This window comes from Scyliorhinus torazame, chromosome 12 (assembly GCF_047496885.1).
Source record: "Scyliorhinus torazame isolate Kashiwa2021f chromosome 12, sScyTor2.1, whole genome shotgun sequence".
Lineage (NCBI taxonomy): Eukaryota > Metazoa > Chordata > Chondrichthyes > Carcharhiniformes > Scyliorhinidae > Scyliorhinus > Scyliorhinus torazame.
The window spans coordinates 190,597,750-190,741,928 of record NC_092718.1 but is presented as its reverse complement, the minus strand read 5'-3'; positions in this window follow the sequence as shown (position 1 = coordinate 190,741,928).

The following is a 144,179-nucleotide window of genomic DNA, read 5'->3' as shown; positions in this document are numbered from 1 at the left end:
GAACCGCCGGTTGGTTTGGATCTTCAAGCTGGACTACTCAGGCCGGAGTCTCATGCTGTGGGATCTCCTCTAGGAACACGCTTCAATTTGTGTTGAGCTGAGTCTCACCCTCCGACATGCAGTTCAGGTCTGCTTCGTTTCTGACATATGGTCAGCTTCATCGGACTCACCAACAGCTCGTCTCAGTCAAACAGAATATCAGAGCATCAGTTTTAGTGAGGCCTTTGATTGGCACCTTTAATGGGGGAGGAATCTGGAAAGTTCCCCTTCATCAGCTCTATCTTCAGGTTTTGAATGCTGACTAGCTGCTCTGATTACCTGCAGGGAGTTACAGCTCAGATTTGAGAGAGAATTCCGCCCCCACTGGGAGAGAGATTCAGAAGGGTCCTGCTTAGCTCTGCAGCTCCAATCAAAACCCTGACTTGGAGAATCAGTCTCGCAGAGAATGCTGACCAGCTCAGCTGAGGAGAAAACGGAGCTTCCAACTGGGGTTTTCCAGAGAGATCCACCCCCTGCAGGGAGAGTGATCTTAAAGCCTTCTTCAGCTCCATCCCCCCAGAAAACACAACTGAAACCAAACACACGGGGCGGGATTCTCCACTCCCACGCCGAAGTGGCCGCGCCGTCGTGAACGCCGTCGAGGTTCACGATGGCGAGGAACGGCCCCGGTCCCGACCGATTCAGGCCCTGACAATGGGCCAGGATTGGGGCCGCGTCATCTACACGTGCCAGGCTTTGTCGCCCGCGTAAAAGCGGCACCGCATAGATGACACAGCCGGCGCCGCATAACGGACGTCATCCGCGCATGCGTGGTTGCCGTCCTCTCTAAGTCCGCCCCGCAAGAAGATGGGAGACGGATCTTGCGGGGCCGCAGAAGGAAGGAGGTCCCACTTCAGAGAGGACGGCCCGACGATCGGTGGGCACCGATCGCGGGCCACCCCACATTCCAGGTAAAGCCCGGTGCAGGAACCCCCCTCGCCCCCCCACAGGCCGCCCCCCCCCCAGCGTTCACGCACCGCTCACGACGGCAGCGACCAGGCGTGGATGGCACGGGGGGGAACCCGCCGTTTTGGCCTGGCCGCTCGGCCCATCCGGGCCTCAGAATAGCGGGAGTGCCGGAGAATCACCATTTTTGGTGTCTCCCGCGATTCTCCAGCCTGCGGCCCGCGAAACTCGACCGGGCCGTTCCCGCTGCTTGGGAGAATCGCGGGAGGGCTTCGGACCGGCGTCCCTGGAAATTTTGGCGGCCCAGGCGATTCTCCCAACCGCCGTGGGAGTGGAGAATCGCGCCCACAGAGTCACCCAGCAAGGCATTCCAGAATAAAAAGCACCAATCTGCATCGGGGCTCTGCTTAGCCCCAGGATTTCAATGGAGTTGATTGGTTGCTAGCGAAGCCATCAAAATGACATAATGGGCTATGCCACAGAGCATCAAGTGGGAGACCTGGGCCAGTACAATCGACAAGGGATTTTTCAGTTTGACCAAAATCTGCAGTTTAAAACAAAATCTGCAATTTAGCAGGTCAAAAAAAACACAGGACAAACTGGGATTTAACAAATACCTTACATACTGCATGGGCTGTAAAGCACTTTGGAATGTTCCATTAATGTGAGAGTTTCTCTTCCTCAATTGTTTCCCTTGAAGACCGCAAAATCTTAATTCCGCTACGCTCGAAATCAGAAAATCCCTCCATTATCATTTAGTTTCTAATCCAGATTCAAGTGCTGGAGATAACCATTGAATAAACTAACAGCCCGGAAATGAGTCATTCTAAAACCTCAGTGTTATAACCTGCCCGGTTTCAATTGGCTGGGTCAATTGGTTACCCCTTGTTCCTTGAGGAAAATGAGCTCCCCCAATTAGAGGAGGGCGGGGAGGGGAACTGGGCAATCATTATCAGCGTAGCTGTATAAATAGAGTTGACCAGTGTGGTACCAGCTGGAGAGGAAACCAATGGTAAACTATTGCCGAGATGGGCATATTGTTGGAAATAAAGTTACTTTCTGTTTGACTCTGCAAACACATGCTGGACTCTTCGTGGCTCTCACAAAACTCTGTTGCAACATTTGACCCAGCACTGCAAATTCATGTTTCCTTTGGCTTGCTTCCTTCTGTGCATTGAGGGCTACATTTCCCACTGTGTACATGTAGTGCTCTTATTGTTATCATGCTGCAAATCAGGAAGTTCCTCTGCATTATTAATGTTGGCAGAAAAGCAAACAGCCCCTACGTGTTACTTCGGCCTGAGTGGCATTTTCCTGTCTGAAAGAAAATGACCCCATTTGTCAATTGTAGACCTAGCCAGGAGTTTGGTTGTTGATGATCGAGTCTGGAAAGGATCCAGTTCATTATGCTGCACCCTGATCCCTGTACAGTTTAACCTCTGAGAGAGCAGGCAAAAATAACCCTGGAGAGTATATATTGGGTGGGATTTTACACAGCACGGTGGGCAGGAGACGGATGCAGAAGTAAGTCGATTGCTGACTCCAGCCTCCACCTTAGAAAGACGGCACTTGGCACGCGTGGCAGCCGGTTAACGACTGCCCAGTGGGAGATGGCGGGCAGCGTGCCAATCCAGAAACTGAAACCAATTGGAAGGAGGTCACTGTCGTGTTGGGTGTCCTGATACACAAATGAGCCAACACGGCTGTAGATGGTACAACTTGATTTTATTATGTTAACTAACAGATGCAACTAACTATAGACTTGGGTACGTTCGCTGCCAGCTAACCTATGGACCTAGCCCTATCACTAATGTTGGTGAGGCACTCAGCACATGGTCTATGTCTGAGAGTCACGCTGCAAGCTCTGTGTCCCGAGCTGTCTCCTACCAGAATGAGCGGCAACTCTCGTGTTCCCCCTTTTATAGTGCGTGTGCTCTTACTAGTGATTGGCTGCGATGTTGGTGTGTGCTGGTTGGTCCAAATGCCTGTCCATCAGTGTGTGTGTGATTGCACCATGATATGCTGATCTGGATACGATGACATCCCTCCTTTTCACAAGAAATATGTGCCTGCAGGATAATAAATAAGATTATGTACTAGGTGCAACTAAATATGTGTGTGTGAGATTAACTACAAAATGTACAGGAGGCCAACTATATCAATAGGAAGATGTCAGGTGCAACATAAGAACAAAAGTGTACCAAGAGCGGAACAAATGCAAACTCTCGAACACAGAACAATAATAGAAACATGTCAACAGTACTGTAAACCAGTTCAGTCAGTCCAATAGAACAAAAGAAACCAAAACAGGTTCATAAATTCAATCCCTCAGGTGGGCGACGAATTCAGGTTGACTGTCTCAAGGATGGGTCAGGAGCCAGCGGCTGAGGAATGGGCCTATCGACGGGCGAGAGAGGAAAATGCATCGTGGCAGGAAGCTCAACAAAGTCGACACCAGGGGCAACAGGAGGGCATGGCACCGGTGCAGTGTCGTAGTGAGCGTGGAGTCAAATGAAGGGCCTGCCGATTGCGGCGGAGAATAGAGCCATCAGTCATGCGAACAACGAATGATTGGGGAGCCACCTGGCGGAGAACCTCAGCCGTTGCTGACCAGACACCGTCCGGAAGGTGTATGCGAACATTGTCGCCAGGCTCCAGGGCAGGAAGATCAGTCCCCCGAGCATCATGTGCCACCTTCAGCTGATCGTGTGTTGCTGCATCTTTCGCAAGACCAGGGCATGATCGAGGTCAGGAACATGAATGGACGGAACAGTTGTCCTGATGGTGCGACCCATCCACAGCTGAACCGGCGACAGGCCCGTGGACAGTGGGGCTGAGCGATAAGCCAGCAAGGTCCGTTGTCAGACATGACGGTGAGCGGAATGCCATGGCGAGCGAAGGTCTCCTTGCATGCCCGGATGACAGCAGATGATGAAGTGTCATGCAGGCGTATGACCTCCGGGTAACCCGAGAAATAGTCAATGAGGATCACGTAGTCCCTGCCAAGCGCGTAAAAGAGGTCAACACCGACCTTCGACCAGGGGGAAGTGACCAACTCGTGGGGCTGAAGGGTCTCACGGGGTTGCGCCGGCTGAAACCTCTGGCAGGTGGGGCAGTTGAGCACCATGTTGACGATGGCATCGCTGATACCCGGCCACAACACAGCCTCTCGGGCCCTCCGTCTGCACTTCTCGACTCCGAGATGGCCTTCGTGCAGTTGTTCGAGGACAAGCTGGTGCATACTGTGTGGGATCACAATCCGATCCAATTTTAAGAGGATGCCATCAACGACGGCCAGGTCGTCCCGGACATTGTAAAATTGTGGGCACTGCCCCTTTAGCCACCCTTCCGCCATGTGGCGCATCACATGTTGTAGCAGGGGGTCAGCCGCAGCCTCATGTCGAATGTGGGCCAGACGTGCACCAGTGGCCGGCAGATTGGCCGATGTGAAGGCTACCTGTGCCTCGACCTGGCACACGAACCCCTCGGGGTCGGACGGTGTGTTGACCGCCCTGGACAGAGCATCTGCGAAGATAAGCTCCTTCCCCGGGGTGTAGACAAGCTGAAAGTCGTACCTACGGAACTTGAGCAGAATGTGTCGTTTAGATCCTTCTGAATAATGCTGACCAGGGGGCGATGGTCGGTCTCTACAGTGAACTGCGGAAGACCATAGACATAGTCATGAAACTTGTCAATGCCCGTCAACAATCCTAGGCAATCCTTCTCATGGTCCGCGAGGCATAGGCGACCAGAGCCCATGATGAGGTGTCGTCCCGTTGCAGGAGGACCGCACCAATACCCGATTGGCTGGCATCCGTGGAGATCTTTGTCTCCCGTGTGGTGTCGAAAAACGCCAATACCGGGGCGGTGGTGAGCTTGACCTTGAGCTCTTCCCATTCACTCTGGTGTGCAGGCAGCCACTGGAACTCCATGGACTTCTTGACCACGTGGCGAAGAGCAGTCGTGTAGGCAAGGTTGGGAATGAACTTCCCCAGGAAGTTGACCATCCCGAGAAAGCGTAGCACTGCCTTCTTGTCTGATGGCCGCTGCATGGCCGTGATGGCTGCCACCTTGTCGGCATCCGGCCGGACACCCGACCGGGAGATGTGGTCCCCCAAAAACCTCAGTTCAGTCTGGCCAAAAGAGCATTTAGCTCGGTTAAGGCGCAGGCCCTGATCTCGGATACATGCAAAGACACGCTGGAGACGACTGATGTGCTACTGTGGTGTTGTTGACCAGATGATAATATCATCTACGTAGATGCGTACCCCTTCGATGCCCTCCATCATCTGTTCCATGATGCGATGGAACACTTCAGAAGCAGAAATGATGCCGAATGGGATTCTGTTATAGCAGAACCTGCCAAATGGAGTGTTGAAAGTGCAGAGCTTCCGGCTGGACTAATCCAGTTGAATCTGCCAAAAGCCCTTTGAGGCATCAAGCTTGGTAAATATTTTTGCCCGAGCCATTTCGCTCGTGATCTCTTCCCGCTTAGGTATAGGGTAGTGCTCCCTCATGATGTTGGAATTCAAGTATTTCGGGTCAATGCAGATCCGGAGCTCGTCGGATGGCTTCTTCACACACACCATGGAGCTGACCCATGGCGTTGGCTCCGTGACCCGGGAAAGCACTCCTTGGTCTTGCAGGTCCTGCAGCTGCTGCTTGAGGCGGTCCTTGAGGGGTGCTGAGACCCTACGAGGGGCGTGAATGACTGGGGTGGCATCCGGTTTGAGCCGTATTTTGTACGTGTAGGGCAGCGTGCCCATGCCCTCGAAAACCTCCTGGTTGTGCGCAAGGAGTGAGTGGAGCTGCGCCCTATAGTCTACATCTGGAAAGTCAGATGTGCCGTCAGGAGACAAAGTGTGGACTCGCCGAACGAGGTGGAGAATCTTGCACGCCTGTGCGCCTAACAGAGATTCCTTCTAAGGTCCTACGATCTCAAATGACAGCTTGGCCGTGCGCAAGTTGTGGGTTACTTCCAGCTGGCAGGACCCCGTGGCCGGGATGATGTTCCCATTGTAATCCACCAATTGACAGTGGGAAGGTAGAATTGGTGATTTGACCTTTAATGCCTGGAAAGCTGACCATGCGAGCAGATTGGCGGAGGCACCAGTGTCCAGGCGAAATGTGACTTGGGATAGGTTGACCGTCAGGGTGGAACACCACTCTCGTCCGGATCAATGGTGTGGACTGGTTGCTGGTGGTGGTGCCTACTTGGGGACAGTCTGTTCTTATGGATGACTGCAAAGCGGAAGGGTTCGCTGTCGTCGGTGTCGCTGGTCTGCAAGGTGTCTGGAGGTGAGCCAGTGAATGTAGGCTGAATGGCCCGCACTGTCCTGCGAGACTGGCGGAATTGTTGCGAGTTGGCAGGTTGAGATGCTCGACAACAGGCAGCATAGTGGCCCAGCCTGCCACAGCGTAGGCACTGTCGGGTTCTAGCAGGACATTGCTGCTTTAAATGTGCAGATCCACAGTTGCTGCACGTCATGACGTCATTACATTCGTAACGTTCGTTGCGCCACCACGAATGCCCAGTGCGGTCCTGCGTAGCGCATCGCGTTCCTCTGCCTCAGCGTCCCCTCTTTTGGCGCATACAAGCGCGGGAGGCCTTGGAAAGCGCACAAAATGGCCGCCCTCATCCGGGCCGCGGGCCGGAAGGTACTCGATCGACTGGACCCTCTCCGCCTCGGGGGCCCCGTGCCGCGCCGTTTCGGCCGCCTGGATATGGGAGTACCGGCTGGTCGTGTTTTCATGGAGGACACAGGTCTCGATTGTAGTTGCCAGGGTGAGTTGTTTCACTTTAAGGAGCTGCTGGCGTAGGGTGTCAGACACAATCCCAAAAACTATCTGATCCCTTATCATGGAGTCGGAGGTGGCCCCGTAGCCGCAGGATTGCGCAAGGATGCAGAGGTGTGTTAGGTATGATGAAAAAGGTTCGTCCTTACCCTGCAGGCGCTGCTGAAATAGGTACCGTTCGAAGCTCTCATTTACTTCCACGCTGTAACATGATTGAACCTGAGCAGCACGTTTTGTATTTTTTTCTGTCCTCGCCTTCCGCGAATGCCAGGGAGTTAAAGATGTGGATGGCGTGTTGCCCTGCCATGGAGAGGAGAAGGGCTATCTTCCTGGTGTCCGATGCATTCTCCCTGTCTGGCCTCAAGGAATAGCTGGAAACGCTGTTTGAAAAACTTCCAGTTTACACCTAGATTGCCAGCAATTCGGAGCGGTTGCGGCGGGCTGAGGCTTTCCATGGATCAGGATGGCGGATTGCTGAAATGGTGCAGGCAGGTCTCACAGTCGCTGGTCTGCGTCCACTCGTGGTATCATGTCGTGTTGGGTGTCCTGATACACAAATGAGCCAACACGGCTGTAGATGGTACAACTTGATTTTATTATGTTAACTAACAGATGCAACTAACTATAGACTTGGGTACGTTCGCTGCCAGCTAACCTATGGACCTAGCCCGATCACTAATGTTGGTGAGGCACTCAGCACATGGTCTATGTCTGAGTGTCCCGCTGCAAACTCTGTGTCCCGAGCTGTCTCCTACCAGAATGAGCGGGAACTCTCGTGTTCCCCCTTTTATAGTGCGTGTGCTCTTACTAGTGATTGGCTGCGATGTTGTGCGTGTGCTGGTTGGTCCAAATGCCTGTCCATCAGTGTGTGTGTGATTGCACCATGATATGCTGATCTGGATATCATGACAGTTTCGGCCAACCATGCAAAGGGAGCCTTAGCACGGGACCGTAGCAGCTAGGCCAGAAAACAGAGTTTGCCTGGTTGAGGGGGAGGGGGAGGGGGAGGGGGGTGCCCAGACGAAGCTCGGCCCCAAGGTTTGACAATAACTTCCTGTGAACTCCCCTGCACTTTTTAAGAGATAGGCAGGAGGTCTTCATGACAGCTGAAGGAAAGAAGTGACCTCCCAGACAGACAAATGGCCTGGACAGAGGTTGCAGTGGAGTTCAGCAGCCTTAGGGCCACGCAGCAAAGCAGGCTGCAGCTCCGCAAAAGGCTCAGTAATCAACTGAGTTTTGCAAGAGTTGAGTGTCTCACCATTCTGGTGGTGGACAAATGTGGAAGGGTGTGATGAGAGTCGACTATGGGATCTTCTTGAGTGTTGTATGTAAGTGTGTAAGGCAGCATGATGCACACATGTGCACGGAAATCAAGATTAAGGCGAGGGATGGGAACTGCCACATTTGTCAGCTGGCAAGGGCACTGCGAGCACCGGGAAACATGCTCGCTAGCGGACTTTGTTCCCATTTGATTGGATCGTGGACTACGGGCGAGATTTACCAACCAACCCGCTGTGTGTTTTCCGCGGTGAAGGCGGCCCACCAGCGGGATTTTCTTATCCCGCTATTGTCAACGGGAGTTCCCGTTGACTGCACCCCTCGCCGCTAGAAAAAAACCATGCGCCGTCAGTGGGATTGGAATATCCCGCCGGTGTGAACACCCCTTAGAATTCCACCCTCCGAAATGTTTTGGTTGAATCGCGCCCTCCGTCTATCTTTACAAGAAAGAATAATGGCTGAGAAAGGAGCCGGTCTGGAGGTGGTGCCCTCAATGTCACCGCTCTGACAGTCATTGAGGAGGGCCTGGAATTGGCTGCCAGCCAATGAAGATGGGCCATTGGCTGAGGGGAGAGAGGAGGAAGACCCCAGGAGGGTGACAATCCAAGGGCAATTTTTCCATAAATACAGCGAGGACTGCTGAAGGGGCTGAGGGGAGGAGACAGTGCTTGAAGCTGGGGAAGCTGGCAGGGAGTTAGCATTGATCGGTTATAGGCTTACTGACAGCGGTGAGAAAGGTGTGCCTCTGCATTGAATGGTATGAGCTTCTAATACTGGACCACATCTCCTAATGGTTCATGTGTTTGCAATGATGAAGACTGTCTCACCAAACTCACTTGAAAGATCGAAGATGCCCCAACTCTCTTTTTTGTTTGCTACACAGGTGCAACCTTGACAGTTGCTGGCAACAGCCCCAAGGTTGATGTTAATCTCTGAGGGGAAACAGGGTGTTTCAGAGTGTGCAGCCTTGCTCTTCACCGGGTACCAGTGCAGATTGGTGGGTATATGTGACTTGCTATAATGGACAGATGCACTTTTGAGAACACACCGCAGTTGCTGTTGGAGACTGAGTTGGGGCAAACCTCTGGCAGTCAGGGGAATGCTGGGGGAAACTTATTTGTTGAGCCCCAGACTGATGATGAGCCTATGGAGCTTCTGTTAGGCGGCAATTGTTGAATGTTCAATGCAGAGTTGCTTGGAGATGTGGCAGGGATTTCAGAGGGATTACGCATTCTAGCACGGATGTGCAAGCCATGAGTGCTGTGATGACCCACTCAAGAGAGTGCCTGGCTTTTGTTTTGTTACCTGTGTGGGAGGTAACATGTGCTACTCAAACCTTGGTTAGTGATGACGTCTTCTGAATCTCGATGAAGAAGACTCAAACTCATCCAATAGTAGCCAAAGGTTTATTGAGTAATTATAATTGCATGAGTTCTTTACTTTAACTTTGATACTAGTGATAAGGTTAACAAGATCTAACTACGGTAACTATACGTAACTCCACTAGCCATCTGAACTAGTCTGCTATTGCCCTGGTCACAGTGCACCCATGCGAGGGAGAGAGAACCAATGTGGTTGCCTTTTATACCCCTGTTGGTGCGGCTGTCTAGTGATCATGTGGTGCTACTGATTACACATTAACCCCTTGTGTACATGCACATATAGAGATCACTACATCCCCCTTTTTTCATGTTACATATTTTCTGTATGTTGCAAAGTTAATTGAACAAGCATAATGGATGCAGTTTGCAAATGCATTACATAAAATCAATGAGTTAGTCCGTCAAATGTTAATACATTTAGCCTCTTAGGTTTTTTCGCTTGCGTGAAATAGGTAGACAAATGATGTTAAGTACAGGTTGTGATGATCTTGATGATTATACAAAGCCAATTAATATTTATGAGTCCAATCTTAATTTCAAAAAAATTGTGAGTCCATACTTTATGTGTCTGTTCGGTCGAGTTGCTTTCTTCTTCTGTTGTTGAAGTGGTGATGTTGATGTTGTTATTTCTTTGTGAACGTCGTCAGTGTTCTTGTGTTTAAGTAACCATGAAGTCATCAATGAGGTATTTGAATGGTCGAATCACTTTGTTGTCTGATTTATGCTTTTTGTTCTATGCTTGCGGTAGCGATTCTGTATTACACCTTTGTTGTCTGACCTGGACCTTTTCTTGTGTTTGTGGTATTGATTCTGTATGTCATCTTTGTTGTCTGACCTGGACTTTTTCCTGTGCTTGCTGTATTGATCTAGTGTGTCATCTGCCTTGAAAGCTGGCGTGCTTGCTTGTTCTGGAGCAGATGTGAATTTGTGAGATTCTTTGTCATGCCTTGGCCTGTTTGTAGTCTTGTCATTGTTTTGCAGTGTGCTGTGGCATTGTCCTTCATGTGCAGAGTTGTACCGTGTTGTACAGGTCATTGTTTCATTGTTGTTTTTGTGTTTGTTGTTTTTGTTGTCATTCTTGTTGTTGTTGCTCTTGTTGTTGTTTTTGTCATGCTTTTTGTTTCTGTTTTTTGCTGTTTTCGCTGTTGTTCTTGTTGTTTTTCTTGTCATGTTTGTTTCTGTTCTGGTTGTTTTCGTCGCTGTTCTTGTCGTTTTTTCTTGTCGTGCTTGTTGTTTCTGTTATGCTCCTTGGTGTCTTTGTTGTTCTTATTGTGCTGCATGTTGTTTTTGTTGTTGCTGTTGTTGTTCTTGTTTCTGCTGTGTGTCTTGCGGTGTTTGTTGTTCTTGTTGCGCTCAATGAGTGTTCCGTGTGGATGATTTGAGTCATTGTCACAGTTATTGGTGTCAGTGTCTGTTGTGGTATCTGTTACATTGAGAGTTTCTTTTTGAGAATTGTGAGAATGATCTGATGTTGCATTGATGTTGGTGACATCAGTCATGTGTGGTGGATTTGATTCCTCTTCTTTGCTTCCTTGGTACTCCTCTTCTTGAGTCATTTCTGATTCACTTAAATCATCATTGATTTCTTGGTTCTCCTCTTCTGGAGTCATTTCAGGTTCACTTGAATCATCATTGATTTCTTGGTTCTCCTCTTCTGCAGTCAAAATCTGCATGATTTCATTCTTTTGTAGGTCTTGGTGCTCCTCTTCTGGAGTCAAAATCTTCAAGATTTCAATTGACTTGGTCTCTCTGGACTCATGGGTAGCCCTCCTCTGATTGTTGAGTGCTTCTGTGCAGACGAGCTGAGATCTGTAAGTCTCGCTGTGATCCTGTATGGGAATTGTGATTTCTTCGTCATTTGTCTCACATACAGTGGGTAGACATTCAGTGTCTTCTTGTTGGTTAAATGAGCTGGGTAGACTTTCATAGTCTTCTTCTGGTGGCTCAAATAAGCTGGGTAGACTGTCTTCTTGTTGATTAAATGAGCTGGGTTCTGGTGGCAGAAATAAGCTGGGTAGACTGTCATAGTCTTTTTGTTGTTCACGTGAGCTTGGTAGACTTTCATAGTCTTGTTCATGCAGGCATTCACGATGGAGTGTTTGCTTGCTTCCATGTTTCAGTCTGTCACCGAGCAGTCTGTGGAGGCTTTGTCGCTCTCTCTGTGGAGTCTTTCATCACTCTCTATGTGGAGTCTTTCATCGCTCTCTCTGTGGAGTCTTTCATCTCTCTCTCTGTGGAGTCTTTCATCACTCTCTATGTGGAGTCTTTCATCGCTCTCTCTGTGGAGTCTTTCATCTCTCTCTCTGTGGAGTCCTTCATCACTCTCTCTGTGGAGTCTTTTATCGCCCTCTCTGTGGAGTCTGTCATCGCTCTCTCTGCGGAGTCCTTCATCGCTCTCTGTGTGGAGTCTGTCATCGCTCTCTGTGTGGAGTCTTTCATCGCTCTCTCTGTGGAGTCTGTCATCGCTCTCTCTGTGGAGTCGTGCAGTATTCTCGCTGTAGCGTTGATCTGTGATCTCTGTGGGGCGTCGTCTTCTTCTTGGGTATTGCTGCCATCCAATGTATCAACGATCTGCCATGGCATCATGGTATTGGAATCATCTACCATGAGCAGAGTCGTGTTGAGCTTTGCAACCGTGTTGCTGATGCTGTGATGAGCATATCCGAATAACTCAGCCATGTCTGAGTAGTGTTGTGTGTATTGTTCGGTAGACAAATCATCTCTTTTTGTTTCGGAGTTGTTATCGTTCTCTTCATGTTCAATGAACAAATCATCTTCTTGGGTTTCGGGTTTGTCATTGTGCTCTTCAGTTTGGGTGGTGCAGACTGCTTGTTCCAGGGTGTTGTGAAAGTTATTTTCAACTGCTGGTGTAAGTTCAGACATTGTTCGGTATTTTGAGGTAAGAAAATTGGGTTTTGCAGCTTTACATTTCTTATTGTTCATTTCCGTGCATTTCCCTTTTAAGTGGGCGTGGTCCGGGTCCTCTGATGGCATGACGCTCATGACATCATGCGTAGGAATCGATTGGGCATGCGCAATTTGAGTTTCCTTTACTGTGCGCTCTTTTCGCAACTGCGCATGCGCGGCTTCTCGAGTGTATTTTGCCGTTTTCCTTCTTTTTGAGAAGTGCGCATGTGTGTACTGGCCGGAATGCTCTCGCTGAAGATGGCTGCCAATCAAAAAGTGCTGTTGCATCGAGCGAGATCCTGCCTCTGCCTCGTGGTGACTGTTCACGCCATTTTTCCCGATTTTGTTGTCTAGATACTGATTCTGTGTTTGGAAAGACTCACAGTATTGATTTTGTTTTTGTTCATAAGCAAGGCATTTTTGTATAGCAGTTTCTAGAGGTAGATACCTATCTGTGAAAGTTCTTCCTTCAAATTTTTGTCAGATAGTCCATAAATTAATTGACCCATTATCATAATGTCTCTGAAATCAGCATAATCACAGCCTTGAGGTATTAACTGGAGATTTGTAATAAAATCAGTGATGGGCCCTCTGTTTCTCTGGCATTTATGACAAGAGTTAAATCTTTCCAGCACCTCACCAGACTGACTCTTACAGTGTTCATCACATTTTTTGAGTATTACTTCTAATTTGGTGTTGTCTTCACCTTCTAAGTAACTAAAGCAATTATAGATTTCTCCTATTGAGAGTAGTAGTGCTATTTTCGTTGCGTCAGAGACCGCGCTTAAATCATTAGCTGCGATAAATATTTGGAATATCTGTTCAAATCTTTTCCAGTCATAACTTAAATTACCAGTTGTTTCCAGCTGCCCTAGAGGTCCAACGAGTTCCATAGTTAATCGTCGAGGATCCATTTGCTGCAAAGTCTTCCACAGTCGAATATCTGGTCTGAATTTTCTTCTCTTTTTGTCTAACCTAATCTAACTAGTTCTGTTAAAGCCAACACGCCTGGTACCATGTCTTGTTACCTGTGTGGTAGGTACCATGTGCTATTCAAACCTTGGTTAGTGATGAGGTCTTCTGAATCTCGATGAAGAAGACTCGAACTCGTCCAGTAGTAACAAAAGGTTTATTGAGTAACTATACCAATAATTGCATGAGTTCTTTACTTTAACTTTGATACTAGTGATAAGGTTAACAAGATCTAACTACGGTAACTATACGTAACTCCACTAGCCATCTGAACTAGTCTGCTATTGCCCTGGTCACAGTGCATCCAAGAGAGAGAGAGACCCAATGTGGTTGCCTTTTATACCCCTGTTGGTCCGGCAGTCTATTGATCATGTGGTGCTACTGATTACACATTGACCCCTTGTGTACATGCACATAAAGAGATCACGACAGCTTCCTCCCTTGACAGGCGGGTGGCTGTCACTTAGTGGCTTGAACAAGTTGAAATATTGAATCAAGTGATATGGCAGCGATGTGAGGTAACAGCAAAGAGCCAGGCTACAAACAATTTGAACAACTTCTAGGTGGCCAGCAGACCCACTTGGAGAGGACGGATCAAGGAGCCCCCTTTTGCGCTGGAACTATGATTCTGTGATTCTAGGTGGACACTGATGAGGGGGATGGAAAACCTGAGGACCTCAAAAATGCAAGCACTATCAAAAAGCATCAGAGGAATTATTGAAAAAGAAGATACGGAACCATCATAGCCATCAATATAATGGGGGAATCCTACCACAAGAATGCTTGAGTCCAGAGCTATGCTCAGTTCAGTTTTGTGGTTCAATGACACTGGCATGGGGAGCAAGCCTCAATGTCCTACCGACCGCCTGCCATGAGAGTTCCTCTGATGTGCTACTGAGCTTCTGACATAACAAGGACCTCTGCACCTACTGTAAAAGTGCATTGCCACCCAATTAAAGGCTGAGATCACTTTTAAATACTCTGCTAGGCAGCTGGCTACCAAAGGGAACTCTGGAACTGACGCACCACGCACCAATTTTATGTGATCCCTCAGCCTCCAACTCAGGGCTGGGTAGCTTTCACCCATTGAAGCCAGCTACGTAAACCACAGCATCCACCCGTGACAAAGATTAACAGTCTCAGAAAAGCTCAGGGTAGAGGCTGCCACGTTCTTGGTTTGCACAATCATGGAGAACAACGCACAAAATCATTGGAGGGGCTTCATCTTTGAAATTTGATGTGGCCGGATTCTCCGTTCCTGAGACTAAGGTGTTGATGCCAGGGCAGTATTAGTGGACTTCTATGACAGCAAAACTGGTGCCGCACCTGGACCGATTCAGCGACCGTTAAGGGGCTAGAACCGGCGCCATGCGGAACACAATCGATTCCAATGAGAAATGGTGGCGGATTCGCCGGGCCCATGGTTGACACTCAGGAGGAGGCATAGTGCCCTGGCCACCAAAGCCATCAGCTACCCACCTCCTGGGCTGCATGCGACGGACTGTCGAACACTGTGCATTTTCTGTTTCTCCCCTGCCAGGAGAAGACTGCTCATAACCTCCGGGAGTGGGGGAAGACTGGAGGGGGACCTCCAGACCTGCAGCCCCTCACCACAGCAGAGCAGAGGGCGCTAGACGTGGTCGAAAGGCCCAAAGAAAGGGCAGTCGCCGGGTTGGATTTCTGCATTGGGCAAGGAAGAGCCCCCGGTGAGTTGCGGTTCCCCATCGCACGTGTGTCACCTCCACTCCCCACGACCCCAACAATACCCTCACACCACCCTCACACCCACACCACCCTCACCCCCACACCACACTCACACCCACCACCATCACCACACCCACCACCATCCCCACACCCACACCACCCTCACACCCACACCACCCTCACCCCCACACCACACACACACCCACCACCATCACCACACCCACACCACCCTCACACCCACCACCATCCCCACACCCACACCACCCTCACACCCACACCACCCTCACCCCCACACCACACTCACACCCACCACCATCACCACACCCACACCACCCTCACACCCACACCACCCTCACCCCCACACCACACACACACCCACCACCATCCCCACACACACACCACCCTCACACCCACCACCATCCCCACACCCACACCATCCCCACACCCACACCACCCTCACCCCCACACCACACTCACACCCACCACCATCCCCACACCCACACCACCCTCACACCCACACCACCCTCACACCCACCACCATCCCCACACCCACACCACCCTCACACCCACCATCATCCCCACACCGACACCACCCTCCCACCCACCACCATCCCCACACCCACACCACCCTCACACCCACCACCATCCCCACACCCACACCACCCACACACCCACACCACCCACACCACCCTCACACCCACCACCATCCCCACATCCACACCACCCTCACACCCACCACCATCCCCACACCCACACCACCCACACACCCACACCACCCACACACCCACCACCATCCCCACACCCACACCATCCTCACACCCACCACCATCCCCACACCCACACCATCCACACACCCACACCACCCACACACCCACACCACCCTCACACCCACCACCATCCCCACACCCACACCATCCTCACACCCACCACCATCCCCACACCCACACCATCCACACACCCACACCACCCTCACACCCACCACCATCCCCACACCCACACCACCCTCACACCCACCACCATCCCCACACCACCCTCACACCCACCGCCATCCCCACACCCACACCACCCTCACACCCACCACCATCCCCACACGCACACCACCCTCACGCTCACCACCATCCCCACGCCACCCTCACACCCGCCACCATCCCCACACCCACACCACCCTCACCCCCACAACACCCTCACACCCACCACCATCCCCACACCACCCTCACACGCACACCACCCTCACCCCCACAACACCCTCACGCCCACCACCATCCCCACACCACCCTCACACCCAGATGACACCCACATCCCTGTTCCACCACAACTACCACCCCTACACCCCCCCTCCCCCCGAAACACCCCTCCTCCCTCGCAAACACACACCCCCACCCCCATTCCCTCCGGGCCCGCAATGCAATCAAGTCTCTTGTCCTGTGTCTTGCAGGAGCAGGTGATGGGCAGGACCTTCTGGTGTTCCCCCGACCCCCGGCCCCAGCCACAGCCACAGCCAGAACCCCAGGTGCCGACCAACCCATCACCTCGAACTCCCCTCCTTCTGTACCTGGTGCATCGCATGGGCAGCGGGCAAAACAGGGCGGCACCATGCCAGCTGGGAGACCTAAGCAGTAGCCGGGTCCATCCAGGCCAGATCGCCCCAGAAGGTGGCTGCCACAGGGGACCCAGGTCGCAGGGCGGGAATCACAGCAGGCCGCCTCCACTTCTGATCTACTGTCTGGGGATCCACCTAGGCATAGCGTTAGGGCCCATAAGACCAGAAAATGAGACACCAGTTAAGTTGGCACAGGCACAGGGCACAGTTTAGCAATAGGCGCTAGGGCACAAATTTGTATATATGTTTTCATATTAAACACCTGTGCACAATGTTACAACCTACCTCGATGCTCTGTCAGATGGGTGTGAGAGGTGAGCTGGTCTGGGCTGGCCGCAAAGGGGGCATATGTGGAGGGGGATGGGATGGGCAGACATTGGGGGTGGGCTTGGTCAAGGGACCGCAGTTCAGCCAGCGCTCAACTGCCCACACCGCTCCTCCCTCTGTCCCCATCTCTTCCACCCCAGGGATCCGGTGGGACCGTGTGATGGAATGGCCAGCTCGTATGCAGGGATCACCAGGTGAATGGTGGAAAGTGCTACCATGGGAGGGGTCAGACATTGTGAAACAATGCGCAGCACCAGAGCTGAGCGCAGAGCTGTAGTCATCATCCTGCATCCCATGGATCATACTCGCTGTTACTGCAAAACTAGGGCCCGCACACCTTGTTGCGGCAGGTATGGGGTGCGGGATGGAGGGTGGTGGGGTGGAGGGTGGGGGCTGGGGGGTGGTGGGGTCGGGGCACCCATATAGCCGGTGGCTCTCTGCAGGACCAGAGGCCACAGTGGGTGGTCAGTGTGGCGCGCAGCACGATGGCTGCCTTGCAGTCTACAGCAATGATGGTCCGTGCCTTGATACTGCCCCTGTCCAGCCCCTAACCAACCCAGCCCCACAGCCCATCACCCGTCAGACGACGGACAATCACGTCCACTTTATATTTTAGCCTCGTTTACAATAGTTGATAATTAGAAATCACACTTTGAAGAAAATCCTTTCAGTCCTTGGCAGAAAGTAATAAGCCTCAATAAAATGTTCACAGTTCTGTGAGTTAAGCAATTTTTAAAAACTTATTTTAATGATCTAAGCACATTTAAAATTTTTCTTTTGATTGATATTCAATTGGCAGATTCATCTGTCATTACAGGACACACTACAAATATCTCAAAGTTTAAATGAAGCTTATTTCATGAATGCTTCAGTCAGGCTGACTAACATGCATCTAAAATCTTCTTCACTTAGTCTGGACCTTACAAGGCTAGGATGACACTCTAATGAGGGTTATAGAGATTAAAGTTATATCTCCAAACAAGGTATGTAGCTGTCTGTACTGAAACTAGGATTCAGCTTCCATATATTTCAGCCATTATCTGCTCATGTCTGCCACATTCATTTCATATCAATGACATCAAGCAACCAAGCAGCTGGGCAGTCCAATTAAAATCAAAATGTTGATGCTGTTGACAGGCAGAATAAAAATGAGCACATGCATAGGATGGTACTCTAGATATTCCTTGGAGCAGATTTGTGATGGTGCAAAATGGATGACTGTGAGACAGCAGCCTGTTTTACAGCTATGTCCACTTTCATTACGAAGACATCCATAACCATTCAGAGAGGTGCTTCATGGGACATCCAACTGCTAGTCCCCTATTTTATCATCCAAAATCGCTCTCCATCAGTCTTCAGGAATTTATATAAAATTTTACATTCTCTACCTATTCCCTGTGCTCCTAAAATAGGCAGACACATTCTCACCCTATAACTTTTGTGTGGTCTGATGTTTTGACATTTGAGGGACGTCTAAACTGATTAAGGACACTTTGGGCGATGAACTTTATGAGACACCAGCAGGAAGTAGTATTGTGTGACATTCACATAGGAGTGTTATGCCGCAACAATGAGAAATCCACTGGTGACCCTTTCAACTTATTGATTTCCAAACTAACATTTGTGGAAGCTGAAATAGGCCTGTGTTAGGTGATGGAAGTAGTTCAGCTTAGGCTTCTGCTGTTGGAAATGCCTTAGGATTCGAAATAATTCTATAACCTGAGGTACAACCTTTATGACAGAATGGATGAAGGGCAGAAAAATGTGGGAGTAAATGAGGCACAGATAATTTTATGTCCAAAAATGTAATGATTGTGAATAAAATGACTGCTTCGTAGTTTCGCAGGAGGGCTGCATTTTAAAAGCTTTATAAATATAGTTCATATATGTTTGTACATTATAATTATATATTAGTCACCTCTAGCGCATGTTGTGCACATGACCTCACCCAACAAGAAAAAAAGGAATGTGTTAATGACAGCCTTGTGAACTTTTGACAATCCACCTGTCATAGTTGGTTAGATCATATGTTGTGTGAAAGATATAAGGTGCGGGGAAGTAAGAGTAGGAAGTGCAGAATATGTGAGTAGGAGGGAAATATCTAACAGTGCAAAAGTTGTGTACCTAAGCAAACGGAACATCTGAAAGCAGAAGGAATTAGAGGCAAACCTGTGACAATGTTGATAACTGTTTGTGACGGGGGTAGGGTGGAGGTAGCAGATAGGCGACACAGGAAAGACTTCCTGATTGATGTGTAAGGTGATGCTCTCCAGGGTGCTGAATTGTGTCTTCAAATTTTTACCATTAATATTAATGACTTGGCAAAGGAATAGAGAGGTGTACATCCAAGTTGACAGATGACTCTAACGGCGGGATTTTCCAGTCCTGCCGTCTGCTGGGATTGTCCAATCCCAACAAATGGCATTGCATTTTTGGCTGTGCCGTCGAATTCCCCACGATGGGTCCTGGAATAGTGAGGCGAGAAAATACCGGCCTAAGTTAGAGGAGCCATGTACAGACAGAGTGAATGGACAATACTGTCGAAAAAGAAGTTCGATGTGGGGAGATGTGAGGCCATCCACTTAGGATACAAGTAAGAAAAATGTGAGCATTGCCACCAGCGACTACGAGCTGTGGAGCAACTCAGGTTTTTTTTTATTCGTTCATGGGATGTGGGCTTCACTGGCTGGGTCAACATTTGTGGCCCATCCCTGCGAGCATTTTAAGAGTCAACCACATTGCTGTGGGTCTGGAGTCACATGTAGGCCAGACCAGGCCCTTCCCTAAATGGCATTCGTGAACCAGATGGGTTTTTATGACAATAGACAATGGTTTCATCGTCACTTTTTTCTTAGTAAGAAGTCTTACAACACCAGGTTAAAGTCCAACAGGTTTGTTTCGATGTCACTAGCTTTCGGAGCGCTGCTCCTTCCTCAGGTGAATGAAGAGGTATGTTCCAGAAACACATATATAGACAAATTCAAAGATGCCAAACAATGCTTGGAATGCGACCATTAGCAGGTGATTAAATCTTTACAGATCCAGAGATGGGGTAACCCCAGGTTAAAGAGGTGTGAATTGTATCTTAGACTTTTAATTCCAGGTTTTTATTTAATTTTATTGAATTCAAATTCCACCAGTTGCCATGGCGGGATTCGAACCCGGGTCACCAGAGATTACGCTGGGCCTCTGACTTACTAGAACAGTGACAATACCACTATGCCAGTGCATGAGGGATTGATGCTTCACTTGCACAAAGCCTTGGTCAGATCCCGTCTGAAGCACAGCATTGCGTTTTGGGCGCCGGACCTCGAGGTCATAGAATGCCCGCAGCACAGATTCACCAGAACCAAACCAGGTGGGAAAAGGTTACACTATGAGGATTGGTTGTAACCTTGCTTTTTGTCTTTCCTTTTGTTGAGTAGATTGAGGAGTATAAGAATGAAGTTGGTTTAAATGATAATGGTGATTACAATGATAAAGCAGTTTAACAGGGTAGAGCGAGAATGAGGGTTCCTGTGGCAGACGCAGCCAGCGCAAAGGGGCATTATAATCTTACAGCTAGAGCAATGGCTAGACAGGAGTAAAATCAAGAATTACTTTTGCATACAGAGGATGGCATAAAACTGGAACTCTCTTTCCAAAATAACTGGATGCTGGGGCGATTGAAAGTTTTAAGACAGAGATTAGCGTTTTTTGTTAGGTAGGAGTATAACCAGATATGGATCAAAGGCAAGTAAATAGTTTTGAGGTACAGGTCAGCCATAATAATCAGGTCAAGCATTTAATTTACGAGGAATTACTTGGCAATGTTGTGATGGAGGTGATCATGCCAGCAATTAAGGGCCTCTTCACACCCCTGTTAGCATTTTACCAATGACAGACTTAGGGATGGGGTGAGGGAATGCTCTCCGCCATGTGGGGAGACCAGCAGGCTCTGGGAGTGGGGGTGGGGGGGGGGGATCTCCTTTTCAGGCTCTTTGACCCACAGACAAAATCAACAGCAGCTCTAACCAATCCCTGTGGCACCAGCACCGCCTGCCTTCAGCAACCCCACCCCCCCCCCCCCCCCCCCGCAATCTCAATGGGTTTGCCTAACTGGCCCACTTGCCCATGTTTGATGGTATCAGCCATTGATGCATCATTGTTTTCCAGGAGCAGCCATTGCAGTGATCACTGCTGTCGGTGATGTCGCTGAGGCAATACTGCCAGCCCTCTGATTGGCCCAAAGCTCTTAGGGGCAGGCAGCCTTCTTTAAAAGGGACAGCAGTCCTTAAAGCAGCCAATCAACTGGTCAGCAAGCTGCAGCCCCTGGTCCTTTTGACTGTCGAAGACGGTTCACCCTCTGGTGGCAGGATCCCTGCTGCCATCATGAACTACAGATGAGAGTTACAGGATCTTCGTCATCCATGCAAAAAATCAGAATAGATGGCCCTGGCTCAATTATTTCTCTACTACAGCAATATTTCCTCAGCAGCAGTGGGATATCACAATCTGGAGTGAAGCTCAAACTCAAGAGCTGCTGCTTTAAGAAGATGCCACCAAGTTGAAAAGTCTTGGTTTTGCTACCTTTGCAGAGTTTGTAGCTAAGACAAGGGGTGGGATTCTCCATCCCTCTGCACCAGATTTCTGGTGCAGCGCGCCCCCAGGATTCTCCATCTCGCCAGCCAGCCAATGGGATTTCCCACTGTGAGCAACCCCGCGCCTTTGGGAAATCCCCAGGCTGCGGAGAATCCAGCTCAAGTATTCCCTCCCCTGTTTATTCCTTACTTCCAGATGGGAAAGGTCGTGAGGAGTGGAGAGGCCAATGGATTAGTTGTCAACCTGGTCTGTTAAATTAATCAATCAGAACTTCCTTCCATGAGCTCTTGTTATCGTAAGCTGTTCATGAAATTCAATTTTAATTTGCAATGGAGCTGTGAGGTATTTCAGATTCAATAGCCTATTTTTAAAGACTAATTTAGCATAACCAAATTAATTACCAGTTTAGTAAATGAGGCATATTATGGTGATATTAAATGTAAAACATTGATACAACTTGAGCACTTACGCTCCAGCACTACGTCACAGACCCGCGGGTATTTCAGGGTTGCTGATTTATGTGCAAAGGATTCATGCCATTCAATTAGAAAGGTGAGCTGGAATGTTGACACAACCAATTCTACTCATAGGAAAATACAATATCTCCTCCAGCACATGTAATTCCCTTAGTACCACTTGTGAAAGACCCAGGCTGGATAACTGGCCAGACAGGAGGTGAACTTGGCCTCATCTGATTTTATTGTTCAATCTCTTGAATAAAGATGAATAATTTACGAAGGATAATCTCAAAATTTTGATGATCATGTTCCTCTCGTCTACAATGTAATATTGCTGTGTGCGTTGAGTGACGGACAATTCTGAGATATGCTTTCAGGGTCAAGAAAGGTTAAATTGCTTTAGTTCCCCCACAAAACTGTGAGTTTAATATTTCAGGATTTCATGCTAACAGACACTTTAATGCAAAGGTATGGAGGCCTTCACAGCATATTAGAGAGCAATTACCATTATAATGTGTTTTAGCTGCATTTATATTGAGCTAAATTGAGTTCCAGCAGAAAATAATTCCTTTCGTGACTGTAGCATTTGATCTATGGTACTACAATTCTTTATGCTTTTTAAAAAAACTAATGGGAAATGAGAAAAGCATCTGACTGTAACTTAATTGCAGCCAAGGAACAAAATGTTCAAAGCTTAACCATACTTACACTGAGCAAGCATTTAGCTTTACCAGCGAGGTTAGAGGGAGCTGTTCCACCTCTTCTGCAACACAGGTAAGAACAGATAAATATATGCCTTGCTTGCCTAATCTTTGAAGGCATGAGCCTCTGTGTTCACCGGAACCTCAGACTGTAAATTTGCTTTTGAGGTCAGTCAACCTTAAAATCGAGTTTCTTCGGAATCGGGATCGGGTATTGAGATGCTGTGATTCACCGAACAAGTGGCAGCTCGAGGTGGAGCATTTTCACCTCGGCTGATGGTTTGAAATTGCCACCGTTTCTACGGTGACAACGCGTGGGTGCATCATCACCACCACAAAGCTGCCTTCGCACTTTCCCATCAGAATACCAAAAATATGCCAAATACCTAACAAAAGGCAATGCCCCCCTTCTCAATCGTTGGCTACCTTACTGATGGTTCACTGACTAGCAAACCCGTCTGCTCTGCGTATCCACTAGATCACCAGAAATGTAATTAATGTGCAGAGCGGAGGCAGCAGCAGGCGCATGTCGGCAGAGGCCAACGGGGTTTACAGGGTCCAAATGCCCCTATGTGACATGTTAATGGTTAAGATGGTCTCCAATTGTGTGGAGGACCTTAAAAGTGACAATCACCTTGAACTACTTCACCTCCGGCTCATTCAGTGGGATCCCACAGCCTGCAGCACATCATTACATAAAGGATTTCACTGATGCCATTTTTAAGAGTGCACATCAATATATTTTCTTCACAACTGTCAAGTAGAAAGAGGCTTTGCAACCATGGCTGGTTTCCTAATTTCACAAGGGGTCAATAATTGTGCCCATGTAGCCATCAAAGCACCAGTAGGGCAGCCAAAGACTTTCAGCAACCACAAATCACCACACCATAAATGTGTGAGACCACCAATCCCAGGTAGCCAGGAAGCACCTCCAATGCAGATATCCTCAGACACTCCCAAGTGCCAGGGATATTTATGGGCCTGAATCCTTGGATGGATGGTTGTTCAGAGACAAAGGATATCTCCTGAAGAAATGGCTGATGACTCCAGTATGAAGTCCAAGGAAGAAGCTGCTAATTATGACAACAAAAGCCATACAATGACCAGCCTGCACAAGGTGAGATTTCAATGCCTTGTTGCTCGTTTTAGCCTTAGTTTATTTGCTCTAATTCTGTCACCTTTGCTCTTGAGTCGCCAGGTATCTTTCTGATACCGCCACGCGGTTCAAGTCCGAGTAATGATTAATAATCCAACACACCGCTTAGTAAGAGTTAAATCAACGCTCATTTATTATATACAGCAATTAATACGTATACATTCATTCTACATCAAAACTACTACCTACCACTAACAGGCCAATACTTAACTTTGGAAATGGCCCACCAGGTCAGGGAAACAAATGGCCTTTCGAATGGGTTCTGAGCCTGCGGGATTCAAAAGCTGGTACAGGTCGATAATCAGGAGTGTCTATCTGGTAGCGATCGTTGGAGTAAAACGTACGTTTTCTTTCAGCAAGGGTCTCGAAGGGTGCGGAGAGGAGAAGAAGGGTTGATTTGAACTTGGCCCCTATTCTTATAGTCCCCAGGGGCTTCCCGCCTCTCGGGGTGGACCTTGTACCTGGTTCCAAGTGATTGGACTTGGTCCCAATCACTTGGTTCGATATTCTCCAATACTGGAGCGATTCCTTGATCGAGGGGTGGTCATTTACCTCGCTTTGTGTCAGCTCCTGCTGGCGCAGAAAGGTCTGGGTCGGCTTTGTGTGTCTATTTTGTATCGATTGTTCCCAGGGATTGCTGCTTAGTATGCAGATGGCTGGTGTGTTGTTGTGTTGATGGCTGCAGGTATCGATTCGGTCTGGCTTCTCCAGAGGCGAATACACTGTTTTACCTGCAGCTGTCTGAGTCCTGTTGGCTGATTTTCCCATCAGCCTCTTCCGTTCACCATTTTAAATCGGGGTTTGGCCATTCTATTCGGGAGTCAGCCATTTTACATGGCTACAGCCTGCATAGATCAGATGGGTTGCTCCAATATGCAGCAGCCAGAGTCTCCCTCATGGCAGAGGTCTGCCATGTGCTGCCGAATCTGGCTTTCTAGAGCGGGGAAACCGTGTTTGAGGAGGAATTACAGAACAACTTCATATAAATTCATATCCATGCATTCACACACAGGTAATGAACAAATGCAGCTAGAGACAAAACGAAAATAGCAATTATTTATTTACACAATAACTCATATCATTGGACACATCACACAAATGGGAAAGGCATACATATGCACCAAAGTGTGACTAATGTAGGGATTTCTTGATTCTTTTCCAGATGCTGTGGACTGGTGTTCCCTCCTCCTTGCCGTTATGGAGGGGATCGGTTGCTGATCATTATACCCCATTGCCTGGGATGACTGGTGGTTTTAGTCAGGGTGCCTGAGGCCTCCGGCCTGGTGGGAGTCTCCTGCACAGGGGCTTACCAGGCACCGTGCAACTTGGAGGCATCTGTGCCAATATAGTGGAACGGAAGAGAGGCCGTGGCAATTAGAAGCACCCTGAGAACTGCCCCCCAGATGGAGTCGGCAGTTACATCTCTGCATCTCTGCTTCTGTGGTGTCCATTTGGCCATCCCTGATTTCCTCAGTGGGACCAGGAGCCAAATGCAACTCTAGGTTCCTTGACCCCCCTCTCACCCTAGCACTGGGCCCTGGAGATCAGAGACATGGAGATGGATTGCAGGTTTATATGCATCCACCATGCTAACAGTGCTAGCTTTGGACCCTCCCATTGTGCCTGGCCTCCTTCTGCACTGTAAATTCTATGATGATAATCTATGATGATAATCTTCCACCCATCATCCTTGATTGGACAGTGAAAATGGAGAAGGCCTACTAATTGGCCACCTATCATAAGACCAGCCATAGAGGCAGGTGCACTTCTGACATGAGCAGGGTCAGAGAGCACAAATCATCCCGAATCCTGAAAATTTCTAACATGGAGAAAACTCCAGCCATGCATGTCTGCAGACTTGGAAGAGGGACCTGAGTTGCCGACCAATCAGGAGATTCTGTGACCAATACATCTGAGGATCAATATTGGAAGAGTCACTGCATTAATGGTTTCTTTGGATAATTAGCTTTGACCTGGTAAGGCGAACACACAAAAGTCTAATGAATAGAATGAGCTACTAATTGCTTCGTTAAGATTTAGATTCTTTGTGGCATTTACTTTTTGAGGCTTGTTGAATTTATTCAGCTGGGACTTGAAATCCAAGGATAATTATTCCCAGTTTACTGGTGCAATTCAACGAATTGGGAACTAAGTCCCACAACGATCACGTATAGCTGCGTATTTCCCAGTGCTCGCAGTGCCGGGAAATACATGGCTGTACAGCGTGACTCACACTGCATTAAGGGCCTCAGCGGGAAATGTGTGGCCGAGGCCCCGCATAGCCTCGTTTTGAACAATGAGGAATTCCGCTCGCTGGGATTCCCCTGAGCAGCGAGACACCAATCTCCGAGGTCCTTGAAGTGACACCAGACACCCCCCCTCACCCCAAAACACTATGGGAGGCCCCAGCCCTCTCCCTCCCCCCCCCCCCCCCCCCACCGTCCCAACACATCCCCAACCCAATAGCGCACGCACAATAATGCCAGCTTGGCAATGTCAGCCTGGCAATGCCCATGCCATCTGGCAGTACCACCTGGGCATCTTGGCAATGTCAGGCTGGCACTGCCAGGGTGCGTAGGTAGCACCAGCTGTGCCAGGGCACCACCCTGCCCAAAGGGCATGCAACTGCAGTCCTCTGTTCCCTTGGGAGGCCCCCACAATGCCATTCCATCTGGTCCCCATTTGTGGAGACCAGTACTAAATGGCACTCGCCTGAGGTCTCCGAGGCAAAGGGCATGAATCCCAAAGCATCAGGTATCACGGGTATCTGCAAATTAAAGTGAGACTAGCTGTCTCACTTTAATATGAAGTTTGCCAAAACGTGATCCCTCCCACAATGCGCCGCGGCGAGCTGCTTTTCAGACACAGCGTGGCCACTGGATGGCGCCTGACCTCTGTAGCTTGCCAGAAAGTTCCACCGAACCTGTCAGGGAAACCATGTGATGGCCTTTTTCAGGCAATGGCAAGAGGAATTTGCTGTCCTCCTGCCAGATTTCCAGACAGAAATCATGAATTCAGGGCCCTCATGAATAATGGCAACACACCAACAAAAACAAACAACTTTATTTATAAAGCACCTGTAATACCTTATGTACTTTTAATGTAATAAAAGTTCTGAGTCCTTCGGAGCAGAATCAGGCACAATAATGACACTGATCCACATAAAGCAATATTAAGTCAGGGGATCAATTGACCATAGAGTTAAGTTTTAAGGATCATCCCAAAAGGATTAGAGAGAGGTAAATAAAGAAAGATTTACATTTATATCATGCCGATATAACCAGCAGATGACCTAAAGTGCCTTATGGTCAATGAAGCATCTTTGAATTGTCGCCACTCTTGTCGGAAATGCAACAGCCAATTTGCACACACACATGCTCAAACAGCATGTAACCTGTTTTTGTGATGTTGGGGATTAGGCATGGGCCAGGCCACTGGGGATAACTCCCAAACTCTTCTTTGAAATAGCACCAACGGGAGCTGTCATGTTCTATAGGCTGGCCGATATGAATGTTATACTACAGAACATCTGGTTTAAATAATTTATTATGAAACAACTGCTGGGTAAGGATAACTAGAATCAATAAAATAACAAACTACTAACACAAACTAACTATTATAGAGCTACTGCAAAATACGTCTATCCACCAACACGATTTACTCCCAACTCCCCAGATACAGGGTCATGTGGTGGGTTTACACTGCCACCTGGTGGTTGGAGGTCATGTATAATATTATGTACAGAATTGCTTTATGCATATCACCATAGGAGTTTTTAATGTCAACTTAAGAGAGCAGTCAGGGCCTCAGTTTCCTGCCTGATCCAAAAGGCACTGGAATGCCAGCCTTGATTTCTGCACTTAATTAATTGCCTGGAGTGGGGCTGGTACTCAGAACCAGGTGACTCAGAGCTGCCAATTGAGCTACGGCCAACACATGTCAGGTAGAGTAGGGAACTTCAAGGATGTAATTCACATTTAAAAAAATCTTCAGAATAACTTAAATATCTTGAATGACAAATAAAAAAACATCTGGAAGGCTGCAAGCACAACAAGTTACTTGATCGAGGCACTGAGATATGAAGCAGCAAGAACATGGTAATTTTCTGTGCAATTTTCTACATGCAGTGTTACTAATCTCAGCTGCAGTGACTCATTGAGTTACACAATGGAGGAGAGAGAATTCTTTATCAGGTTGCAGTGTGAGGTACGCCAAGTAGAAGCTCAATTATACTGTGACACCTCCATGTGGCTGGTTACCAAGTGTACTGGGGAGGGGATTTGAAAGCCAGTACGTTGCTCAAACTCTCAAACAGATTCATCACATACTAAAACTAAGGATTTTTTAAAAAAAAAGGGCAACAACACTACAAGCCTGTTAAGCAATTTTCAGTGGGTATAATTAGTCATTACATTTTCCCCTCGGACTGCCTGGCTATTATAAAACACAGAGGCGGTGGCTGTGTACATGCCAGGCCATGGGTTCTTGGAGATACGCCAGTATGCGGAAGTGCAGCTGTGTATCCTTCACCACCACAGTTTGATCCTACTTCCTCTATAAGTGTGTACCTTTACCTCACTTTGAGTATGGAGGCTGTTCGGCCACAACTATTCTTCCCCTAAAATTTAAAATGTATTTAAGTTGCTGATGAAACCAAATATTTTCACACAAAGTCCCAGATATTCACTCCCACAGAGATGGGACAATTCCCGGCACACGACTCCAACCTTTAAAAAAGACTTCACAAGTGTCACGTGATGTAGACATGGGAGTGGCTGCGTTTTTGCGAGCTCTTGCGCTACTCAGTGTTTAATACTTTTTCTTATTTTGCTGCACAACCCATAAGTATTTGATCCTGATGTGTATGATCTGTGCTATGTTCCTGGAAGATCCTGGTTAAATTTTGGTGATGGGGAGCCAAGTTCTGTCAAGAAAATCCTTAATTGATTGAGGGGATTGGATTACAAATGGTCGGGATGGGGCCCAGTTCCCAATGGTGGTTGCGCTGGGGAGCGGGCCTACCCTTCGTCGATGCCATTGGCATCAAGATGATGGCTGCCATTGTGAGTGAAGTTGTGGATGACGGTTTTGGCTCCCAGGCACAGGTTATTAGTGTTCATACTGATGAACTGCGAGATATCCTAAAGAGAATGGATGAAGTGGAGAAGAAATTCCTGTCAGTCAATAGGGCAGATTTCTTGGTGGGGGCTCACCTTTAGTCCTTGGAAATCCTCCTGCAGGGTATGTCTATCATCCTTGTTGATTGGGAAGTGTGGTGCCAGAAAAGGATCATCCATGCGTCCAGTCTCCCGAGGGGAGCTGGGGATGAATTCCCATCTGAGTTTGAGAACTGGCTGCCATGCTTTGACAATCTCTAATTGAAGGCTGGGCGTTTCGAGTTCGATGGAGCACATTGTGTTCAGTCTTCAAGGCCTGGTGCCACACAGACACCCCAACGACTGGTCTAACATTGTCTTGTCCTCGGTTTTTATCGAGAAGCGTAGGAGGCGGCCGGATATGGCTGTGCTTTGCTACCCACTGGGGCCTAGGTGTCTCTTTACTGGAGCATTGCGACAATGAAATCGTGGAGGTGCAAGTGCTTTGGTGAAACTCTGGAAGGATCCTGGTTGTTGTTCAACGATCCCATCATGGCTGTGGCCTTTCCAAGTTCTGTGGATTTATTATATTATCCTGTCGTTCATCATTAATCCTGGACTTCATTCCCTTGTAATTATATCCCTGATTTTGTGTCATTGTCTTTTATCCTGACAAGTGTGTATGATATGAACACAGAGGCGTTTGTCACCTGTTATCCAGCAAAATCGTGCTGAGTTAGTTGTATGCCATGAGAGTTGTGCAGCATTTACCGTTTTTTTCTAATGTACTGTAATCCTTGCTTTTACACTGAGAGTGCGGTTTTTCAAACCCTTCATTTTAGTTATAGATAAGATGAATAGTGCTACAGCAGGATGGCGGGTAGGTGGTTTGGTATGGAGGTGACTGTTATGGTCGTATAAATCCTCATTGTGGGTGAGGAAGACTCCCGTTAAAACTATTGGTGTCATGTTTTTGTTTTGTACTTTTGTTACTTTGGGATTAAGGAATCCTTATTTGTCTCCTGTGAAAGTACAGACAGTTCATGTATCCTGGAAAAGACTGGGTTCCTTTTTTGTGTCTGTCATTGATGCCTCTGGTGTTGTTGAAGTAGGGGGAGGGGAATATGTATTGGGCACGCCCAGGCATGGTCGGTTAATCCTGGGGTATCTAACCTTTCTTGGGTTGGTCTTTTATATTCACTTGGCCCCTTGGGTGGTGACAGTGGTCACTTGTAAGTTCTAATGGATGGGGTCAGAATGTCAAGGAGCATTCGGTTCCCATTCTTGTTCTGGCATGTTTTATCTCTTTTTTTAGGAGTTTGTTTGCCCTGTGGAGGAGGGTGTGCACCATAGTGTCACGTGCTCATGGCTTTATCTTGCTACCCTGAGATCTCTTATTATTTTTGGTGTCCTTTTATCCTTTCACTTTCCTTATGAAAGTAGACGCCATTCACGACAATTTCAATCCAAGTGTATCAATATTTGCGGACCTTTTCTGTACTTGTATGTGGAATATGTGGAACTCTGTACTGTACTAGGCTTTGGGATTTGTTGCAACTTCTGGTTATATGTAAAATACTCCCTCAGAACTAATATCTTTGACAATTGTTTTTATGTATGTCTTTTCTTTGTTTTGGGATTAAAGAATTGTTGGTTGGCTCCTACAGTGTTACAGGAAGATCCCATATCAAAGAAAAAGATGTTACAATGTGTCATTGGTGTCTCTGGTATAATTGGAGTTGGGAGAGGTATGTTTTAGTGTACACCCGAATGGGGCGTGAAAACCTTATCCGATATTTTCATTGATTGTATGAGCAATCACTACACATGAAAGTGTTACCATTATACCATGCTTTCATGGCTTTATCGTCTTCTCTCGCATTCTCTTGCTTATTCTTTCAATGTCTTTTCCTGTATAAACAGTGGCATCAAGTTTAATGATTAAGCTGAACCAACTGGAATGGTGTTCTCCTGTTTTTATCTGCATTCATGCATTATGCTGTACCGTACCAGTTTTGTTGTATTATTTATAAAACTGAGCAACTCTAATAAAAATATATATTAAAAGAAAAGGCTGCGCAAGCGAGAATATTTGGTCCAGGGCTTGCTGGATTAAAAATCAGGGTGGGTGACCCAAGAAAAAATATGGAGAATGCCAGGTGCGGAGGAGGGTTGGGCTGAAGGCTTGCCTCAGGTGATCTGGCACAGTGTCCAAAATATTTTTTAAAGAATTAATGATGAAACATCCATCCAGCCGTACTCTCCTCACAACCCCATACACATCCCATGTATGCCAGCTTATGCCGTCTCCGGACCCATAACCACTCAAGGCCCTATGCCGAGCTATGTCTGCCACCCATAGATCCTCATGCACCCTATGCAAACCCACACCCTCTTCATGCCCTCTTCCTCCCTTTTGGCCCCTCAAGCCCCCATGCTAAGTCATGCCCATCACCTCATTCATAAAAGCTATTTACTGCATTTACATTCCTTCAACTAAATAAAGCAGTATTACTACAAACATTTCATTCATGTGCACAGTCCCTTATAACAAGCATAGGAATTCATGAACCAATGTCAAAGAGTCTATAGCCACTTGTAGCTGTCAATCAAACTGTGAAATGGCAGGAACCCCACTGTGATAATGGATAGTTGTAAAATAAGTCATGTAGCACTAAACCAGTAAATCCTCAGGCTTATGTCAACAGACAGAATGAAATAGCCAGACATTTTTTGTTGAACGGTTTAAAGGGCAGCATTTTTAACTGCCTTGACAGCTTGACAGCTCCTTTTGACATGTGCTTTGGAAGGGTCCTCTTCACATGTTTGTCATGTACTCTTGACCGCTCTATTTGGCAGGTATTTCTGACACTTCTGACAGGTCCTCTCGACAGAAGAAATTGCCAAAAGGACCTGAAAAACCTAACAGTTTTGACTGGTGATTTTGACAGGGTCTGTTGACATTACAATCAACTTAACAGTAATGCGCTTCTGCACTTTTATACACACATATGACTAATTTAAATATTTTCAAAGGGCACCTGACCTACCTCAAAGGGCACCTTTCCTCCCCTACAGGTGTCCCAGGACCAGATCCAAAGGGGTACCTTACCTCTCACTGGCTATCCAAACATATCTACAACATTCAAGAGCTGGTCTTACCAGGACTAATCCGTACAATCCGGGTTTCACACTCCCAGGCTACCAAAGTCGCACTTCAGTAAAGGCAGCTGATAATTAATGGCCAGCTGCCTCCATAAACTGCCGAAAAGCAGAATAAGCTTGGCCTCCATTCCCATCCTCATGAAAATGGGAAGTGCCATGCTCAGGGTGGGAACTTGTGATTTTTCGGCAGTTCCGATACTTTCTCCATGGCGGAGTTGCTCCCCATCACGGCAAAAATCTGGGCCAAAGTTTGAAACCGTTTGCTTTATTGTTTAGGGAATTATATTTAAATCAAACTTACCCAGTGTAACTCTCCATTCATCGAATGGTTGATTCATGAATGCCCATGAAAACATCTTTTATTTTGAAAAATCCGTTCATGGGAATTGGGTGTCACAGGCTGTGCCAGCATTTATTGCCCATCCCTAATTGCCCTTGAGGGAGCAGTTAAGAGTCAACCACTTTGCTGAGGGTCTGGAGTCACATGTAGGCCAGACCAGGTAAGGACATTAGTGAACCAGATGGGTTTTTACGAGAATCGACAATGGTCATCACTAGATTTTTAATTGCAGATTTTTATTGAATTCAAATTTCACCACCTGCAGTGGTGGGATTTGAAACTGGGTCCCCAGAGCGTTACTCTAGTGCCGGGATTCTCGGAGCCGGCGTGGGCTTGGAGAATCGGCGTTCACGCCAAGACGGCCCATGACGCCGGTTCGACGCCGGGACGCGAACCTCCGAACCAGCTAAAACCACGCAAACGCGACGGGTGCCGCTGGCCCGGAGAATCGCTAAAGGTGGCCCCACATGCGATTCTCCGGGCCCGCAACGATACCACGGCCCGGCCCTCTGGTCATGCTGAATGGTTCTAACATACATTAAAAAAGCATCAACCAGTCGTGTTGGCTGACACCGCAGCCGCAGGCGGTAGGGGTCAGCGTGGCGGTGGGGGGTGAGGTGCCTCAGGGCCAGGGGGTGGGGGGGGGTGGGGTTGGGGCAGACAGCCACGGCAGGGCCCACCATGACAGGGTGGGGCCAACACCATGGATGCCATAACGGCGGCCACGCAGGTGGGCACCCACCCCGGTCGCTGGCTCAGCCCAGGCGTCCTGGCAATTCGGATGTGTGCCTGACCCCCCCACAGGGACGCCCCACCCAGCCGGCGGCATCCGCAAGCGGGTAGATCCGGGGTCGCACCCATGGCAGGCGCCAGTGAGGGCAGTGCCATCAGACGGTGGCCCTGGCAGGAAGGACGGTCGACAGGAGTCGGGGCACCAAGGGGGCGGGGGTAGGGGGCATGCATGGCTGGGGCGCGAGCTGCCAACTGGGTCGATCATGTAGCCCATGGCATCTGGTTGTGGAGGGGTGTATGCGCAATGATGAAACTTAGTCTACCTCCACCCCTGCAGATCGTAATGTTTGGGCATCTTCCAGCGTTGTTGTCTGCCATTGCGGGGGCCGCTGCCCTGCATGAAGCCCTGTGGTAGCTGGAGGCTTTGGGGGCTGCAGCAGAGGAGCAACCCGCAGTGGGGCAGCTGGCAGCCGCACAGGCTGGAGGGCCGCCCGCCCAACAGGCGCAAGAGCAGGAGGAGAAGGACCACGACGAGGGGGGGCCACAGGACGAGGATGCCGAGGAGGAGGAGGAGGAGAAGGAGAGGGGGGAGGAGGTGGTAGTGCCACGGAGATGCCCGATGAGATGTGTACCGGCGCCGCAAGTCCTTCCAGGACCTCCTGGACAGGGCATGAAGGCGGAGACTCCGGATAAGCCAGGAAACCGTCGCCCATATCTGATGCGTGGCACTAGGGGTGGACACCATCTCCCCGTGGTCGTCAAGGGGACGGACGCCTTGAACCTCTACACGGTGGGGTGGTTCCAGTTGCCGAGTGGGGACCTGTCCGGCATCTCCCAGGTGTCGGTGCACCGGTGCATCCGTGCAGTGACTGACACCATGTAAGACATCGCGGACCTGCAGATGCAGCTCCCCGTGGACCGCGCCCACCAAGACGCCCGGGCATCGGGTTTTGCTGCAGTCGCCAGGATACCCATGGTCCAGGGGGCGATCGATGGGGTGCATGCCGCCATGCGGCCACCGGGTGATGTTCATGAATCGGAAGGGGTCCTACTCCATGAACGTGCAGGTGGCCTGTAACCACCAGATGAGGATCCTGTTTGTCTGCGCCCGGTGCCCGGGCAGTGTACATGGCGCATTCATATTGGCAGAATCGTTCATCGCCGCCATGTTCGAGGGACACTGAGGCTGGTTGCTGGGCAACAGGGGTTTCCACTTTGCGGTCGTGGCTGATGACGCCTTGACGGAGGCCACAGACCGATGTGGAGCACTACTACAATGATGCCCATTGTGCGACCAGGGGTGCAGTCGAGAGGTGCTTTGGTCTGCTGAAGATGCGCTTCAGGCGCCTGGACTTCTCTGGAGGGGCCCTCCAGTACCTGTGGGAGAGGGTCGGCCGCATCATTGTGGTATGCTGCGTCCTCCACAATGTAGCCCAGCAGAGGAGGATGTGCTGGAGGAGGAGGGGGGGGGGGGGGGGGGATCACGACTAAGGGCACTCCAGATGAGGGGGATGGGTGGGGGTGGGGGGGCAATGTACGCAATATGGGGGCTGGACAGGGACGTGAGGCTGCCCAATGCCACTGGCTGGGCCAGCGAGCACGGGAGGAGTTGATAGCCACACATTTCACTGACTGGGGCAGGGGGATTACTGAGCATGGGCACGGACAGCACAGTACGGCACCACCCTCACATCCCCCCCACCGACCACCCTCACCCCCACCACCACCGACTACCCTCACCCCCACCACCACCGACCACCCTCACCTCTCCCACCACCGACCACCCTCACCCCCACCACCACCGCATCACCCGCATGCACACCACCCCTCCATTACACATCCACCTGCGACACAACGAGCTGGGCTCACACAGTTGCTCGTGAAAGCGGGTCTGGTCCATGGCATGGAGGATGATGACAGCCACTCTGAGATGAGCTCTGAGCTCTACATCGTTAGACAATGTCTGAGTCATGGCCACAGTAACACCCTCCACCTGGGTGGTCCCTGTATGCGGGCTGGATACTGCATCACATTGTCTCGCTATTGTCTCGCTGGGGGCGGGGTGGCGTGGGCGACCAGGGCGGCCGGGGGGGGGGGGGGGGGGGGGGGAGGGGGGTGGGGGGGGGGGGGGAATGCGCAAGTCACACACACCAGAGCTCAACGTTCTATCACCCCTCACCCACACTGGCACTCAGTTTCTGCCCCACCCCCGCACGCATCGGACAGAGCACAGAGGCATCTTTCATCGGTGAGTTTAATAAGGGAAAATCTGTACATGTGCCCTAGCCCCTATAATTAATCCGCGCCCTGTACCCATGCCAATTTATTAAGTGTCTACCTTTCTGGCCATACCGGCCCTTTGACTAGGTGTTTCCGCAGACGGTACAGCAAAGGTGGAGGCGGACTGCTGTGACTCCTGCCCTGTGACTCGGGTCCCCTTTGGCATTTGTTTCCTGGGGCGGCCCGGCCTGGATGGGCTAGGCTGCGCCTCAGACGACCGGGATGGCGTGCTGCCACCCTGTTCTGCCCGCTGCCCACCAGATGCACCAGGGACGATAGCAGGGGGGGAGTCCGAGGTGCCGCGGTATTCCGGGACCTCCCCTGCAGGGGGACCCAGAAGGGCCCCAGCACCTCCTCCTCCCTCGGGGTTCCCGATGGCCCTCGAGCTTCTCCATGGGACGGGGGTGCGAGCAGATCCAACACCGGAGGCACCCCCGGCAACTGGCGCTGCCAGTCCTGGAGGCCCGCTCTGCTATCGACCAAGGTCTGCAAGTTAGCGGCCATGAAGCTCAGGGGGTTGGCCATCCCTGTCTGGGTTTGTGCGACGCTGGCCAGCGACTGGGCAGTGGCGCTGGCGCTCTCAGCGATGGCCTGCTGAGACCGGGCCATGGCCTGCTGAGACCGGGCCATGGCCTGCTGAGACTGGGCCATGGCATGCTGAGACTCGGCCATGGCCTGCTGAGACTGGGCCATGGCCTGCTGAGACCGGGCCATGGCCTGCTGAGACTGGGCCACGTTGCTGAGCGCCGCTGCGATGTGCAGCTGGCTGCCCACGGAAGCTGCGTGCAGAGAAAGCGCCAGGCCTTGCATACTCCGACCCATATCCGACACCTTCGTCACCATTGCCTCCACCGTGGATGCCACTCGTGCAGTGTCGGCCTGAAACGAAAGAGAAAAAGCATGTCTGGCAGCATCTGTAGGGAGAGAAAAGAGCTAATGTTTCGAGTCCGATGACTCTTTGTCAAAGCTAACAGACAGAGAAAATGGGAAATATTTATACTGTGGTGTGAGAATGAAAGATGAGTCATAGCCACAGAAACCCAGGGAAACCGGGTGCTAATGGCCAGAGAAACCAAGGGGAAAGAGTGCTAATGGCAGTCCCCAGAGAGAACAAAAGATGTGAAAGGTCAAACAGCAGAGAAACTAACATCAGAGGATGAACTGTAGATGTGGGGGGAAGGGAAGGGGGAAGCAAAGAGGAGAAAGGTTAAGGAAAGGTGGATAAGATTGGGGGGGGGGGGCGTGGGAAAATATATATTAAGAAAGAAGTAAATGGTAAAAGACAGTTAAAATGAAATGGGATGAAAACAAATGGGTCGAGGTGGGGTACAGCTGATCATCTGAAGTTGTTGAATTCGATGTTCAGGCCGGAAGGCTGTAGCGTGCCTAACCGGAAGATGAAAATGCTGGAAAATCTCAGAAGGTCTGGCAGCATCTGTAGGGAGAGAAAAGAGCCAACGTTTCGAGTCCAGGTGACCCTTTGTCAAAGCTAAAAGATATAGAAAGTGGGAAATATTTATATTGTGAGCTGAGAGAATGAAAGATGAGTCATAGCCACAGAAACCAAGGGAACAGAGTGCTATTAGGCACAGAAATCAAGGGAAAAGAGTACTAATGGCAGTCCCCAGAGAGAACAAAAGGTGTGAAAGGCCAAACAGCAAAGAAACTCACATCAGAGGGTAAACTGTGACAGATGTAGATGTGGGGGGGGGGGGGGGGGCAAGGGGGAAGTAAAGGGGAGAAAAGGTAAGGAATGGGGGGATAAGATGGGGAGGGGGGTGGGAATATATATAAAGAAAGACAAGAAAGAAAGAAATGGTAAAAGACAGTTAAAATGAAATGGAATGGAAACAAAGGGGTCGCGGTAGGGCAGAGATAATCATCTGAAGTTGTTGAAGTCGATGTTGAGACCGGAAAGCTGTAGTGTGCCTAACCGGAAGATGAGATGTTGTTCCTCCAGTTTGCGTTGAGCTTCACTGGAACATTGCAGCAGGCCAAGAACAGACATGTGGGCATGGGAGCAGGGTCTTTTGTTAAAATGGCAAGCAACAGGAAGGTCAGGGTCCTGAATGCGCACAGACCAAAGATGCTCAGCAAAGCGATCACCCAGTCTGCGTTTGGTCTCTCCGATATGGAGGAGACCACATTGGGAGCAGCGAATGCAATAGACCAAATTGGAAGAGATGCAAGTGAAACGTTGCTTAACCTGCAATGAGTGTTTTGGGCCTGTGCTGTGAAGCATGGAAGAGGTAAAGGGGCAGGTGTTACACCTTCTGCAATTGCATGGGAAGGTACCATGGGTGATGGGAGAGGTACTGGGTATGGTGGAGGAGTGGACTAGATTGTCTCGGAGGGAACGGTCTCTGTGGAATGCTGACAGAGGGAGTGAAGGGAAGATGTGTTTGGTGGTGGCATCACGCTGGAGTTGGCGAAAATGGCGGAGGATTATGCTTTGCATACGGAGGCTGGTGGGATGAAATGTGAGAACGAGGGGGACTCTATCCTTTTTCTGGGAGGGAGTGGAGGGGGTGAGGGTCGTGGCACGGGAGATGGACCGCACGCTGTTGAGGGCCCTGTCAACAACTGTAGGTGGGAAATCACGGTTGAGGAAGAAAGAACACATTTTCGAAGCACCATTTTGGAAAGTGGCATCATCGGAACAAATGCGGTGGAGGCGAAGGAGTTGAGAGAAAGGGATGGAGTCCTTACAGGGTGTAGGGTGCGAAGAGCTGTAGTCCAGATAGCTGTGGGAGTCAGTGGGCTTGTAGTGGATATTAGTGGATAGTCTATTGCCGTAAATGTAGACAGAAAGATCAAGGAAGGGAAGGGAAGTGTCTGAGATGGACCAGGTGAAAGTGATGGCGGGGTGGAAACTGGAAGCGAAGTTGATGAATTTTTCCAGGTCTGGACGAGAGCATGACGCGGCACCAAAACAGTCATCAATGTATCGGTAAAGGAGTTGTGGGAGGGGGCCCGGATAGGCCTGGAACAAGGAATGTTCCACAAACCCCATAAAAAGGCAAGCGTAGCTAGGACCCATGCGGGTACCCATTGCTACACCTTTGATTTGGAGAAAGTGGAATGAGTTAAATGAGAAGTTGTTGAGAGATAGTACGAGTTCAGCCAGGCAGAGGAGAGTGGTGGTGGACGGGATTCCTCTGATGCACTGCGTCATATATGCGTGATAGTCTCTGTGATGGTGGAGGGTGTAGGAGATAGCAATGACGGAAAGTCAGTGTCCTCATCGGACCCGAAGTCTGGGGTCCCCTGGGTTGTTGTGTCATGTCTGTTGGCTCCTCTGTGTTGGTCCCTTAGGTTGTCGTGGCATGCCTGTCTGTCTCCTCTGTGTTCGTCCACTAAGTTGTGGTGTCACATCTGTCTGTCCCCTGTGTCTCTGTCCTCTGGGTCCTGGTGTCGTGGCTTGACTGGACGAGGGCTGTTGTTGCGGCTGCCCTCCGCGTCGCTGCTTGAGTCCCTGGGGGATGGCCACCCTGGCACTGGCTGGGGGCGGGTCCACCTGATGGGCCGGGTCGATCGCCGGGTGGTCATGCAAGACAAAATACAGCATGCATTGTGAGGGGTGGGGTGAGGGGTGGGGTGAAGGGTGGATTGCGGAGTGGGGGTGAGGGGTGGGTGAGGGGTGGGGTGAGAGGTGGGGCCAGGCAAGGGGTCTCACTTGGTGGCGTGCCCCCGAGCTCGGCATGGGCAACCTCCCAGTCCTCGGGTCCGCCAACTATGCCCAGTGCCTTCTGTTGATGCACAGTGAGGGGGTGCAATTTAGTTTTCAGTTTTCACCTGCTCCAGTTTTCTCCGGCTCTCAGCGGTTATCATAGGTGCTCTAATCCTATGGGGGGGGGGGCACACAAACATCAGCAGTGTTAGGTGGTCCGACGCATGCAGCCCAGCAGTCGGGTCTATGTTGGCATAGATGGACAGGGCATCCGGCCAATGCAGCTGGCATGGGTGGGTGCAGCCATGTGGGTCACAGCTGGGGTTGTACCATCCCCCTGGGGGGGGGGGGGCGGTGTCACATGTGTGGGGGGTAAGGAGGTTGGTGCCATGGGCACAGTGCTGGCTGCCCTGAGTAGGTTGTTCAGCTTCTTGCGACACTGCTCGCCTGTCCTGGGTGCCATCCTGATGGCACTGACGCCATGGCCCGCCTCCCTCCACATACGGCGGACGATGTTGACTGTGGTCCTGCAGTCGGGTCCGGGTTACAGGGCCTCCCTCCTCTGCTCGTCGGCGTCCAGGAGCGTTTTGAGGTCGCGGTACCTGAACCTCGGCGCTGCGCGGCGGGCGGCCATCTTTAAGCATCGGTTGTGTGTGGGGGTTCGCGCCTATTTGCGTGCGCTGCGGCGCTGCATCAATTATGCGCCCGGCGAATTATGCGCCGTGCGTCTCTGACGCCGGTATGCGGCCGCGCCCCCACACTTGTGGGCCCTTGTGGGCCGCAGAATCGCTGCGTTTTGGGGCCTGTTGACGCCGGCGTGAACCGCTCCGGTGTTTACGCCAGCGTCAACACTTACCCACTGTTTCAGAGAATCCCGGCCCAGGTCTCTGGTTTACTAGTCCAGTGACAATACCACCACCACCTCCCCATAAGTATATAAGTAGTTATATATATGCACTGGTACAAAATGTTCATGCCTAGTTATGTATGTTCAGAGCTGGCATGGTGGCACAGTGGTTAGCAGTGCTACCTCACAGCGCCAGGGACCCTGATTCCATGATTCTTAGTTAGGACTGTTTTCCTTGGAGAAAAGAAGGCTGAGAGGAAGATTTGACAGAGCTGTTCAAAATCATGAGGGGTTGCAGAAAGTCAGATAGGGAGAATCCATTCCCACTTGTGAAAGGATCGAGAACAAGAGGGCACAGATTTAAAGTAATTAGTTAAATGCAAAAGCAAGATGTGGAAATACTTTATCACGTAGCGAGTGGTAATGATCTGGAATGCTCTGACTGAGAGTGCGGTGGGGGCAAATTTAATTAAAGCATTGAAAAGGGGATTCCGCACCTTTGGGGCGACGCGATGCCCGTCTGATTTGTGCCGTTTTGGGCGCCAGTCGGCGGACATCACGCCGTTTCCGGAGAATTCCGCCCCTCATCTGGAATTCATCACATCTTACATCGTGCAGCATTCCCGTAATGCCTTGGGGATTTTTGTGCTCAAATCTCTGGAGTGGAATTTGAATATTTAAGCTTCTCTCTCGGAGGTGTGGGTGCTACCAACTGAGCAACAGCTGGCATTGTATATGTTAAATGCCATCCAGCACACACTGTGTACTTCCAGCAAATTCCTCATCATGTTTTTTATCTGCCGTGCTATTCCTTTACGTCTGCTAAAACAAAATGTGCTTACTTTGGATTTTCAAGGCAAATATCTCCACCTCTAGCTTGACGAATGCTGTGCCAGGTCAGGAAAAGTGAATACATTTGCTGATTCAACTGCGCTGTGTGCTTTAAGCTTCCAGGCCTGTGGCTTTTCACTTTCTCTTGCTAAGTGCTCTCCATCGCATCACTCCTCACACCCACGCAACCTCCAGCAGCGACCGGCCTTCTCTTTATATTTACTTCATTGCCTTCTCATCTATGCATCCAGCTCGAGACCCATCCCAATTCGTGTGCAATGGAATTGATCCGTTTCATATTCACTCCCACCCAATACACCTCATCAATCGTGTAATTTCCTCACATTCACTCACTCCACAGGCCAGTTAGTTTTTCTTCCGGCCCTGGCTGGAGCTGAATAAATAAAATGCCAAGGGGGAAGGAAGGTACTGGAGATCAACTGGCACAAATAGTCAAGCTCACTGATGCGGAGGAGGATGCCCTGGAGATTAGCGGCACACCTGTGTCCCTCTCAGTCAGAGATGGGTAAAGAGGAAGCTCACAGACAGCCGGTGACACGGTGACGGAATTATAATTATTGCTGGCAGCATATGCTGACTGTATTTCATCAAAGACTGAATGATGGAAAGACTGAATATGGTGATTGTCAAGATTATTACCTTGTCAGGACTGAATCAAATCACTTTCTCTTGTCGTCCAGGGCCAACAAGTGGAGAGCAGGTGTTTCGGGATAACCGTAAAGATGGTTCCTCAGATCTCATTCCTTCTGAGCAAGCACTGTCACACAAGTGCAGATACCTGGACTGAGTTTTCATGTGGTGATTCACACCTCACCAGTGAGCACAAGCAGGCACTATTGGCAAGGACAGCTGTGGAGAGCCCGCGCCAGTGGAGGAGAGTACAAGTCTCTCCACCCTCTGTTCAGCTGGACACAGATGAACCCGAGGGGCCATCGCTGAGCAGGAGGATGCTAGCTGTGTGCCAGAAACTCAGCAACTCATGGAGAGGATGGAGGAGTCCAACTTGTGCGCAAATGGATTTGTGACACAGGAACCATGATGTTTCTTTTGCACACTCTGCTTTGCCTCCACCCTCCCCGTCAAATTTGGAAACACCAGGCCCAACCTGGTCGGAATATGCCTACCCGTCAGCAATTCGGTAGGAGTTACTCTGGTGGTCGTATGGGGCATTGATTTATAGGTAATATGAAAACGTGCAAATTTGGTCTGCAGGGATGCTGGTGGTTGCTTTTTCGAAGTTGCCTTAAAAGTTTGCATAGACCTCTCTGCCAATCCAATCGAGGAGGGATGGTACGGTGTGTTACGCAAATGCTTAAAGACATTTGACGATATGTTGTCCCATTGTCCAAAACCAACACCTCTGTCAAAGCATGGGTGGCAAAGTTTTACCTTCTCCACTGTTGCCAAAGAAGTTGTGGACTTTATTTCAAAGATGACTAGACATTTAAAATGTGCAACCACGAGAACAAAGAACAAAACAGCACAGGAACAGGCCCTTCGGCCCTCCAAGCCTGCGCCGACCATGCTGCCCGTCTAAATTAAAATCTTCTACACTTCCGGGGTCCGTATCCCTCTATTCCCATCCTTTTCATGTATTTGCCAAGATGCCCCTTAAACGTCACTATCGTCCCTGCTTCCACCACCTCCTCCGGCAACGAGTTCCAGGCACCCACTACCCTCTGTGTAAAAAACGTGCCTCGTACATCTCCTCTAAACCTTGCCCCTCGCACCTTAAACCTATGCCCCCTAGTAATTGACCCCTCTACCCTGGGAAAAAGTCTCTGACTATCCACTCTGTCTATGCCCCTCATAATTTTGTAGACATTTATCAGGCCGCCCCTCAACCTCCGTCGTTCCAGTGAGAACAAACCGAGTTTATTCAATCTCTCCTCATAGCTAATGCCCTCCATACCAGGCAATATCCTGGTAAATCTCTACTGCACCCTCTCTAAAGCCTCCACATCCTTCTGGTAGTGTGGCGACCAGAATTGAACACTATATTCCAAGTGTGGCCTATTTAAGGTTCTATACAGCTGCATCATGACTTGCCAATTTTTCTACTCAATGCCCCGGCCAATGAAGGCAAGCATGCCATACGCCTTCTTGACTACCTTCTCCACCTGTGTTGCCCCTTTCAGTTACCTGTGGACCTGTACACCTAGATCTCTGTGACTGTCAAGACTCTTGAGGGTTCTACCATTCACTGTATATCCCCTACCTGTATTAGACCGTCCAAAATGCATTACCTCACAATTGTCCTGATTAAACTCCAGCTGCCATTTCTCCGCTCAAGTCTCCAAATGATCTAAATCCTGTTGTATCTTCTGACAGTCCTCATCGCTATCCACAATTCCACCAACCTTTGCGCCGTCCGCAAACTTACCAATTAGAAGTAGGAACATGGTACCCCTGAATGGGCCTGAAAAATCGACGTGGGGTCGCACCTACCTGGCCACTACCAAAGGTGCATCGGAGCGGCTGGCGGTAACTCATGTTGTACCTGGCATTGGTCGCAGTGTTTAACCATACTTCCTATGACTGTACTTTCCTGTAGTGGTAGGCGGCTCAAGCTGCCTGTATTTGATATTTATTTCCTCCTTCTGTGCTGGAAAGTATATTCATAAGCGACCATGAATAAAACCCAACACTGTATCGTCGCAGAAGCTATTGGAGAGATGGCTTTATCTTCCCTAAATAAACCTAGTAGTGGTTTATGATCAGTAATTACGGTGAAGTGCAGTCAGTAAACATATTGTTGGAATTTTTTTATCCCGAAGATGAAGGCCAACCCCTCTTTCTCAATCTGTGAATATGCCTTTTCTGTATCAGTTATGATCCTTGAAGAATAGTCGATGGGCCTTTCTAACCCATCCTCCATTTTATGCGACAAGACAGTTCCAATTCCAGCAGGAAATGCATCACAAGGGAGATGATTTCTTTGGGAGGTTCAAAATGGACTAAAAGGCAAGGACGACTGCAGGACAAGTTTCACTTGTCCAAAAGTTTTGTTTTGCTGCGTCCTCAGTACTATCCCTCGTACTTTTTTTCATAATGCATGCAGTGGTGCCAATATCATGGATGAATTTAGAATAAACCTTTCTTAAAAATTTACGATTCCAAGAAAAGATTTAGCTCTGACACATTCTTTGGGGCTGGTGCTTCTTTCATGACCCAAACTTTATCTACTTTTTGGGTACAACCTTTATGCATTTACTCTAAACCATGAATAAGTCACTTTATTTGCCTCAAAGGTGCATTTCTTTCTCTGATCTTACTCCAGCTTCCTGGAACCTTTGTTAAACACCTCCTCTAGGTTGGTTAGTTGTCCTTCTACTGTAGCTCTTGTGATTAGCACATTATCCAAGTAAACAATTACCTGAGGTAAATCTTGTAATAGGCTCTCCATTGTGCATTGAAAGATTGCACAAGCCGATGATTCTCCAAACGACAGTCTGGTGTACTGGCATAGGTCCTTATGTGTGCTGATAGTGACAAACTCTCTGGATGCTTCACCAGTAAGTCAGACCTCCAGCTAGCTTGGTGTGCATATTCTCTATTTGAGATATCGGATACCTCTCCAATTTTGCCTCTTGATTGACCATTAATTTATATTTGTACACATATTCATACAGTCTCATCCAGCTTAAGTATTGGCACAATGGGAGCTGTCCACTCTGTGAACTGCACGGCCTTGATAATGCCCACATCTTTTAACTTTCCAAGTTCAGTTTCCACCTTCTCATGTAGGGAATAGGGCATAGGCCTTGCTCTGTAAAACTTTGGTGTAGCCTCTGGATGTACATAAATTCTGGTTTTCAAGTCTTGTATTTTGCCTAGTTCTTCTCAAAATACCCCCTGATATCTCTGGACGGCATCATGTGGGTCCTCTTCATTCATTATGAAAATTTCTAGCTATTTCAATTTTATTTGCTGAAGCCAATCTCGTCCTATCGAGCTTGGCCCATGACTTTCAACTATTATTAAAGGCAGTTGGGCAGGCTGCTGTCTTTAACTGGCAGAGTGGGCAACTCCCATTATAATTGTCCCCCAAATCCCTATAGCATCCCCTGTATATGTCGCCATTCTAGGGCTGGAACCTAGATATTGATAAGACCATAAGATGCAGGAGCAGAAATAGGCCATTCGGCGTGTTATGGGAGAGGTGTTTTCAGAACCCCAAAATGTATCAGGGAGTTCACCCAACTCCCAAGTTTAATGGATTGTTGCTTTTGAAGCACACGGCTTGTTCCCCAGGTGTAGTATTACAATTATGGACACATGGTTTTTAAAACAAAACAATGTTTATTCCATGAACTCAAATTAACCTTTTGAATAAACATTGGATCTCTTAACACCCCTTACTTCAAAGATAACCCCGAAAATAATACAACACTACCCAATCCTGCAAACTGTTCCTTTAATCATCTGAAAGACTTCAACCCTTCAAAAATAGGAGCACAACAGGTTACATTCAATATATTTATAGTCTTTGGATTTGTAGAAATTACCAGACCAAATCACCAATCACCAACTGAGCTCAGCTCCACCCACTCTCTGACATCACTATTTTCTTAAAGGTACATTGCTTAAACATCCATTTCTTAAAGGTACTCTCACATGACAGGCCCATCAAGTCTGCTCCGCCATTCGATGAGATCATGGCTGATCTGATATAATCCTCAACTCCACATTCCCACCTTATCCCCATCATCCTTGATTCCCTTATTGTTTAAAAATCAGTCTTTCTCAGTCTTGAACATACTTAACAACCCAGCCTCTACAGCCCTCTGCTGTCAAGAATTCTACAGATTCACTACCCTCTGAGAGAAGAAATTCCCCCTCATCTCGTTCTTAAATGGGTGGTCCCTTACTCAGATTGTGCCCTTTGGTCCTAGACTTTCTCACAAAGGGAAACAACCTCTCAGCATCTACCCTGTCAAACTCCCTGAGAATCCTATTTGTCTCAATAAAGTCGCCTTTCATTCTTTTAAACTCTAATGAGTACAGGCCCAACCTTCTTAGCTTCTCCTCATAATAAAATCCCTCCATACCTGGAATCAACCTAGTGAACCTTCTCTGGACTGCCTCCAATGCCAATATATATTTCCTTGGATAAGGGGACCAAAACTGTTCACAGTATTCCAGCTGTGGTCTAACTCGTGCCTTGTATAGCTTTAGCAAGACTTCCCTATTTTTATACTCCATTCCCTTTGAAATAAAGACAACATTCCATTTGCTTTCCCAATTACCTGCCGAATGTGAATGCTATCTTTCTGTGACTTATTCACCAGGACTCCGAAATCCATCTGTGCTACGGTTTTCTGCAATCTTTCTCCATTTAAATAATATACAGCTCCCTAATTCTTCCTACCAAAGGGCATCACTTCATATTTTCCTATATTTTACTCTATCTACCAAGTTTCTGCCCACTCACCTAATATGTCCATATCTTTCCATAGACTCCTTGTGTCATCCTCACTATTTGCCTTCCCACAAACTTGGCTCATCCAAGTTATTAATACATAGGGCTAGATTCTCTGGTTCCTTAGCCACATGTTTGTTGGCGGCGCGTCGTTCACCAGCGATGGGATTCTGTCTTACCGCTGCTTGTCAATGGGATTTCCCATTGAAGCCACCCCACACCGACGGGAAACCCGTAGGCGGGTGTGCGCTGCCAGCGGGCAAAGTGAATCGCAATGATCAGAGAATTCCAGCCATATTGTAAATGATTGTGGCCTCAGCACAGATCTTTGTGGCACTTCACTGTTTACAGGTTGCTATCCTGAAAATGTCCCTATTATCACAGCTCTCTGTCTTCTATCAGTCAGGCAATCTCCTATCCATGCTAATATACTAGCCCAATCTTAACAAGTAGCCTTTTGTATGGTGCCTTATTTCAGTGAATTTCAAATTTTATTTCAAGCGACCCATATTTACAGAATGGCCGACTATCACCGCCCAAGCCACATTCTCCATAATTACTGTTAAAAAGTTACACTCATTGTTGCCACTTCTGTATTATTGAATGTAAATTTGTAAATTGAGCTGCTGTCTCGCCTTAAACGACAGCTCCACCCTGACTCATTGTTAAAGGGTGTAACTCAGGATTATTTGATTATTTTATTTCTTCACACCCATCGTTATCATTTGGAAAATTGCGTTCAAGCGCTGGCTGGAAAGAGTAACAGGCTCAATACTGCGCAGTTTTAACAACGTCAGGTTCACGCATTCAAAACCTAACATGACCTCGGATAGGAAATTAAACTCAAAACTTCAACTTCAGAAACAGGAGCCCGAACTGTTGAACGAAAAACATGGTCAGACAGAATGTCACTGGACGCCTGTCAATACCGTTTCCCATGTAATTATGTAACATACTGAAAGTATGTTTTAAAAAAAACAATGGTCTACACAGCTCAGCTGACCAATATGCAAAACGTGCAGACACATTCCATTCCATACACCTGCAACATTTTACCGGCTCCAGTATACATGAATGTAGTTTAGTCACCAGCTAATGCCATCCTTGGCGAACAATTCAAGCCCCGAAAAATGTAGATGCAAAAGTCCTTTCTGTAGAGGAGCCAATTCAGCTGATGGAGTCCATGTAGCCACACAGCACGGATGCTTGGGGACAAGTACCTGGGAAGAGGGGGTGGATAGCGGCAGGGGACGTGATGAAAAAAAGCAGAGTCCTTGAAGGACAAGAGCCCCGGTGTGGAGAGACAATTCGGAAGTGGAAGGAGTGGGCATAGGGGCTTGTAGGGCTGGAGGAGGTTGTATGTCCGGATTAACTGAGAGAATGATAAAAGACGCACAGGGTTTGTTAGTGGCACATTGAACTCAAGAAATAATACAGATCCTGAAGCTGAACACAGTAGCAGGCAATACCACCCAAAGAGAATTTTACAGGTCCCTGACTGCAAACGGCCCAACTACATTGTGGCCCAGAGAGGCAAGGAAGTCCACACCACTGGCTTCAAAATCAGCCTCGCACGGTCATATACTGTAAAGCAGTGAGAATTTACCCAGAGAGAAAACCGGAAACATGGTCAGGCAATATTTGGGGGACCATTTTGGTGACCTTTTAGCGACCCATACTATGCCCTCTGGCGACCCATCTGCAGGTTGCGACCACCAATTTGAAAATCACTGCCTTATTGAATGCTTTTTTGTTTACTAAAAAAAAGAGTTTCATTAGATGGAATGCTTGGAATGACCCCGCTAATCCTAGATTGGACTCTTTTTTAGTTACATCTGCCCAATATATGTGATCTGCATGCAGTGTTCAAATCCATATACATCTAAGGGAAATCATGTGTGGGCGAAACCTTTGAATCTGCAAATAACTTTCAAGTATATTAGACATATATTGTTTCACTCACCGATTTTGCAGCCACCAACACAAAATTCCATTAAAAAGTTTCTGCCACTGACTGCTCTTCAAGTCCAAAGATCTCCCTCTGATTTCAGATTCCCCATTGCCACCGAATGATTTTATACATTGGCATTCTTCATAAGAATAATTGAATCTTTTTCTGACTCTCACTAAAAGAACATCTTCAGCCGCTGTCGCACCTCCTTTCCGTGTTCTGCTCTAATCTCAGGTGGTCTCAAAGATGAAAGCCCACCTCTTCACAGATCAGCTCGCATGCCTGCTCCATAAGTTTTGGCTTCCTGAGTCTTTCCTGAATCTTATGAATATAATTTTTCTCTCCCGCCAGTCGTCGCAATTGCCGTGGAGTGTTCATTGGGCGGAAAACCTAATTCAAACAAGATGGTCAAACCAAATTTGAAAAATTGAGGATTAATTTAACACCAACATTAAATTTGTGCGATCATGAGGAAATCATCATCTGGTCGTCATAATGAAGCACAGGTAGCATAGATTTACCAGCAAAGCAAGCTAGAAGATATTCCTTGACATATTTTTCATTCCTCATCCACAGCAGTGCTATAACTGTTTCACATGTATTCTCCAACACTGTCTTAGGTTATCACAACAGATTGTAAATCTCATCCACTTACAATGAAAATAAACCCTTTGGTCTTTTATGGCAGAAATTGTTTAAGGCCCATTTTCAGAACTAAGCCTCTCATTAGCATTTACAAGCATCTGCTTTAGGCGACTGCCCTGGCTGCCTGTAAATCATCCAAGGGCAACATTGAGAAACCAGGCGCAAATCTGATTAATAGCAAGACCACTTTACCTCAATGGGAGTGATTTTCAGCCCTCGATCACCGTCAGCGGGAACGGCGATGCAGGCGGAAAACCCGGAGAGATTCGGGAAATGCCACAGGCTGGATTCTCCGCCGTCGGGATGCTCCGTTTTGCCGGTAGCCCGGGGGTTTTCCGACGGAGTGGGGCTGCTCCGCATTGGGAAACCCCAATGACCAGCCGGCGAAACGGAGCATCCCGCCGACGTGCTGAAACAGAAATCTAGCGCGGCGGGACGGGGAATCCAGCCCCTTGTTTCCCAGTTGTTCCCACCCCTTGCCGGTGGCGTCATGAGGTTTATGCCCACAAAGGGCAGGAACCTCATTTAAATGGATTATAATAAATACTAATATTATTGACGGGCCTCCCCACCACATAATCCAGCCTCACTAAATAATCACACCTCGCCGATGTGACGTCACGTGAAATTACAACAGCTTTTTAAAAACAAGGAACATTTGTGGGATCCCCCCTCCTCCCCGGAGTGCAAAGGTAAGTATAGCCCCCGGGGAGAGGAAATGCCTGGGCAGTGCCCCGTAGCACCGTCCCGGGCACAGATTGGCACTGCAAGGTTGGCACTGCCAGATATTGGCACTGTCAACTTGTGCCAGGGGTCACTGTTGGGGCAGACCCTAATGGGAGCCTCAGGGGGAGGATGGTTCCATGAATGTGTGGTGGGGTAGGGGGAGAACAAGCAATGAGGGGGGAACTTGAAGGCACCGGGGGAGTAGGCAGTGTGGCTATAGGGAACACAGGTGATACGTCTGTGGTGCTGGGGGGGAGGGGGCCCTAATGATTGTCGGGAGGGTGGGAGCTACTCATGATTTTGGGGGAGGGGGGGCAGATGTGGAGCCCCCTATGATTCCTTTTCACCCGGTGGTGCGGGGGGGGGGTGGGGGGCGGGGGGGGGGGGGGGGGGGGGCAAATACCTCCATGGTGGGGACTGGGGGGTTTCAGTTTCAGTTCTGATCAATGCACCCTTAACACCCCGATCTCTGTGGAGCAGGGTGCCGGTTCTATCATGCCCCACCCCGCTAGAGTAAACCACACTCATTAACTCGTTTTCATTAAAGAGGCTCAACATTTGGAAAGAAAACTGGGGCAGGGTTCTCTGTTGGCTGATGCCGAATCGGGAAATACGATTGGGCGGAGATTCAGTTCTGACGCCAAATTCGTGGCAGGCGCTGGGTTCACGCCAAATCGCAATTCTCCGGTGCCTCTACAGTGGCATCAATGCCTTTCCACTCGGCACGTGTATCATTAGCAGGCCTGACCTGGTGTTCTCTGGGGCCTCCACGATGCTCTGCTTCCACTGGGGGGAATGTCCGTCAGCGAGGTTCACTTGTGCTGTTAGAAACCGTGAAACAGCCGCCATGGCTGCTGAGGGAGAGGGGTACGGAAAGTGTCCAACTTCGCCAAAGTTGCTGACGGTTGTGTCGCTGGCCAAGGGGCTTCTGCCAGAGCTGGGTGGGGGGTGGAGTAACGGACGGTGGCCAGGAGGTAGACTGTGGGGTCGGGGTGGACAGGCATGGAACATCATTGCCGCAGCTGGAAAGGCAGCCATGCACCTGCGCATGCTGCTGACTGCCCACTGTGAACTTAGGGTCATGGGTCATATGGGTGTCCCACCAGGTCACCACATTAAGTGCCCTCTGGCCACAGCCGATCCATCAGCTGGATGGGTGCACTCCAGCGCAACCACTGCCATCTTGTTGGCTGGATGAGGGTGTGTGCGGAGTGTAATGTGTACATGTGGCTGCAGCTTGTCAGCCTCTCGAATGCCTGCCAACCACGGACCCGGCAAATCCCGCACAGTTTCTCAATGGAATCGATTGTGTTCCACATGGCGCCGGTGCTAGCCCCTCAATGGCCGCTGAATCGGTCCAGGTGCGGCACCAGTTTTGCTGTCACGAATCCTGCCCTGGCGTCCACACTTAGTGTCAGTCACAAAGAGTTCCATCGCTCGTCTGTGGAACTGGAGAGCTACATGCCAATTTTCAATCTGAACTTGACATTTTGAGAAAATATTGGAAGAATCCGTCCAATATTTTAATTGTTGTCTTGAGCTATATCTGTTCCATGATGATTAATGGCAATGAAATTATTTATATTTATCACTATTTTAAAATCAGATAATGTGTTAGATAAACAATTTCTTCTCCAAACTTGTGGATTTCTGCCTGGAAATTAGATTGAATTTCTTTTGTCCACAATTTCAATTGAGAAAGCAGCTCAAATGAAATAAACGAGTTGATGCCACACTATCTGGCCCTTAAAGGTTGTTGTTTGTGGGATTGAGATTGCAGAGTGTAAATTGGCTGCTGCATGTCCTATATTACAATGTTGACTATGTTTCAAAAGTACCTCATTGGTTGTAGAGGTGCCTTGGGGTGTCTAGTGGTGGTGAAAGATGCGAGACGAATGCAACTCTTTGTTATTCATCGACTATCAAAGTTCATTAAGCCTCAAACACCAGTCCAATGAAGCCTTTAGCATTTATATCAAAGAATGAGGAATTTGGTGTCAAGGCTAAAATATGTTCACAAAGTCTTAATGTAAATTTGATTAGCAGGTTCGATGTATAACATATGTTGCCCAACGGGATACTGTAGATTTAATTCATAAAAGTAAATCATAAGAATTAGAGCACAGCTGCACCATGGAGCAGCAAATGTAATTAAATTCATGCTAATCAAGATCAGTGATGGGACTGCAGCACCTTTTTGCCTATGTTGCCTATCAAAGGGGTGATTTTCCACCCCTGTGGGAACGGTGGAGAGGGCAGAGGAGGATCCAGTGGGAGATGCAAAATGGCCTTTGCACTGGCGGGATTTCCCCAGTGACATAACAGAATCCCGTGGTGAGGGGCGGTGGAGCGGTGTTCCTGTCTGTGGGAGAAGGATCCGTGTTTGTGGGTGTTCCATTACTGTGGGGGGAGGTTCCATATCGGGAGGGGGTTGCGTGGTTCCATGTCTGTGGGGGAGGGAGGGTCCCATGCTTGTTGGACGGTGAGGGGGGGGGGGTGTTCTATGTCTGTCGGGGTGTTCCATGTCTTCGGGGAGGGATTCCATGTTTGTGGAGAAGGGAGAGTTCCATGTTTATGGTTGTTCGGGGGTGGGGGGTTGTTCCATGTCTGTGGAGATGTTCCATATCTGTGGGGAGGGGTTCCATGCCTGTGGGGGAGGTGTTACATCTCTGTGCAGGGGCACCATGTGTGAGGGTTGGGAGATGGTGTTGGGGTGGATGGTAGGGGGTGAGAGGGTTTCCATGCCTGTGGGGGAGGTGTTACATCTCTGTGCAGGGGCTCCATATCTGAGGGTTGGGAGATGGTGTGGGGAGGGGGGGGGGGGGGGGTGGTAGGGGGTGAGAGGGTTTCCATGCCTGTGGTGTGTTCCTTTTTTCTATTTTTCTAATTTTAACGTCAAGGCACCTGGTGGGGCGGGCTCAATCAGAGCCTGCCATGGCAGTATGATGTCACAGGGCAGCACGGTAGCACAACTGGATAGCACTGTGGCTTCACAGCGCCATGGTCCCAGGTTCGATTCCCCGCTGGGTCACTGTCTGTGCGGAGTCTGTATGTTCTCCCCGTGTCTGCGTGGGTTTCCTCCGGGTGTTCCTCCCACAGTCCAAAGACGTGCAGGTTAGGTGGATTGGCCATGATAAATTGCCCTTCGTGGCCAAAAACGTTAGGAGGGGTTATTGGGTTACGGGGATAGGATGGAAGTAAGGGCTTAAGTGGGTCGGTGCAGACTCGATGGGCCGAATGGCCTCCTTCTGCACTGTATGTTCTATGTTCTATATCATGAGACCTGCCCCTTAATATTTTTGCCAAAGTGTCAAAGAATTCTTAATTTATTGTGTTATAGTACTGACTAAGGTGGACAGGGTATTACAGTGTTGCCATACATCAGGTTATCACTACAGTCTCTGGATAGCCACATGCTGTGCTGAATCTGACAAAAGCAGAAAAACTTCTCCAGATATGATTTCGACAGAGTACTTTATTTTTTATGGGTACAGGTAAACCACTTGGGCAACCACTTCATTGATACTACATTCTACAGTCGTGTGAGCCATTTATTGTCTCTGCTGTACGAATCCTCAATACATCTGTATGTCCAGATTGAGTGGTTGCTGCATTAGTCTTCTTGAAGACGCACCAGGACAATTCATTATGTAGGCGCATCTAACAGTAATGATTCTGATGGATGTGGTGATTTTCTGTGACTCTCTTAATGAGACTCATTTGTTTTCCAGCAAGACCTATGAGTTTCTCTTGGCTATTATTTGAATTTTTTTCCAGATTCCAAGTGTACGAGTGAGGAAGGAAAACAATAACTCCCAGCAATCTGCAAACATGGCCTCATCCAACAGAGCAAAACATTTCAAGACTTTTTGACATATTAAGAGTGGATACCATACTAACAGTGAAAACGAATGCATACAATTTGCTAGTATGGAGCAAGCTTTGAAAACCAGTGACTAGACGTGAACATATGCATTGCCATTCATATCAATGCTATCACCAGCTATGTACATTTTTGTGTAGTACCAGTTTGTTTTCTGAACTTCCTTTGATTTCCACGGCAGAATGGAAGTGTCTGAGAAACCTTGTGTCGCATTTGCTAACGGAACAGCAGTTTTGCTTTGGGTAATATAGGATTTGTGTCATTAAAAACCTACACTGGAATGTTACCAAGTAGTTTACTTGCATGTTTTGACCAAGGGGATATTTTGGGGGCGATGTTTTATAAGACTGTCTTAATGGTGTAACTTTGATCTTGTGTGCTTAAGTTTTTTTTTCTTCTTGTTAATACCACTGCAGCACCAATGCTACCCAAAAGTAGGTTGGGGCCTTCTAGGACTCTGCCCTCCAGAGGACGTCCACCAAGGGCATCTCAGGTACAGGGTGTGAAAGGAAGCAGGCTGCCTCCACCTCCTACAAACATCCTAGGAACACACCTAGACGTAGTGGGCGTGTTTGAAAGACAAAGGAATTGTAGGGGCTCAGCGTGGGCACGGGTGAAGTTAGGCACTCGTAGTTGGGGGACATTGTCACTTGGCACATTCTGATATGTCACTACATTCATTATTATTGTTCATCAGTACTTTAATGCCTCAGAATATTTAACTAACCTCTCAATGGCATGCCGCTTCTACCCATCAGGATGCAGATGTCTTTAGTGACTTCCAAGTCCACCAGCCTGTTAGGCCTCTCTGTGCGAATGTTTCATTTTGATCAAGAAACTAGAGGGTCAAAACTCTGATCTCTCACTCTTACCTGAGGGACTCTGTCTAAAGATTCAAGGAAAGACCATTCTCTCATTTGAACCAGATTGAACTGCAGGAAGTTCAGCCCAGTAGCCGCTGCAGGCCGGGTCAGTTGTTTGAAAATCCTTTTAAACTCCTGTGTGGGGAACTCCGTTCTTATCTCTGACAAGCTGTTGGTCATTCTGGTTGAGTTGGAGACAAATAAGAATTAAATAAGCCTGAGGCAGTTCTTTTGAGTGAAGGCACAGGTTAATAAAAGTAAAGTAACTCCCCAGAGGGAATACCACAGTCTGTGGATTCAGACTGATTGTACCAGCCAGAAAGTCCTTGTTAGCCATCCAACCGTTAGCTCTCAATCACTTTGCGTCCTGGAAGGACAGTCAGCTGAAAAAAACAACTTCAAATCTGAAGCAAGAGAGCTCAACTTCCATTTCACATTAATCCTCTTTTAGCCCCCTCCCACCGTTGTGTGTGTATGTCTTCTGTGTGTTTAGGGAGAAGGTGGAACGATAAAAGGGGGCGTGGGAGTAGTTGATTGGCTGGCCGTTATTCTATTATAATTATTGCCTGTCTTATCTTTTGTTATAAATAAACAGATGGTGTTTCACTTACAAATCTGGTGCCTGTAAGTCATTGGAGGAGTTAAGGGCCAAAGTTCTCAGAAACTTCATATGAATTGTTGGTTAATTCACTTGTGTTGTGAGTCCGGAGCCTGTTGGGCTGGAATTGACCACGCACTAGCCCTGGGTGTTGCAACAGGATTCATCCCATTCCTTGACCTTTGAGACTGTGGGGAGCTAACATTGCTCATGGTTAACTCTTGACGGCCAATTAGTTTGACAAGCATGAACCTCAGGCATGTTAAAGGGCACAATTGCTTTCTGCTTCAAGGAGAGGTAGAACTGACAGACACATTTGTTTGTCAGGCTGCATAATTCACAGTTCTCATTGCTGTCATGCCTCTCCACTTAAGCCTCCAGGGCAGCTACTTCAGAGGTTGAGGCCTCCCCCCAGGGGGCCACAATGATGCCTTATCTTTTGGGTTCTCATCCACCCAGCCTATTAAGTCCACCTCCATGACTCTCATCACACCCCAACCCCACCCCATGTGCCCCGCAGCTACCCCGCCCCAGACCCCCATGTCACAGACTGCATATTCACTGAAAGCATACTTACACAACACAGTCTGCAGACTGACACAGCACTGAAAGCAGACTCCAGGACCACTGACACCAACTGTGGACCCCATCCCGTCCCGCGTGTATAGTGTTACTCCCCCTCCTACTTCCTTCCTCTTTCCCTTACCCCCAGAATCCCCTGAGCAACCACAATCACCTCCCCCCAACCAAACGCCCCAACCCCGAGTCTGTCCAGCGGCCTCTGTTCCCTTGGATTCCCTGGTGCTCAGTGCAGACAGTGGTGCCAGCCTCTTTCCTTCCCCTCGGGGGTCATGGCGCCTAGCTCCCATTTTTAAAAAGCAGTAGTAATTTGCAACAGCATGACATCATTCCTGGTGGGTGGGTAGATTCTATGACGGCTGAAGATGCGATGTTGAACCCACTATGTAGGTGCTAATGGATTCAAATTGATATTCATCGGGTTCACGCCCTACCTGTGCATCAACCTGGTCGCGTCATCTGGGAAGACCGCCGGCGCAAATCCCATTTTTGGCCTCTTTCAACCATGACAGGATTCAAGCCCGTTGCTAACTGGCCCACTAAACAACCCCCAATGTCTTCTTTCAGCTATTCCCAGTCACCACACTATCTGCTTGGAGATATTACTAACTTCCACACTCTTTACTGAGAGTGTTGACCAGCTACCACACTGTCTTCTGGGAGTTCTAAGCACCTAACCCCTCACGCAGGATTCTGTGTTTTCTTAAATGTGTTCCTTCCCTTTGACCTCTCGACCCTCCATTTTTTCATTCAGTCGCTAAGAAGTTCCTTTGCCTCAGAATAGAACATCCCCTTTCCACTGCTTTATAGCTCCTATATCTTAGAAAATGAAATTTACCCCACCATTGCCTCTCTTACAAATGTTAAAGTTGTGTATGCTCCCCTATGAGCTAAAAGAACCCACTTCAAAACTACTTATTTTATTCCCTTATGTAAATTCTCATATATTCCTCTTGGTTCCTCTTGTTCATTAACATATCAAACCCACTTCTTACTGATGTTTAGATCCTTGCAGTCTCTTTGTATCTTAATTTAATTACACCTACCACACGCCCACCAGCTTGTTTTCCAGTATATAAGAAATCTGGCAGTGTTACTGCCAAAACAAAAAATTATGGGCGCGGTCTAACTAAAATAAAAGGTCTATTCTGGGCAGGAGTAGAGGGGTCACTCCAGGCACTAGCGCTGGAAGGATTCCGCTGTCTAACGGCACTCAGGTTTTTTCCGGGCCTCCAAGTGGAACTTCCCACCGAAGCCACACTCAGTCTCAGTTCCTGCACTGAGGAGCTCCGCCCGTGGCTCCCTGATCTCTCAGCCCCTGATGTGACCCCTGGACCTATCCCAATGCCCCAACTCATGTGTTGTGGGGTCTTCAAGCCCCCATCACTCCACCTCACACAGGCAAAACATCTCCAGGCCTGATCCCCGGTGCAGGCAAAATGACAGATGCTCTGCCAGCCTGGCAGTGTCTCCTGGCACCCAGGTGGCACTGCCAGGGTGCCAATCTGGCAGTGCCAATGTGCCTGGGTGGCATCAGCAGCGCCAGGGTGCTACCCTACCCTGTTACCAACCACCTGCAACAATATGCATATTGTAAGGAATGCAAAGGGTTAACAATATGGTGTTAATACTTCTCACCACCAGATGGAGATAAAGAGCAGTCATATAAATATCATGTGCCTCCTGGGAAGCTGTTTAGGTGTGAGGTAGATCAGTTGCATAGTGTAGAGTTCTGTAATTCGAGGTATTGTATAGTTTAATTTAATAATGTATACCTTGTTGACCTGTTTGAATGTTATTTAAGTAGTGTTAATAAATCAGCCTTGTTCAGTAACATAGCTTGATGTTCTTTGTTAACACAACGTTCTCAAGACATCCTGATAGATACAACAGAGAACATCACATGGTGCCAAGAATAGTTTAGTTGGATTTAGAGAGAGAAAAAAAAAATCTCAAAGAGAACAAAAACTTGCGAAGTTCAAAAAAAAATCTCATCCAGACTTCGATCGCAACGACATCGCGGAACACAGTCGCATCGAACAGCAGAGCCCAGGCGAAGCTTCATGGTGGGGGGGGGGGGGGTGGGTTGCAGACTCCAAAGCAGTTCAGAACATCAGGTAAAGTAGATGTGAACAGAAGGAATTTCAAACAACAGTTTGAACTCTATCTCTCAGCCTCATACCTTGAAGCGGCCAGTGATCAGCGAAAGATTACGCTGTTCTAAACCATGGCTGGACCGCAAGCATTAGAATTGTATAACTCATACCACTTTGAGAATGATGGTGATTAAAAACTATGATCTTGTTGTAGCAAAGTTTGACAGACACTGTGAATCGCAGATTAATGAAATGTTTGACCGTTATATTTTCTGAAAACGAGTCCAAAAGGCAGGTGAAACAATTGACTGTTTTGTCAAAGCGCAGACCTGTAATGTTTCGCTATTAGCAGACTCCGTTTTGCGTGAACAGACTGTATTCTGTATTAAATATGAAAAGCTGCTCAAAAGACTGCTCAGACGACAGGAATTAACGCTAGAAGAAGCTATCAGTATGTGTTGTGCGAGTGAACTTGCTAAGAATCAGTACTCTGAAATGTTGATTCGCGAAAGTGGCGTGAAAACAAACAACGTGCTGACGCCATTGATGCTGTGGTGCACTTGAGAAAACAGCGAGCTACAGATGGTAGCCATTTTGCTCATGATGGAACCAGCGTGGTGACGTGCAAACATTGTGGCCACTCCCACCCAGTGAAAAATGCCCAGCCTTCGGGAAAGTGTACGCGAAATGTCGCAGGCAGGATCATTTTGCTGCGCAGTGCCGAACAGTAATGAAATAGCCTCAGTCTGAGAGAAGAAGTTCAGTGAATGAAGAGAAAACTGTACAAAGTGTAAATGCAAATAAAAATGCAATGAAAGTGGTCAAACCTGACACTGTTCCAGATATGTACGACCTGAAAAATACATTCTTCGTAGGCATAGTAGAAAAGATTGATACTACTTCAAATGGTATTTTTACGCAAGAAAACTCAAAACCAATATCACCAGTCAATACTAAAGATGACCGGACAATTCCATTGACAATTAATGGAACATACATTATATTTAAATTGGATACAGTTGCTCATGCAAATTTAATTAACAAATTGGACTTAGCCAAATTAAGTCGACAGCCTCCAATACATGACAACGACTGTCAATTATGTGATTACAATGGCAATGCAATTAAGACATTGGGAACATGTTATCTCACAGTACAGAATAAAGACACAAAATGCTTTTAAAATTTGGAACAATGGATCCAAAAAGTTCATCACTACTAGGTGTACAGGCATGTGAGTTACTGCAGCTAGTGAAACAAATTCACAGCACGGACAGTATCTCAGTCCATGCACAAGATGAAATAGATGCCATTATTGAAAAACTTCCAAACGTGTTTCAAGGAATGGGTACACTACCATTCAAGTGCAAGATACAGCTGAAGGAGAACGACAAGCCTGTGATTCACCCACTGAGGAGGATTCCTGCTCCCTTCAGAGAACATCTGAAACAGGAACTCAACCGTATGCAGCAGTTAGCAATCATCACGAAAGTGATGGAGCCCACTGACTGTGACAGTTCAATGGTATGCATCAAAAAACCCAATGGCGACCTCAAATTCTGTATTGATCTGAAAGACCTCAATCAGAATATTAAAAGGGAACATTATCCTATCCCAAAGCGTGAAAAAATCACGAGTGAGATGGCACATGCCAAGAATTTTTCCAAATTAGATGCCTCAAAAGGATTTTGACAATTGAAACTGGACGAATCCAGTAGGAAGTTATACACATTCAATACTCCCTACGGTCGATATTGCTTCAACAGAATGCTCTTTGGCATAATATCCGCATCTGAGATGTTCCATCATGCAATGGAGCAGATATCTGAAGGAATTGAAGGTGTGCGAGTTTAAGGAGTGATTATATGATCTTCAACCCGTGAAGAACATAATGCAAGACTTCTACAGGTACTACAGTGATTAGACAAATTTGGTTTGAGGTTCAACCTGACCAAATGCCAATTTGGGATATCCAAGCTCACATTCTTGGGTGACCAAATATCCGTTATAAGTGTGCAACCTGACGACGAGAAAGTTGTGGCAATTAACAAGATGTCCATGCCCAAGGACAAGAAAGCAGTTCCCAGATTGCTAGGTGTAGTAAATTTCCTTGGAAAGTTTATTCCAAACTTATCTTCTAGAACTACATCTTTGAGACAGCTGATCAAGAAGAATATCCTGTTCTCATAGACAGAAGAACATGTAAAGGAGTGGTCTCGTTTGAAAACAGCAATTCCAACTGCGTCAGTACTATAATTCTTTGACCCAATGAAGGAAACAAAGATATGTACCAAGGCAAGTAAGGATGGCAAAGAAGCTGTGCTACTTCAGAAAACCGTTGATGAGCAATGGCGACCCATTGCCTATGCGTCAAGAGTGATGACTGCGACTGAACAATGCTACGCACAGATAGAAAAGGAATGTCTAGGCCTTCTCATAGGCATTGAGAAGTTCCATGATGATGTATATCGATTGCCAACGTTTACGTTAGAGACAGATCATCGTCCACTTGTATACATCATAAAATATAATTTAAATGATATGTTACCGAGATTACAAACAATCATAATGAAACTACGTCATTTGATTTCCAGCTTGTATATACACCCGGTAAGGATCTCATGATAGCAGATGCGCTGTCCTGAGCTACTGAAGAAGATACTCGGTTGAATGATATAGTTCAGGTAGTAGAAGCTCAAACTCATTGCCCCAGCCACCCCAAGAGAAGGAGACCTTCGACCCGAAAAATGAGCTCCCCTCCCTCCCTGCAGTCATGGTAAGGAATGGCTGGGTGAGACAGACCTACCATTCCTGCTATGGAACGAGAGCCAGGGGGGTAGTCATATTGATTCGTAAGAGGACGGTGTTTACTGCGACGAGGATGGTTATGGACCAAGGGCGATGGTATATCATGGCCAGCGAAGTCCTGGACGGGGCACCGGTGGTCCTGGGACGACACAGAATTTGTAAAGAAGACCATGGCGGAAATCCCTAATATAGACACGTGACGACTGATCATGGAGGGGGGAGGCTTTAACCGTGTGCAGGACTCACTGACGGACAGGTTGAACCTCAGAATGGGGAAAACGGTAGGTAGGGCAAGAGAACTGGGAATGTTTATGGAACAGATGGGGGCAGTGGTCCCATGATGGTTCATGCACCCAGGTGAGAAGGAATTTACGTTTTTCTCACTAGTACACAGGGACTGGACTCACATCGACTTCTTTGTAGTTGGGAAATCGGTGCTTCCAGATATAGTCAGAGTGGGATACTCTGCTATGGTAATCTCTGACCATGCCCCACATTACATGAATGTGAGGTTGGAGCCGGACCGTGCCCAATGCCCCACATGGAGGTTGGACACTGAGAGCCACCTCCTGCCCCTGATACTTGACTTCCTTCCCCCCATTGCATTCTGTGACCCCCCTCCTGTCACTACCCACCTGTGGCCTGCGATCCAGTGATGGCCTTAGATCATAGATGGATGTTGCACCGGCAGAAACCTCTCCAGTGGCATAGAGCTGACCTCTGATTGATTTTTGAACCTTTGGGAAGACCCACCTGAGTACATTGCCTAAGTGGCACTTAATGCTTTGGAACTTACCTAAAAAGAGGTTGAGGGGTTCTCGCCAGGTCTCCAACTGGCGGGCGCAATCCCCATTGTGACATTATAATGAATGTAAGAACTGCAAGACTTAATGAAATGTCTAGATCAGCCACTAGAGGGAACAAGAGTTACAAGTATATAAGACAGTGATGCTAAGCCTTGAGGGAAGAGACGTGAAGGAGATAGCTAGAGTACAGACTCAAGGAAAGATAGCGTGAGTGAGAGCAGAACATAGTTTATAATAGTGCAGAGATTTGTTGTAGATGAGTGTAGATTATATGTTAATTATCAATGGTGTATTATATAGGGGTCAGTGCCGAATCCAATTAAGTAGTGTTAATAAATTTATAGCTTTGTTCAGGTTAAAGCTGAATAAATTGATCGATTTATATTTTCTTGAGTTGTCGCTGATGAAATTAGTGTCGTTAATTATTGCAATATTTATTTTCAAACTATCAAACATAAGTAAATAACTTTTAATGCTGGCTAAAGTTAACAAGCATTAACGCTTGTGAATTAAAATACGCAAAATAATCGATACGGACAGAAAGAAGGATATTATCTCAAAAGGGGAAACCTTTACAATCTCCTTTTCCCACGCTTTGTTTTGTCATTTGTGTATAGGTGCCAATATTCAAGATCGAAATGTACAAATGCTGCATATGTAAAACAATGGGCAGCTGAAAACATTGCTGTTGAGAGGCGAACTTTCTTACTTCCGTGTCTGGCCGCAGCCCGTGAAAGGATAGGTATTACATATTCAATAGAAATTTTGAGGTAAATCAAACCTGTCAGCCCTACTGAAGCAATTCACTGAGTGTCCGTAAGCATGATGTTATCAGTGAATAAGATTAATGGAAATGTCAGATCTGAGATGAAACACTCGGCTACAGTTTTCCTCTTTATCCGAAATGTGAAGTTGAGAATCCTTGTGGTTATCACATTGGAAAACTCATCTCGCAGCCATCTCCCCGTGTACGACCCCAGTGATATTGACTGTCATATGGGCCTTTTTAAATGGAGAAGCAAATTAATTCCCCTCAATATGATTCAACTGAAAATGTTTCCAAAATTGTATCAGGTAGTAGGTTCTGGCTTGATCAAGAATGACGGACGCACGTGCACGGTGTGGTCCAATTTTCTAAACGGTCACTTCTAAACTCGAGTTCCCCTTTCACCTTGTAGAGTCCCGATGATACATTGTGCCAACTGAACACATACTCAATGAACAGCACATTGCCTCACTGTGAAAGCCACGCACAAACAATTGAGAGTCGAGTGGCTGCTGACAACTTCCCAGTGAGGCAGCTTGATAATTTCACATGTTTACAGCGTCGAAAAAGGCCATTCATTCCAACAGATCCATGTCATTGCAGGTGCTCAACACGAGTGTCCTCTCACCCTACCTCATCTCACTCTATCAACATTTCTTCTGTTCTTTGCTTAGTCATCTACGCACTTAACTTCCACTTAACTGCTCCATGTGGTAGCAGGTTCCATAATCTGACAACTTTTTGAGCAAATTCCTCTCGGTTTTGCTATCATTCTTGTAAATGTTATTTTGACCTTCTCCAGTGCCTCAATATCCTTTTTAATGTGGTCTAACGAAGGGTATATTTAAATTTAATATAACATATCTGCTTACAATTCCTTGTTTTCCACTCACTTGGGTTCAATCTAAATGCCTGATATATTTTGTTACATTAAAGGAGCTACAGGTCATTGTATTAAAATTAATATTTGAGAAATTGTATTCCAGTGAGAGCTGAGTGATGAATATTAATTCTAGTAGTGTCTTCTACAGTGACTGTAGAATCTCCCTGCCTGATGCTCGTAAGTAGTATATCTGTGGTACTGTCGCTTGACTAGTAATCCAGAGACCCAGGGAAATGCTCTGGGGCCATGGGTATGAATCCCATCATGGCAGATGGTGGAATTAAAAGAAACTCAATGAAATATTTAGAATTAAAAATCTGAGGATGACCGTGAAACTATTGTCGATTGTCAAAAAAAACCATCCGCATCATTAATATCCTTCGGGGCAAGAAGTCTTCCATCCTTACCTGGTATGGCCTACATGTGACTCCAGACCCACAGCAATGCCGTCTGAAATGGCCGAGAAAGCCACTCAGTTGAATTCAACCTCTACAAACTGAACAAAAAGAAATGAAACCGGACAGACCACCCGGCATCGACTGAGGCACCAGAAATGACAATAGCAAACCCCAGCCCCTGTCAACCCTGCAAAGTCCTCCTTACTAACATCTGGGGGCTTGTACCAAAATTGGGACCGATGTCTCACAGACTAGTCAAGCAACAGCCTGATGTAGTCATACTCACTGAATCATACCTTACAGATAATGTCGCAGACAACACCATCACTATTCCTGGGTCTGGTCTGTCTCACCAGCAGGACAGACCCAGCAGAGATGGCGGCACAGTGATTTATAGTCGGGGAGGGAGTTGTTCTGAGAGTCCTCTAACATCGACTTTGGATCCCACCAGATCAAAAATGGGCAAGGAAACTGCCTGCTGGTTACCACATACTGCAGACCCCCAATCAGCTGATGAATAAATGCTCCTCCATGTAGAACACCACTTGGAGAAGCACCGAAGGTGGCAAGGGTGCAAAATCTACTCTGGGTGGGGGACTTCAATGACCTTCATCAAAAGTGGCTCAGTCGGGCAGTACGGTGGTGCAGTGATTAGCACTGCTGCCACACGGCACCGAGGTCACAGGTTCGATCCCGGCTCTGCATCATTGTCCGTGTGGAGTTTGCACATTCTCCCCATGTTTGCGTGGGTTTCACCCCCACAACCAAAAGATGTGCAGGATAGGCAGATTGGCCGCGTTAAGTTGCCCCTTAATTGGATAAAATGAATTAGGTACACTAAATTTTTTTAAAAAGAGTGGCTCAGTAGTAGCACCACAGACTGAATTGGGCGGGTCCTAAAGGACATAGCTGCCAGGCTGGGACTGTAGCAGGTCATGAGTAAACCAAAAAGAGAGAAAAACATACTTGAATTCATCCTCACCAACCTGCCTGCTGCAGATGCTTCTGTCCATGTGACTACCGTACAGTCCTTGAGACAAAATCCCATCTTCACATTGAGGATACCCTCCATCATGTTGTATGTCCCGACCACTGTGCTAAATGGGAGAAACTTTGAACAGATCTAGCAGCTCACAACTGGGCATCCATGAGATGCTATGGGCCATTAGCAGCAGCCAAATTTTACTAAACTAAAATCTGTATCCTCATGGCCTGGCATATCCCGTACTCTAATATTACCACCAAGCCAAGGGATCAACCCTGGTTCAATGAAGAGTGCAGGAGGGTGTGCCAGGAATAACATTAGGTAGACCGCAAAACGAGGAGTGAAACTGGTAAAGCTACAAAACAGGATTACATGTGTGCCAAACAGCATAAGCAACGTGTAACAGACAGAGCTAAGCAATCGCACATCCAATGGATCAGACCTAAGCTCTGCAGTCCTGCCACATTTGCCGTGAATGGTGGTGAACAATTAAGCAACTCACTAGAGGAGGAAGTTCCACAAATATCCTCATCCTCAATGACGGAGGAGCCCAGCACATCAGTACAAAAGACAAGGCTGAAGCATTCACAATAATCTTCAGCCAAAAGTACCAAGTGGATGATCCATCTCAGTCTCTTCTGGGGGTGCCAGCATTACGGATGTCAGTCTTCAAATAATTTGAGGATTAGTGCCCCTAGCCAAGCTGTGCCAGTACAACTACAACACTGGCATATACCCGGCAATGTGGAAAATTGCCCAGATATGTCCTGTACACAAGAAACAGGACAAATTCAACCCAGCCAATTACATCAACCTGTTCTTGATTATTGGTTAAGTGATGCAAGGGGTCTACGGTGCTATCAAGCGGCACTTCTTCAGCAATAATCTGCGCACGGATGCTCAGTTTGAATTCCACCAGGGTCACTCAGCTCCTGACTTTATTACAGCCTTAGTTCAAACATGGACAAAAGAGTTGAACTTCGGAGGTGAGGTGAGAGTGACTGCCCTTGACATTTGACAGAGTAAAATATCAGGGATCCCGAGCAAAACTAGAATCAATGGGAATCAGGTGGAGCACCCGCCATTGATCTGAGTCATACCTTTTAAAAAAATAAATTAAAAATACCCAATTCATTTTTTCCAATTAAGGGGCAAACATTCAATCCTTCCACCACTGATTCTTCGACCTCAGGGTCCTCACAGGCCTGCTGCGACTGTTTGGCTTGTCACCTAGGCTGCACATCTTTGGGTTGTGGGGGCGAAACCCACTCAAACATGGGGAGAATGATCTGAGTCATACCTGGCACAAAGGAAGAACATCACTGCGAGAGTTCCTCAGGGTCATGTCCAAGATCCAACCACCTTCAGCTGTTTCAGCAATGACCTTCCTTCCATCATAATGTCAGAAATGGGGATGCTCGCTGATGACTGTACAATGTTCATATAATTCACGACTCCACAGATAATGAAGCAGTCCATGTCCATATGCAGCAAGGCCTGGACAATATTCAGACTTGGGCTGAGAACTGGCAACATTTGCACCACACAAGTGCAAGGCAATGACCATCTCCAACAAGAGAAGATCTAACCATCGCCTCTTGACATTCAGTGGCATTACCATTGCTGAATCGCCAGTACCAAAATCCTGAGGATTTCCATTAACCAGAAACTGAACTGGACTAGCCATATAAATACCATGGCTACCAGAGAAGGTCAAAGGCTAGAAATCCTGCACTGAGTAACTCACCTCCTGACCCTCCAAAGCCTGTCCGCCACCTACAAGGGGCAGGTCAGGACTATTATGGAATACCGCCCACTTGCCTGGATGAGTGCAGCTCAAATAACACTCAAGAAGCTCAAAGCCATCCTGGACAAAACAGCCCACTTGATTGCTGCCTCTTCCGCAAACATTCAATCCCTCCATCACTGGCGCACAGTAACAGCAGTTTGTACCATCTCCAAGATGCACTGTAGGACATCACCAAGGTTCCTCAGGCAGCACATTCCAAATCCACAACCACTCCCATCTAGAAGGACAAGGGCAACAGATACCTGGAAACACCACCAATTTCCTCTCCAGGTCACTCACCATACTGACTTAGAAATATATCAACATTCCTTCAATGTCTATGGGCCAAAATCCTGGAACTCACTTCCTCACAGCACCGTGGATGTACCTTACACCTCAGGGACTGCAGCGGTTCAAGAAGGCAGCTCACCACCACCTTCTCAAGGGTAACTAGCAGTGGGCAATAAATGTTGGTCTTGCCAGCGACACCCACATCCAATGAATGATTTTTTTTAAAAATTCCCCTCTCCACTATATTAACCCTTTGAAGACATCATAATGTCAATGCAGGCATTTCAGATGAACACCAGCAAGGATGTTCATCAGCTCTATTTAACATACATGAAACTGATGTTAATGGGGCTTTGTCTTTTGCATGCCGATGCTCTATTGACTGCTATGTTTGCAGAGGTCTAACTGCTGGTTGGCAGAAGTACCTTCCTGATGCAAGTCGAAGGCTCCATTCAAAATGCAAATCCAGGTCCTATGATGTACACAAGATCCAATAGTTATTTTAAGTTCGGACTGGCCAGTGTATGCACCGTGCGCTCTCTGACCAATTCCACTGGAAGTGCTGTTAAAGAAGCCCCACCGAGTTCAATACTATATCATTTAGTGGGCCTGGTGGAGCCCCAGCCCATGGTCGTGATGCGCAAAATCCCCCACCCCCCAAACACATCCAGCTGCTGGCCTGTTGGCCTCTGGAATGCCTGATGTTTAGCTCGCCTGAATCATTAAGGATGGCCATTTGAGGCAGGTAGCTATTGGGTCCAGGTCTCAGCCTTTGCAACCATCATGCTTTGCTAGTGAGCTGCCCGAAAGTTACAATTGACCCCATGAAATCTTAGCAATCGAGATTTTCCTTTAGATTGCGTTGCTGTTCGATATTGACAAAGGACCTGTGCTCATTTGTTGGGAACACATACAATTTGGGCATGGCTTTGCTGTGAATAAATTTGATATAATTGCGCATATAAAACTTGCACAATAATGTTGGATGTAGGTTCCAATGTGTTTTTGGGAGATACACTCGTACAGTATCAGTGACAAGATGATTGAATGAATGTAAAACTACTGTTTACATTCAGGTGTCACATTAATTTTTATCGAGTTTGACAAATTTCATTTCGTTCAAGCAATCCAATAAAGATATGAAGTAAGACCATTTGATTATTTTTTTCAAAGTAGATTTTATATCTGAAGAGAGATTGCGTGTGAAAGCCCGCAGTAGCTAAAAGGAGATTATATGTTACATCAATATCGTTTATACGCCTGAGGACTGATCTGCCAACAATCTGCATGGAAACTTTAGGAATAAGGAGCATTTAGATGTTGATTGTGCAAAAGGTATTCAAACCATAATCAAAAGGGCAGCCTGTTAAATGAGACCTGGAATATGCAGATAGTCCACCCTCGCAACTGGTTTGCAAAGGACGTGATTTCTCAGTCAAATCCTGTTGATTTTGTCAGAAGGTTGTGACATCCTGTAGTTTTCAAGTCACTGACATTTGCTCTGGGAGCCAAGTTGGGACGGTGTTGCTGACTTACTGTTTGCTGATCAGAGGCTTTGTTCCAGAGAGCCGTTCCGCAAGGCCCGGATGCTGGCGCTGCCTTTTTTTTTAACAAGAGGTAAGTGTCCCACGGAGGGGGAGACGGGGGTGCAGGTGGGGGGATTGGAGATGGTGAGCTACATGCTGACATGCAGGTGCATCTTTTTCACACTCTCTTTTGGCTCATACTGGGCTGACTTAAATTGTTGGCCTAACTTTCAAATTCCTGTCTGTCCCACGCGCTCAACGAAGAACACCAAGCTGTTCACTGTTTTCACAACTAATGGTCCCTTATTTAGTCACTACTGTTGTGTCCTCTCTATTCAATTCTCTCCATCCTCTCTGCTTTTTAAAACTCTTTCCCACCATTATGCCTTTGATTTCACAGCCTACTCTTTATTTTTAAACTTTCCCCTCCAGCTGCTTGTCCACTATTGTGCAGTTTGCAATGTGTCCCTGTACTATAAAATTACAAATTGTTGTCTATCGGTACTAAAAGAGCAGCAGAACCGTCCTGTTCTCGAAGTGTCGATTGTTCCAGATGGTAATTATATACCATGTAGCATAGTGGTTAGCACTGTTGCCACAGCGCCAGGGACAAGGGTTCCATTCCCGCCTTGGGTCACTATTTGTGCGGTGTCTGCGTGTTCTCCCTGTGTCTGCGTGGGTTTCCTCCAGGTGCTCCGGTTTCCTCCTACATGTTCTGAAAGATAGGGCAGCATGGTAGCGCAGTAGGTTAGTCCTGCTGCCTCACGGCGCCGAGGTCCCAGGTTCTATCCCGGCTCTGGGTCACCGACCGTGTGGAGTTTGCACATTCTCCTCGTGTCTGCGTGGGTTTCGCCCCCACAACCCAAAGATGTGCAGGCTAAGTGGATTGGCCACCCTAAATTGCCCCTTAATTGGAAAAAATGAATTGGGTACTCTAAATTTATTTGTAAAAAGTTCCGAAAGACGTGCTGTTAGGTAATTTGGACATTCCGAATTTTCCCCTCTGTGTACCCGAACAGGCGCCGGAGTGTGGGGACTAGGGGCTTTTCACAGTAACATCATTGCAGTGTTAATGTAAGCCTACTTGTGACGATAATAAAGTTATTATTAATTTGTAATAAAAAGTAGTGCAAATGAAAATAATTAAAACGGAGTGCTGAAACTGCTAATTGGAATCTTTACAGTTTGTGGGTGGAGTGGTATGTATAGTAATAGACGAGGTGTAGGTTGGATGAACTAGAGGGTCTTCACCTGTTAGTTACTGTTCCTATGTTTGTCGTAATAGGACTGCCACTATAGTATTTTGAATAACATAAATTTCAAAATAATAACAGTTACTTCACCGCAGCTTGTTATCCTCTTAATATATTAATGCAATAATCTGGGACACGTGGATTAGGTTTCATTCTATAATATGGCAGCTGTTTCCAGCAATGTGGTGGGAGGGCAAATCTTTCTTTGGCCTGTACAACAAGTAGTATTTTTAAAAGGTTTTTCTAAAGCATTTTCAGATGTAGTAATATTGTCTTTGTAACAAATGCTGACCTGCTGGTGATTATCTATCATTACACTGTCAACTAGTCGATTTACAAAAACTGGAGCAAACTTTTCTTCACAAAATATATACATATAATTTATCAATAAATATCATCAAAGTTCTTGCCTCCTTAGTGTTTCAGGTTTTTTCTTTATCTACTTGACTTTCAAAAAATGCTATTCCTTCATTCTTCCTGACTGCCATTTAATTTTGCAACCTCCTTTTCTTCAATTATATTTCATTAAGAAGTAAGACCATAAGACTATAAGACATAGAAGCAGAATTAGGCCACTCAGCCCATCAAGTCTGCTCCACCGTTCAATCATGGCTGATAACTTTCTCATCCCCATTTTCCTGCCTATTCCCCATAAAATTTTCATAGAATTTCATAGAATTTACAGTGCCGAAGGAGGCCATTCGGCCCATCGAGTCTGCACCGGCTCTTGGAAAGAGCACCCTACCCAAGGTCAACACCGCCACCCTATCCCCATAACCCAGCAACCCCACCCAACACTAAGGGCAATTTTGGACACTAAGGGCAAGTTATCATGGCCAATCCACCTAACCCGCACATCTTTGGACTGTGGGAAGAAACCGGAGCACCCGGAGGAAACCCACGCACACACGGGGAGAACGTGCAGACTCCGCACAGACAGTGACCCAAGCTGGAATCGAACCTGGGACCCTGGAGCTGTGAAGCAATTGTGCTATCCACAAGGCTACCGTGCTGCCCATAACCTCTGATCCCCTTATTAATCAAGGACCTATCTATCTCTGTCGCAAAGACACTCAGTGATTTGGCCTCCACAGCCTTCTGCGGCAAAGTGTTCCACAGATTCACCATCCTTTGGCTGAAGAAATTCCTCCTCATCTCTGTTTTAAAGGATCGTACCTTTAGTCTGAGATTGTGCCCTCTGGTTCCAGATTTTCCTACTACTGGAAACATCCTCTCCACATCCACTCTATCCAAGCTTCACAGCATCCTGTAAGTTTCAATAAGATCCCCCCTCATCCTTCTCAAGTAAGTTTCATACAATATCTGTGTAGATGAGCTTCACCACACGTAACGTAGCTGTCATCTTTTGTTGAACAAACACATGTGTGCAACCATCACAAGGCACATTGGGATATTCCCAACCAACATTTTCAACTCATTTGAAATTGTCTTTTATAATAATAATCTTTGTTAGTGTCACAAGTAGGCTTACATTAACAGTGCAATGAAGTTACTGTGAAAATTCCCTAGTCGCTGCACTCCGGCCCCTGTTCGGGTACACTGAGGGAGAATTCAGAATGTCCAAGTCACCTAATAAGTACATCTTTCGGGACTTGTGGGAGGAAACCAGAGCACCTGATGCTATCATAAATTTTCGATGCAAGATTATGAGAATGCCAATATTCTGGATATGACACAGGCGACAATTTATGTATATGTTTATGATGGAGGCATTTTCCACAGTTGGACTCCAATGAAAAGCTGATGTATGACTTGCATTTTGCCGGTCCCTTAATTGGTGAGCAAAGCAAAGTGCAATGCCATCCTTTGGCATTATTTTAAATCTTAACCGCGTTCATATAACTGATTTTCACCATAATCGTAGAATCATTGAATCCCTACAGCGCAGAAGGAGGCTATTCGACTCATTGAGTCTGCACCAGCCCTTGAAACAGCACCCTACCTAGGCCCACTCCCCTGCCCTATTCTCACGGCTCCCCACCTAAGCTTTGGACACTAAGGGGCAATTTAGCATGGCCAATCTACCTAACCGGCATATTTTTGGATTGTGGGAGGAAACCGGAGAACCCCATGACATTATTGTAAATGTAAAGAACTGCAAGGGTTAATGTAATGTCTAAATCAACCACTCGAGGGAACTAGATGTACAACTAAATAAGACATTGATGCTAAGTCTTGTGGAGAGAGGTTGAGGAGAAAGCGAGAGAACAGACTGAAGGAAAGATAGTGTGAGTGAGAGCAGATCATAGGTAATGTAATAGTGTAGAGGTTAGTAGAAGATGAGTGTAGATTATATGTTTATTATCAACTGTGTATTATATAGAAGTAAGTGTTGAATCCAATTAAGTAGTGTTAATAAATTTATAGCTTTGTTCAAGTTAAAGATATTTTGTGGTCTTTGTGATCACTAAGCGAACCATCCTAAAATTAGAACACAATGAACATCCCAAACTCTGAATAAACCCACGCAGACATGGGGAGAATGTGCAAACTCCACATAAAGGGCGAGATTCTCCGACCCCCCGCCGGGTCGGAGAATCGCCGGGGGCTGGCGTGAATCTCGCCCCTGCTGGTTGCCGAATTCTCCGACACCGGATATTCGGTTGCCCCCCCCCCCCCCCCCGATTCTCCGACCGGGATGGGCCGAAGTCCCGCCGCTAAAATGCCTGTCCCGCTGGCGTAGATTAAACCACCTACCTTACCGGCGGGACAAGGCGGTGCGGGCAGGCTCCGGGGTCCTGGGGGGGGGGGGGGCACGGGGCGATCTGGCCCCGGGGGGGTGCCCCCACGGTGGCCTGGCCCGCGATCAGGGCCCATCGATCCGCGAGCGGGCCTGTGCCGTGGGGGCACTCTTTCCCTTCCGCCTTCGCCACGGTCTCCACCATGGCGGAGGCAGAAGAGACTCCCTCCACTGCGCATGCGCGGGAATGCCATCAGCGGCTGCTAAAGCTCCCGCGCATGCGCCGCCCGGAGATGTCATTTCCGCGCCAGCTGGCGGGGCACCAAAGGCCTTTTCCGCCAGCTGGCGGGGCGGAAATTTGTCCGGCGTGGGCCTGGCCCCTTAAGGTTGGGGCTCGGCCCCCCAAGATGCGGAGCATTCCGCACCTTTGGGGCGGTGCAATGCCCGACTGATTTGCGCCGTTTTGGGCGCCAGTCGGCGGACATCGCGCCGATACCGGAGAATTTCACCCAGAGTTACCAAGGCCAGAATTGAACCCAGGTCCCTGGCATTATGAGGCAGCAGTGCTCACCAAGTTTCAACCATGCTTCTGATATTGGTGTATTAATTCATTTTTAGTCTGAAGAGATAAATATTTTGTACATTGTTTTGAAAATTAAAAAATATATATTCTTTTGCTTATTAATCTCAGCATCTCCTTCGATATGAAAGAAATTGAAAGAGGGAATTTGGATTTATCAGATCCAAATTACAGTGCCTGACGTCACAGGTGTCAATGTGACAGGCAAGGAAAGCTGTATTACAGTAAGAGGAGGGATTGGTAGCAAGGCACCAATTGGGTGATTACTGGGTAAATGCAATTCACGACCTACACTGACTATGCTGGCATACTTTTAAAACATTTCATGGAATACCAGTAGCAGGTTCTCCCCACCACTCCCACCTATGCCCCTCTCTCCCAAAGTGGTCTGAGGTAATGTTTTCACTCCATTAGCCTGTTAATCTGTTGGTAAGCAATGTTTCGCAAAAAACACAGGAATAATTATGACAAAACCTGGTACACAGATCAGGTATGGCCCGTGGAAGAACTGATTAGATTTTTGTGAAGATGCGGATCAGGGTCTGGAAATTTTTAAATGATCAGTTAACTTTGGGAGGTGGTCCGAATTGGCAGTGATTTAGAATGCAGGGTTGTTTTATTTGAAATGTTGTTGATTTTTTTAGAATGTTATGATTTGTCTCCGCCACTATGTTGCACTTTTTCCCCGCTGTCAAAACTGGAACAGAGTTTTCAGAGCAGATTTTTGGATGTGGATTGGCCTGAAGCCTCATCAGTGGGGTGGATGCTCTGACTAAAAAGATGTATTTTTTCCAACTTTGTAGTTACAGAGCATGAACCAGGGAGGGAAAAGCCTCAAGGAAGAACTGCATAATTTGAATAACATTGAATGAACAGCATGGTGAGTGCCCTCTTCACTTCTTATCATCTGCCTTGAATATTTTTAACTGTGATTTATGCCTCTCAACCATTTCATTTTACTATGGTTCAAACATCATCAGTCATGCACAAGTCAGTAAAACCAATTGCAAACTGTGTGTTCAATCTTTTAAATGATGCAGGTTGAAAATTAGAATGTAATGTTACATATTACAAGACTCATTTTGCAAATTTATGGGCTTATTATGGTTTATGCAAGATGGGTAGAGATAAATTGCAGAAGTCCAGGAAGTCTAATCATTTCTGAAGAAAGACACTGCAATCACAGGCAACATCACTTTGAATTGGAAATTTTCCTGGGAGCAGTTACTTTCAGAATTCTTCATTTTGATTTTGCTCTATTCAAAATGGAGAGATGAGAATCATTCCAGACTGGCTCCTAGCCAGGAAATTCTAACCCTATCGTAGTTTGTTGTTATGGCAACTCTTACTCTGACTATAGGCCAAAATGATCTTGTGATTAAATCCCATTGCTGATAGCTGCACATTATAGATCCAAAATTTTACAATTACACTGACATGGGTTTAATTACTTCCCCAGCCATAGTATAATGAATGATTACACCAAGTCACAGTGTCTGTTAATATGAGAGTTCATAATGCTAGTTGTGATGTTTTTCTCTTGTGTTCCTTAGCATAGGAAGCAAAATGTTTTGATCACATGCTTTCCCAAGTGTGAGCTTGGTTCTGCTTCTGCTTTAGTTGCGTCAGCATCACAGACTAATATCCATATTTCATCAACATTTATATTGACAATTCTGGGTAAACTTGGCTGAAATGGAGTTGCTGAAATAGCAGTCCCGATAATGAAAAACGTTAAAATGGAAATAATACAAAGATGGGTCTTTAAGATTTCAAGTACTGTGACTATTTAATTTCTCAACTTTTCCACGATGGGATTGCCCTTGCGAAAGAAGATTGTTGACACATTATCCCGGAAACAAATGGGGCTGGATTCTTTGTTCCTGCGTCAAAGTGCTGACGCCAATGGAGGATCCGTGGAGTTCCGCGACGGAAAGATTGGCGCCACACCTGCACCAATTCCACTACCGGTGAGGGGCTAGCACCGACGCCGCGTGAAACACTCGCGGACCACACAAACAATGGTGGGAAAATCGGCAGGTCTGTGCTGGACAGCTGCAGGGCTGGCAAGCTGCAGCCTGGCATACGCTTACACCCCCACCTCACACACACATGCACCAATCGCGCCCGAAAAAATGGAGCTGGTTGTGCTGGACTGTGTCCCCATCAATCCCGACCCCACAGCCCACCTCCTGGCCACGCCCCACTACTCCCCCCATGCCTGGCAGAAGCCCCTCCCCGGCTAGCCTCCAGAGATATGGAGGGAAGTAGCATCGGCAGACAGAAAACCACCTGGAACCGAGTTTTGTGAAACCAGGTAGATTTGTTTTCTTGGGCCTCACCTATGAAGGCCCTGACAGACGCCTGCTACTACCCAATGAGAGACAGACAGGCCAGAGTAGATTGTCCGACCATTTTCAGGGCCGCCAGGAACTGCCTCTGATGCTCAGATCAGTGATTGGGAGGGAGTTCGGGAAGGATTTATGGTTGGGTATCAGTCCTGGTAAGTCTTGCCAACCGTTTAAACTGTGCAATTGCTCAATCTCTGATTAAAATTGGAGCTGCTCTCTTGAGAATAAAATGCGAAACCAAGGCTCATCTGTCTATTCAAATAAAAAAAAAGATGCCATGTTCTTTCTGAGAATAACAGGGAAGTTTCTTATCATCTGGGCTAACATCAATCCCTCATCAAAACAGATAAGCTCTGGGGCTGGTTTAGCATACTGGGCTAAATAGCTGGCTTTTAAAGCAGACCAAGGCAGGCCAGCAGCACGGTTCAATTCCCGTACCAGCCTCCCCGTACAGGCGCCGGAATGTGGCGACTAGGGGCTTTTCACAGTAACTTCATTTGAAGCTTACTTGTGACAATCAGCGATTTTCATTCATTCCATTTCAGCTCACTGTTCATCTCATTGTTGTTTGAGGAACTGAGTTTTCTGTGTGCAATTTGGTTGAATTTGGATTTAATGTCATGTTTACTAAGTTTCAGTGAAAAGTATTGTTCTGCGTACAGTCCAGACAGATCGTCCCGTACATGAAAAACATAGGACATCCGATAGATGCACAATGTAAATACATAGACATAGACATCGGGTAAAGCTTTTGGAGTGTAGCACTACTCAGTAGAGCAGTTGCATGGAGAGATCAGTTCAGTCCATAAGAGGGTCATTCAGGAATCTGGTAGCAGGGGAGAAGCTATTTTTGAACCTGTTAGTACACATTCTCAGACTTTTGTATCTCCTGCCCGGTGGAAGAGGTTGCTATATTTTCCTTCACAGCTACTGCTTATCATTAGCTGCAAAATGCTTTGGGACATCTTGACAATGTGAAAACATTTCTATAAATCCAAGTTCTACAATATCTACAATTGAGCCATAACAAGTAAACAACACATTTCACCTTGGCAAAGATACTGCACAGAACATAAATTTATACGTTTATTTTTCTAGATTTGCTTTAAGGGCTACTCTCGGCTGCAATATAAGATTAGACTAGCCAAATCGTATATGGTGTCATTGTTTTGCAAGTGATGATGCTGCATTCATTGCACTTGTACCGCATAGAAAAAGTTTTGATTATGTGTGACATAATATTGGATTGAAAACATTGCATGTAAGTTTCTTTAATAAGGACATGGGTGTCATAATATACACCAGTATATTATGGTGCAGACACACACACTGATGGACACACAGTGGGACCATAACACACAACACCGCAGCCAGTCACCAGTTAGAGCACACGCACTATAAAGAGAGGGGGCATCAGAGTTCCCACTCATTCGAGCTGCAGCTTCCTAGTAGGGCAGAGCTCACAGCCTGCAGCACAGACATTCATCATGTGCTGAGTGCATTGACTGGTTAGGACAAGGCAATGGTCTTTAGTGAAAGCTAGTATCGCGTTAACCCACAGTGAGAATATGTTAAACTGTTAATGACTCAATAAAATAGTGTTGCACTATTTCAACTGTTGGTGACCTGTATGTGTTCCACGGATCCAGAGCGCCCAACACAACATGATACCAGGAGTTGAGGGATATTAGCACTTCTTAGACCTACCTGCAAGTGATTCGCCAGCTCTGCATCGCCGGCAACCTAGGGGCCAACTGGAAGATATTCAAACAGTGCTCCCAGCTCTTCCTTGAGGCCACAGACAGTGGATACCAGGAAGATTGCTCTCCTCCTATCCACGGCCGGGGTCAATGCCATCCACATTTTCAATTCTCTCACCTTTGCAGATGTTGAAGATAAAACAAAGTTCACGATGGTCCTCCTCAAGTTTGACACTCACTGCAGCGTAGAGATGAATGAATGAAAGTTTTGAGCGCTACATGTTCCAACAGCGTTTGAAGGGTAAGGATGAACCTTTCCAGTCCTTTCTCACTCACCTCCGCATCCTTTCGCAGTCTTGCAGCTACGGGCCCACCTCCGACTCCATGATACGCGACCAGATCGTTTTCGGTGTTCAGTCGGACCCCCTACGACAGCAGCTCCTTAAAGTAAAGCAGCTCACCCTAGCGACCGCCATTGAGACCTGTGTCCTACATGAAAACGCCACGAGTCGGTATTCCCACATCCAAGCGGCTGAAACGGCGTGGCAAGGTCCCCATGAGACGGAATGTGTCCAAGCAATTGAGCAACTCCAGGGCCTCAGCATGGATGAGGGCGGCCATTTTGCACGCTTTTCGCGGACTCCCGCGCTTGTGCGCACCAAACGAGGGGACGGCGACGTCGAAGAACGTAATGCGCAGGCGTGCACCATGCACGACCGCACCGCGCATGCGTGGTGGTGCAGCGAACATGCTGACGCTATGACGTGCGGTAACTGTGGCCCCGCCCATTTAAAACGGCAATGCCCTGCCAAATCTCGACAATGCCTAAATGTGGCAGACTTGTCCACTATGCTGCCTTATGCCGAGCGGCTCAGCCTGCCAATTCATATCACTTCAGCCAGCATCGCAGGAATGTCCAGGCAATTCAACCTATGATCACCGAGTCCGATGCGGACCTCCCACACAGCAGTGAGGACCCGAAGGTGCCTTTTCGAGTTGGTATCGTGACAAAAATCAGGGTGTCCCCGAAGCAAAGACACCAGCCGCTGTTGGTATACAGCATCGATCCAGACGATCGATGAGTGGTGTGCCACCCTGATGGTCAACCGGTCCCAAATACGATTCCGCCTGGACACTGGTGCCTCCGCCAATTTCATTGCGCGGTCTGACTTCCAAAGCCTTTGTGTCAAACCAGCCATCCTTCAATCAGCCTGCCAGCTATTGGATTACAATGGCAATGCCATTGATGCCAACGGCTCGTGCCAACTTGAAGTGACGCACAGGTCACGGAAAGCCATCCTTCCTTTTGAAATTGTGGGCTCCTCAAAAGCCTCCCTGCTTCGCGCGCAGGCATGCAAGCTGTTGAACCTAGTTCAGAGAGTTCACTCTCTCTCTCCTGATGACACGTCTGCCTTTCAGGACACCGACTTCAGGGCGCAACTCGACGCCATCATCAACCAGCACCATGACGTCTTCGAAGGCATGGGCACGCTCCCATACACCTACAAGATCTTATTGAAACAGGATGCCACGCCTGTGCACGCACCTCGCAGGGTCCCAGCACCCCTCAAGGACTGCCTCAAGCAGCAGCTGCAGGACCTCCAGGACCAAGGAGTGATTTCCAGAGTCACGGAACCAACCGACTGGGTCAGTTCCATGGTATGTGTAAAAAAGCCTTCCGGCGAATTGAGAATTTGCATTGATCCCAAGGATCTAAATCGCAATATCATGAGGGAGCATTATCCAATTCCCAAGCGCGAAGAGATCACATGTGAGATGGCTCGCGTCAAGCTCTTCACCAAACTCGACGCCTCAAAAGGATTCTGGCAAATCCAGCTCGATAAATCCAGCAGGAAACTTTGCACATTTAACACCCCCTTTGGCAGATATTGTGACAACAGGATGCCGTTTGGGATCATATCTGCTTCAGAAGTGTTCCATAGGATTATGGAACAAATGATGGAAGGCATTGAAGGTGTTCGCGTCTATGTCGACGACATAATCATTTGGTCCACCACCCCGCAGGAGCATGTGAGTCGCCTCCAGCGCGTATTCAAATGTACACATGAGCAGGACCTCCGCCTCAACAGGGCCAAATGCTCTTTTGGTCAGACGGAACTCAAATTCCTCGAGGACCACATCTCCCAATTGGGTGTGCGGCCGGATGTAGACAAGGTGGCTGCTATCACAGCCATGAAAATGCCAGAGGACAAGAAGGCGGTCCTCCGATTTCTGGGAATGGTCAACATTTTAGGGAAGTTCATCCCTAACCTCGCCTCTCACACCACGGCTCTCAGGAACCTAGTCAGGAAGACGACAGACTTCCAATGGCTCCCTGCCCACGACCGCGAATGGAGAGAACTCAAAACCAAATTCACCACGGCCCCGGTCTTAGCTTACTTTGATCCAGCAAAAGAGACCAAAATTTCGACCGATGCCAGCCAATCCGGCACTAGGGCAGTGCTCCTGCAACGTGATGAGGCCTCATCATGGGCCCCCGTTGCATATGCGTCACGCACCATGACCCGCACGGAGCAGCGCTATGCGCAGATAGAAAAGGAGTGCCTGGGCCTTCTGACCGGTGTGGTTAAGTTTCACAATTATGTGTACGGATTTCCTCAATTCACCGTCGAGACAGACCATCGCCCGCTGGTCAATATAATACAGAAAGACATGAACGACATGACACCTTGCCTCCAGCATATTCTTCTCAAGCTCCGGCGATACGACTTCCAGCTGATACCCCAGCAGGAGGGTGAGGCGCCAGTGGAGGATCATGTAGCGAGCGTGGCAAAGACCTCATCATTGCTGACGCTCTCTCCAGGGCAGTCAACACTCCATGTGACCCAGCGGGATTCGTCTGCCAGGTTGACGCCCATGTGGCCTTCGTGGCCTCCAATCTATCTGCCACGGATGAACGCCTCGTCCAAATTCGCCGCGAGACGGCGGCTGACCCCTTGCTACAGCGTGTCATGCGCCACCTAACAGACGGGTGGCTCAACGGCCAATGCCCTCAGTTCTATAATGTCAGAGATTATCTGGCGATAGTAGACGGGGTTCTTCTGAAACTGGACCGTATTGTCATCCCGCATAGTCCATTCATGTTCCAGGCTTCCACAACGTTCCGGTCCTTCGCCGGATGCAGCTGTCTCGTGCACAGCACAAGGCGGCTCATGACTCCCGTGCAGCTGATCTCCCTGCTCTGGCTCCAGATGACAACGTCCGCATCCATCCTCCGGATGGTGGCTGGTCTGCAACCGCTGTTGTCCTTCGGCAGGTGGCCCCCCACTCATTCCTGGTTCATCTACCGGATGGCTCCATTCTGCGCCGCAATCGACACGCCCTTCGTCTCGTTCCACGCTCGCTACATGATCCTCCACTGTCGCCTCGCCCTCCTGCTGACCCTGCCATGGACTATGCAGAGATCCCTGTCACTCTGCACCCTTCTCACTCTGACGCAGTCCAGCCCGCTCCTCAGCCGGCGGCTCCCGACCCACCCTTGAGGCGGGCAACCAGAATTCGTCGCCCACCTCAGAGACTTTGTGGACTTATAGACTTTCTGAATTGTTCTGTACTTCCGTTTGATCGTTTACATGGTTTGTATATAGTGTTCATCTTGTTATTCTTGTTGCATACTGTTTTTCTGCACCAGGCACCTTCCCATGTAAATAGCTTAGTTCTCATGTACGTAGTCCTGTAAATATGTCTTTCGCACACACGTAGTTAGGGACATTCTCACCATACACTATTTATTGCCACATACGTACATTCTTTTATAAAAGGGGGAATGTCACAATATACACCAGTATATTATGGTGCAGACTCACACACTGATGGACACACAGTGGGACCAATCAACACACACAACACCGCATCCAATCACCAGTTAGAGCACACGCACTATAAAGACAGGGGGCATCAGAGTTCCCACTCATTCGAACTGCAGCTTCCTAGTAGGACAGATCTCACAGCCTGCAGCACAGACATTCACCATGTGCTGAGTGCATCGACTGGTTAGGACAAGGCAAAGGTCTTTCGTGAAAGCTAGTATCGTGTTAACCCACAGTGAGAGTATGTTAGACTGTTAATGACTCAATAAAATAGTGTTGCACTATTTCAAGTGTTGGTGACCTGTATGTGTTCCACGGATCCAGAGCGGCCAACACAACAATGGGGAATCCACACCGAGTAAAATAAAGAAACATAGTTTTATTTACACACAATATTTACACTGCCTGGTAGACCCCTACCGGGTTCCTGTTCTGGTCGGTGTCTTACTGGCCAACCTTTTATACAGAGGTTAACCAAGATTCTAGAAGGACCAGGGGGAAGATAATCATCCCTCCCCGGAGGCTCCGTGTGGGCTATTACAGTTTATTTTTCAGCTGTGGTCTTATCAAGTCTTATTATATCAACGATAGAAATTTCAGCATGGAAGGAGCCTATTTATCTCAACAAGCCTTTTAATGCAGCATTTCTACCCACATGTTGGCTGAACCTTTCCCTATATAATAATAATAATCTTTATTCGTGTCACAAGTAGACTTACATTAACACTGTGATAAAGTTACTGTGAAAATCCCCTAGTTGCCACACTCAGGTGCCTGTTCGGGTCCACTGAGGGAGAATTCAGCATGTCCAATTCAACTAACAAGTACGTCTTTCGGGACTTGTGGGAGAAAACCGGAACACGCAGACGCGGTGAGAAAGTGCAGACTCCGCACAGACAGTAACCCAAGCCAGGAATCGAATCCGGGGCCCTGGCACTGTGAAGCAACAGTGCTAACCACTGTGCTACCATGCCACCCCATTACAAAATTGACTATATTTGGCATGATGTTCACTGGCTGTCTTTTACATATGCAAGTTCCGCTTGCTTTCCTTTTGGTTTCCTTTGATGTGGGTATTGCTGGCAAGGCCGGCATCTATTGCCTATTCCTAATTGCCCTTGAGAAGGTGACGGTGAGTCACCTTCTGGACCTGCTACAATCCAAGTGGGTGTTAGCACACCCACAGTGCTGTTGGCCGGGAGTTCAAGGATTTTGACCCAGCAGCGATGAAGGAATTGCAGGTTGGTGCATTCTTTGGAGGGGAACTTAGAAGTACTTGTTTCAGTGTTCCCGCTGCTCTTGTTCTTCAAGCTGGGAACGTACATTTTGTGAATTATTGTAGCTGAAATACCTTTAGCGGACTAAATTATATGTTAGAATGGTTATTTTAATATTAATATTCCATTTCCCATGTATTCTTGGTAATTGCTCTGTGGTGTCCCCCATTTTGTTTGATTAATGGATTAGACACCTGTGTGATTTATACTCAAGGAAGCTTTTTTCACTGCTTGGTACCACACGATTTGGCAATCTTAACAAAACAGTGACCATTTTAGAAAATTGTCTGTTAAATTTCCCCAAATGAACCTTATATTAATAATGAAATGCAGAGACATATATAACCAGCTGCTGAAAATAATAGATTGAGTTGGAACTGATGGTATCACATTCCAGTTTGAGGCATAATTTATCAGAGTCTGATAGCATCTTCCTCTGCAACCCTCACAGTGAATCAGTTGCTCTCAGGTGTATTGTAACACCAATATCACAGTGGGCAGCTGAGCATCAAGCGATCTGAAATGCAGAAAACGGATAGAAGGTTAATCAGCATCTGAAAGAGAGTATTTGGCAAGCACTTCAGGTTTAACCCTTTAGAATTTGTACAGTTAAGCTGGATAATTCCTTTTGATTGGCCGTCAAGAGTAATTCAAGATAAGTTTGTAAAAGATTGATGGATTAAGACCCAGGGCCGAAACATAAAGGGGGCGATTCTCCAATACTCTTTCACGACGGCGCGAACCGGGCCCGGGTACGACCGATTCTGTCCCCCACAGGGGGCCAGCACAGCACTGGAGCGGTTCACGCCGCACCAGCCTCCTTTCCCGGCGGCAAATGGGCGCCGCGCCAACCCGCACATGCGCAGTTGCGCCGCGCCAACCTGTGCATGCGCGGGGGACCTCTTTAGCGCGCCGGCCCCGACTCAACATGGCATTGGTGTTCAGGGGCCGGCTGTGCCAGAAAGTAGACACGGGGGGGGAGAAGCCAGCTTGCCGATCGGTGGGCTCCAATCGCGCGCCAGACCCCATCGGAGGCCCCCCCCGGTGAAGGAGCGCCCCCCCCCCCCCCCCCGACACAGGCCGCCCGTCCGTCCGTCCGTTCGCCCAGAGTTCCCGCCGGCAGCAACCAGGGGTGAACGGCGCCGGTGGGACTCTGTCGGATCCATGCGGCCGCTCGGCCCATCCGGGCCGGAGAATTGGCCGGCGCCGCACCAAACGCGCCGGCGCAAATGGCACCGATTCTACGCACCTCGGAGAATCGCGCTCCGGCGTCGGGGCATCGTGGCGCGGTTGCGGCGATTCTCCGGCCTGGTGCGGGGCTCAGAGAATCGCCCCCAATAACTATCTTAACAAAGATGTAACTAGTGGATTTCATGACTGATTAAAGTATTGATAGATTATGAAACTGGTGAGCTGCCTTTTTGTTAAAATGTTCATCACAGACCAGGATCAGATATGCAATCACCTGAGAGACAAAAGGTTGGCAGATATGATATTTCTTTCCATAGAATAGTTGATAAAAAATAATGCTGCCTTTTGGAATTTGAATGTGGAGTCAAATTCATATTAACTAAGTTGGAACTCAGTTAGCAAAATTTACACATTTATAGCCTTTTTCCTACAAAGGGAGACTATCAGATCAGTGATCATTATGCCTGACAAAAGACACACGAGATCAGTCAAGCGGTAGAACAGATAACATTGAGGTCCACTTATAATGACCACCTCCAAAACTGAAGAAAGGCAACTGGACTTTATTACTTTTCGACAAACATCACACAGAGCTTCTTGTGTGAACGTGATGCGCAGTTTAATTTGGGGCACAGAGAATCCCACCGCCAGCGAACTGCCGGAGATTTCTGGCCCATATCTTTGACTGTCACTTTTTGGCCATGAGGAGTTGATTGGCAATGATAAAAGTATATTATATTGTTAAAGGCTATTAATATTTTTAATTACTAGGCTTCATTTTCTATGGCGAGTCTAATGGGCAATTAGTGAGCAAAAGCAATTTTGTGAATCTCACTGGTTGGTTAAGGATCAGGGGTGGGATTCTCCCCTACCCGGCGGGGTGGGGGGTCCCGGCGGGATGGAGTGGCGTGAACCACTCCGGCGTCGGGCCACCCAAAGGTGTGGATTTCTCCGCACCTTTAGGGCCCAAGCCCTCAGCTTTAGGGGCTAGGCCTGCGCCGGAGTGGTTGCCGTCCCGTCGGTTGGCGTGGAAAGCCTTTGCCGCCACACCAGCCGGAGCCGAAGGGACTCCGCCGGCCGGCGGAAGTCCGCGCATGTGCGGGTGCGTCAGCGGCTGCTGACGTATTCCCCGCGCATGCGCGGGGGGTCATCTACGCGTCGGCCATCGCGGAGACCTACACGGCCGGCGCATAGTAAAAGAGTGCCCCCACGGCACAGGCCCGCCCGCGGATCAGTGGGCCCCGATCGCGAGCCAGGCCACCGTGGGGGCACCCCCGGGGCCAGATTGCCCCATGCCTCCCCCAGGACCCCTGAGACCGCTCGCGCCGCCTGGTCCCGCCGGTAAGGGAGGTGGTTTAATTAACGCCGATGGGACTTCGGCCCATCGCGGGCCGGAGAATCGCCGGGGGGGGGGGGGGGGGGGGGGGCCGCCGACTGGTGCCGGAGAATTTGGCGGCCGGTGGGGGCGGGATTCACGCCACCCCCCGGCAATTCTCCAACCCGGCGGGGGGTCGGAGAATCCCGTCCAAGATGTTTTTCATTGAGCAAATCAGCAAACAACTTACGGTGATTCACAATTCATGAGGCACTTCTTTCTTGCCACAAGTTGCTGAATGATTTGCACAGATACAATGGCGTGCTTCATTTACACCCCACTCTTTTTAGAAAAATATGGTCCGAAGTATTGTGCATACAGTTAAGTTAATGCATATTATACACAGGTGTGGTTCTCTTGTAAACAAAACTATTCCTCTCCAGCCTTTACTGCTACTCACAGTCTTTTACATTTACACTTTGAAATTTCATATGAATATTTAGCTCAGAAATATCGGGCGCGAATTAATGGCCTCGCTGTGAGGTGACGCGACGAGGCCATTGAATCTTGTGAGATTTGCGCCGCTCGAAACACCTCATCAGATTTAACGAGATCTCATCAGAAATCATGATCTGGACCTCGCGCTCCCGGGAAGAGATCCAGATGAACATATTTAATGTCTGCCCGGGAACTAATGGCCTCGCCTGGGAGATGGCGCCGGTTAGCACTGGTCCCCCCAAACGTGGACCAGGTGTAACGGCACCGGGAGCCTCCCAGATCATTAGAGACCCCGGGTGATTGGACTCTGAGCAGGGTGGTGCCCTGACACTCCCACTGGCACCTGGGCACCTTGGCACTGCCAGCCTGGCACCTTGGCATTGCCATTGGGAACCCTGGCAGGGGTACTAACATTGTACCAGGCTAGCAGTGCCAAGGTGCCAAGCTGCCCAGGTGCGAGCAGGAGTGCCAGGCATCTGGCCCAGGGATGCTTTGTCCTTAAGAGGTGGGATGAGGGGGGGAGACTTGAGGACCTCCTCTGTGGTAAATTGGGTGCGGTGGTCTGGAGGGTACGGTGGGGTGGCTGAGGAGGGGGTCGAAAGATGGGGGTGGCATTTAAAAATGGCGCCCCTGTTTCCGAATACTCTTTCTGCACTGGCAAGCTGAGCTCATCAGTGCAGGAAATGAGGTAAGTGTGGCCTCAGCGACGCATACCTCGCCAAGGTCAACAGCATAGTTAAATTGTAGTGTCATTCTCGGTACTGCAGGCACCAGGAAACACTTCACTAAACGCGTCCAAAACGGGACTCTGTTTTTGTCCTTTTAAATCGCACCCATTATCTCACTCAAATTACTGCTATGTATAAATAAAAGTTTTGGCAAGGTTTTAATTGTGTACAAATGGTATAAATGTGACATTAAGGGTCAAATTTTCATCTGGATGGGAAGGTGGGATTTTCAAAAGCAATCAATAAGGTATCACACTAATAGCTACTTAATAGGATAAGAGTGTTGCAGGTAGTATATTAGCATGGATAGAGGATTGGCTAACTGATAAAAGACAGGGAGTTAGGATAAGAGGGCCATTTTCAGGATGGCAACCTGTAACTGTTGAAGTGGCACAGGGATCTATGCTGGGGTCACAATTATTTACAATATTTATTAATGACTTGGACGAGGGAACTGAATACACTATTGCCAAGTTTGCGTTGACAAAAAACAGGTGGGAAGGCAAGTGGTGAGGATGACACAAAGAGTCTATGCAGGGATAGAGACAGGTTAGGTGAATGGGCAGAAAGGAGATGATAATTATTTAAACGGAGAAAGACTGCGGAAAACTGCAGCACAGAGGGAAATGGGGGATCCTCGTGCATTAACCACAAAAAGCTAGCATGTAAGTTCAGCAGGTATTTGGGAAGGCAAATGGAATGTTGGCCTTTATTTCAAAGGAAATGGAGTATAAAAATGGGGATGTCCTGGCTAAAACTATACAAGGCACTAGTTAGACCACAGCTGGAATGCTGAGAACAGCTTTGGCTCTTTTAACTAAGGAAATATATACTGGCATTGGAGGCAGTCCAGAGAAGGTTCACTAGGTTGATCTGGGTATGGAGGGATCTTCTTATGAGTAGAAATTAGGTATGTTGGCCTGTACTCACTGGAGTTTAGAAGAATGAGTAGCAACCTTATCGAGACACATACGATTCTCAGGGGGCTAGACCGGTTAGATGCTGAGAGGATATTTACTCTTGTGGGAGAGTCCAGGATCAGAGGGCATAATCTCAAAGTCAGGGATGAGGAGGAATTTCTTCTCTCAAAGGGTGGTGTGGGACTTGGAAGCCCATTAAAAGCATGTTTGGTTTGAGAGTTTGTGAAGAAAATGGAAAGCCTGCCGAATGGCCTCGAACGTTCAGAAAAATAGTCTATAATATCGTCACACATTTAGGTGTTGATGTTGTAAATGTGTTCTTATTACAGAATTTCAACATCAGGATATGTCCTTTAAAGGTGCATCAAGTCCTTACTTTGCCCAGCCTTGTGCATTTGTTCACATGCTTTGCATTGCATTGCATTTGCTGAAGTCATTGACTTCACGAAGCAAAGTACTGTACACACCCCTGTCAGCATCAACAGGGCCGAGGTGGAGATGGTTAGCAGTTTCAAATTCCTAGGGGTGCACATCTCCAAAAATCTGTCCTGGTCCACCCACGTCGACGCTACCACCAAGAAAGCACAACAGCGCCTATACTTCCTCAGGAAACTAAGGAAATTCGGCATGTCCACATTGACTCTTACCAACTTTTACAGATGCACCATAGAAAGCATCCTATCTGGCTGCATCACAGCCTGGTATGGCAACTGCTCGGCCCAAGACCACAAGAAACTTTGGAGAGTCGTGAACACCGCCCAGTCCATCACACAAACCTGCCTCCCATCCATTGACTCCATCTACACCTCCCGCTGCCTGGGGAAAGCGGGCAGCATAATCAAAGACCCCTCCCACCCGGCTTACTCACTCTTCCAACTTCTTCCATCGGGCAGGAGATACAGAAGTCTGAGAACACGCACGAACAGACTCAAAAACAGCTTCTTCCCCTTACCAGACCCCTAATCACCCTCTTATGGACTGACCTCATTAACACTACATCCTGTATGCTTCATCCGATGCCAGTGCTTATGTAGTTACATTGTATTCCTTGTGTTGCCCTATTATTTATTTTCTTTTATTCCCTTTTCTTCCCATGTACTTAATGATCTGTTGAGCTGCTCGCAGAAAAGTATTTTTCACTGTATCTCGGAACACGTGACAATAAAAAATCTAATCCAATCCAATGGGGAGAGCACCATACTGGTGTGAAACATGTTACAAAATTCCCTGTCAGCCTGCGCTGTCAGCTTTTCTACTTTGATTTAAATGTCTGTGACTGATAAAAGAAAAAATCTGGTTTGACACCAGAGTTTTGAAATACTCTACACATTAAATAAAAGGCAAGCTACCTGGTCCCTTATATTGATTAATAGACACTCTGATTTGAAACTGAAATGGAAAGATTCCATTCTTTCCTTTCAGTAGAATGGTCTATTGTTTGGGCAGCTGTGGTCATTCTGAACGTTTGGCTGAGTTTCAAGTGCTATTCATTTTCAATATTAGGTGAGTAATGTAATATCTCCAAATTTACAGATGGCACAAAGGGTAAGCTGTGAGGAGGATGCAGAAATGCATCAGTGTGATTTGGACAAGTTGATGTGGATAAATATGAGGTTATCCACTTTTGTAGCAAAAACAAGAAAGCAGATTCTTATCTGAATGGCTATAGATTGAGAGAGGGAAATGGGCAATGAGATCTTGGTGTCCTTTTACACCAGTCACTGAAAACAAGCATGCAGGTGCAGCAGGCGGTGAAGAAGGCAAATGGTATGTTGGCGTTCTTAGTGAAAGGATTCGAGTTTAGGAGCACAGATATTTTACTGCAGGTGTACATGTCTTTGTTGAAACCACATCTGGATAATTGTGTGTAGATTTGGTCTCCTTATCTGAGGAAAGATGTTCTTGCTATAGAAGGAGTGCAGCGAAAGTTTACTAGACTGATTCTGGGGTGGCAGGACTGATGTATGAAGAGAGATTGAGTTGGTTAGGATTATGTATGCTGGAGTTTAGAAGAATGAGGGGGATCTCATAGATACCTATAAAATTCGAACAGGACTAGACGAGGTAGATGCAGGAAGGATGTTCCTGATGGCAGTGTGTCCAGAACCAGGGATCATAGACTGAGGATATGGGATAGACCATTTAGGACTGAATTGGGGAGAAATTTCTTCACTCAGAGAGTGGTGAGCCTATGGAATTCACCACTACAGAAAGCAATTGAGGCCAAACTATTGTATGTTTTCAAGAAGGAGTTAGATATATAAAGGCACAATAAAAATTTCAGACTTTTTTTTATTATTGACCTCGATTAAATGCTGCATTTAATCATTAAAATATCCAATTATTATGGCATGAAATGTACATCTTAGGATTTATGAATTACATTGTAAAATTTGTTTTGTACCATGTACTTAAATTATTTTATTGGGTCAAAGGCATAAGAAGGTTTTCTATTACATAACAAGGTTAGCCGTAAAGGCCTCTAATAGATGAATGGTCAGAAAAAATCTGAGTATAAACACTAAAATCAACCCACGCGATCCTTAATACTGCTGATGGAGCTTAATGGCGCATATATTAGAGCAGCAAATTTCTGATTACTTAAACTTCAGTCTGACAACCTGCTGCATTAACTATTCTGATTTTACATTCGTATAAGCTTTTTACGTTATAGTTATTAAAGCTTATTGAGTCAAACGCTTGATTTCCTGAACCAATAAAAGTGTCCCCTGGAGTTATTTAGATATTGATAGGTTCAATGTATGCAAAAGCACCTTTCTCCATCTACTAGCTGCTGTTGGTGGAATTAGGTAAGGGAGATTGAACTTTGTGGCTAGCATGGTAGCACAAGTGGCTAGCACTGTGGCTTCACAGCACCAGGGTCCCAGGTTCGATTCCCCGCTGGGCCACTGTCTGTGCAGAGTCTGCACGTTCTCCCCGTGTCTGCATGGGTTTCCTCCGGGTGCTCTGGTTTCCTCCCATAGTCCAAAGACGTTTAGGTGGATTGGCCATGATAAATTGCCCTTAGTGTCCAAAAAGGTTACGAGGGGTTATTGGGTTACCAGGATAGGGTGGGAGTGAGGGCTTAAGTGGGTCGGTGCAGACTTGATGGGCCGAATGGCCTCCTTCTGCACTGTACGTTCTATGTTCTATGTTCCCATTTCTTCTTTCTTCCCATTTCTTCTTTCTTTCCAAAAATAAACTATATTCATAAAATATCTGAAAGAACATTACAAAACACTTCAAAATGGCCGTCACAGAAAGTGCAATGACATTCAGGTTTTCACATAGATCATGTTGCACCCTGAGGTGCTTCAGTACAATCAAAAAACGTAGTGAACCGCCCATTTCCTGATGTGGACGGTCTCAAGATCTTTATACCAATAATTGATTTTCTTATCCACAAACACATGATGAACCTATGTCACCCTTTCACATTCGTATTAGCCTTCGCTTCAATCCCATTTTTAACAAGTTTGCTCAAGAACAGAGTATTAAATCGATTTGCTTGTTATAAAATGAATTCCTGGGTCACACAATTGTGAATGCAATTAGAAGAACTCGATTATCAGTCTTGTCCTCCTCATATTTGCCTAAATCCTTCAATATTAAATACTTCTGTATTCAAAGAGTTGGGATGGAAATTCCAGTTTTAATTCTATCCATGATCGATCGAAGGTCACAAAGTTAATGATAAAAAAACTTCCGTGCCCATCCGAGAAGTCTTCCACTGCATGCCCTGAAGTGAATTTTTGCCATCCCTTCTATCTAACTGAACAGCTAAAATATTGAACTCCAGTTTTGATGAAAGCCATTCATAATAATAATCTTTATTAGTGTCACAACTAGGCTTACATTAACACTGCAATGAACTTATTGAGAAAATCCCCTTGTCGCCACAATCTGGCGCCTGTTCGGGTACACTGAGGGAGAATTCAGAATGTTAAATTCACCTAACAAGCACGTCTTGCAGGACTTGTGGCAGGAAATCAGAGCAATCCCACGCATCCATGGGGAGAACATGCAGACTCCGCACAGACAGTGACCCAAGCCGAGAATTAAACTTGGGCCCCTGGCGCTGTGAAGCAGCAGTGCTAACCACTGTGCTAAAATCCCAAATTTATCATCAGTTGCGTCATTGATTACTTGTTTTTTTAATGTTTGTCACTATTTTGGAATTTCCATGCTCCATTGGGATGTCGTGCACGCACAATATCATTCACTTAATGCTTCTTTTTTACGTTTTGGGAACTTTCCTTCCCAACCAAAAGACCGGTGTCATTTTCTGCTCTGGTGCTGATTGTGCCTAGTCTGCAAATGGGCTTGTTGAATTTGCGGCTGCTCCATTTTCTTTCTCCATTTGAATGTTCCACTGGTGAGTGAATGAACCTTTGAACATGCACTCTCATTAAGGGTCTCATTAGATGCTTGGGAAATGCCAGTTCATGGCAATTGCCAGCGTACGTTGGGACAGGTGTGTTGTGATTTGTTCCTTATTCTTTTTTCCCACTTCATAAGAAAGTCTTGGGAATTGTCTCAAAACTATCTGTTCTTGTGATTTTATTGTAAGGTCATAATCGAAGTGTGAAGTGAAAGATATTACAATGCAAGCAGCCTTTCTAGTCTCTATACCAAACAAATGATCTTAATGAACTGCATAAACTTTTCATTACGGAAAAAATGGCAGAACATGGGCTTATTACGTCTGATTAAGGCTCTTGCACAACAACTGCAGAATAAAAAAAATGGAAGTTATCCATTGTCATCCCCATATCCTGGACTTGATAAGAAACTTGTTTTCCGTCAAACTTTATTTTGCAGGCTTGTATTCACGTGCGATATCTCTTCCAGACAGATATTGTTGACTGTGACATTTAGCAAGCATACAGCTCAGGGCTTCAGATGGTAATCTGTCTTCGAAATCCATGCAAGGCTGACTAACTTCTTTATCTTGTTGCTTTGCCTGGATTTTGTTCCGTGTTAATATTGCAAAACCTAAACCTTCAAATATATTTACACTGAACGATTGAAAGTTAGCAATATGAAAGAAACTTCCATCCATGGCATCCGCTATGATCTTTCATAAATGCATTTAACCCTTCAGACATCAGCAAGCAATGGACAAGGTCTACCTAGTAAAAGTAAATTAAGGATATTTTCATGTCACAGGCTCACCCCTAAGTATTTGATTAATGGCATGAACCACCAACAGCCTGACCAATGTTTAAAATATATTTTCAGTAAAAAATATTTGAAAATACACTCACTCAAAAATCTTGTGAAAATGAAACTTTGCATTTTTTCGGTTAAACCATATATTTTTTTAAAATTTGGAGTGCCCAATTAATTTTTTTCCAATTAAGGGGCAATTTAGCGTGGCCAATCCACCTACCCTGCACATCTTTGGGTTGTGGGGGCGAAACCCACGCAAACACGGGGAGAATGTGCAAACTTCACACGGACAGTGACCCAGAGCCAGGATCGAACCGGGGACTTTGACGCCGTGAGACAACAGTGCTAACCACTGTGCCACCGTGCTCCCAGTTAAACCGTATTTAACCAAATAAATCCTGTAGACTCCTATAGGTGACAGATTATGAATTCTGAAGAAATGTTTCTTTGATGCCTAGGACGTAACAAATAACAAAATGACTTTAATTGCTCCATACTAATACCAGGATGATTCTCTGCTGGTCAGGCATTTTATCACTGAAGGAAAGTCAGAGGACTGTAAAATAGAACAAAATAGGAATAAAAATAAATAATGATGCCTTTAGAATCACAGCTGCCAATCCGTGATGCCAAATTGATTTGCAGCTGCAGAAACAACTTGCAGAGCCAATTTTAGCCTGAAGATTTTTTTAGAAGTATAAATTAAGGCTTAGTCAACTGCCCAAAATGAGAAAACTATTCAGGCTATTTGATCTCATAAGTCGATTCAATCTGCAAGGCCCCACATGGAGCGCAGAATTTATCTTTAGATGAGGTGAATGTGACAGAATGTTGCAAGAGACTTCTGATGCCAAAGAAAGCCTCAGTGTCTGCGTTTGCTTTCAGATTGGCACATACACATTGATCACAATACTCACAGTGTTGAGATGAAAACATCGCATGTTGGCATCCACCAAAACAACAATACAAGTCAAGCTCACCGCACCCACAAGGGAACCCTGGGCTCTCCACCACCACTGGCTGACATGTATTGGCATGACCTCTCTCTCTGTCCCTCACCAATACTTCACTTACCCATCTTGTGCTAAACTAACGATGGCCCCAAAAAACAACCGACATAAATAAATGTAAACAACGTCCTCATTTCAAAATGCACTCAAAAGTGAACATACGTTACCAAATAATGCAACATCATGAATGTACAACACAAGAAACATCTTTGCAGGAGGCAGCCTAAACACTTGGGGCGGGATTCTCCGACCCCCCGCCGGGTCGGAGAATCGCCGTGGGGGCGGCGTGAATCCCGCCCCCGGCCGGCTGCCGAATTCTCCGGCGCCGGGTTTTGGCGGGGGCGGGAATCGCGGTGCGCCAGTCGGCGGCTGCTGGCAGCGCCCCCCCCCCCCCCCCCGGTGATTCTCCGGCCCGCGATGAGCCGAGTGGCTGCCCATTTTCGGCGGATCCCGCCGCCGTTAATCACAACAGGTCCTTACCAGCGAGACCTGGCTCCACGGGTGGCCTGCAGAGTCCTCGGGGGGGGGGGGGGGGGGGGGGGGGGGGGATCTGGCCCCGGGGGCGGCCCCACCGTGGCCTGGCCCGTGATTGGGGCCCATCGATCCGCGGGCGGGCCTGTGCCGTGGGGGTACTTTTTCCCTCCGCACCAGCCGCTGTCAACCTCAGCCATGGCCGGTGCGGAGAAGAGCCCCTCCTGCGCATGCGCTGGGATGCCGCCAGCACACGTGGTGCTCCCGCGCATGCGCCAACTCGCGCCGACCGGCGGAGGCCCTTCGGCGCCGGTTGGCGTGGTGCCAAGCCCTTCGGCGCCAGCTGGCGTGGCACCAAACACTCTGGCGCCGGCCTAGCCGCTGAAGGTGTGGAGGATTCCACTCTCGCCCTCGGAGAGGCCCGCCAAGTCGGTTCGTGGAGAATCCCGCCCATGTATAGGAATCACAACAAATGGTGTTCCGACTGGGCACACACCACACTTCACAGGGTTAAATTCCCAAGTCCATGGAATACCTGCACTGCAGAAGGACGGCATTCAGCCCACGGGTCAGCCCTGACCCTCCGAAAGAGCATCTCATTTAGGCCCACTTCCCTGCCATACTCGGCAAACCCACCTAACCTGCACATCTTTGGACGCTAAGGGACAATTTAGCATGGCGTGTCCACCTAACCTGCACATCTTTGGACTGTGGGAGGAAACTGGAGCACCCGGAGGAAACCCACGCGCACACGGGGAGAACATGCAAACTCCACGCAGACAGTCACCAAAGGCCGGAATCGAACCCGGGTGCCTGGCGCTGTGAGGCAGCTGTGCTAACGCCTGTACCACTGGGTCACCCACGAGGGTTTATTCTATTCAACATGTGGGCGTCGCTGGCTGGGTCAGCATTGGTTGCCCATCTCTCATTGCCCTTGATTGAGTGGCTTGCTGGGTCATTTTCAGAGGGGGCAGTTCAGAAACAACCACATTGATGTGTGGATCTGAATTCCCATGTAGGCCACACACGGTAAGGATGGCAAATTTCCCTCTGAGCATTACTCTGGGTCTCTGGATTACTAGTCTAGTGACAATGCCACTACACCATCGCCTCCTCAAAGATAGTCTGGGTGATAAGTTGATGAAATGTTTTTGTTACAGTTTCTTAAAGCAGCAAGCTCTAGAGCGAATCACAGAACAGGCTATTCTAGATCTGGTAAAGTGCAAAGCGACAGGATTAATTATTGACCCCACAGGAAGTGCAGGTAGCAGTGATCATAACTTGGTTTAATTTTACATTCAGCTTGTGGGAGAAAAGAGTGAGTCTTTTAATGTTACAATTAAATAAGGACAATTATGAGCGTACAAATTGGGAAATTAGGTTAAGGGATAAATCAGTGGAGATGAAGTTTTTTTATTCGTCCATAGAATGTGGGCATGGCCAGCATTCATTACTCGTCCCGAATTGCCCTTCAACTGAGTGGCTTGCTGGGCCATTTCAGGAGGCATTTCGAGCCAACCACATAGCTGTGGGTTTGGAGTCACATGTAAGCAAGTCCAGATAAGGATGGCAGATTTCCTTCCCTGAAGGGCATTCATGAACCAGATGGGTTTTTACAACAATCGATTCATGGTTATCATTAGACGCTTAATTCCAGATATTTATTGAATTCAAATTTCACCATCTTTCATGATGGGATTTGAATCCAGGTCCCTAGAGCATTACCCGGAGTCTCTGGATTACTCGCCCAGTGACAGTACCACCAGTTCATCACCTCTCTCTGTTTGAGGAGATTTTTCATAGTACTCAGCATAAATATATTTTTGTGAATAAGATCGTGTGTTCATGGACAGATATATCTGTAGCAGGCAGGCTGGTGAGGTTGAGGTCAAGTATGTTTTTCCCATTTGTTGGTTCCCTCACCACCCGGTGCAGTCCCAGTCTAGCAGCTATGTCCTTCCGGACTCGGCCAACTCAGTCAGTAGTGGTGCTACTAATCCACTCTTGGTGATGGAGATTGAAGTCTCCCCCCAGAGTCCGTTCTTGCCACCCTCAGTGCTTCCTCCAAGTGGTGTTCAATATAGAGGAGGGCTGGGAGGGGAGGGTGGTGGGGGGGGGGGGGGTTTGTGGTAATCAGCAGGAGTTTTAACCTGATGCCATGAGACCTTATGGAGTTCGACGTATGATGATGAGGATTCTCAGGGCAACTCACTCCTGACAGTAAACCATTGTGCCGCCCCACCTCTGCTGATGGATCAGGACACAGCTGGGAGTGGTGGTGGTGGTGCCATGCACATTGCCTGTAAGATCTGATTCCGAAAGTATTATTATGTCAGACTACGACTAGTCGCCTAATTTTCGCACGAGGCCCTGATGTTAGTAAGGAGTGCTGGGTTTGCCATTGTCGTTTCAGGTGCCTAGGCTGATGCCAGGTGGTCTTTGCAGTTCATTTCTTTTTGTAGGCTTTGTTAGTGGTTTCATACGACTGAGTGGCTTACTAGACCATTCAGGGAGCATTGCTGTGGGTCTGGAGCCGGTCACGGTGAGGACGGCAAATTTCCTTCCCTAATGGACATGAGTGAACCAGATGGGTCTTTCCAACAATTATTTTAATTCCAGGTTTTTGTTATTGAATTCAAGTTCCACCCATGGTGTGGAGGCAGCCCTTTCATTGTGCATGTCCCATGTTGACACTAACCTTGAATGGTCCAGCCTTGCTTTTGTGACCTGGAAATATTAGGTCAAAGATATCACCATACTCCTGATGGAGTGTGTGGAACTGAGAATGGAACTGTGCGCTGAAGCCAGGGGTGATCTGGATCCACAAGAACAGATTCTGAAATCAGCTGCTGCCGTTCATGTTTGCATTGTTTGGTAACTGGCTGTGTCATGCCATCCTAAGAAGGCTGAGAGTCTTGGTGGCTGGGAGTGAAAGCAGATCGTATTCAGCAAAACGTTCATTGCGAGCTACGAATTGAGGTTCAAGGGAGATGTTCGCAGCGCAGATCTTATCAGCAACGCCAGCCAAAATAAATGTTGGAGGCCAAGTGTTGTATGGCTTGTTACACTTTTATCATGAAGTAAGAGAGGACAGTTCAACTGGAAATGTTGTGTGGTCCGCAAAACCATCTGATTGGGGCACCTCATCTGGATAGATGGTTGTGGAGCTTGTGGGAGCACAATGTAAATGAACTCATCTCACTCTGCCTGGTTAAAGGAAGCATGTGGTTCATAAACATAGGTTGTGGAGTCACTTACCAGCACAAGGCGTTTGGCTGGTCAAATTGCTACATCATTCATTTTCATGTACGGAGTGCCTGCAAGTGCCTCAACATCAATGTTCTCCATGACCAGGCCTTCGAAAGCAACAATGTGATGATCTCTGGACAGAGAGAAGCATTTCCCCAACCACGTGCAAAGGCAATGAACCATCAGCCTGGCGAGCAGATTGGGATGATCACTGGACTGACATATCTGAGTCAGATTGATGTGCCAGCACGGATTATATTTCCAGTGGTTCCACCGTCGATTGTCACCTGAATAGCTTTGTGCTCAAGGAATATGTCTAAGTTGGGTGACTGATGAATCTGTACACAGACTGGAGCTGATTCCAACAAGTTGTCAGCAGGTTCTTCAACCCATCATCTAAACAAATATTTGCGTGGCTATCATTATCATCACTGGTCAAGCTAACAGCTATCTTGCGAACAGTATTGGCTGTCTTGATATGCCAGAAAATTACATTTGCTGAGAAAACGGCTATCTGGTCGATCCACTTGCTTACATAACAAGCAAGGTACTTGTCATGTGAGTGAAGGAGGGGAGTTACGGAGTCAGATCTTGCTACATGAATGTGAAATGGTCCAGTACTCCCGGAAAGAGGAAGTGGGAAGCAGAGATCTTGACATCAGTGAATCTTATTCTAACAGCAAACCCCAGGCTTGGGAGATCACTGGCTTCACAGGTGCCAGAATGTGCGACTTGAGCTCAGTGCCGTTCCTCTGCTTCACTAGACATGATGGACTCGAGCGAATGAGTTGAATGGGAGGATCCTGTTGAGTTCAGTGTTTGTTGTCTAGCAAGGAATTCACAGAACTGCTGGTGACTTGTCCAAAACAGGAGTTTTATTAAAGCACAAGTGGTGAGGTAATGATCAAATACAGAGCAAGTTATCATGGAGTTTCTTTTGACTCCCCTGGAAATACCCTACGCACGACTATCCTCGCGTACGTCTTACAAACTTCTCCGGATCACCAGATCTGCCCTCACTTATATCTGAGTGCCTTGTCACATGACCACTGTCTCGAGACTGCATGGTGGATCTGTACCGCCATTTGCTGGTTGGAGGTTGCACCACCAACTCTGTACAATATTGTTTGCAAGCATATCACCACAGATCCCACCCATTATTTTTAATTCGCCATCACTCCATTGCTTTCACGGTGTTTGTTATTTGGCCCAAAATTGTACTGTGTGACTGCTGGATGGATGTGCAAGCATTGATTAATGCAGGCTTTCTAATGTACAGCAACAGACTTCCTTGGATTTAATCTGCAATTCATTAACCACACAATGGATTTAATTGTCAGCTTGCGAAAGTCAATAACAGCTTCAAGACAGCCTTTGGAGTTTTGCACAGTTGTGTTGGACATGACATTGACAGTATAGGAAAACTATTTGTATAAAGGAAACAACGTTCAGTTTTATAGCTGTGAGATGGTAATCTAGACCTGGAGGATGGCTGACAATACCTTTCTGACTTTGCGAGTGCCATCTTATTTACAGTGCAAGGTGTAAAGACCTAAATGGCTTTCCAAACATCAACTTCCTTTCCAAATTCAGCAGTCATGTCAGGAGAACATTAATCACATATCTTTTCTGTTATGTTTTTGTTATCCTTCCATCTGCAACACTTTACAGAAAAAGACATACACATAACAGATTGATTGGGGCAGAAATGTCCAACAGATATTTCTCCTCCACTTGAAGAATATTTCAGTTCATGAAAATAAAAGCATCACTGTGGAATTCTGAACGTCCAGAGGTCCTATTGTTGCTTACTTGAAAACGTTACAAAGAATTACTTAGAATTTACAGCACAAAATAAGTCATTTAACCCAACTGATCAGTGCTGGTGTTTATGTTCTACATGAGAGAATATCAATATAGAAACATGGAAATGGGGAAAATAGGAGCAGGAGGAGGCCATTCGGCCCTTCGAGCCTGCTCCGCCATTCATTATGATCATGGCTGATCATCCAACTCAAAAACCTCAGCCCGCATTCCCCCCATGGCCTTTGATCCCCTTCACACTCAGTGCTTCTTGAACAGCTTCTTGAAAACATACAGGGCTGAATTCTCCGCCGGCGGGATTCTCCATCGCGCCAGCAGTGCACCCACACCTGTGGGTTTCCCGGTGGCGTGGGATCGCCACAATGGGGAATCCCATTGGCAGGTGGCGGGAACGGAGAATCCCACTGCCGGTGAGGGAACGTCGCCCAGGAAAAAGCAGCCGACGAACCAGAGAATCCAGCCCACAATGTTTTGGCCTCAACTACGTCCCGTGGTAACAAATTCCACAGGCCGACCACTCTCAGAGCGAAGAAATCTCTTCTCAACTCTGTCCTATTGGATCCAATCTTAGAGTCGTGAAGAGGTTGTGTAATTTTCAATAATTTTAAATTTGGGCAACAAGGTGCCCTGACAAGAATCAGGGGCTGGATTCTCTGATTGTGAGGCTATGTCCGGAGGAAGTGTCTAGTTCTATGATGAAAAAATCAGCACTGACCCTCCAACCAGCGAGGGGCTGGCAGCTGCGCCATGTAAAACACACGGCCTTTAAAAAATAAACAGCTGGAGAATTGCCGGGTCCTTGGCCGTGCCTGTGCATGGCGGTGACCTGCCAGATAATGCCCCCTTGGACACCCTCTCGCCACCCCCGGGCCAACCCCCACCAATCCCCCCAGCCCTCGCTGGTGACCCCCTCGGCCAGCAGCATGTGTCCCCCTGGACTATGGCAGCACTGGACACAGTCCGCAGCCGCCACACCGGGCTCCTGGAAACTGAGATCACACGTGCCCCGCGCCATCGGGAACTCACCCCATTGGGGGCGGAGCACTGGGGAAGGCCTGCAGGTGATGTCCTGAGGCCGTCTCAACGGCTTGCGGCATACTCCCCGATGAAGCCATTTTGGAGGGGGCAGAGCATCCAAAAACAGGCCGGCACCCCCGATTAGGTCATAAAAAGGGATTCTCCGCCCGATCGCCGATTACCAAACTACGAACCCGCCCCAGGAATCCATTATTTGTTTCCTAAAATGATCGGCAGGAATAGTTGTAAGAATATAAACATATCTAGACCTTTGTCTTTGCTTTGAACAGCAAATATTTCCAAGTATGTATCCCTCGTTAGTTAGGGACTTGAATGGTAAAGCTTATTTGTCGAATTCTGAACATTCTGTTCCAAGATTACCTCAACAGTTCACGCACAATGGGCTGAATTTTACCAGCCCTTTGGGAATTGGCTGGGTTGAGGGAATGCTAACAAATTGGCATGGGAAGACATTGGGTCTTCCAGCCGCCATGCTATTTTAAAAATAAATTTAGAGTACCCAATTATTTTTCTTTTCCAATTAAGGGGCAATTTAGCGTGGCCAATCCACCGAACCAGCACATCTTTGGACTGTGGGAGGAAACCGGAGAACCCGGAGGAAACTCACGCGGTTACTGGGAGAGCATACATACTTCGCACAGACAGTGACCCAAGTCGGGAATCGAACCTGGGACCCTGGAGCTGTGAAGCAATACTGCTAACCACTATGCTACCATGCCGCCCATCTGAAGGTTCTGGAGTGAGTGGCTTCATTTTTGGTCACTTCTTGTCCCAAGGAAGGGCCCCCATTCACAATGGCACCACCTGATCAACCCTCCCCATCTGGCTCTGGTTGAGCCTTTCCTGCCTTGCCCCACTTAGACCGCATTTAACTGTCGTCAAAGGCACACGGTGATGCACAATCAATTACTCGAGAGACAAGGAGAGTCATACTAATTGGCTTTAATCAGCTAGAACTGTACCCAGCAACTTCGATACAGAAAGTGAAGGCTGCTGGGACGGCATTGGTTCTTATACCCCGCCTCTCAGGGCGGAGCTATGTACATTGGCCAATGGTAGACTCCTCGGTCTAGCCAATGGGCATCCACCTCTCAGGTACTGCAATACCTGGTATTACCACATTCACCCCCTGTTAAAAAGAACCCAGCGGGGTGATGGCCAGCATTGCTATCGCCTTTTGCATGGTAGGACCAGGTATTGAGGTACCGTGATGTCGAGGGTAACAGAGAAAGTTTTTTGTTTTTAGTGTTTTAAAGTGCAGCAATCAGACGATCGGGTGGCCTGGTCTTCCTTCTGGAGCGTCTGGGCTTCGGCGATGATCCTGGTGGGGGCCCCGGCGGTTGTGGCTCCGGGAACGTGGTGTCTTCCTCCCTGGCAGCTTCGTCACCACTAGGTGGCGCTGTTGGGGTGAAAAGTGGGCAGGGGGAGGGGCGCCTGTAGGGGGCGTCAGTGCCCGTTCGGCGCCGGGTAGGGGCGGCGGCAGTACTGACCCTCCGGTCAGGTGCTGCGGGGAGGATGGGGGTGGGGGCAATGGTGCGGGTGCGCGTGGGGCTCCGGCGGGCGCCAGGTCCCGAAGGGAGACCGTGTCTTGGCGGCCGTCGGGGAACGCCACGTAGGCGTACTGGGGGTTGGCATGCAGCAGGTGGACCCTCTCGACCAACGGTTCCGACTTGTGCGCCCTCACATGTTTCCGCATCAGGATGGGTCCGGGTGTCGCTAGCCAGGTTGGGAGCGAGGTCCCGGAGGAGGACTTCCTGGGGAAAACAAGGAGACGTTCGTGAGGTGTCTGGTTTGTGGTAGTACATAGCAGCGACCGAATGGAGTGAAGGGCCACTGGGAGGACTTCTTGCCAGCGGGAGACTGGGAGATTCCTGGACTGAAGGGCCAGCAGGACTGTCTTCCAGACCGTTCCGTTCTCCCTCTCTACCTGCCCATTTCCCCGGGGGTTGTAACTGGTCGTCCTGCTGGAGGCAATGCCTTTGCTGAGCAGGAATTGACACAGTTCGTCGCTCATAAAGGAGGACCCCCTATCACTGTGAATGTATGCGGGGAAACCGAATAGTGTAAAAATACCCTGGAGGGCCTTGATGATGGTGGTTGTGGTCATGTCCGGGCAGGGGATGGCGAATGGGAACCGGGAGTATTCGACAATCACGTTCAGGAAATACGTGTTGCGGTCGGTGGAGAGGAGGGGGCCCTTGAAGTCCATGCTGAGGCATCAAAGGGACGGGAAGCCTTTATCAGATGCGCTCTCTCTGGCCGGTAGAAGTGCGGTTTGCACTCCGCGCAGATTCGGCAGTCCCTGGCGACTGTCCTGACCTCCTCGATGGAGTAGGGCAGGTTGCGGGTCTTAACAAAATGAAAGAAACGAGTGACCCCCGGGTGGCAGAGGTCCTCGTGGAGGGCTCGGAGGCGGTCCACTTGTGCGGTGGCACAAGTGCTGCGGGACAGGGCATCAGGAGGCTCGTTCAGCTTCCTGGGACGGTACAAGATCTCGTAATTGTAGGCGGAGAGTTCTATCCTCCACCGCAAGATCTTGTCGTTCTTAATCTTGCTCCGCTGTGCATTATCGAACATGAAGGCCACCGACCGTTGGTCCGTGAGGAGAGTGAATCTCCTGCCGGCCAGGTAATGCCTCCAATGTCGCACAGCTTCTACTATGGCCTGGGCCTCCTTTTCGACCGAGGAGTGGCGAATTTCAGAAGCATGGAGAGTGCAGGAGAAGAAAGCCACGGGCCTGCCCACTTGGTTGAGGGTGGCCGCCAGAGCTACGTCGGACGCGTCGCTCTCGAACTGGAAGGGGTGGGACTCGTCGATGGCGCGCATCGTGGCTTTTGCGATGTCCGCTTTGATGCGGCAGAAGGCCTGGCGGGCCTCCATCGACAGGGGGATGGTTGTGGACTGGATCAGGGGTCGAGCTTCGTCTGCGTAATTTGGGACCCATTGTGCATAATAGCTAAAGAAGCCGAGGCAGCGCTTTAGGGCCTTGGGGCAGTGAGGGAGGGGGAACTCCATGAGGGGGCGCATGCGTTCAGGGTCGGGGCCTATGACTCCATTTCACACTACGTAGCCTAGGATGGCTAGACGGTCGGTGCTAAACACGCATTTCTCCTTATTGTAGGTCAGATTAAGGAGATTCGCGGTCTGGAGGCATTTTCAGAGGTTGGTGTCGTGGTCCTGCTGGTCATGGCCGCAGATGGTGACGTTATCAAGATACGGGAATGTTGCGTGTAAGCCGTACCGGTCAACCATTCGGTCCGTCCCATGCTGGAAGACCGAGACCCCGTTCGTGACACCGAAGGGAACCCTTAAAAAGTGATATAGCCGCCCATCTGCTTCAAAGGCAGTGTACTGGCGGTCCCCATGACGGAGGGGCAGCTGGTGGTAGGCAGACTTGAGATCCACCATGGAGAAAACCTTGTATTGCGCAATCCTGTTTACCGGGTCGGCTATACGGGGGAGAGGGTACGCGTCCAGCTGCGTAAACCGGTTGATGGTCTGGCTATAGTCGATGACCATAGCCTCTCCCCATGTTTCTCCCCGGTCTTTACCACCACTACTTGAGCCCTCCAGGGGCTGTTGCTTGCTTCGATGACTCCTTCCTTCAGCAGCCTTTGGACCTCGGACCTGATGAAGGTCCGGTCCTGGGCACTGTACCGTCTGCTCCTGGTGGCGACGGGTTTGCAATCCGGGGTGAGGTTCGCAAACAGGGAAGGAGGGTCGACCTTAAGGGTCGCGAGGCCGCAGACAGTAAGGGGAGGTATAGGGCCGCCGAATTTAAAGGTCAGGCTTTGTAGTGGGCACTGGAAATCCAGCCCAAGAAGGGTGGCTGCGCAGAGGTGCGGCAGAACGTACAGGCGGAAATTGCGGAATTCCCTGCCTTGGGCAGTGAGGTTTGCTAGGCAGAACCCCTTTACCTCCACTGCATGTGACCCGAAGGCTAGGGAGATCCGTTGGTTTACAGGATGGGTGACAAGAGAACAGCGCCTTACTGTGTCGGGGTGGACAAAGCTTTCCCTGCTCCCGGAATCGATCAGGCACGATGTCATGTGGCCGTTGACGGCGATCATTGTGGTTGCTTTCGCTAGCATCCGGGGCCGACTCTGGTCCAGGGTCACGGAGGCCAGCTGCAGCAAGGGGAAGGTCTGGTCAGGCAGCTTGGAGTCAGCAGTGCTGGGGGCCTGAGGCCGGTCCCAGGTAACGGAGGCCAGCTGTAGCAAGGGGGAGTTCTGGTCAGGCAGCGTGGAGTCGGCAGTGCTGGGGGCTTGAGCCCCCATCCAAGATGGCGTCAGCCACGGGTCGCACATGGAGTCCGGGGATGCAGAAGATGGCGTCGGCGAGGGACAAAATGGCGGCGCCCACCCATCCAGCATGGTGGCCGGGGGGGGCAAAATGGCCGCGCCCGTGGGTCGCACGTTGCCTGGGGATAGGAGGGCGGTGGGGGGCCTTGGATGGCCGGGACCTGAAACAAAGGCTGCTGATAGTTGTTGCCGACCGCTGCCACGCCGCGGGCCTGGCAGACCGCGACATAGTGGCCTTTCTTGCCGCACCCTTTGCAGGTGGCGGTGCGGGCCCGGCAGCGCGCGCGGGGATGATTCGCTTGGCCACAGAAGAAGCAGCATTGGCTGGCGGTGAAAACGGGCCGTCTAGCGGCGCAGGCCTGCGGGGTTAGCGGGAAAGTCTGGGGGGCTGCCGCGACAGGGTGCCACGCAGCCCAGGGGAGCGCCGTGCGCCCGGGAGCAAAAGCCAGTGCGTTTTTGTACGCAACGTCCATGGACCCTGCCAGGGCCCGTGCCTCAGTGAGGCCCAGCATGCCCATTTCAAGGAGCCTTCTGCGGATGTCGGGGGAAGACATACATGCCACAAAAGCGTCCCGAATTAAAAGTTCCGTGTGCTCGTTCCCCGTGACTGCTGGGCAGCCACAGTTCCGGCCCAGCACTTGTCGAGCCCGATAGAAGTCTTCCAGTGTTTCTTCAGGGCTCCGCCTTCTAGCTGCCAACAGGTGACGGGCGTGGACCTGGTTCAGAGGACGGATGTAATGTCCTTCTAGCAGCTCGATAGCTGCAGCATAATTCTCCGCCTCCTCGATCAGAGGGTAGATTGCAGGGGGTAGATTGCAGCATTGCGCAGGTCAAGGACACACAGCCTGAGTGAGAGAGATACAGACCGAGTGAGAATTTGGTAATTTGGTGCAGTGAGGTAATTCGGTGAAGAGTGGGAGAAGGTACTTTTTCCCGACTGTTTTGTTCTCTCTCTTTCTTCGGGCCTAATTTCGGGAGCCGTTCGGAGGAGGAGGAGCAGTCTCTGTGAGTATAAAAACCTAACGGAAACTTCCTGTTTTCCAGTTTGTTTCCCAAAAGTGACGTCAGAGGGAAGCTGTGATCTGAGTGATTGATAGCAAATCTGCCCCAAATTTTAAAAAAAACACAGCTAAACTCATAAACTTAAATTAAACTAATTAATTAATTAGTGATGGCTGGTCAGGTGATGTGCTTGAGCTGCTTGATGTGGGAGCTGGCAGATCCCATTGCGAGCTGCAGCGACCACATCTGCAGTAAGTGTTGGCTGCTCGAAGAGCTCCGGCTCAGAGTTGATGAGCTGGAGTCTGAGCTTCAAACACTGAGGCACATCCGGGAGGGGGAGACTTACCTGGACACTTTCAGGAGGCAGTCACACCTGTCAGAGTAAGTAGTTTAAATCCTGCCAGTGGCCAGGGACAGCAGGGTGTGACTGCAAGTCAGGCAGGTAACGGGAACCAGCAGTCAGGAACTCAGGAGCCTCAGCCCTTGACTCTGTCCAACAGGTATGAGGCACTTGCTCCCTGTGTGGATGGCGAACAGGGCTGCAGGAAGGATGAGTCAGCTGACCAAGGCACCATGGTTCAGCAGGCCATTCAAGGGGAGGGAGTAAATAGGCAAGTTGTAGTTGTAGGGGATTCTATTATCAGGGGGATAGATAGTATCCTTTGTGAGCAGGATAAAGAGTCCCGCATGGTATGTTGCCTGCCCGGTGCTAGGGTGCGGGACATCTCTGACCGGCTTGAAAGGATACTGGCGAGGGAGGGGGAGGATCCAGTTGTTGTGGTCCATGTCGGTACCAACAACATAGGCAAGTCTAGGAAAGAGGACCTGTTTAGAGATTATAAAGAGCTAGGATTCAAATTAAAAAACAGGTCCTCAAGGGTCATAATCTCCGGATTACTGCCCGAGCCACGTGCAAATTGGCATAGGAAGGCAAGAATAAGGGAAGTTAACACGTGGCTGAAAGAGTGGTGTGGGAAAGAGGGGTTCCTTTTCATGGGACACTGGCATCAGTTTTGGGACAGGGGGGACCTATACCGTTGGGATGATCTTCACCTGAACCGAGCTGGGACCAGTGTTCTGGCGAAAAGAATAAATAGGGTGGTCAATAGGACTTTAAACTAAAGATTGGGGGGGGAAGGGAAAGTCAGGGAACCAAGAGGTGAAGTAATCAGTGGGAAGTGTAGCTGCTTAGGAATACAAAAAAGCACGAAAAGACAAAACTCAGGAGAGGTTACGATAGTCCCCATCCCACAAAATATGACACAGTGTATGGAAAGGCTCAGTAAACCAAGGTCCACCACACTAAGAAAACAAAAAGGGACGGTCAATAGAGAATTAAAGGTGCTATATTTAAATGCGCGCAGTGTACGGAACAAGGTAGATGAGCTTGTGGCCCAGATTGTGACTGGCAGGTATGATGTGGTAGGCATCACAGAGACATGGTTGCAGGGGGTTCAGGACTGGCATTTAAACATCCAGGGATTCACAACCTATCGAAAAGACAGGGAGGTGGGCAGAGGGGGCGGGTTTGCCTTGTTAATTAGGAATGAAATTAAATCAATAGCACTAAATGACATAGGGTCAGATGATGTGGAGTCTGTGTGGGTAGAGTTGAGGAACCACAAAGGCAAAAAAACCATAATGGGAGTTATGTACAGGCCTCCTAACAGTGGTTAGGACCGGGGGCACAAAATGCACCACGAAATAGAAAGTGCATGTCAGAAAGGCAAGGTCACAGTGATCATGGGGAACTTCAATATGCAGGTGGACTGGGTAAATAATGCTGCCAGTGGACCCAAGGAAAGGGAATTCATTGAATGTTTACAGGAGGGCTTTTGGAACAGCTTGTGATGGAGCCCACGAGGGAACAGGCCATTTTGGACTTAGTGTTATGTAATGAGCCAGACTTGATTAAAGATCTTAAAGTAAGGGAGCACTTAGGAGGCAGTGATCATAATATGGTAGAATTCAATCTCCAATTTGAAAGAAAGAAGGTTGAATCAGATGTAAAGGTGTTACAGTTAAATAAAGGTAACTACAGGGGCATGAGGGAGGAACTGACGAAAATCGACTGGGAGCAGAGCCTATTGGGAAAGACAGTAGAACAGCAATGGCAGGAGTTTCTGGGAGTAATTGAGGACACAGTGCAGAGGTTCATCCCAAAGAAAAGAAAGGTTATCAGAGGGGGGATTAGGCAGCCATGGCTGACAAAGGAAGTTAGAGAATGCAGCAAAGCAAAAGAGAAAGCCTATAATGTAGCAAAGAGTAGTGGGAAGTCAGAAGATTGGGGAGGCTACAAAAACAAACAGAGGATAACAAAGAGAGAAATAAGGAAAGAGAGGATCAAATATGAAGGTAGGCTAGCCAGTAACATTAGGAATGATAGTAAAAGTTTCTTTAAATACATTAAAAACAAACGGGAGGCAAAAGTTGACATTGGGCCGCTCCAAAATGACGCTGGTAATTTTGTGATGGGAGACAAGGAAATAGCTGAGGAACTAAATAAGTACTTTGCGTCAGTCTTCACAGTAGAAGACATGAGTAATATCCCACCAATTCCGGAGAGTCAGGGGGCAGAGTTGAATATGGTAGCCATCACAAAGGAGAAAGTGCTAGAGAAACTAAGAGGTCTAAAAATTGATAAATCTCCGGGCCCAGATGGACTACATCCTAGAGTTCTAAAGGAGATAGCTGAAGAAATAGTGGAGGCGTTAGTTATGATCTTTCAAAAGTCACTGGAGTCAGGGAAAGTCCCAGAGGATTGGAAAATCGCTGTTGTAGCCCCCCTGTTCAAGAAGGGAACAAGGAAAAAGATGGAAAATTATAGGCCAATTAGCCTAACCTCGGTTGTTGGCAAGATTCTAGAATCCATTGTTAAGGATGAGATTTCTAAATTCTTGGAAGTGCAGGGTCAGATTAGGACAAGTCAGCATGGATTTAGTAAGGGGAGGTCGTGCCTGACAAATCTGTTAGAGTTCTTTGAAGAGATAACAAATAGGTTAGACCAAGGAGAGCCAATGGATGTTATCTATCTTGACTTCCAAAAGGCCTTTGATAAGGTGCCTCAAGGGAGACTGCTGAGTAAAATAAGGGCCCATGGTATTCGAGGCAAGGTACTAACATGGATTGACGATTGGCTGTCAGGCAGAAGGCAGAGAGTTGGGATAAAAGGTTCTTTTTCGGAATGGCAACTTGTGACGAGTGGTGTCCCGCAGGGTTCAGTGTTGGGGCCACAGCTGTTCTCTTTATATATTAACGATCTAGGTGACGGGACTGGGGGCATTCTGGCTAAGTTTGCCGATGATACAAAGATAGGTGGAGGGGCAGATAGTATGGAGAAGGTGGGGAGGCTGCAGAAAGATTTAGACAGTTTAGGAGAGTGGTCCAAGAAATGGCTGATGAAATTCAACATGGGCAAGTGCGAGGTCTTGCACTTTGGAAAAAAGAATAGAGGCATGGACTATTTTCTAAACGGTGACAAAATTCATAATGCTGAAGTGCAAAGGGACTTGGGAGTCCTAGTCCAGGATTCTCTAAAGGTAAACTTGCAGGTTGAGTCCGTAATTAAGAAAGCAAATGCAATGTTGTCATTCATCTCAAGAGGCTTGGAATATAAAAGCAGGGATGTACTTCTGAAGCTTTATAAAGCATTAGTTAGGCCCCATTTAGAATACTGTGAGCAACACGGATGATCCCAGGAATGGTAGGCCTAACATACGATGAACGTCTGAGGATCCTGGGATTATATTCATTGGAGTTTAGGAGGTTGAGGGGAGATCTAATAGAAACTTACAAGATAATGAATGGCTTAGATAGGGTGGATGTAGGGAAGTTGTTTCCATTAGCAGGGGAGACTAGGACCCGGGGGCACAGCCTTAGAATAAAAGGGAGTCACTTTAGAACAGAGATGACGAGAAATTTCTTCAGCCAGAGAGTGGTGGGTCTGTGGAATTCATTGCCACAGAGGGCGGTGGAGGCCGGGACGTTGAGTGTCTTTAAGACAGAAGTTGATAAATTCTTGATTTCTCGAGGAATTAAGGGCTATGGAGAGAGAGCGGGTAAATGGAGTTGAAATCAGCCATGATTGAATGGCGGAGTGGACTCGATGGGCCGAATGGCCTTACTTCCGCTCCTATGTCTTCTGGTCTTATGGTCTTATGGCTGACTCGGGAGTGTAGAAGGTGCATTTTCTGCCTTTCCGTGGGGGTGTCGGCGGCCGTGTCGACAAAGCTCTTAAAACACGCCAGCCAGTGCTTGAAGATAGCAGCGGATTTGTCTGCGTGGGGACTGAGCTGAAGGCACTCCGGCTTGATGCGGAGGTCCATCCTTTCAGAAGTTCTAGCTGATTAAATTGATGCACAATCAATTACTTGAGAGACAAGGAGAGTCATACTAATCGGCTTTAATCAGCTAGAACTGTACCCAACAGCTTCGATACAGAAACTGAAGGCTGCTGGGATGGCATTGGTTCTTATACCCCGCCTCTCAGGGCGGAGCTATGTACGTTGGCCAATGGTAGACTCCTAGGTCTAGCCAATGGGCATCCACCTCTCAGGTACTGCAATACCTGGTATTACCACACAAGGCCATCAATGTGCCCTCATTCACCAGGTCTAATCCCAGTAATGTCTGCTTTTAGTGGTGGCACCACAGAGGCTGCTGAGCTGTTAACACTCTGATTGGGCTGTCAGTTCTTGGGGACAGTTTGCCCCTGTTAAAAATGTGACAACCAGTTAATTAGCTGGCAAAACGCAGCCCTGGCTCCTGCCACCTGCTGAAATCTGGTCATCCCTGCATTTGGCCCTGGTGGCAGAAGCTCCACAGAATTCTAACCAATATTTCACCCTTTACCATATCATTTTTTTTTCTGTATACCTCTAGCAGACCAGATCAGCCCTCCCAGGGATTCTGTAGCAGTTTTTGATAATTTGTTGATGCACCGCAGCAACATGATAGAAACTGTGTGAATATGCAACTTGTGTTTGTGTAGAAATACATTTTCAATATAAACACAGAAGCATTGATAATATCTCAATGGGATTGAAATGAACCTAGGGATATACAAAGTAGCAGCGTCAAAACAAAAATCTTGCAGTTATAAAAAGATATTTCCATAATCTAAATAATTCAAACAATGTTTTATTCCAAACTCATTCCTTCCAGAGACACAATTTGATTTATAAAAAAAAAAAAATTTTAGAGTACCCAATTAATTTTTTCCAATTAAGGGGCAATTTAGCGTGGCCAATTCACCTACCCTGCTCGTCTTTGGGTTGTGGGGTCGAAACCCACGCAAACACTGGGAGAATGTGCAAACTCCGCACAGTGACCCAGAGCCGGGATCGAACCTGGGACCTCGGTGCCATGAGGCTGCAGTGCTAACCACTGTGCCACCGTGCTGCCCTATAATTTGATTTTAAATGCACCATAAGACGTGATTGGTGTCATAATATACACCAGTATATCATGGTGCAGACACACACTGATGGACACACAGTGGGACCAATCAACACATACAACACCGCAGCTAATCACCAGTGAGAGCTCACGCACTATAAAGACAGGGGGCATCAGAGTTCCCGCTCATTCGAGTTGCAGCTAGCTAGGAGGACAGAGCTCACAGCCTGAAACACAGACATTCACCATGTGCTGAGTACATCGACTGGTTAGGACAAGGCAAAGGTCTTTAGTTAAAGCTAGTATCATATTAACCCACAGTCTAAGTGTGTTTAAACAGTTAATGATTCAATAAAATAGTGTTGCACTATTTCAAGTGTTGGTGACCTGTATGTGATCCCGAACACCTAACACATCAATTGGATCTAGAGTCTGCTTAGTTAAACTTTGCTAACTTATCCTTTCTAATTGCTTTGGAAGAGGAGCAGGCCATTTAGTCTCTCAAGTCTCTCGCACTTCTGTCCTCACCCCTTCCCCTCCTTTAGAGATCTACTAGAGGGTTCCTCTGGTAGTCACTTTCCACCCCTCCAGCCTCTGCATTCAAAGCATTATCTTCTGCCATTTCCACCATATCTAGCATAATGTCACCACCAAACATATCTTCCCCATTCCTCGCCAGACAGAAATCCGAAGGGACCATTCCTTCTGTGATACCTGTGATCTGGTCCACTTTTCACTCCACCCCCCCCCGCCCCCCCCCCCCCCCCCCCCACCCCCCACCCCCCCCCCCCCGCCCCCACCCCCCAACATTTCATTCCCTTCCAACACAAGCTCGAACAGCAACTCATCTTCCAATTAGGCCTTCTGGATTCAACACTGAGTTCAGCAACTTTGGGCCATGAACTCTGTCCTCCATTTTGTTTGTCTGACCCCCCACCCAAGTGCCTCTCTTGTTCCTATCTTGGCACAATTGATTTGTCAATGAAGGGTGAAATGTCATACCAAGAAAATGATTGCCTCTTGTGATAGGCAAGGCATAGCTAATTAGAGGGAAGCCTGCAATTAGCATGACAAGCATCTATCTGGGGGGCACCTTCATTCTCCCATTTCACACCCCTACTTAATAATTCCTGAGAGACAAACTTCCAAGGCAAGTGGAATTGAAATTCAATAGAGCTTAATTAACCCCTTGGTCCTCAGTATGCTGCCTGAGTGTAGGGTTCTACTCACTGTTCAGTTGTGCTTCCCAAAGTGAGAGGGTTTTCATTCATCATGAGGCTGGGATGCAAACCATTCCTGAGATGTCCACTCTACCGTTACAGCCTGGGTCCTCGTGGAATTCCACCCAAGCAGCTCACAGGGCTAATCCTCAGTATTCACCCCCTCCCACCCACTTTCCAGCTTTCTCTGAAGAATGGCACTCCTTCAGTGGCAATTTAAACACAAGTCCAGCAAGGAGGACATGGGAAGGGATGCCTGCATGCCAGCCTCCGGGCCCCCTCAAAGCAAGGGTCGCTCCAAAGTGGTTGCAAGATGTGGCCTGCTTGCAGCTCCTCCCCCTGAGTCTGAGAGACCGACCCCGGCTCTGAGTTCAACTCACTAAGTGTCCCCATGCCCTTTCCAGTGCATCCTGAGCAGTGAAGATCCTGAAGAGATTCTTGGCTGCCTGAGTGCTCACCTCCAATCTCCCCCTCAGGGGTGAGGCCGCCAGGTTAATTTTTATGTAGATCTGTTGTAAACCGTGCTGGCATGACGTCACACTGGCACCCACCGAATATTCAATGAGGGGAAGAATCTGCACTGAATGCTCACTAATGACATGCTATTGTATTAAAATAAGGCTCCTGGGCTCACTCGGTGTGATTTGCATGACTCCACCAGCGGTGGGGGTGGGGGGATTGCAAATCCCAATCACGCCAGAGAGAATCCCGTTTTTCAATTTTCTCCATATTTTGAGCCCCCCACCCCGGGTTTCTCAAAGATGGAGAGTACGGGTTCAAAATCAAGTCTTTCTGTGCTGCTGATGGGTTCTGGTTTCACACATGCACTTTTTTAGACCTGAAAGGTTCCCAGAGTAGGCCTCGGGCCCAGTTAGGTCTGACCTATGATCCCACGGTGTCCTATCCTTGACTATTGAACTTGCAGGGCTGCCATAGGTGGTAATGTTGCCCAATCACTACCTGTGATGGAGATCCGATATACGACCTGTCTCGGGTAGGATGATGGAGGGGTCTGTTCACAGGCTTGGGGTGAGTTAACCACTGACACCTGAGGCCTTTATTTTAGGATGTGTCTTAGCAACAAGTTTGCAGAGCCACGGGGATGCACTCCTGCGCCTCTGAGCCCAATATGTAGAAGGTCCTACAAGAAAGGAAGTGATCCTGAACTTAATTTTAGGTAACGAAGCCGGGAAAATGGTTAAAGTATCAACGGCGGAGCATTTTGCAGACAGCGATCTTAACTAGGTTAGATTCAAGCCAGTTATGGAAAAAGGCAAGGATGGGTCTGAAATCAAAGTTCTAAACTGGGGGAAGGCCAGTTTTAATAAAATCAAATATGATTTAGCCTGAGTGGACTGGAAGCAGATACCTTAGATAAATCTGTGACAGAACAGTGGGACTGGCATTCAAGAAGGAAATAGTGAGAGTACAGGTTCAACATATTCCAATGAAGAAATAGGGTGGGAGCAACAAATCCAATGAACCCTGGATATCGAGGCATATACAGCATTGGATAAGGAGAAAAAGGGAGGCATAAGGCAGATTTAGACGGCTCAAAACAGCAGAAGCCCGAGAGGCGTATAGAATGTGCAAGAGGGAACTTAGAAAGAGCAAAAAGGGAACATGAAAGGATACTGGCAGGTAAAATAAAGGAAAATCCTCATTTGTTTTACAAGTACAGTAAGGGTAAATGAACAACTAAGGAAAGATTAGGACCCATTAAGGATCACTGTGATAATTTGTGTGTGGAGCCAGAGGACGTAGGTAGGGTTGTAAATATACACTTTGTGTTGGTGTTCACGAGGGAGAGGGATGGTGTCGGTATAAAAATGAGGGAGAAGGATTGTGATAAAATTAAAGAAATTAACAAAGAATGAAAGTAGGTTCTGAGTGGTCTGGCAGGCTTAATAGTAGACAAATTTCCAGGGCCAGATGAAATGTATCCCAGGATGTTGAGTGAGCCAAGGGAGGAAATAGCAGGGGCTCTGGCAATAATTTTCAATACCTCTCTGGCCAGAGGATGCAGGAGGACTGGAGGATAGCCAGTGTGTTAGCATTATTCAAGAAGGGATGGAGGGATAAACGAGTAAATGCAGGCCAATCAATCTGACCTCAGTGGTGGGGGAACTGGAAATAATTCTGAGAGACAGTTGGAGAGGCTGGAACTCATCAAGAAAAAGCAGCATTATTTTGTTAAAGGGAGGTCAAGTCTGGTCAACTTGTTTGAATTTTACGAAGAGATGGCCAGGTGTGTAAATGAGGGCAATACATTTGATGTAGTCTACTTGGACTTCAACAAGGATTTTTGATAAGGTCCCACATGGGAGAGTGATAGCAAAGGTAAGAACCAATGGGATCCAAGGAAATTTGACAAATTCGGTCCAGGATTGGCTGAGTGGCAGGAAGCAGAGGGTGACGGTCAAGGGATGTTTTCCTGACTGGACCCTGTGTCCAGTGGGGTCCCGCAGGAATCAGTATTGGGGTCCTTGCTATTTGTGGTGTATATAAATGATTTAGACATGAATGTATGAGGGTTGATCAGTAAATTTGCAGATGATACAAAGATTGGTAGGGTGGCATATAGTGAGGAGGATAGCCTTGTATCACAGGAGGATATAGACCAATCAGTGGCAAATAGATTTCAATCCAGGTAAGTGTGAGGTGATGCACTAGGCCAGGACTAACAAAACAAGGGAATACATGATGACTGAAAGGACCCAGGGAAGCACTGAGAATCAGAGGGACCTTGGTCCCTTAAGGTAGTAGGGTAGGTGGATACAGTGGTTAAGAAGGCATATGGTATCCTTGCCTTTATTGGCCAAGACATAGAGTATAGGAGCAGAGAGATTATGCTAGAACTGTATATAATGTTGGCTCGGCCACAGCAAGAGTATTGTGTGCAGTTCTGGAACCAACATTAGAGAAGGGATGTGTAGCATTGGAAAGGGTGCAGAGGAGATTTACCAGGATGTTGCTGGGCTAGAGAATTTTAACGATGAAGAGAGATTGGATAGACTGTGGTTGTTTTCCTTGGAGCAGAGGAGACTAAGGGGGACATGATCGGGAGGTATAAAATCATGAGGAGCATAGACTGAGTTGAGAGGAAGAAACCTTTCCCCTTGGTGTAGGGATCAATGACCAGACGCATTCATTTATGTTCAGGGGCAGGAGGTTTAGAGAGGATGTGGGGAAAATGCTTAGACCGCTTGACGGCTCTGGAATTGTGGATGGACACACTCTGGAGCATCCGCGATGCTGAGGACGTCGTGGATAGCACGTTTAGCGAATTGGTTACACCGCAGGTAAAAGTGACTGAGGGAGATAGAAAATGGGTGACCAAAAGAGAGAGCAAGAGTAGAAAGGCAGTGCAGGTGTCCCCTGCGGCCATCTCCCTGCAAAACCGATATACCGCTTTGGATACTGTTGAGGGACATGGCTCACCAGGAGAAAGCAGCAGCAGCCAGGTTCATGGCACCGTGGCCGGCTCTGCTGCGCAGCTGGGCAGGAAGAAGAATGGCAAGACTATAGTGATAGGGGATTCAATTGTAAGGGGAATAAACAGGTGGTTTTGCAGACGCAATCGAGACTCTAGGATGATATGTTACCTCCCTTGTGCAGGACATTCTGGGGTGGAGGGGGGGTGAACAGCCAGCTGTCGTGGTGCACATAGGCATCAACGATATAGGTAAAAAATGGGATGAGGTCCTACAAACTGAATTCAGGGAGTTAGGAGTTATACTAAAAAGTAGGACCTCAAAGGTCGGAATCTCAGGATTGTTACCAGTGCCACGAGCTAGTCAGAGTAGGAATGTCAGGATCGATAGGATGAATTTGTGGCTCGAGAGATGGTGCAAGAGGGAGGGTTTCAAATTCCTGGGGCATTGGAACGGGTTCTGGGGGAGGTGGGACCAGTACAAACCGTACGGTCTGCACCTGGGCAGGACTGGAACCGATGTCCTGGGGGGGTGTTTGCTAGAGCTGTTGGGGAGGGTTTAAACTAATGTGACAGGGGGATGGGATCCAATGTAGGAAATCGGAAGGAAGTAAAATGGGGCCAGGAACAAAAAGCAGTAAGGAGGAAAGTGTAAGGCAGAGAAGCCACAGTCAAATATCAAAATGGGCCACAATACAGGGTACAGTGACTGAGGAAAGTGTGAAAAGGGAGGTGGCCAATGCAGGATTGAGGGTGTTGTACCTAAATGCATGCCGTATACGGAACAAATGAGCTTGTTGCGCACATTGAAATTGGCCGGTACCGTGTTGTGGGCATCACAGAGATGTGGCTGCAAGGGAATCAGGGCTGGGATCTAAATTTCCAAGGATATATGTCCTATCGAAAGGACAGGCAGATGGGCAAAGAGGGCGGGGTTGCATTGTTAGTATGGAATGAAGTTAAATCGATAACAAGGAGCGATATAGGATCAGAAGGCATAGAATCTCTGTACGTAGAGATGAGGAATCGCTCAGGTAAAAAGACCCTGATGGGTGTTATGTACACGCCCCCTAGCAGTAGTCAGGATGTGGGGCAGAAAATAAATCAGGAGGTAGGAAACGCATGTAAAAAAGGCAATATTACAATAATCATGGGGGACTTCAATATGCAGGTGGACTGGGAAAATCAGGTTGGTAGTGGATCCCAAGAAATGGAATTTGTGGAATGTCTAAGAGATTTTTTTTGGAGCAGCTTGTGACAGAGCCTACTAGGAAACAGGCAATTCTGGATTTGGTGATGTGTAATGAGGCAGACTTGATTCGGGAACTTAAGGTGAAGGAACCCTTAGAGAGCAGTGACCACAATATGATAGAATTTACCCTGCAGTTTGAGAGGGAGAAGCTGCAATCAGATGTAACGGTATTACAATTAAATAAGGGTAACTACAAAGCCATAAGGGCTGGCTAGAGTTGATTGGAGAAGGAGCCTAGCAGGGAAGACAGTGGAACAGCAATGGCAGGAGTTTTTGGGGGTTATTAGGGAGGCACAACAGAAATTCATCCCAAGGAGGAGGAAACATGCTAAGGAGAGGACAAGGCATCCCTGGCTGACAAGGGATGTCAAGGACAGCATAAAGGCTAAGGAAAAAGCATACAAAGTGGCGAGGATTAGTGGGAAACCAGAGGATTGGGAAGCCTTTAAAAGCAAGCAGAGGACAACTAAAAAAGCAATAAGGGGGAGAAGATGAAGTATGAGTGCAAGCTAGCTAGTAATATAAAGGAAGATAGGAAGATATTTTTTCAATATATAAAAGATAAGAGAGAGGCAAAAATAGACATTGGACCATTAGAAAATGTGGCTGGAGAAGTAATAATAGGAAACAAAGAAATGACAGATGAACTGAATAGTTACTTTGCATCAGTCTTCACGGTGGAAGACACCAGTGGGATGCCAGAACTCCAGGAGAACCAGGGGGCAGAGGTGAGTGCAGTGACCATTACTAAGGAGAAGGTTCTGGAGAAACTGAAAGGTCTGAAGGTGGATAAGTCACCTGGACCGGATGGACTACACCCCAGAGTCCTAAAAGAGATAGCCGAGGAAATTGTGGAGGCATTAGTGATGATCTTTCAGGAATCACTGGAGGCAAGAAGGGTCCAAGAGGACTGGAAGGTGGCTAATGTAACCCCACTGTTTAAGAAGGGAGGGAGGCAGAAGATGGGAAATTATCGGCCGGTTTGCCTGACTTCAGTCATTGGTAAGATTTTAGAGTCTGTTATTAAAGATGAGATTGCGAAGCACTTGGAAATGCATAGTAAAATAGGACTGAGTCAGCACGGCTTTGTCAAAGGGAGGTGGTGTCTAACAAATCTGTTAGAGCTCTTTGAGGAGGTAACAAGCAAGTTGGACAAAGGAGAATCAATGGACGTGATTTATTTAGATTTCCAGAAGGCCTTTGACAAGGTGCCGCATAGGCTGTTAAATAAGTTAAAAGCCCATGGTGTTAAGGGTAAGATTCTGGCATGGATAGAGGATTGGCTGACTGGCAGAAGGCAAAGAGTGGGGATAAAGGGGTCTTTTTCAGGATGGCAGCCGGAGACTAGTGGTGTGCCTCAGGGGTCTGTGCTGGGACCACAACTTTTTGCAATATACATTAATGATCTGGAAGAAGGTACTGAAGGCACTGTTGCTAAGTTTGCAGATGATACAAAGATCTGTAAAGGGACAGGTAGTATTGATAAAGCAAGGGGGCTGCAGAAGGACTTGGACAAGCTACAAGAGTGGGCAATGAAGTGGCAAATGAAATATAATGTGGAAAAGTGTGAGGTTATGCATTTTGGAAGGAGGAATCTAGGCATAAACTATTTTCTAAATGGGGAAATGCTTCAGAAAGCAGAAGCACAAAGGGACTCGGGAGTCCTTGTTCATGATTCTCTTAAGGTTAACCTGCAGGTTCAGTCGGCAGTTAAGAAGGCAAATGCAATGTTCGCATTCATGTCAAGAGGGCTCGAATACAAGAGCAGGGATGTACCTCTGAGGCTGTATAGGTTTCTGGTCAGACCCCATTTGGAGTATTGTGAGCAGTTTTGGGCCCCATATCTAAGGAAGGAAGTGCTGGCCTTGGAAAGGGTCCAGAGGAGGTTCACAAGAATGATCCCTGGAATGAAGAACTTGTCATATGAGGAATATTTGAGGACTCTGGGTCTGTACTCGTTGGAGTTTAGAAGGATGAGAGGGGATCTTATTGAAAAGTACAAAATACTGCGAGGCCTGAATAGAGTGGATGTGGAGAGGATAGTTCCACTTATAGGAAAAACTAGAGCCAGAGGACACCATCTCAGACTAAAGGGACGATCCTTTAAAACAGAGATGAGGAGGAATTTCTTCAGCATAGGGTGGTGAATCTGTGGAACTCTTTGCCGCAGAAGGCTGTGGAGGCCAAATCACTGAGTGTCTTTAAGACAGAGATAGATAGGTTTTTGATTAATAAGGGCGTCAGGGGTTATGGAGAGAAGGCAGGAGAATGGGGATGAGAAAATATCAGCCATGATTGAACGGTGGAGCAGACTCGATGGGCCAAGTGGCCTAATTCTGCTCCTATGTCTTATGGTCTTATGGCTAGGGTCAAGTGCTGGAAAATAGTATTAAAATAGTTAAGGTGATTATTTTTGAAAGCATAGACACGATGGGCCGAAGGGTTTTTTCTGTGCTGGAGACCTCTACGGCTCCACAACTCGAAGCAGTGCTGTGAAAAAACTTAAAACTCCTTTCTGAAGTTATCCTTGACCTACCCAAAGTCCTGGGAAGCATAATTGCTTGCAGTAAATCCTGCAAAGCTCATTCAATCAAAGGCTTCTGATCTCAGTCAAATACTTCAATTGCAAATCAGCCTCCTGGGATGAGGGTTGGCTGCTATCGTTTGTGCCACCTCCAGGATACATGGGTGGGTTGGAGGTAGGTTGAGGGCTCGACTTAATGTTATCACCACCCACTCATTTCCAAACCAGCTGCTTTTGTGTGGTAAAATTCTCCCACTGGTATCGTGGCAGACTGGCAGCATAGTGGTTAGCACTATGGCTTCACAGCGCCAGGGTCCCAGGTTCAATTCCCAGTTGGTCACTGTCTGTGTGGGCTCTGCACATTCCCCCTGTGTCTGCGTGGGTTTCCTCTGGGTGCTCAGGTTTCCTCCCACAAGTCCTGCCTGAAAGACGTGCTATTGGGTAATTTGGACATTCTGAATTCTCCCTCTGTGTACCCGAACAGGCGCCGGAATGTGGCAACTAGGGGCTTTTCACAGTAACTTCATTGCAGTGTAAATGTAAGCCTATTTGTGACAATAAAGATTATTATTATCTTCAATCATAGTAAGAAAGGAACTACTGCGTAAGAGAAATACTTATCTCTTAGGCGTGATTCGCCATCGGCCGACGCCGAAATCGGGCAAGGCGATTGGGTGGAGAATCGGTTTTGACACCGAAATCATGGCGGATGCTAGGTTCATGCCAAATTGCAATTCTCTGGTGCCTCGACAGCGGCGGCAATGCTTCCACTCCACACGAACAGTAAACGCTGTTTGCATATTATTAGCGGGCCTCCGCGATTTTCCGTTTCCACCGGAGGGAATTCCCGATGGCAAGGTTCACGTGTGCTTTTAAAAATCTGGAAACAGGCGCCTTGGCTGCTGAGGGGAAGAGAGGGGGTACGGAAAGACAGAAAGTGTCCAACAAAGCTATAGTGTGCTGACCATTGTGCCGCTGGCCGGGGGCTTCTGCCAGGGCTGGGGGTGCAGCGGGAGTTGATAATAATAATAATCGCTTCTTGTCACAAGTAGGCTTCAATGAAGTTACTGTGAAAAGCCCCTAGTCGCCACATTCCGGCGCCTGTTCGGGGAGTCTGGTATGGGAATTGAACCCACGCTGCTGCCTCATTCTACATTACAAGCCAGCTATTTAGCCCAGTGTGCTAAACCAGGAGGTGGGCTTTGGGGTTGGGATAGACGGGAGCGGAACACCATTGCTGCAGCCATGCAACAGCGCACGCTGCAAACTGCCCACTGTGAACTTAGCGCCATGGGTTGTAAGGGATTCCCCCCAGGGCACCCTCCTAGATGCTCTCTGGCCCCAGCCAATGCATCAACAGGATGGGCGCTATCCAGCGCAACCAGTGCCACTGTGTTGGCTAGGATGAGTGTGAGTGGGGAGTGAAGTATGTATATGCAGCTGCAGCTTGTCAGCCTCCTGAGTGTCAATCACGGACCTGGTGAATCAGACACTGTTTTTCATTGGAATCGATTGTGTTCCACATGGCACGGTTCTAGCCCCTCAATGGTCACTAAATTGGTCCAGGTGGGGCGCCAGTTTTGCTGTCATAGAAGTCGACTAATCCTGCCCCAGCATCAACACTATGGGTGCGATTCACTGTTCCCCGATGCCGATTTCCTAATCGCCGATCAGGCAGAGAATCCCTTTTGACGCCGAAATAGGGGGCAGCACATGTTTGACGCAGGCTTTGTATGCTCCGCCTCCTCCAAAATGACATCATCACGTCGCACGCGAACGCCGTTGGGGCGGCCTCAACGCGTCACCTGAAGGCCCTCCCCCGATGCTCTGCCCTCTCGATGGGCCGAGTTCCTGACCATGCGATTGACGTGTGGTCTCAGCGGTCAGGAACCCGGTGTGGCAGCTACGGGCAATGTCCAGCGTCGCCACGGTCGGGTGGGAGCCGTGCTGCTGGCCGGGGTGGCTTCCGCGAGGGCTGGGGACTGGTGGGGGTTGGACAGGGGGTGGTCGGGGGACACTATCTGGCAAGTCGGGTCCACGCACGGCCAGCGCCATGTTTTACGGCGCGACCACTGCAGGTCGTCGCTGATCGGATGCGTGGCCACGGACACAGTCATTCTCCAGCCGTTTTTATCGTAGGAGCCGGGGGGTTATGCAGTGCGGCTGCTATCCCCCCTCCGCACTTAGGCTCAAAAATGAGGGGCGTCATTCTCCGACCCCCCGCCGGGTCGGAGAATGGTTGTTGGCCGCCGTGAATCCCGCCCCCGCCCCCGCCGAAGTCTCCGCTCCCGGAGATTGGGCGGGGGCGGGAATCCAGCCGCGCCGGTTGGCGGGACCCCCCGCTGGATTCTCCGGCCCGGATGGGCCGAAGTCCCGCCCAGGAATTGCCTGTCCCGCCGGCGTAAATCAAACCTGGTATTTACCGGCGGGACCAGGCAGCGTGGGCGGGCTCCGGGGTCCTGGGGGGGGGCGCGGGGCGATCTGACCCCGGGGGGTGCCCCCACGGTGGCCTGGCCCGCGATCGGGGCCCACCGATCCGCGGGCGGGCCTGTGCCGTGGGGGCACTCTTTCCCTTCCGCCTCCGCTACGGCCTCCACCATGGCGGAGGCGGAAGAGACTCTCCCCACTGCGCATGCGCGGGAAACCTTCGGCGGCCGCTGACGCTCCCGCGCATGCGCGGGGAAACTGACAGCGGCCGCTGACGCTCCCGCGCATGTGCCGCATTTCCGCGCCAGCTGGCGGGGCAACAAACGCCATTTCCGCCAGCTGGCGGGGCGGAAATCCCTCCGGCGTCGGCCTAGCCCCTCAATGTTGGGGCTAGGCCGCCAAAGATGCGGAGACTTCCGCACCTTTTTGCCGGCGCGATGCCCGTCTGATTTGCGCCGGCTTTGGCGCCAGTCGGCGGGCATCCCGCCGTTGGGGGAGAATTTCGCCCGTGAATCCAGCCCTTAGTCTCAGGAATGGAGAATCCCATCCCTTAGTCTTGCACAGTCGCTGCAATATATTTGTTATATTCTGCGACTAAATTATTATCTACTGCTAAATTTAGCAATTACTTGAAAATAATATCTGGGCTATTGCTGCCATTTGCTTGTTCTTTTACAGTTCAATGCCTTTTGGCAGATAAAACTCAAGTCAAAGTCTGACACAGTGTTAATCTGCTGTATTTGAAGACGAGGAGTCTCACCAGATCATACTGGATAAAACCCTTTGAGCATGACGAGGGATAAACAAAAGAGCATGCTTAGCAGCTCGAGACACTGAAATGGGAGGCTATGAAAGAACAATGAGGCGGGCAAGAAAAATTACAGATTGGAGATAGGGGAATTGGAAACTGGTGATGCTACAAGTTATGGGAAAAAGAGAGACAGCACCAAAGTACTCATGGACAGATGGCAAAAGGCTTATCGACCGTGAGCCAGGTAAGTGAGGGTATGGTTCATTTAGCCCATAACTTTGTAGGAGTTAATTTCATTAAAGATAAATTGCCAAATTATAAAGGAGGGGATGACATTGATCATTTTATCGATGCTTTGGAATTGTTATTAAAGCACCATCTGTGGAACAAAGCAGTTTGGGCTGGAAGGACAATGGGATCACTTAGCAACAATGTGCCTTTGTGTTGCCCCGGTGGACGGTGCAGACTATGAAACTGCAAAACATGCTGAATTTAGCTGCTTGTGACAGAACATCTGAAGCATGCAGACAAAATTCTGCAGATGACTGCATATCATGTACAAAAATTAATCATTGAGAGTTTTAGAAAGTTGCAACTGGAAGAGGAAAACATACAAGTCTGTAATTATCCATGCCAACCAATGCCGAGGGATTAATTTCTGGAAGAAGTTCCAGATGATTAAAGGATGTGTTTGAATGAAGAGTGAATCCTGAGGCAGTTAAATGACTGATGGCCAGAAGCAGAGATACCCAGCAGGGCATGCAGTACAGCTCCAAGGTTCGGACTACTTACGACAGAACAAGATCATGAGGAGTGTAACCAGAGAACTATGACAGAATGGGGTGATGTAAAGCTAAATTCTCCAGAGTCCCAGAGGACCATCGGCTGCTTTCCCCTTTGAGGGAGAGAGCTGACTGGTGGTGGTTTAACCTGAGGATTACCACACCTCAGGCGAGGGGAAAGGTTGAGATGGCAGGGCTTTGATGAATAACCTCAGCTGGTTTGGGAATTGAACCTGCGCTGTTGGCTTCACTCTCCTCCAACCAGCTGTCTAGCCAACTGTATAGACAGCTGTTAGTCCATGTGAGGAGCTAGTGCCTCAATGAGAAAGACTAAAGAAATCAAAGCTTATGTCCAATATGAGGGATATGATGACATTGTTATGCCCAGTCTTAGTAAATGGACAATCTGTTGAAGAATTATGTAATGCTGTGAATACTGATACGAGAACATAGATGTGTGGAAAGACAAACACTTGGAGGTTAGTCCATGCCAGGTACTTATGCAGCAATATCATACAGCATCATTTCCAGGCTTGTATCTATTTTATTGCCATCAACGATGACAATTTGTACTCATTTAGAACTTTTAATGTAGAGAAACATCCCAGGGTGCTTAATCGACTGAGATTAATGACCACACTAAAATAAAAATGTCATCTTGTAACCTGTCAAGGAAGTACAATTTTACAGAGATACATTCGTTCAATAAAATCTGATTAGTTCAATGTCACAGTTACCTCACTTTTATCAATTGCATCACCATAGGATTTAAAAAAAAAAAATCCACTTTTAAAGTTAGATAGGACAAAGCTTCTAAACGGAACCTTTTATTTCTGTTGTAATTTAATAAAATGCTGGAAATATTTATCACTTGTCACTGTTGCAGGGTGATATGCGGATAAACAAACAGAGCCATTTCAATAAGGAGCACTTTGTGCCATTGTGAAACATTGATGACATTTATCGGCCCGTCAGTTAAACATTGACCGTGACTACAACTCAGATGCATAACAACAGTGGTCTGAAGCAATATCCTAATCCAGTATGTGGAATCTCCTATTTTCTAATAAAATTCGGGGTCTGGTGGTAGGTTGAGCTTGAGTTTATTGCAAAACTTGGGTATTACAGTATCAAATATAAACAAATGCCCAGAGGCCAAAAGAAAGAGAACAAAGAGAACAGAACAAAGAGAGAGAGCATCACGTGCACCAAGGGTCTTATACCTGCATGTATTGGTACTGCCCCCCTCTCTGCCCCCTACTGGCCTACAAGTTTTCGATTGTGACTTCTAATTGTTGCTCAATACCAGCACTCACACTTGTAACTAACTTACTGGCTGCGTTTACATTGTTACATTTGTGGCCTGGATTCTGAAAAGCTGATGTGTTCTCACAGTATACTTTCCCACAGATACAATATTTTCAAAACTTAGGTTTTAATATTTGCCCCACACAGAATGCTGAATTAGCTTGCCTCTTTAGGCTGAATGACCCAGAAATTGCTGGAACAGGGATCTCGCGATAAACGGATTAAGTCGGATACTTTATAACCAAGTTAAAAACTAATTAAATAAAATAGAGATGGAGAGTCAGGTGATGTGTTGTTCCTGTATGATGTGGGAGCTGGTGGACCTCGTTGTGGTTCCCAGTGACCACATCTGTAGTAAGTGTTGGTTGCTTGGGGAACTCCGGCTCAAAGTTGATGAACAGGAGTCTGAGCTTCAGACACTGGGACACATCCGGGAGGGTCAGAAGTACATGGACACTGTATTCCAGGAGGCAGTCATACCCTTTAGAATAACTAACTTCAATTTGGCCAGTGGGCAGGGACAGGAGGGTGTGGTACGAGTGAGGCAGGTAGAGGGATCCAGGAGGTAGGGTTGCAGGAGCCTCAACCTTTATCCCTGTCCAACAGGTTTGAGATTCTTGCTTCCTGTGCGGATGGGAATGGAGACTGCAGGGAGGATGATCAATCTGACCATAACAGAATGGTACAGGGAACCATTCAAGTGGGGAGAGAGAAATGTAGTCATAATCGGGGATAGTATAGTTAGGGGCATTGACACTGTTTTCTGTGACCAGGATCGAGAATCCCGAAGGTTGTGTTGCCTACCTGGTGCTCGGGTTCGGGATATCTCATCTGGGCTGCAGAAGAACTTGGAGTGGGAAGGTAAAGATCCAGTTGGCGTGTGATCCAGTCCACATTGGTACCAATAACATAGGTAGAACAAGGACAGAGGTTCTGCTAAGTGGGTATGAACAGCAAGGAGCTAAATTAAAAAGCAGATCCAAAAAGGTAATACTCTCTGGATTACACCCTGAGCCACAAGTTAATTGGCACAAGATCAATAAGATTAAGGAGGTAAATCTGTGGCTCAAAGATTGATGTGGGAGAAATGGGTTTGAATTCATGGGACATTGGCACCAGTACTGGGGAAGAGGGGAGCTGTTCCGAAGGGACGGTCTTCATCAGAATCATACTCAGGGTGCGATTCTCTGAAATGGAGACAGAGTGTTCGCGCCGTCGTGAATGCTGTCGAGGTTCACAACGGCGCGAAACGGCCCCTATCCCGACCGATTCAGGGCCTGAAAATGGGCTAGGAGCGGCGCCGGTCATTTACGCGCGCCAGGCCTTGGCGCCGCATAAAGGCGGCGCCGCATACATGACGCGGCCGGCGCCGCATAACTGGCGTCACCCGCGCATGCGCAGGTTGGCCGGCGCCAACCTGCGCATGCGTGGTTGTCGTCCTCCCTGAGTCTGCCCCGCAAGAAGATGTCCGACAGATCTTAGAACATAAGAACATAAGAACTAGGAGCAGGAGTAGGCCATCTGGCCCCTCGAGCCTGCTCCACCATTCAATGAGATCATGGCTGATCTTTTCTGGACTCAGCTCCACTTTCCGGCCCGAACACCATAACCCTTAATCCCTTTATTCTTCAAAAAACTATCTATCTTTATCTTAAAAACATTTAATGAAGGAGCCTCTACTGCTTCACTGGGCAAGGAATTCCATAGATTCACAACCCTTTGGGTGAAGAAGTTCCTCCTAAACTCAGTCCTAAATCTACTTCCCCTTATTTTGAGGCTATGCCCCCTAGTTCTGCTTTACCCGCCAGTGGAAACAACCTGCCCGCATCTATCCTATCTATTCCCTTCATAATCTTATATGTTTCTATAAGATCCCCCCTCATCCTTCTAAATTCCAACGAGTACAGTCCCAGTCTACTCAACCTCTCCTCATAATCCAACCCCTTCAGCTCTGGGATTAACCTAGTGAATCTCCTCTGCACACCCTCCAGTGCCAGTACGTCCTTTCTCAAGCAAGGAGACCAAAACTGAACACAATACTCCAGGTGTGGCCTCACTAACACCTTATACAATTGCAGCATAACCTCCCTAGTCTTAAACTCCATCCCTCTAGCAATGAAGGACAAAATTCCATTTGCCTTCTTAATCACCTGTTGCACGTGAAAACCAACTTTCTGCGACTCATGCACTAGCACACCCAGGTCTCTCTGCACAGCAGCATGTTTTAATATTTTATCATTTAAATAATAATCCCTTTTGCTGTTATTCCTACCAAAATGGATAACCTCACATTTGTCAACATTGTATTCCATCTGCCAGACCCTAGCCCATTCACTTAGCCTATCCAAATCCCTCTGCAGACTTCCAGTATCCTCTGCACTTTTTGCTTTACCACTTATCTTAGTGTCGTCTGCAAACTTGGACACATTGCCCTTTGTCCCCAACTCCAAATCATCTATGTAAATTGTGAACAGTTGTGGGCCCAACACTGATCCCTGAGGGACACCACTAGCTACTGATTGCCAACCAGAGAAACACCCATTAATCCCCACTCTTTGCTTTCTATTAATTAACCAATCCTCGATCCATGCTACTACTTTCCCCTTAATGCCATGCATCTTTATCTTATGCAACAACCTTTTGTGTGGCACCTTGTCAAAGGCTTTCTGGAAATCCAGATATACCACATCCATTGGCTCCCCGTTATCTACCGCACTGTTAATGTCCTCAAAAAATTCCACTAAATTAGTTAGGCACAACCTGCCCTTTATGAACCCATGCTGCGTCTGTCCAATGGGACAATTTCCATCCAGATGCCTCGCTATTTCATCCTTGATGACAGATTCCAGCATCTTCCCTACTACCGAAGTTAAGCTCACTGGCCTATAATTACCCACTTTCTGCCTACCTCCTTTTTTAAACATCTTGCGGGGCTACGGAAGAAAGGAGGTCCTCCTTCAGAGAGACCGGCCCGGCGATCGGTGGGCACCGATCGTGGGCCAGACCCCATTTGAGCCCCCCCCCCCAGTGCAGGATCCCCCCTCCTCCACCCCCCCGCAGGCTGCCCCCCCCCCCAGCTTTCCCGCGCTGTTCCCGCCAGCAGCGACCAGGTGTGGACGGCGCCGGGGGGAACCCGCCGTTTTGGGCTACCCGCTCGGCCCATCCCGCACTGAGAATCGCGGGGGTACCGATAAATCGCCATTTTGGCTGTCTCGGGCGATTCACTGCGCCGCGCAAGACGCGATTGTGCTGATTTGGCCGCTTCCGTGAATCGTGGGAGGGCGTCGGACTGGCATCGCGGGAAAACTGGCGACCCAGGCGATTCTCTGCTCAGGCGATTCTCTGAAACGCCGCGGGAGCAGAGAATCACGCCCTCAATTCCTCACAACTAAAATATATCCCAGTGAGGAATGAAAGGTGGGAAGAAGGGTAAAAAACATCCATGGCTAAACAAGGATGTCAAGGACATTATAAAGACAAAAACTAAGTTATATCAAATTGCAAAGGCAGGCTGCAAGATTGGGAAACTTTCAAACATAAACAAAGGGCTGCTGAAGAAGTAATAAAAAGAGCTGAGGTAAATTATGAAAAAAACTAGCACAGAGTATCAAAAAGGATAGGAAAAGCTTCGACAGGTACAAAAAGGGAAGAGAGTGTTGAGGTGCTAAGGTGAATGTTGGCCCCTTGGAAGATGAAACTGGTGAGTTAATAGTGGGGAACACAGAAATGGCAGACATGCTAATCAACAATTTGCCTCAGTTTTCATGGTGGAGGACACTAGTAGGAACGAGCAATTCAGAGCTATGAGAAAGGGTGAAACATGGAGCAATCAGCATCAATACGGAAACAGTCCTCAACAAACTCTTGGGTTTGAGGACAGACAGGTCCCCAGTGCCTCATGGCCTAAATCCCAGGGAGTTAAAGGAAGTGGCAGCTGAGATAATGGATCCATTGGTTATGATATTCCAAAATTCTATGGACATGGGAAAGGTTCCAGTGGATTGGAAAAATGCTAACGTAACGCCTTTATTCAAAAAGGGAGGGAGGCAGAATGTGGGAAATTACAGACCAGTTAGTTTAGCATCTGTTGTTGGAAAATTGTTAGAATCAATTATCAAGGACGTAATATCAGGACATTTGGAAAGCCAAAGCACTATCCATCAGAGTCAGTATGTTTTATGAAGGGCAAATCATGTTTGACTAATTCGCTTAAGCTCTTCAAAGATGTAACAAGCAAAATGGATAATAGGGTGATGCACGATCAATTAAACTCAAAGACGAGGTTGTATCATAACTGAAGGCTTTAATAGACTAGATTTGTTCCCCAGCAGCTTCGGTACAGAATGAGGGCTGCTGGGATGGCACCTATTCTTATACCCCGCCTGTCAGGGCGGAGCCACATACCAAACAGCCAATGGTAAGCTGCTAGGCTTACCCAATGGTCTACAGCCTCTCGGGTACTGCAATACCTGATACTACCACATAGGGATCCTGTAGATGTAGCCATATCGGGACTTCCAGAAGGTGTTTGATCATGTGCCGCACAGAAGGTTGATTCACAAGGTGAGATCACATGGGATTAGGGGTAACTGATTAGCTTGGATAGAAAATTGCTGACGGACAGGAGACAGAGAGTCTTTTTCTGGATGGCAAGATGTACCTAGTGGGGTGCCACAGGGTTCGGTCCTTGGGCCCCAGCTATTTACAATCTATACTAATGACTTGGATACAGGGATAGAAGGTCCTATAGCCAAATTTGCAGATGGCACATGAAATATGTGGGATAGTAAGTTGCAATGAGGAAATAAGATTCTTACAGATGGATATAGACAGGTTAGGAGAGTGGGCCAAAAGGTGGAACATGGAGTTTAACGTGGCTAAGTGTGAAGTCTTGCATTTTGGTCAGAAAAATGGAAAGGCAACTTATTATCTAAATGGGGAGAGACCTCCGGGTGCTCCGAATGCAGAGGGATCTGGGTGTCCTTGTGCATGAGTCACAGAAAACGAGCATGTAGGTGCAGCAGAGAATAAAGAAAGTAAATGGAATGTTTGCATTTATAGCAAAAGGAATTGAGTATAAAGGTAAGGAAGTGTTTTTGCAAATATACAAGGCATTGATAAGACCGCACTTGAAGTATTGTGCACAGTTATGGTTCCCGTATTTGAGGAAAGATGTAGTAGCATTGGAGGCAGTTCAGAGGAGGTTCACTAGATTAATTCCAGAGATGAGGGGTTTGTCGTATGAGGAGAGATTGAACAGTTTAGGCCTATACTCTCTAGAGTTTAGAAGAATGCGACGAGATCAAATTGAGGTAAACAAGATGCTAAAAGGTATGGATAAAGTAGACGTGGAGCAGATGCTTCCTCTTGTGGGGCATTCTAAAATGAGAGGCCAAAATCTTAGAATAAGAGGTCGCAAATTTAAAACAGATCTGAGGAGAAACTACTTCTGCAAGTGGGTTGTGAATCTGTGGAATTCGCTACCCCAGAGTGCAGTGGATGCAGGAACATTGAGTAAATTTAAGGAGGAGTTAGACAGATTTTTAATTGGTAATGGGTTGAAGGGTTATGGAGAATGGGCTGGACAGTAGAGTTGAGGCCCGATTGGGATCAGCCATGATTACGTTGAAGGTGTTCAGGCTCAGGAGGCCGAAACACCTTCATGTGTCCTAGGGAGGAGATGCTCTGGCTGATTTTGCAATCCAGCTCTTGGTCTGTAGCACTGTAGGTAACAGATGAGGAACATATCAGCCATGATAGAATGGCAGAGCAGACGTGATGGGCCGAATGGCCTAATTCTGTTCCTATATCTTATGAACTTATGAACATTTGCTCATCCTTGATCTTCACTTTATTTCTGTGCTCAAAGTCGCAGGAAATATGAATTCACAGTTGGTGCGATGAGGGAAATGGAGCACCAGTACAATCGATAGAAAAGGAAATAGAGAGAAATTAAATCAGATTAAATAGTAAAATAGAAATCAAGAAGTAACAAACAGATTGGGTTGAGAGAGAGAAAACAAAGGCAGAAAGAAAAAGTCAAAAAATATTTAAAAATAAAAATACCTCCAGAAACAATTTACGAATGTGACTGCACAGTCTGCTTTATGTGCCTCTGAGCTTCAATAACATGTTAAGACCATCGCCCCATTACACCACCAAATAATAGCGGGTTTCTGTGGTGAGCTTCATTCATATTCGCGGTACGAAAATGCAACTTATTGTAATAATGGTTTTTGCAAGGCTAAAAGCAGAGGGACACAAATCTTCCCAAAATTTCCTGCGACTAACAACTTATGGCTTTGTCTCTTCCATGACGCCAGTACTCTTCACTGCACAAATAATACCGTCTGCCGCAAACCTGCCATTATTTCCTCAGGAAGTTCAGGCCTTTACTTTGTTATATATCACGAAAAGGCCAATAATATAAATTCCAGTCTTAATACACAATTGGCACAGTCTTACAATTGAAACACTGCAGTGCGAAATGGCCCTTAAGCGTGTATAAATAATTAACTGTTGTGAAAGTGTCTCAGTTAATGTAAGAAAGTGCAACACTCTGGAGACAAGACAAAAATGGGCAACAGTCTAATTTCTTTCAAATGAAAGCAAAGAAGCAATTAATTTTGATAAGTTCTGTCCCAAATACTCTACATTAATTTCAGGTTTCTCCCTGAAATGCATGAAACTGCTAATCATTCAGGTATCTGAGGCGAATACTTAATCTTCACTTCTATCAATTGTGTGAAGATTTTTATTGGGGTGGAAGTGGGAAATGGTTTCTTTGCTGCTTTTCTCATCACAGAGGCAGGCGGTGTATTGATTGGAGTGCAAAATCCAATTACTCAAAGAAGCTTTTAATAACTTGCTGAATTTTCACTACTCTTGGCCGAACAGGCTGGAGAGAGCTTACATCTTCGCTTATATTGATTGAAAGGGAGGCATTGTCAAAGCAACTCTGAGGTAATCGGAACTGATTCTGCTGTGACTGAGAGCCCAAATGAGGATGTCCGAGAGCAAAGAGATCTTGATCAACCGTAATATTTCTATTGGAAAGCGATTGCCGGCCGTACAGTACTCTTTCTGTCAGATGTAAAATAGTGCATTTGTTTTGTTGTCCTGCATCACTCCAAGATGCAAATCGAACCAACAGAGAGGTGATAAAATAAAATTCATTTTTGATATGCTGTTACTTGTCAGCGCAAGAAACTAATTCCAGCAGTCAGTCTATTCCCAATTCATTCTGAACAAAAATCTATTATGAGCTCGACATTCTAAGCTGAAAGAGGCTTAGGTTCAAAATATGGTGTGAAATAGGACTCACAGGCAGTACAAGATGGTTTGATGTGCTCATAGACCCATGGCTGGAGCAAATTTCAGCTCTGTCAGCTTATACCTAAATATCCTCAAATGCTTTGTGGTCACTTACCCATTGTATCAACTCAATTAACTCACCTGTTATTTAATGCAGTGATCAACCAGCAGAAATGTTATGCAAACATATTATGAAGACATTCTCTGAATAAATTCTTTCAGCGATAATGCAAAGGTCATTGATATATAACAGTACTGAATCCAAAATCTCCAAGGCTTTGGGTTGGTGGGGAGGGGAAGGAGCATTTTTGATAAATTCGGGAAGGATATCTGCTTCCCCTGTATCACCAATTTTATTGACTGCTCTTTTTGATGGATGAGGGTCAGTTTAGCTCATTTCGCTGGACAGCTGGTTTGTGATGCACAGCAAGGCCTGATCCAGCTGAGGTTATTCGTGAACGCCCCTGCCTTCTCAACCTTGCCCCTCGCCTGAGATGTAGTGATCCTCAGATCAAATCACCACCAGTCAGCTCTCCCCCCTCAAAGGGGGAAAGCAACGTATGGTCCTCAGGGATTCAGGTGGCTTTACCTTACCTATTTTTGGTGGAAGCTGCCAAAATATGCACTCCGGCAATTCACCTAGCCTCCATCGACAGCGTCTAAACCTGCGATCTCCACCACCTAGAAGGACAAGGTCAGCACAGGCATGGCAACATGACTGTGCTGGAAATTGGCCTCTAAGTCACACACCATTCTAACTTGGAACTATATCGCCATTCCTTCACCGTCCCTGGGTCACAATTCTGCAACTCCCTTCTGAACAGCATTGAGAGTGTATCTACTCCACATGGACTGCAGCAGTTCAAGAAAGTGGCTCATCACCACCTTCTCAAGAGCAATTGGGGATGGGAAATAAATGCTGGCCTAGCTTTTGCAAGGTGCCTCTTGGAAATTATTGGTCTCTTACTACAGAATGCCCAGCAGTATTACAGTCACGCAAGTCTCACCATGCCAATGCCAACGAACCCAATCCTAGACTGGTATCTGGATGGCCCACCCTGTCATGTTCGGATGAGTCGCGTGTGAGAGGGCTGATGAAAATTGCAGCATTACTGGAGCATGCCAAGATGGCAGGATAGGAGTTTCCGAGTGGTGCCTTGCCAGAATGGTAAAGGACTGGCTGCTTTGGCAGAAGAAGATTAAAGAAGTTTTTTTAAAAAGGTTCTACTTCAAATGTTGCCTCTTCTGCAAAGCCAATCAATCGCGTTACATTTGGAGCAATTGTGAATTCCATATCTGCCCAGATCTTTTGCAGTATTAGTGCGGTGCTCAAGAAATTTCAGCTGCCCTGTAACTTCCCCTCCTATTTTCTCTCTTCCTCTCCTGACCCTCTGTTGGTCATCCAGTTTCTTGGCCAAGTAAAAACTGTGAACCGAGATGAGTGTCAGTAGGCCATTCAACTGTGGAGGACTTCACAGCAAAGCCACACCCTGCACCCATCTGACATCTGCGCACATACACCTGCAACAGCAGTCACATGTTCAAAAGGAACAGGAACCCAGATGGTTCCTGGAACAGATTATAACACAATTGTTACAGCTTAGCTTTGACACCGGCAAGAGTCCTATCTTTAAACATCACTTATATTAGTAGATGTACCTTCAAATATTAGTGCTATTACTAAATGTGATCAATATTCAGCTTTGCATTATATCGAATGAAATTTCTGGAGACATAAATCACCACCTGTCCAATATAACATTCTTAGGCTTTTTTAAATGAATGACTTTATTGAACAAATCCATCATAACTATTCCTATTTTAGTTTCCTGACTTCATTCGAACTAAATACAAAGCAAGAGACCATTACACTGATTGGCTGAATGTAGTTTCCCTCCGGTAAAGCCAAAACTACATTGATTGGTATGTGGAAGCATACTATATGGATCAAGTGTGGTTAAACCCTGAAAACTGCCTCTTTTAAAATGGTGACTCAACACTGGTAAAAGCTTACCTGAGCATTTGTCAAATCGAAATGGTGCGCCATAAAAAGTAACAAAAACTTGTGATGTGGGAACAAATTACGCTATTGCCCTCTTTGCAAGAGCATGGCCAATAGTAGTCACAAAAGACTGACCACACCATGCAACGATTCCAAAATGAAGCACATCCTTGAATCTGAATAGGAACCAACTGGAAAAATAATTTTAGAATCCCGACACTGCAGAAACAGACCATTCGGCCCATCGAGTCTGCACCCACCCTCCAAAAGAGCACCCCACCCAAGCCCTATCCCTGTAACCCTACCTAACCCTTGGACACTGAGGGGCAATTTAGCATGGCTAATCCACCTAACCTGAACACCTTTGGACTGTGGGAGGAAACTTGAGCACCAGGAGGGAATCCACACAGACGCGGGGAGAACATGCAAACTCCACGCAGTCACCCAAGGTGGGAATTGAACCCGGGTCCCTGGCGCTGTGAGGCAGCAGTGCTAACCACTGTGCCACTGTGCCGCCCTGACAATTTTGTTCTGGGTTTGAAAATATTCCCTGCTGGGTCATTGTCTGTGCGGAGTCTACACGTTCTCCCTGTGTCTGTGTGGGTTTCCTCCGGGTGCTCCGGTTTCTTCCCACAGTCCAAAGACGTGCAGGGTAGGTGGATTGGCCATGATAAATTGCCCTTAGTGACCAAAAAAAAGGCTTCTTAAGCAAGGAGTCAGGAGGGCTCAAAGGAGTCAGGGAAAGTCATTGGCAAATAGGGTTAAGGAAAATCCCAAGGCTTTTTACATGGACGTAAAAAGCAAGAGGGTAGCCTGGGAAAGGGTTGGCCCAGTGAAGGACAGGCAAGGGAATAACATAGAACATAGAACATAGAAAATACAGCACAGAACAGGCCCTTCGGCCCACGATGTTGTGCCGAACCTTTGTCCTAGATTAATCATAGATTATCATTGAAGTTACAGTGCAGAAGGAGGCCATTTGGCCCTTTGAGTCTGCACCGGCTCTTGGAAAGAGCACCATACCCAAACTCAACACCTCCACCCAACACCAAGGGCAATTTGGACATTAAGGGCAATTTATCATTGGCCAATTCACCTAACCCGCACATCTTTGGACTGTGGGAGGAAACCGGAGCACCCGGAGGAAACCCACGCAGACACGGGGAGGACGTGCAGACTCCGCACAGACAATGACCCAAGCCGGAATTGAACCTGGGACCATGGAGCTGTGAAGCAATTGTGCTATCCACAATGCTACCGTGCTGCCCTTAAGAACAAATAAATCTACACTATATCATTTTACCGTCATCCATGTACCTATCCAATAGCTGCTTGAAGGTCCCTAATGTTTCCGACTCAACTACTTCCACAGGCAGCGCATTCCATGCCCCCACTACTCTCTGGGTAAAGAACCTACCTCTGATATCCCTCCTATATCTTCCTTAAATTTCACCTTAAATTTATGTCCCCTTGTAATGGTGTGTTCCACCCGGGGAAAAAGTCTCTGACTGTCTACTCTATCTATTCCCCTGATCATCTTATAAACCTCTATCAAGTCGCCCCTCATCCCTCTCCGCTCTAATGAGAAAAGGCCTAGCACCCTCAACCTTTCCTCGTAAGACCTACTCTCCATTCCAGGCAACATCCTGGTAAATCTTCTTTGCACCTTTTCCAGAGCTTCCACATCCTTCCTAAAACGAGGCGACCAGAACTGTACACAGTACTCCAAATGTGGCCTTACCAAAGTTTTGTACAGCTGCATCATCACCTCACGGCTCTTAAATTCAATCCATCTGTTAATGAACGCGAGCACACCATAGGCCTTCTTCACAGCTCTATCCACTTGAGTGGCAACTTTCAAAGATGTATGAACATAGACCCCAAGATCTCCCTGCTCCTCCACATTGCCAAGAACTCGACCGTTAACCCTATATTCCGCATTCATATTTGTCCTTCCAAAATGGACAACCTCACACTTTTCAGAGTTAAACTCCATCTGCCACTTCTCAGCCCAGCTCTGCATCCTATCTATGTCTCTTTGCAGCCAACAACAGCCCTCCTTACTATCCACAACTCCACCAATCTTCGTATCGTCTGCAAATTTACTGACCCACCCTTCAACTCCCTCATCCAAGTCAGAAATGAAAATCACAAACAGCAGAGGACCCAGAACTGATCCCTGCGGTACGCCACTGGTAACTGGGATCCAGGCTGAATATTTGCCATCCACCACCACTCTCTGACTTCTATCGGTTAGCCAGTTCGTTATCCAACTGGCCAAATTTCCCACTATCCCATGCCTCCTTACTTTCTGCATAAGCCTACCATGGGGAACTTTATCAAATGCCTTACTAAAATCCATGTACACTACATCCACTGCTTTACCTTCATCCACATGCTTGGTCACCTCCTCAAAGAATTCAATAAGATTTGTAAGGCAAGACCTACCCCTCACAAATCCGTGCTGACTATCCCTAATCAAGCAGTGTCTTTCCAGATGCTCAGAAATCCTATCCTTCAGTACCCTTTCCATTACTTTGCCTACCACCGAAGTAAGACTAACTGGCCTGTAATTCCCAGGGTTATCCCTAGTTCCTTTTTTGAACAGGGGCACGACATTCGCCACTCTCCAATCCCCTGGTACCACCCCTGTTGACAGTGAGGACGAAAAGATCATTGCCAACGGCTCTGCAATTTCATCTCTTGCTTCCCATAGAATCCTTGGATATATCCCGTCAGGCCCGGGGGACTTGTCTATCCTCAAGTTTTTCAAAATGCCCAACACATCTTCCTTCCTGACAAGTATTTCCTCGAGCTTACCAATCTGTTTTTTTTTTTTTTTCTTTTTCTAACCAGGCAGTCACAAAAATGAGCGCCTGTAAATGATATAGGCCAAATAGAAATTAAAAGGGGAGCATCCAGCATGGAACAGGCTGCAAGTGTTTAGCAGCAATATTGCCGGTCATGCACACAAATCATTCTGCCTGGAGGTGGTCATATAATTGGTTGAATATCTATCATCATATGCAATATGAATGTTTTGCATTCCATTAAATGGCAGTAACTCTGTCTCAATTTGGTTCATATTCACTGACTAATCATATAATACAATTATTTTGTTTATACTCATGGCACAAGAGGAAAGAGTCAGGGCCCCATTGCATATAACATTTCCTGTGCAATCAAATACTTTAGCTAATTGGTATCAATATGATTAGTTCCTTAAGTCAAACAGTGTTTATCATTTGAAATAATGCAGCCCATGTTAGCCGTTGTCTAAAATACTACAGCCGCCAATAATAGCAACAATACCTGTCCCCTTTCAATGACCCTCTCCCACCAGAAAAAGTGTAATCTCTGCAAACTTTTCGCCAGCATTTATTTTACTTGTAGTCTAGCCATCGTCAATCCATCTCCAGATGTCTAGCCATAGTCAATACACCTCCAGATCTTGCAAATGTAGGCAATGTTTTCCTGTATATGTGCCTCAAAATTAATTTGTAATTTTCTACCCAAGTCAATGTGTGAATACAGGCTACCAGAAAGGCATTTGTTCAGTTACAATTATGAAAACAAAAGCGACAATTTTGAAGAAGCTATTGTGCCATATCTATGTGTGGAGCCAGAGGAAATGGGCGAGATACTAAATGAATACTTTGCATCAGTATTCACCAAAGAGAGGAAATTGGTGGATGTTGAGTCTGGAGAAGAGTGTGTAGATAGCCTGGGTCACATTGAGATCCAAAAAGACGAGGGGCGGGATTCTCCGGGAATTGGCGGGGCGGGCAGAAACGGCACAGTGGTGTGGCGGGAACCACTCCGGCGTCGGGCCGCCCCAAAGGTGTGGAATCCTCTGCACCTTCAGGGGCTAGAATGGCGCCGGAGCGGTTTGCGCCCCGCCGGCCGGCGTGGAAGGCCTTTGGCGCCACACCAACCGGGGCCGAAGGGCCTCTGCCGGCCGGCACGGGTCCGCACATGCGCGGGAGCGTCAGCGTCTGCTGATATCAACCCCGTGCATGCGCACATGGAGTCACTTCCGCACCGGGAATGGCGGATGACCACGGCCTCCGATGCGGAAAGAATAGAGTGCCCCCACTGCACAGGCCCGTCCGCGGATCGATGGGCCCTGACCGCGGGCCAGGTCACTGTGGGGGCACATCCCGGGGCCAGATCGCCCCCGCGACCCCCCAATAACCCCGGAGGCCGCCTGCACCGCCAGTCCCGCCAGTAAGGGACCAACTCCAATTTACGCCGGCGGGACTGGCTACAGGCAGGCGGGACTTCGGTCCATCGCGGGGCAAATGATTCGGGCGGCCCCAGGGCCCATTGAGTCGCGCCGGACCCCGCCATTCTCCGAGGCGGGTGGCGCGAATCAGGAGGGGTTATTGGGTTACGGGATAGGGTGCAAGTGAGGGCTTAAGTGGGTCAGTGCAGACTTGATGGTCCGAATGGCCTCCTTCTGCACTGTATGTTCTATGTTCCATGTTCCATTTCTGAAAAATGTACAATTTGATGTCTGACCACATCAATACTTGATGTGGTTATCCAGTGAGCTAAATTATTTTCCATTATAATCTGTCAGTTTTAAAAGCCAAGCTGGTGTAATTTATGCATTTCAACTTTTGTTGGAATCCAGCACTTTGGATCTCATAGATCTCATAGAATTTACAGTGCAGAAGGAGGCCATTCAGCCCATCAAGTCTGCAGTGACTCTTGGAAAGCGCACTCTACCCAAGGTCAACACCTCCACCCTATCCCCATAACCCAGTAACCCCACCCAACACTAAGGGCAATTTTGGACCTAAGGGCAATTTATCATGGCCAATCCACCTAACCTGCACACCTTTGGACTGTGGGAGGAAATCGGAGGACCCGGAGGAAACCCACGCACACACGGGGAGGATGTGCTGACTCCGCACAGACAGTGACCCAAGCCGGAATCGAACCTGGGACCCTGGAGCTGTGAAGCAATTGTGCTATCCACAATGCTACCGTGCTGCCCCAAACTTATCCCTTAACTATTCTCTGGGGGTTTAGAATAATAAAAGCTCTGCAGATTTAGCTTTGAAAGAATCTCAATGTGTTGTCGAGACGAGGGGAAAGAAACATATACATTGTGCAATCAGAGTGTTCGGATAACCATCACATCACATTTCAATACAAACTCATTTCGGACCTTCAATAGTAATGGCATGGAATATTGTGTAACGATAATTAAGTTTAACCAAAGCTGATTAATAATGAGTTAAAAATGGTTTCCATGAAGGACATTTTAACTTGAGAATTATTATTATGGAAAAGTGACGTATCCAGTTTTAATAATCTATTTTTTATTAATCTTTATTGTCACAAATAGGCTTACATTAACACTTTAAAGATAGCCTGAAATAAAAACTGAAAATGCTGGGAAAACTCAGCAGGTCTGGCAGAATCAGAGGGCATGATCTACCAGCCACCAAATGCCCGAAAGGCAGGGCGGCGCAATGTGACTGGTAGATGCCGGGTGAGCCCTCTTCCTGGACCTAACTGGCTCACCACCCCTCGCGAGATCTAATTCGATCTGGCGAGAGGTCGCCATGTGAATCCCGCCCATTGCATATTGAAGTAAAACAGCTAGTCTCACACTAATATGCACTCCAACGATCTACCCAAGGCATGGGATCTAATCCTTTGCTTTGGAGATCTTGGGCAAGTGCCATTTAGTGGTGGTCTCCACAAATGGGGACCAGATGGAACGGCACTTGTGGGGGGGCTCCCAGGGGATCAGAGGCCCCCAGGTGCTTGCCCTCTGGTCAGGGTGGCGCCCTGACACTGCTGGTGCCACCATGGAACTGCTGGCCTGGCACCCTGGTAGTGCCACCTGAATGCAAGCCTGGTACTGCCCAGGTGGCACTTCCAGCTGTCAGGGACACTGCTAGGGTGCTAGGCTGGCATTGTTCCTGTGCTGCGTATTGGGCCCGAGGAGTGCCCTATGCAGAGGCAGGTGGGGGTCCTTATCAGTGAGTTGGGATCTGGGGAGTTTGGGGGTCATGGCGGGGGGGGTGGGGGTCAATCGATTAAAACGCCATTTAAAAATGGCGTTCCAATCCTTGCACTGAGTTCCGGCGAACGGAGCTCCTCAGTGCAGAAAACAGGACTAAGTGTGGCCTTGGTTGCATGATCCCTGCTGAGGTCCACTGTTTGGTAGTGTACTGTTCCGGCACTCAGGACGCCAGGAAACATCCGGCTAACCGAGCGCTCCGGGACTCTGTTCCCATTCGGGTCGATCGAGCCCAGAGTTAACATTTTGAGTCTGTATCACTTTACTTCAGAGCCTCTTCTTCACTTTAAAATAGGTTGTTGGCGCCATCCCCTTGTTCTAAATATTTGGTCAAATGCTTCAGCTTAAGAATTGAATAATTCATTTATAAACGTTAAAGTATCCACCTTTCTTCTTGGAATGATTAAGAAAGACTAAGATGACCGTGTTAAAGAGATCTTACAGGAACCTGCCTCTTCTGATTTCACAGTGATCATATACAATAACCATATACAATAAAGCGGCAAAAGCAGGCATAATAGGTGGGATTTTCCGACCCTACGCCGGATCAGAGAATCGCCGGCGGGCTGCGTGAATCGTGCCACGCCGCCGGGCTGCGTGAATCGTGCCACGCCGCTGGGATGCGATTCTCCACAGAGCAGCCATTAAAAAAAACGAGTCCCGCCGGTCCCGTTCTAACATGCTCTGAGTCGGCGGGACCTTGGCATTGAATGGTCCAGGGGCGGCCTGTGGCGGGGGAGGGGGGTCCGATCCCGGGACCCACCGATCGGCAGGCCAGACACCGCGCATGCGTGGAAATCGCGCCGGTGGGACTGCGCATGCGCGGGTTTGTTCTGGACCCACTGCGCATGCGCACATCCCCGACGCCCATTCCACGGCCGAATCAGCAGCTGGAGCGCTCCAGCGCCCTGCTGGCCCCCTGAAGGGTCCAGAATTGCTGATCCTGGGGCCGTGTTGACGCCGTCAGGAAACGCAACAGCGTTTCCGACTAGCCTCAGGATCAGAGAATCCCGCCCAATATGGCTAAAGTGAAATTGTCACTGAGTCCATTGATAATGAAGAAAAATCACAAATAAATTAATTTAAAGTGAAATGTATCCTGTCATAGATCCCCACCTGATCTTGGACTCTAAAAAATGCTTTAGTGAAAGCACAGGTCTGAATATGGAGGTAGATAAAGTGGGACTAAGTTTAGTGCCTGTGAACTGTATATTTCACAGGCACAACGCAAAGTAGAAAAGGGTGGGGAGCTGTGACAACGGTTTTCCTCGGCATTGCCTTAGGATTTGCAGGGTTTCCTTTTGAGTCACAGAGTGCAAGAGTAGGTGTAAGTACTTTAAGTCCCTTCTAATCGACGTAAGGGTGATATAAGACCATCTCCTGCTACTTGTTCCTCTTCCCACTGTGGCACAGTGGTTAACACTGCTGCCGCACAGCTCCAGGGTCCCGTGTTCAATTCCGGCCTCGGGTGACTGTCTGTGGAGTTTGCACTTTCTCCCCGTGTGTGCGTGGGTTTCCTCCGGGTGCTCCGGTTTCCTCCCACAGTCCAAATATGCGTAGGTGAGGTGGATTGGCCATGCTAAATTGCCCCTTCGTGTCCAAAGGTTAGGTGGGGTTAATGTGTTACGGGGATAGTGTGGTGGCGTGGGTTTATGCTTCAGTATGGTGCTCTTTCCAAGGGCCGGTGCGGACTCAATGGGCCGATTAGTTTCCTTCTGCACCGTAAATTCTACGAATCTATGGATGGATAACCTTAAGAGGCGTGCTGTGGCTTAAGCTGAGAATGAGTCCCACTCAGCTCAGCAGAGCTGAGAGGGAGCAAGCAACAAGAAGGTAGACCTGCAGGGTAGGTATCCACATGGCCAACAAGAAATTTTGAACTGGAAGTCTTTTGCCTCGGGTTCTTCCAACACATCCAGAAGGCCTGAAACAGGGCAACCATTTTGGATTTTTTTTCCTCTGCTTCAATCATTCTAATGAGCAAATTGACTTGCTAAATATTCAATTTCTCCTGGGGATGCCTGGAAGGAAAATGAATTGTTAAATTGTTGAGATTTAGTGCACTGTGTTTTGTGAAAAATATTCATATAATAACTTTGCAAACCTGAACAATCAACCTCAAGAGCTGTCATATGGAGAAGTGGTCAAATGGAATGACAGACTGCATTTAATGGATCTGAACAGGTCTCTCAGCAACTGTTTTTTACAAACCATCCAGTTAATTGTCAAATCTCCTCTGCTGAAGTCTGTAAAATGAATACAGAAAAAAGTGTCAGGGAAATATAATTCACAAACATGCCCGTTGTGGTATTTCAGGCAACTCAAGCCATTTGCACATTGAACGTCCACTTCATGAAACATTTTCTGATTATGAAAAAAAATCACTATGTTCTGTGGGATAATTGCATCAGTGCAGCAACAGCTCTAAGTATATAGTGGAAATATATAACACCAGAGAACTCCTGTGGTGTGCTTGCAGTAGCACTGGGGGAGGGCTGGTGGGGTAGAATGGGGATGAAAATCAAAGGCAACAGGAGAAATTATTCGCTCAGCCGAGGAATGCTGCATGAACGGGAAAATGCACAATGAGATTGATGTCTTCCATGCCTCTTGCAGGGGCTTTGCTAATGCCAGTGGCGTAATGGGAATGATTTTCAGGAACAATGAAATTGTACTTCAAATTTCTCCTCTCTTCTGAAGATTTGTGGAATCTGCCTGCTCTCTCGTACTTCACCGACGTGGTAATTTTTGAAGGCTTAGTCCTAACACACCACGTTGATAGTTACCAAGTCCTCATCGGTCATGCAGAGGCATATTGTGCATGTAATGGTCAGTGGGTTGCGGTTGGGATCAGAAAGCCGACAGCCCAAGGCCACCAACGCTAATTTCAGTACCCCTGCTGCAATCTAAGATCACCACAAATCTGTGCGGAATGGTGATTCTGTGGTTAGCACTGCTGCCTCACAGCACCAGGGACGTGAGTTTGATTCTGGCCTTGGGTCACTGTCTGTGTGGAGTCTGCACGTTCTCCCAGTTTCTGCGGGAGTTTCCTCTGGGTTCTCTGGTTTCCTCTCACAGTCCAAAGTGTTGTGTTCTGTAACCTTCGGCGGGATACTCTGCCCCGCTGTGCCACATTTCTGCCTCAATCCTCCGGCGGGATTCTCCGTTACGCCGGCCAGTCAATGGAGTTTCCCATTGAGGGGCAGCCCCACGCTGTCGGGAAATCCCCGGGCTCCCGGCAAAATGGAGCATCCCTCCAGCGGAGAATCCTTGTCTTTGCAACAATTCATACAGAACTGCTGGTGACTTAACTAGAATGATGAGTTATTGATGTACATGTGGTAAGGTAACAATATGAATGCAATGCAGACTAACTTACTGATTGAGTTACATAGACTCTCCTGGAACTACCCTTATGTGTGGCTGTCCTGGTGTACGGCTTACAACCCTCTGACGAGAGCCGGATGTCACATGACCGATGTCTGACGCCACCTGCTGGTGGGAGGTCGCATTGCTGCGTGTATATAGTATTATTCACAGGCATATCACCATACAAAGATGTGCAGGTTAGGTGGATTAGATGTGCAGACTCGATGGACCGAATGGCCACCTTCTGAACTGTGGGGATCCTGTGGAGTCTAACCTAAAAGTGGTATTTTCTTAACTTGTCTAATCATCATTATAATAATAATAATCTTTATTATTGTCACAAGTAGGCTTACATTAACACTGCATGAAGTTACTGTGAAAAGCCTCTAGTTGCCACACTCCGGTGCTTGTTCGGCTACACTGAGGGATAATTCAGAATGTCCAATTCACCTAACAGCACGTCTTTCGGGACTTGTGGGAGGAAACCGGAGCACCCGGAGGAAACCCACGTGAGAAGGTGCAGACTCCGCACAGACAGTGACCCAAGCTGGGAATCGAACCTGGGACCCTGGAGCTGTGAAGCAACAGTGCTAACCACTGCGCTACTGTGCCACCCCACTTCAGTACACGTAGTGTATTTCCTGAAACAAATGAATGAGGCAAACTTTTATTTGTGGTTTATTTAACCAAACCCAATACAATGTAGAAGCAAAATACTGTGGATTCTGGAAATCTGAAATCAAAGCAGCAAATGCTGAAAATACTCAGCAAGTCTGGCAGCATCTGAGGAGAGAAAAAAACACAACTAACATTTCAAAAGTTACCTGACCAGCCGAGTATTTCCATTATTTCATAATTACTGCGAATGCTGGAATCTGAAACCAAAGAGAAAATGCTGGAAAATCTCAGCAGGTCTGGCAGCATCTGTAGGGAGAGAAAAGAGCGAACGTTTCAAGTCCAGATGACCCTTTGTCAAAGCTTTCTGTCTTATTTCTGTCTTTATTTCACATACAGTTGGATGTGAGGTAAATTGAATGTGGAAGAGTGAGCTGATTGATGATGGGTCATTTATATTCAAGGGATGACAGCCATCCGCTTTAGGATTCAGGTGGGTAGCCTTTAATACTCTTTTAACTTCAACAGAAAATAAAATTAGAGTCTTAAAATGCACAGCCTGTCATTCTTCTGCCAGGAGTATTAGGTTACAATTTTATGCTATATAAATTCAAAAAGGCATATCTTGAATTCTTGTCAATCATTACCCACCTCTAATCTGGATGTTATGTAACCCCATGACTGCCAGATTGTCATCCTTGAAGTGCCACATGGGTGGCACTACCAGGGTGCCAAGCTGGCAGTGCCAAGGTGTTCAGATGCTTGGGGGAGTGCTTTTTGATTTGATTTGATTTATTATTGTCACATGTATTAGTGTACAGTGAAAAGTATTGTTTCTTGCATGCTATGCAGACAACGCATAACGTCTATAGGGAAGGAAGGAGAGACTACAGAATGTAATGTTATAGTTATTGCTAGGGTGTAGAGAAAAGATCAACTTAATACGAGGTAGGTCCATTCAAAAGTCTAATGGCAGCAGGGAAGAAGCTGTTCCTGAGTCGGTTGGTACGTGGCCTCAAACTTTTGTATCTTTTTCCTGACGGAAGAAGGTGGAAGAGAGTATGCCCGGGGTGCGTGGGGTCCTTAATTATGCTGGCTGCCTTTCCGAGGCAGCGGGAATTGTAGACAGAGTCGATGGATGGGAGGCTGGTTTTATTGATGGACTGGGCTGCATTCACAACCTTTTGTAGTTTCCTGCGTCTTGAGCACAGCAGGAACCATAACAAGCTGTGATACAACCAGAAAGAATGCTTTCTATAGTGCATCTGTAAAAGTTGGTGAGAGTCGTAGCCGACATGCCAAATTTCCTCAGTCTTCCAAGAAAGTAGAATCGTTGATGGACTTTCTTAACTATAGTGTCGGCACAGTGGGCTAAACAGCTGGCTTGTGAAACAGAACAAGGCCAGCAGCGCGGGTTTAATTGCCGTACCAGCCTCCTCGAACAGGCGGCGGAATGTGGCGACTAGGGGCTTTTCACAGTAATTTAATTGAAGCCTACTTCTGACAAAAAGCTATTTTCATTTCTATAGT